This window comes from Chanodichthys erythropterus, chromosome 4 (assembly GCF_024489055.1).
Source record: "Chanodichthys erythropterus isolate Z2021 chromosome 4, ASM2448905v1, whole genome shotgun sequence".
NCBI lineage: Eukaryota > Metazoa > Chordata > Actinopteri > Cypriniformes > Xenocyprididae > Chanodichthys > Chanodichthys erythropterus.
In genome coordinates, this window is record NC_090224.1 from 10,023,706 (window position 1) to 10,145,601 (window position 121,896).

The 121,896-nt window shown below is 37.1% G+C and overlaps 1 protein-coding gene across 1 annotated transcript; it reads right to left on the minus strand.

Moving 5' to 3' along the window:
• Window positions 1–13,270: 13,270 nt before the first annotated feature.
• On the minus strand, window positions 13,271–118,642 carry stxbp5a (syntaxin binding protein 5a (tomosyn)). The gene is made up of 27 exons (XM_067383074.1): window positions 118,505–118,642; window positions 111,821–111,918; window positions 77,367–77,448; window positions 71,911–72,011; window positions 62,408–62,542; window positions 51,706–51,769; window positions 50,405–50,488; window positions 42,842–42,965; window positions 40,271–40,349; window positions 39,661–39,815; window positions 37,396–37,468; window positions 37,153–37,300; window positions 36,421–36,488; window positions 35,894–35,934; window positions 33,995–34,215; window positions 32,750–32,934; window positions 30,297–30,422; window positions 28,152–28,303; window positions 26,428–26,490; window positions 23,005–23,052; window positions 20,810–20,859; window positions 18,981–19,263; window positions 17,922–18,291; window positions 16,884–17,049; window positions 15,492–15,603; window positions 14,062–14,282; window positions 13,271–13,884 (listed from the first exon to the last, which is right to left on the minus strand). Exons 1-27 carry the CDS (start codon window positions 118,640–118,642, stop codon window positions 13,843–13,845), a joined length of 3,429 nt encoding a protein of 1,142 aa, XP_067239175.1. The 3' UTR covers window positions 13,271–13,842.
• Between the last annotated feature and the right edge of the window lie 3,254 nt (window positions 118,643–121,896).

A 121,896-nucleotide genomic window follows, 5' to 3' on the forward strand; every position in this document is an offset into this window, starting at 1 on the left:
AGGTGTTTCGGCCAGAAAGCAGGATCGTCAGTCATAAAAACTCCGTGTGCTATTCGCGTCTATGTGCTCTTCATGTTCCCGGGCTACACTCACCGGCACATTGTTATCATTTCCCGGGCCGTGAGTAAACTCATCCCTGTGTCTGCTGCAGCTTTTGTGGGAGCAGCACTTACTGTGGGATTTTGTGGGGGGAAGTTACTTTTTTTTCTCTTTCTTCGTATGTTGAATACGGAAGGCGATATATGAATATGGATGCACTTTCTTCAACTCATACTCGTGACCCCTGTTCACTGCCATTATAAAGCTCAGATGCATCAGGATATTAAAATATCTCTGATTGTGTTCATCAGAAGGAAGAAAGTCATATTCACCTAGGATGGCTTGAGGGTGAGTAAAGCTTGGGCTTATTTTCATTTGAAAATAAACTAATCCTATAACAGAAACTTAAAAATTGTTTGCAAAACTGCTGAAATTGAAAAGTTTTTGTTGCTCTTTAACTTGCACTAAAACATGAGCAGAAAACAGTAAACTGCATTGACAAACACAGATATAAGCAATCAGCATATGAATCTGGCAACAAAAAACAATAAGATCAGCTCTGTACATCACAAAAAGCTAATAAAAGACAGAACAAAAACACAGCAAAAAATAAAAGCAAATAGTTAAATTTAAAGAAAATAATTGGACAATTCAGCTGCATAATTTGTTGATGCTGTGATAAGTGCTGGGAGTTTTGTATTATTGTTCCCAGCATGCATTGCTGCATGACACTTTTGATTGTCACCTTTGTGGAGATTCATGTGCTTATTCTTATGCCTTTGTGTGTCAGTTTTAAAAAAAAAAAATCTTAATTTTTTTCTTTCATTTTTTGATTACTATTTAGTTCAACATTTCTCAATCTCAATCAGTTCCATTTTGCTTTTATTTCAATGACGGTCGGTTTTGTTCCTTTATGAGATTTCAGTGACGGCCTGTTTTGTTCCATTATGACATTTCAATATCATTTCGTTACAAGATTTCGAAGATGGTCTATTTTGTTTCGTTATGAGAGTTCACTGATAGTTGGTTTTGTTCATTTACGGGATTTCAGTGGCGGTCAATTTTGTTCCTTTAAGAGATTTCAGTGATGGTCGCTTTTGTTCCTTTATGGGATTTCAATGACGGTCGGTTTTGTTCATTTACGAGATTTCAGTGACAGTCGGTTTTGTTCAATTAAGAGATCTCAGTGATGGTCAGTTTTATTCCGTTACGAGATTACGAGTCGGTTTTGTTCCCCTACGAGATTTCAGACATTTCAGTGACTGACGGTTTTGTTCCTTTACGAAATTTCAATGATGGTCAATTTTGTTCCTTTACAGGATTTCAGTGACGATCAGTTTTGTTCCTTTACAAGATTTCAATGACGGTTGGTTTTATTCCTTTGAGATTTCAATGATGGTTGGTTTTGTTCCTTTACGGGATTTCAGTGACAGTCGGTTTTGTTCCTTTTACGAGATTTCATTGACAGTCGGTTTTGTTCCTCTACGAGATTTCAGGCATTTCAGTGACTGTTGGTTTTATTCATTTACGAGATTTCAATGATGGTCAGTTTTGTTCCTTTTCGGGATTTCAGTGATGGTCAGTTTTGTTTGTTTACAAGATTTCAGTGACGGTCGATTTTGTTCATTTACGCGATTTGAATGACTGTCAGTTTTTTTTCTTTACGGGATTACATTGAGGGTCGGTTTTGTTCCTTTACTGGATTTCGGTGACGGTCGCTTTTGTTCCTTTATGGGATTTCAATGATGTTGGGTTTTGTTCCTTTACTAGATTTCAGTGACAGTCGCTTTTGTTCCTTTACGGGATTTCAATGAGGGTCGGTTTTGTTCCTTTACTGGATTTCAGTGACGGTCGCTTTTTTTTTCCTTTTCGAAATTTTGAGGTATTTCAGTGATTGCCTTTTTTGTTAATTTAAGAGATTTCTATGACGGTCGGTTTTGTTCAATTAAGAGATCTCAATGATGGTCAGTTTTGTTCCGTTATGAGATTTAAATGACAATTTTCAGTTGTTTCGTTATGAGATTTCACTGATGGTCATTTTTGTTTCGTTGCGAGATTTCAATGACGGTCTGTTTCATTCAGTTATGAGATTTCAGTGATACCTGTTTTATTCGATTATGATATTTCAGTGACGGCCGGTTTTGTTCAGTTACAAGATCTCAATGATGGTCAGTTTTGTTCCTTTACAAGATTTCAATGACAGTTGATTTTCATTGTGAGTCAGTTTTCTTCAGTTACGAAATCGAGTTCAAGTCCTGCTTGGAGCAATTCAGACTGCACAGGTTACAGACATGCATTTAAAACATGGTGAATATCTTGAAATATTTACACTGAAATATTTCTGCGGTTAGAAATATTTTGTAACAATATATAATCTTTCCAAAGTAGAAATATTTTGTAACAATGTACTCTACTGTTCAAAAATTTGGGGTCAGTAATTTTTTTACTATATCATTTGTGATATGAAACTAACTAACTGCATGGTTATGATTATTTTTGCCTTAGGGTCACACCCCTTATTTTCTGGGGTTTATTTTAACCCTTTATTCAATACAGTTTATGGCAACTGTACTGGGGCTTTGGGCAGTGTGATGTATGGACTATTTTACACTAGGGTTACACCCTTTATACAGTACAGCTTATTGTGGTTGTACTGGGGCATTAGGACCCACTCAGGCCACAGGTTGATCAGACCTGCTGGCCTCTCTAACACCTCTTCCCACAGCTACCCAATCTATCAGGATGTCTTCCATACAGATATATATACTGGGCTCAACCCTGTTTAGCTTCAGTGGGTGTGCAGGTGAAAGCTTCAGGTTGACTGCTGTAGGGTTTCTCAAATGTGTTTCTAACCATAAGACCCTCTTACACAGATATAAATCTCAACAGTGGTGACATGCTTCTTGCTAAAATGCATTCTATAACTGACTATTAAGTTGAAATTAACTTCATTTTTGAGATGATCCTCACTGCAGAACACAAGATCCAGGGGGGTGGGGTTGGATCCAACTCCCACTTTACATATCCCTTAACCTACCTGACTCCGTCCCCTGGATCTTGAGTGTTCTGCAGTGAGGGGCTACTGACATTTTCCCTTGCTATTTTTGCCACAGCTAACACAATTACAGCAGCAAGAGAAAAACTAACACTAAAGGTATGTTAACACAACAACAATGTACTAAAAATGGACTGGTCTGATTCAAGGCTTGTCGCAAATTATTATTATTATTATTATTATTATTTTTTTTAATCCTCTATTGTGTGGTGTCATTACAATTTTTTAACTGCTCCCTATGTTTGGGAGGCTCCAGGAATGTGTTTGGGAACCCCTGGTCTAGTGTGTCCCAGGGACACATGATTTTTTGCATTATAATCCTCTGAACGCACACACTAGATGATTCAACTGGAATGTGCACACACCTGTTGATTGCTGGAACGATTTCACAGTGACAAGAGTGGCAATTCATTGCAGCATGAATAAAGTATGAAGCTGAATTGTCCTATTATTTTCTTTCATTTAAACTATTTGCTTTTATTTTTTGCTGTGGTTTTTGAACTGTCTTTTAGTAGCTTTTTGTGATGTCCACAGTTGATCCGATTGTCTGGATATTTTGTTTTCACCATTGTTGAGATTCATACGCTGATTGCTCATATCTGTGTTTGTCATCATAGTTTATTTTCTGCTCTGGGTTTTTATTTTCAGTCTTTTAACTGATTTCTGAAATATAATGTGGTCTCATGTTGCAGTAAAATAGGGATTATAATTTAAATGTATTAAAGGCAAAACACAATTATTATATTCAAATGACATCAGTGATTCAGGCTATTTCACAATGATTATAAAACCATCAATAGCTAAAAATCATCATATATGTGGTCCGCCCAAGTGCCATCATTTCACACCATGTGTGGCCCAGATATTATATAAAAATATATTTAGTTACCGCTTGTAGTAAACTATGGGTTCAAATGTACTATTAGTATCTAAATACGTTTTTTAAATACAGAGATAGTATATTACACTGTGTGCAGAATTATTAGGCAAGTTGATTTTCTGATCATATTTTTTTTCCAAGCACATTTTACCAATTCCAATCCACATCAATCTTAATAACTACTATTAATATTGTTTTTAATCATTTATAAGTGATATATAATTGTTCATGAAGGCTGGAAATGAAAAATGCCCTATATTCAGGTGTGCAGAATTATTAGGCAGGTTTTCTTTTACAGATAAAATGAGCCAAAAAAGAGATTTAACTTATTATTAAAAATATTATTAATAAAAAATTATTAAATACTCATGAGAAGGACGCAATACTAATGTAATACTAGAAATTGCAAAGTTAAAGCATGACCATTGGACAGTGAAATGATCATTGGGTCAGCTGGGTCATACAAAAACAGATGGAGAAGAAAAGACACGTTAACTGCAAAATAATTAAGAATTAAGGTGAAGAATTAAGTGTGAAACCATCAGGAACCCTTTAGTCTCCAGCGCCACCATTTCCCAGTACTGAAACCTACCTGGAGTCTTCAGAAGTGTGAGGTGTCAGGATCTCAGAGACTTAGGTTAGGTGAAGAATCCTAAAAAGCGACCTGCTCTTAATAAGAATCACAAGCTGAAGTGTTATAAAATACATGAAGACTGGGTTTTTATAGGCCTTATAGACAGACAGCTTGAGAGTGACTCCTGAAGGACCAGCACCACACCCTCTTGTACCACTGTTTGAAGAATTTATCTTCCAGAATCTGGCAGTAAGGTGTGGGAGTTCACTTTTAGTCCATCTCTTATTCTGAAATGTCCATCTTGCAGAGATGGACTAAATGATCTTCCAAAACTTACTGCCAGATTCTGGAAGATAAATTCTTCAAACAGTGGTACAAGAGGATGTGGTGCTGGTCCTTCAGGAGTCACTCTCAAGTTGTCTGTCTATAAGGCCTATAAAAACCCAGTCTTCATGTATTTTATAACACTTCAGCTTGTGATTCTTATTAAGAGCAGGTCGCTTTTTAGGATTCTTCACCTTACCTAAGTCTCTGAGATCCTGACACCTCACACTTCTGAAGACTCCAGGTAGGTTTCAGTACTGGGAAATGGTGGCGCTGGAGACTAAAGGGTTCCTGATGGTTTCACACTTAATTCTTCACCTTAATTCTTAATTATTTTGCAGTTAACGTGTCTTTTCTTCTCCAGCTGTTTTTGTATGACCCAGCTGACCCAATGAGCATTTCACTGTCCAATGGTCATGCTTTAACTTTGCAATTTCTAGTATTACATTAGTATTGCGTCCTTCTCATGAGTATTTAATAATTTTTGACTTTTCAGTCTGAGTTAAATCTCTTTTTTGGCTCATTTTATCTGTAAAAGAAAACCTGCCTAATAATTCTGCACACCTGAATATAGGGCATTTTTCATTTCCAGCCTTCATGAACAATTATATATCACTTATAAATGATTAAAAACAATATTAATAGCAGTTATTAAGATTGATGTGGATTGGAATTGGTAAAATGTGCTTGGAAAAAAAGTATGATCAGAAAATCAACTTGCCTAATAATTCTGTACACAGTGTAAAAGCAAATTTAAGTTCATATTTCATGGTGTTTCAAAATAGCACAGTTGAGTACACTAAGATGTTCTTAAGATTATTTTAAGAAGTACTAAAGAAGAATTTTTAGTATATTAAGTACAAAATTAGTGCACGAAAATAGAGTTCATTATAGAAATGTACTTTTTTTCACCTGGGAGTGTCATTTGAAGCTCATTTATAGATTTATTTTTATTAAAAAAATATATGTTGATAATGATTAAACACTTCAGTGCCCTCCAAAGGCACAATTTTAGGTAGTCTATATAAAGGGATGGATTGTGTGCACTTGAATTGTTGAATGAACATGATGTAATTGTAGCACCCATTATGCATCTAATCAAATCAAGTAAACTTGGATTGCTTTGAATATTTTTTATGAACACAATATACATTTGTAGAGTACATATGATTTTAAAATGTCAATATAACTGCTTTGCAACTAGTTGAATTAAAATGGTAGTATTGTGTTATTGTGATAATGCACTTTAGTTTAACAAAATTATGCCTTGTCACATCAATTAATTAATGTCTTGTTCATGTATGGTTTTAGTAGTTTAAGTTGATTGTAGAACAATTGCCACTAATACAGCTAGGATCAACTTAAGCTTGTGACACTTTTGGGAAACGCTACCCAGAGCACTACCATAGTAATTACTTTATTATTAAAGTCATATGAGCCATATAAGTCATATAACCCAAGCACAAGTGCAACACTTCACCACAATGGTAACCCCCAAACCATTAACATAAAAACTTTTAAAAACCAACATAATAGAACAGTAAACATTAAAAAGACACTCAATTTTCTCATCCTACTAAAAACTGCTTAAAATAACACTTTATTTCAACATTTACTCTCTCAGTTCAACCTTTTTGCAAAGCATGATAGGAAGTATTAAGTCCTTACTTGATTGAAACATGTTATTTCAATATGAAAACATCAAGTTAAGTCAAAGAGTAACCGTTTCAAGTCAGTTTAACATGAATCAATCACATTTAAACCAGAAACCTGATACAACGGTGTTGAATCAAAGTAAATTGTTTAAATAAAGTGAAAAGCATCAAAAATCATTATTTTGAGTGTGTGTTTGTGTGTGTGTGTGTGTGTGTGTGTGTGTGTGTGTGTGTGTGTGTGTGTGTGTGTGTGTGTGTGTGTGTGTGTGTGTGTGTGTGTGTGTGTGTGAGAGAGAGAGAGAGAGAGAAAGTCTAGTGGTCACTCCAATACTACAATGATATAAATAATTTAAAGGTGCCCTAGAACTTCTTTTTAAAAGATGTAATATAAGTCTAAGGTGTGCCCTGAATGTGTCTGTGAAGTTTCAGCTCAAAATACCCCATAGATTTTTTTTAATTCATTTTTTTAACTCCCTATTTTGGGGCATCATTAACTATGCACCGATATATAGGTTGCGGCTCCTTTAATTCTCGTGCTCCCCCTCCCCCGGAGCTCGCACTTGCTTTGAACAGCATAAACAAACTTCACACAGCTAATATAACCCTCAAAATGGATCTTTACAAGATGTTCGTCATGCATGCTGCATGCATACATCGGATCATGTGAGTATAGTATTTATTTGGATGTTTACATTTGATTCTGAATGAGTTTGATAGTGCTCCGTGGCTAAAGCTAACATTACACACTGTTGGAGAGATTTATAAAGAATGAAGTTGTGATTATGAATTATACAGACTGCAAGTGTTTAAAAATGAAAATAGCGACGGCTCTTGTCTCTGTGAATACAGTAAGAAACGATGGTAACTTTAACCACATTTAAAAGTACATTAGCAACATGTTAACGAAACATTTAGAAAGACAATTTACAAATATCACAAAAAATATCATGTTATCATGGATCATGTCAGTTATTATTGCTCCATCTGCCATTTTTTGCTATTGTTCTTGCTTGCTTACCTAGTCTGATGATTCAGCTGTGCACATCCAGACGTTTTGGCCTTGCCTAATGCTTTGAACATGAGCTGGCATATGCAAATATTGGGGGCGTACATTCCAACTGTTACGTAACAGTCGGTGTTATGTCGAGATTCGCCTGTTCTTCGGAGGTCTTTTAAACAAATGAGATTTATAAGAAGGAGGAAACAATGGAGTTTGAAACTCAGTGTATGTCTTTTCCATGTACTGAACTTTTGTTATTCAACTATGCCAAGGTAAAATCAATATTTAATTCTAGGGCATCTTTAATGAATAATGCCTATTTTAATACTCTTTAAACCAATAAATAAAAATGTTTAAGGCACAGTAGCACCCCTACCCCAAACATTTTAATATTTTTATTATTACAGGAATGGTTTGATACCATCAACTATTAGCTAAGGAAGTCTTATTTCGTCAATCTTGAAAGTGAGTTTTCATTAAATGCACCAATCCATTTGAAATCACTTTTATAACTTGCTGAAATTCTTTAAATGGAATGGGGAAATTGTAAAAGTCTTCAAAGGACAAAATGTTTTAATTTTCATCAAATAAATCCATGACAAAGTATTAAACAATTTTTCCAAGCCAATAACACTTGCTGGTAAAATTTGGATAATTGGATGGAAATTTCACAGGTAGAAAGTTACATCTCAATAGCAAAAAATAAGCCTCCAAGCTTTTTAAAAAAGAACTGCGGGATAAAGAACCATATGACTTCTATACCATCTACTCTTTTGCCTGATATGTCCTTTTCAAAAGTCTTTGTCATTCTGAAAATCATTGACTTCATTGTAATGGACGTGGTCAAGCTTCAACATCCAACCAATCTCAGCAAGCACAGCATAAAAGAGAATGCTCTTCTTAAAAGTCTTTATAGAGAATACAAATCACATATATAACATTTTTGTGAGATTTTGAAGTACCATCCCATTTTAAATGTTTAATAAAATGGGACAATTTTAAGAACTATAACCATGAACCAGAAAACACAGGAAAGATTTTTAAATCGTTTTATTTTCCATTGCACAGTAATTTCTATCTACAGAAATTCTAAATTGTTTGTGGCAGCAGATAGTCATAAACATCCATGTGAAATTTGCATAAAACTGTACAAGAAATTGGCTACAATGAGAAAATACTGCAACCCACTGATAACCGTTATATTCAGGACAGAAAATGAATGAGGCTCTTCTGCATGTTAAAAGTGTAATATTTCAGGTAAGAATGTTCTGTCTGAGACAAATAAAACGATTCACTTAAAGTCAACATGAAACATTACAAAATGAATAGATAAAATTAAAGCCAAGAAAGCAACAGAAACCTTTTTTTTCTCCTTAGTCATGAAAGATTACAAAGGGCAAACAACCAGGTTCACATCCAGAGTGACTTTGAAACCTCTATGAAACAGACATGAATGAACTAAAGGTGTGATCAATAAATTCTGCTGGAGTTTGAACACTTATTACTGACATTTACAGCATTACAGTTCAACACGGCTGATTGGATACTTTTGTTTATCGATTGACAATGACAAAATAGCAACCTAGGACATCAAATCTTTCCTGGAATTATCTCACGAGTAACCAATGTATATGAGCTTACATGTTGAAAAGTAATTTTTGGTTTTAAATTGTAAATATCAACCACGTTGGCGCTTAAAATGTAGCATTACTCATCAACGAGCGGCTTTTTTCCAAATAACGAACCGTACTGGTCCTCTGAAGACCTTCACCTTGTTTGATGCATTCTCACATACGTCATGTATGCAGGAATTTCAAGGGAACGATCACTCACTCACTCATGTTCAATTCAAAAATCACCCTGTCGTGAACAAACAACAGAAAACAAAGACATGAAGACAAGTGACAGAGCGCAATGAGCTCAAAATACGTCTTCCTCAAAGCATATATAAAAATAATTTTTTAATCGATGATTAAAAATATGACAAGGATATCTATTCAGGGAAATACAGTACTGCAGAGAAAAATACACATCGTACAAATATAATTGAATTAGTTAATCAGGCGAGATGACATACGAGCGAGATATTCAAAAACAAACCTGGTCTTCAGAAACACTATAACACCATGGCATGAAAACACATTTACAGAGAATATAGAGTCCAACACAGAGAAACATTTAGAGTCTGAGAGAGATTGGCTTCAGTTGTTTTGTAATTCTTTTTTCCCCCATTTTTCTTTGTTTGAAGTACGGCATACGAAACACACGAAAGGCAGACTAGCACACAGCCAAAAACATCAGAAAAGTCCTCAACACTGTTACTGGATGCAGTGGTACTTCAGACACAAACAGCTGTCGAATGGAATACAGAACTCAATGAAAGAAAATCTTTGGCGTTTGAAAAGATATGGCAACTGTCTTGGGGTCAGTATGGCGACGCTCACTCGCAATTGATGCTCCCAGATTGTCGAACTACTTCATTCACAGAATGGCGAAAAACTTTGGGCAGAGAGGCAAGTGAGAAACAGTATCTCGAACGACAATGGATCGTGTGATCAATGCAACATTTATAGCAGCATTTCTTGCAAACCACAAATAAATATAATGGCACTAAAATGTGGTTTCAAGGGAGAAATGGGACAACAAAGACATTTACCGTACACTTTTTTTTTTGTATTTAGTGTTACTTTCTAGTTTTCTGGGTTTGAATGTACAGCTAACACTCACTGTTGGTGTTTTCACAGATGTAGATGATCTTGAAGTACGTTCTGTGCATTTACTGCATTACACATGAAGCACCAGTGTGAAACCAGTACCAGAACGATATGCTTAAAACAGAGACATTTTTCCTTTGAGTTTTCCACGTACAGACGACACCATTGTCAAAACGATCCCCATTCATACGAATCTGTGAAAACGAAAAAAAAAACGCTGTATTCTGCCGGCAGGCCATTAGATGGCGATGGAACACCGTAGACTGAACATGTAATGCGCATGTGAATGTTGTCATCGCTTTCACAGAATCGCGTTTTTGTTCTTTACACGGAGACCGTTTTCAAAAACTTGCACTTTGAAACCCGTTTTCAAAAGTTTGCATTTTCAGGCCACCAAAACGGTGTTGTCGTGTAAATGAATGGCCAAACGGCATAAAAACTTTTCAGTTTTTAGTTGAAAATGGTGTCGTGTAAACAGCCCCTCAGATGTTGAAACATGTTACAGTATCTCACAGAAGTGAGTACATCCCTCACATTTTTGTAAATATTTTATTATATCTTTTCATGTGACAACACTGAAGAAATGACACTTTGCTACAATGTAAAGCAGTGAGTGTACAGCTTGTATAACAGTGTAAATTTGCTGTCCCCTCAAAATAACTCAACACACAGCCATTAATGTCTAAACTGCTGGCCACAAAAGTGAGTACACCCCTAAGTGAAAATGTCCAAATTGGGAACAATTAGCCATTTTCTCTCCCTGGTATCATGTGACTCGTTAGAGTTACAAGGTCTCAGGTGTGAATGGGGAGCAGGTGTGTTAAATTTGGTGTTATCGCTCTCACTCTCTAATACTGGTCACTGGAAGTTCAACCTCATGGCAAAGAACTCTCTGAGGATCTGAAAAAAAGAATTGTTGCTCTACATAAAGATGGCGTAGGCTATAAAAAGATTGCCAAGACCCTGAAACTGAGTTGCAGCACGTTGGCCGAGACCATACAGCAGTTTAGAGGACAGGTTCCACTCAGAACAGGCCTCGCCATGGTCGACCAAAGAAGTTGAGTGCACGTGCTCAGCGTCATATCCAGAGGTTGTGTTTGGGAAATAGACATATGAGTGCTGCCAGCATTGCTGCAGAGGTTGAAGGGGTGGGGGGTCAGCCTGTCAGTGCTCAGACCATATGCCGCACACTGCATCAAACTGGTCTGCATGGCTGTCGTCCCAGAAGAAAGCCTCTTCTAAAGATGATGCACAAGAAAGCCCGCAAACAGCCTAAGGACAAGCAGACTAAGGACATGGATTACTGGAACCATGTCCTGTGGTCTGATGAGGCCAAGATACACTTGACACCATCTGAACCAAATAAGTTTGTGTGGCGGCTACCAGGTGAGGAGTACAAAGACAAGTGTGTCTTGCCTACAGTCAAGCATGGTGGTGGGAGTGTCCTGGTTTGGGGCTGCATGAGTCCTGCTGGCACTGGGGAGCTACAGTTCATTGAGGGAACCATTAATGCCAACATGTATTGTGACATACTGAATCAGAGCATGATACCCTCCCTTCAGAGACTGGGCCGCAGGGCAGTATTCCAACATGATAACGACCCCAAACACACCTCCAAGACGACCACTGCTTTGCTAAAGACGCTGAGGGAAAAGGTGATGGACTAAACCCTATTGAGCATCTGTGGGGCATCCTCAAACGGAAGGTGGAGGAGCGCAAGGTCTCTAACATCCAACAGCTCAGTGATGTCGTCATGGAGGAGTGGAAGAGGACTCCAGTGGCAACCTGTGAAGCTCTGGTGAACTCCATCCCCAAGAGGGTTAAGGCAGAGCTAGAAAATAATGGTGGCCACACAAAATATTGATACTTTGGGCCCAATTTGGACATTTTCACTTAGGGGTGTACTTACTTTTGTGGCCAGTGGTTTAGACATTAATGGCTGTGTGTTGAGTTATTTTGAGGGGACAGCAAATTTACACTGTTATACAAGCTGTACACTCACTGCTTTACATTGTAGCAAAGTGTCATTTCTTGAGTGTTGTCATATGAAAAGATATAATAAAATATTTACAAAAATGTGAGGGGTGTACTCACTTCTGTGAGATACTGTATGTCTTCCTGACATTCAGAACTACAATGAATATTGTTCCCAATTCAGTGAAAGCATTCAAACCTATTTCACGTCTATAATCAAGTCACCAAAGATTAGAGCTGGAAAACCGGTCCAAATTTCCAGGAATGAATAGAGCCGTTTTCAACAGTAAGTGCTTTTTTATGTAGCCCTAACAAATGAAATGTGGACCAAAACATTTACTAAAGTACAATCTCTATATGTTCAAGCGGTTTAATCTACGCAGTATGCAGGGATGAGAAAGCTGGTCTAATGGACAAAATCAAATCCCAGAGCCAACACTAAAGAGACTGCGACATCATTTTCAGTCACAACAAATGTTCTAGCTGTTGAGGTTTATATGGCTGTCTACCCCCAAAAAAAATGGATAATTTGAAACCATAATTTTGCCTACTTTCTTCCACAACTCTGTCCAGACCAGATATTTCCTGTACAGAGTTTCACAGAAAGTTCAAACATCTGTATAATGTATCACATGAAAATACCATCATTAAATCACTCACAGTTGGTTTACAAATAGTTATTTCTTAATTAATTCATTTACTATGTAAATCCTTCTCATGTCAACTAATTATAAACCCTCAAGATGGTACTTTAATGTAAAGCATTATTGTACTGATATTCACAATAATTTTGTAAAAAGATCACTCAAACAGCATTTTATATTCAAGCAGACATTTACATTTTGCTAAAAAAACAAACAAAACAAAAAAATAAATACAAAAAAATAAATAAATAAATAAATAAATATTAAAATGGGAATTAAACCAAAAGGGATAAATATACTGAGTACATTTTTGGAGAAGGGAGATGTTCTCTCTTCTTCTGAAAGGTTTGACTCCTCCACATTATAACATCATTTCCTGTGAATGGAGCTCTTCCCATGCTTCACCTGGTGTCTTCGTATTTCAGTTTCACTTATGACAGTAGCGAATATGGCATTTTTACAGACTTTGATGGAGATTTATATAGAATTATGTATATATATTCTTTTTTTCTTCTTCTTCTTTTTTTTTTTTTTTAGATTTTTATGTTTGTTGTTTAGTTGTTGTATTTTTTGTTTAGTCTGTCTGTCTTTTTTTGACTACTAACTGCTCTCCGATGTGGGAGGCAGGACGTGATTGCAAAAAAACAACAGCACAAAAACATTTCAAAGACTGAGAGAAGAAATGGAATTTCAGGGCCTGCAAAGCCCAGCCGCCATGAGAGAGGATTGGCGATATTAAACGAACAAACGAAAACCGAAGAGTGGACGCCGTCGTGGTATGGCATTCCTCAGATTGGGGCCGCTCTCAGTCTGTGCCTCAGTTCTGTAAGCAGACTGTATTTAATATTGTGCTAGGAAAGAGCGAGGGATCCCACTGGTCCAGCAGAGGAGAGATAAAGACGAGAGTGGGAAAAGGATTATGGATGAACAAGGCTGTGTAGGAGAACTCCTGAGTCCCTTTGGGCTCTGCTGTTTTGCGGAGATCAGAACTGGTACCATTTCTTATCCTTACACTTTAGCATCATCTGCAGACAGTGAAAAAGAAGATCAAAGTTAGAGACGCCAATCGTACAGCTACAATGCTGGTTCAGCTTCAACCTGATTATAATGCGCATAAAATAAATTGATGTAATACATAAACGTTTGGCTATTTTTAAGAAGAGATTCGTCTGTTATTGACATCAGCGGTGGTAACGCTGTACCTCATGAGCGTGTTTGGAGAATGAGTCAGCGCTGGCCATCATGGCTGCCGTCCGCTCTTCCACCTCGCCTAGTTTTTGCCCTCTCTCATCCAACGCTATCCGAGCTCGAGCTAGATCACCCACGATGCCTGATGCTGCCCCCTTCATGCCTTCTATACCCCCAGGACCTGGAATGTGCTGTGCCAGACTGCGTGGTGCTTTTCCGGCTCCTGTCTCGCCGACTGAAACACAAATACAGAAACAGAGTGTGAAAAGAAGAGGAGGAAAGAATGTTACAAATGAGGTGACAGCACAACAGAAACAAACAAACTCTTTGTTAGGAGAACAGCACACATAGTTAAGATGTCACTTTTGAGAACAGAGCTCATTAAGATAAAGAGGCATAGGAGACTGGGCTAGATGTCGCAAATGTCAGTTGTCACCAGTGTCATTTTTGTATTATTTCTATACTATTATAGTATTTATTAATATTTTGAATTAGCTTTTTTTATTTTTATTTTTTGGTAATTGCATGTGCTTTTGGCATTTTCATTTGTTTTTGTATATATTTATATTTAGTTGAATTTATTTTATTTCAGTTTTAGTAATTTTAGAACTTCAACTTATTTTATTTTAGTTGGTTGCCAAGTTTTTGAGTCAAATTTACTTGACATATATATTTTTTTAATTTTGTATGTTACACCTAGTTCAAAACCCTGTCTTATATCTTTTGTGAATTCTTCAATATCATATATATATATATATATATATGTTAGGTAAATAAATGAACACCACACTCCACACACAATAAAATACATTGACATACATGCAGACAAGAGTTACTTTATAATATTTTTCAAGAATTATAGGTTGTCACATGTTTTAAATGCTGTAATTTGGTAGAATATAGTGTTGTCAAAAGTACTGACTTCGATACCATGTCAGTACTGAAATTTTAAAAATATGACGCTTTGAGCGGATTCGTAAATACCTCTGACTGGCCTTTGTGTTCACGCGCTCGTCAGATATGTCTGTGATTGGCTACAATGATCAACACATGGAAGCGTTTGAAAGCACACGGAAGTATATGAATTTGAAAGCTGACTGGTCTGCTGATAGACATCGGCTTTCAAACACTCGCTCGGTGAAGAGTGTCATTGATGTCTATTTACAACATGTTTTTGAAGCACTGATCATTGTAACCAATCCTTTTAATGGCAGGTTCCATTGTGACTGGGCAATAATGGCAACAACATGATCATAGAGCAATTGACTTTCAAAAATAGACCTACCCTGAGAAATGTATTTACTGGTGTAAAAAGTGAGAATTAGCCCCAGCCTACCTACATCTAAACAGTCATCTGTTTGTGGTCTGCATTTCTACCACACCTTCTTTGTTGTGATACTTCACACATCTGAGTGTAAAGAGCAGATAATGAAAGTTAACTTACAAAGCTCCTCTCTGTCTAGAGACTGTGCTCCTCCTCCAAAAAGACCCTTAAAGAAGCCCCTGTTAGGAGCTTCAGGCGTCTCCACCGGAGTAAACAGCTCACCTAGCATCTCCTGTTACACAATCCAATCATCATCAACATCATCATAAAGGGTTAGTTAACCCAAAAATGAAAATTATGTCATTAATGACTCACCCTCATATTGTTCCAAACCTCAGTTCATATTCGGAACACAGTTTAAGATATTTTAGATTTAGTCTTTCTGTCCCTCCATTGAAAATGTATGTACGGTATACTGTCCATGTCCAGAAAGGTAATAAAAACATCATCAAAGTAGTCCATGTGACATCAGTGGGTTAATTAGAATTCTTTGAAGCATCGAAAATATATTTTGGTCCAAATATAACAAAAACTATGACTTTATTCAGCATTGTATACTCTTCCGGAATCCTTTCCATTGAATTGATTCCATTGAATCCTTTCATCTGTCGGCGTTGGTAATGCACTTTTATGTCGCCGTGGTTGTTTTTGGCGATTAGGATATCCACGACATGCACACTTACACACCATTTTAAAAAATATAGCAATACCAAAATACAAACAATGTAGAATAGCTTGAATACAGTGTGCGTCTCCCTCAGACTGTAAACGAAGCTCTGGTGCACCAGATAACACGTCTGCAGCGTCTTACATCAGCACTGCGGAGTCGTGAACCACACTCCGGAGCAGAAGGGGGCGGTAATGCACCAATAAGCTGGATGCCAACCGCCGTAAAACAGGAAAGAAGAAGAAGCAGAGTCGTGAACGCGGATTGACAACAGACCCGGAAGAGAATACAATGCTGAATAAAGTCATAGTTTTTGTTATTTTTGGACCAAAATGTATTTTCGATGCTTCAAAATGTCGCGTATGTCCTAATCGCCAAAAACAACCACGGCGACATAAAAGTGCATTACCAACGCCGACAGATGAAAGGATTCAATGGAATCAATTCAATGGAATCAATTCAATGGAAAGGATTCTGGAAGAGAAGACAATGCTGAATAAAGTCGTAGTTTTTGTTATTTTTTGACCAAAATATATTTTCGATGCTTCAAAAAATTCTAACTAACCCACTGATGTCACATGGACTACTTTGATGATGTATTTATTACCTTTCTGGACATGGACAGTCTACCGTACATACATTTTCAATGGAGGGACAGAAAGCTCTCGGACTAAATCTAAAATATCTTAAACTGTGTTCCGAAGATGAACGGAGGTCTTACGGGTTTGGAACGACATGAGGGTGAGACATTAATGACATCATTTTCATTTTTGGGTGAACTGACCCTTTAAATACTGTGCAATTGAAAAGTCTAGAAGAACAATTTATGAAGATGTTTTGCTCACCTGTAAATTCTCACAGACCTCCTGGCTGTAGGTAATCCGCTGGATCTCAGTAGGGGAGGTCAGGTACAAGGCCTGGCCGAGGTTGCTGAAGCAGAACGTTCTCGCTATCCTCATATCTGTCAGGGGTAGGTAATTTACATCCAGCAATGGTCTCAACCCTGGCAGACTGAAACAGCATGACAGAGAGACATTTCTTCAGCTATGGAATATCTTACCTCCTCTATTATTCAAGAGATGCAATACTAAGACAGTGGCAGTGATTGTTTTGTCCTTCAGAATGTGCCATTAAATTACAGGAAACAAGCATTAAGGATTTTTTGCAATAATATCCCCAAGGTCTTAATGTTTGATGGTTAACTTTGACCTTCCTACTGACAGTCACACAGATGTTTGTCTGCCCTTCTGTCCTCTGTAGATTTATAAGCCAAAGCAATTCAGAGAGAAATAAAGTGATTAGATCTGTGTTGCAATATTAACATGCCCCCTGGCTCTGACTTTGCTGAACAGTGGAGCAAGACGACATTATTGTATACTGAAAATAGCTAGATTTCCAAATTTACGGCGTGCGCTACAGTATATCAATATCGGGCTACAAACAATTCCTCACATCAGAAACAATGTGAAGCTATTCCCAGGCAACGTGCAGTCCCAGTTGCAGTCTTCAATAGTGTAGCATTTAAAATATGTTATATACAATAATAAAATAAATAAGAGCAGTAGGAAATTAGCATATTAGAATGATTTCTGAAGGATCATGTGACACTGAAGACTGGAATAACTGTTGCTGAAATTTCAGCTTTGCCATCACTGGAATAAATCACATTTTAAAATATAATTAAAATAGAAAAGTTCTTTTAAATTGTAATAATATTTCAATATATATAAATATCAATGTATAATATAATATATCTCTGTTTTCACAATTTAATCATGGTGGATCAACAGATTTTTATGTATTCACACATCCCAACGCACAGTCCCAAATTAATGCATTTAAATATTCTCATCTGTCTTACGTTGAAGGGCATCCTCTCTCACCTGAGGGTCATGATGTGTCCGTTGGCACAGAAGCAGGCCACACAAATGCCAGTGTTCATCTGTACCACATCTGCCCGCAGCACAAAAGATGTTTCGGTGATGTTGTGTTTGAATACGCAGGTCTGAGAGGGTAGGGCTATGACTTTGGCCTGTTTCTCAGAGCACACCACGGCATACTGGTTTTCATTCAGTTCCTGGGATGTGGATGGGGATACAGACACCGGCCGTCTCTTACGGACCTTGTCCCTCTCCTCTCCATTGGCTGGAGCGTTGGGTTCATACCATGGCTCAAAAGCAGAGGGGAGGAGAGACCCTGTAGAATCTAAGAAGGCCATCCGGAGGACGCTGCCCTTCAACCTGTTAAGAGTGCCTGCGTAGAGAAGATGAGGTGTCAGATTAAAGGGGGGAGGGGGGGTGGGGAGAAAGTCATATACACCTAGCCATCCAAGGTGTATATGACTTTCTTCTTTCTGATAAACATAATTGGAGATATTTTAATAAATATCCTGATGCATCGAAGCTTTATAATGGCAGTGAACAGGGGTCACGAGTATGAGCTAAAGAAAGTGCTTCCATCCACATCCATCTATCATAAACATACTCCAGGGGGTTAATAAAGAAGAAAGCCAACTTTTCACTTTCTTCATAACTTGAATACGGAATCGTGATATTTTTCGATATTGATATGTATTGATATTTATTTTGGCGGAAGCTTGATATTTTACTTCATAACTTGTTAAATATGGATTTTTTTTTTTTTTTACACAAACGAATCGCTTCGCTTCAGAAGCCCTTTATTAACCCCCTGGAGCCGTGTGGAATAGGTTTATGATGGATGGATGTGAATGGAAGCACTTTCTTCAGCTCATACTCGTGACCCCTGTCCACTGCCATTATAAAGCTTGGATGCATCAGGATATTTATTAAAATATCTTTGATTGTGTTCATCAGAAAGAAGAAAGTCATATACACCTAGGATGGCTTGAAGGTGGGTAAAGCTTGGGGTGATTTTCATTTGAAAGTGAACAATTCTTTTAAATCTCAAATATGCTGACTTACCACAAGGGGAGACAATGACTGGCTGCAGAAGCCTCTGCTCTCCAGCAGGGGGCATGTTGAGGGAGATGGCCAAGACTGTGCCCAAGGACGTGCCAACCCACAGACTAGGTGTAAGCCCGCCATCTGCTTTGCGTGTATACGTCTCACAGAAATAGAAAGATGTGATGGCCTCTCGTGATTCCTTGTCAATACTGGTCACGCTGGAGCTCCGCGAGCGGCTGAAGGAGTTGTCCCTGTTGTCTAGGGGTATGGAACCCCGTGGGGGACATACAGAGAGTAGGACAGTAGGGAGAAAAACACAGAAAGGTAAAGCCCCCACTCCAAAACAACAACCGACAGATTAACATCATTACTTTTCTCCATACCCGTATAACAAAACAGCCTCTTGAACAGAAATTAAGTTTCCCTTTGTGATGTGGTTTAAGCAAGTTAAAACATACAACATCCTTCACTGGTGAGAAAATGACCTTTGATGTGGGAAATGAGGCAGTCTCTCCAGTGTGATGGAGACAAATGGTATTCCCAAGATTGGGATGACCAGATGCCCTATTTTCCTGGAACACTTGCATATTTTAGACCCTTTTACCCAACCTCATTTATTTGAAAATTGGCCCTACAAAAACATCTCCTAAAATAAACCCACATGCGGACATGTTAAAGGGCTCTGAAAATGGGACTATTCTGGGAAAAACTTGACGTCTGGTCACCCTATCCAAGATGTGTTCAGTCTGGAAATTAAAACAAAATATAAATAAATAAATAAAAATAATGGAAGCATGTAACAGAGAAAGAAAATGTTGTTTACATGACTATATTATATGTTCCCTATTTAAAACCTAAAGTACCGTTCAAAATTTGGGGTCTGTATAAGATTTTGTAATGTTTTTGAAAGAAGTCTCTTATGCTCACCATGGCTGCATTTATTTGATCAAATATACAGTAAAGACAGTAATACTGTGAAATATTATAATTTAAAATGACTCTTCTATTTGAATATATTTAAAAATGTAATTTCTTCCTGTGATGGCAGCAATCACTCCAGTCTTCAGTGTCACATGATCCTTTAGAAATCTAAATAGGCTGATCTGGTGCTCAAGAAACATTTATTAAACATTTATGCATCTTTGCTGAATAAAAGTATTAATTTCTTTAAAAAAAAGTACTCACCCCAACTTTTTGAACGGCAGTGTTTATCTAAAGCTTTTCTATTTAAAAGAGATACCTGACATCCGATAGTTTAATTGTACAACTTTTCTCATATACAGTAATGATATGTGTGGGGAGAAAAAAGATCTTTACATCAACCTACACATTTGATTTCCATTTCAAATCAGTCGATTCCAGAAAGTACTCCTTGAGGGAATTCCCTTTAAAAAAAAAAAAATCTCCTGCTGGAAACTGATGACAGAACTTTTTTGATACTGAATTAAATAGCAGCAAATGCTGAACTGGCAAATGCTGACATGTGTTATTCAGTATAAGAGTTAGGAAGACTGACAGAGAACCCTGGCTACATAAAAAGTAAAGCTGTTTTGGCCATGTGTACCATTTATGGAGACCCTCACAAGCCTTTTGATAAACCAATACAGTCATCGGGTGTATGTCAGACCCAATAATCAAGACATACTGTAAGATTAGAGTCAGAATGTCAGAAATTCAGTATATACAGAACTCTGAAAGTGCAGGAATTCTGACACAACCTAGTCTTTGGCTAACTGACATGAGATGTTCAAATCAAGTGAGCATGTGGACCCTTCAGATTCTGATAATGTGCTGATGGACTCCACATTCAAAAGCTGTGTAGCATGAACACAAAGTCAAGGCTTACCCAAGTCTGGCTTTAGCTCAGTAGGCAAGCTTAATTTCCGTGACATCTTTGCTGGAAAAAAGAGAACACCTCTCTTTACAAACACATTGAAGCCTCAGTAAAAGCCATGCAATGCTAGAACTAGTTGTGCTCCAGAAAACACCAGACAACATAGCTAAAGGGTTTTTTAATCATCCTGAGGGACACAGATGCTTCAAACAGGACAAAGGAGACACTGCAATATTTTTCAGCGAGTCAGAGACAAACTGCATAATGCTGCATGCTGGACAAACAGTTCTGGGATGTAAATGGGTATAATTTGGCCACAGAAAGCCCTGAAAGGTAAAGAATTAACATTATAACAGACAAAACAATCATTCTCAGCACCCCATGCCACAATCATGCACCACACAGGAAAATACAGACTGGACATTATGGCTTATATGGATGATTTAGTACATTTTGTATAATTTGTATACCCTTGCCACATATTTTTCACCGGCATATTTCTACAGTAGCCCTAAACGGACAAACTGCTCTACAGAGCACATATGCTTGACTGGCTACTTTCTTCTGTCTCAGACAATGACATCTTTGTCCTGTGTTGGACACCGTAGCTTCGCTATATTGCACTTCGCAAGCTCACCGCTAAATGCCGCTAAAATTTACACACTGCACCTAATAATTGTAATTTCATTAAAGGGATAGTTCACCCAAAAATGAAAATTACCCCATAATTTATTCACCCTCAATCCATCCTAGGTGTATATGACTTTCTTCTTTCAACCAAACACAATCAGAGTTATATTAAAAAATATCCCTTTATAATGGGAGTGATTGGAGGATGAGATTTTGAAGCCCCAAAAATCCATACTATTACTCCATGCGGCTTACGGGGGGTTAATAAAGACCTTCTAAAGCGAATCGATGCGTTTTTGTAAGACAAATATCCTTATTTAAAACTTTATAATGTAAAATAGTGAGCTTCTGGCGTGACAGCCATACATATTTGACTTGCATCTAAAAACGTTAACTTCCTCTACGTAGTACACAATGCCATGACGTTCGACACTACGCCATGATGTACTACTCTATGTCCTACGTTAAAAATGCGTAGTACATCACGTCACGTTTTATGATCAATGGATGCACTTTTTTGGGTTTCAAAATCTCATATTCCAATCACTCCCATTATAAAGCTTGGAAGAGCCAGGATATTTTTAATATAACTCTGATTGTGTTTGGCTTAAAGAATAAAGTCATATACACCTAGGATAATTTGAGGGTGAGTAAATTATGGGTTAGTTTTAATTTTTGTGTGAAATATCCCTTTAAATGCATTAAATGTAACAAGTTATAATGCTAAATCTAAAGTTTTCATTATATTTCATTCTTATAATATTTTATTTTCCATTTTCATTTCATTATATTTCATTTAAGTTTTCATAACCACTGAACATTTTCACAAAATTTTGTTAAATTAAGCTTAAAATAAGATATGACTAATTGCTAATGGGGTAAGATTATATATATACAGCTATGGAAAAAAATTAAGAGACCACTTAACATTGAGTTCTGAACTTGGAGTGGTCTCTTAATTTTTTCCATAGCTATATATATATATATATATATAAAAAGATATTTTCAGTGGGACATAATTTTTACAGTGTAATGAGCTCAGCATTCAACAAAAAATAAAAACAACAAAACAAAAACTGGCTTCACAGCTTGTCTATGTAAGAACATCTAAGGAAATCTAAATGATAAATTACCCAAAACTGTATATTTTGTTTCCTAATAGTACTCCAGTGAATCCAGTGAAGCGAATACCAAGGCTGGTCCCAATCCATCAAAATAAATGTGTATTTTTCTAATTCCCATCCTCACTATCCTGTGCTGAGATGTACGGACATAAAGAGACAGGAAGTACAGGAAGACAACAAATTGAAAACCTTCATTCCTACAGACAGACAATCATAGGACAGCCACCGGTGTGGCGAAAGAGAAACGCCTCAAGCAAATCACCACAAGCACATGTCACCATGTTACATGCGTGCTACATGAACGTAGCATGCAGTGGGAATTTCCATCGGGGTTATTCAAGTAGCTGTGTTCTTGGTGACAGACATGTTCTCTGTTTTGTTCATACATAGAGACAGAGACAGTGTGGTTGAACAAAACCAGTGGAACCTCTTCTACACCGTCCTCCAACCTTACCTCCTCTCCCTCCTCCATTGTAGAATTGCTGATGGTTTGACATCAAGACTTTTTGGGAGGAAGTAAAGCATATGAGCAGTTAGAGATATTTTTACGCTTTCTGGGAGTAACATACAGCGCAGGAGTGTCATAATGTGAAAGATTATGTATCGACTTGTTTTTTTTGCTGTTTGTTATGTGTTTGGTTTGGATTTCTGTAGCAGTCACAATCATTTGTTCTTTATCTGCCCATGTCGAGGTGTTACAGCAAGTGTATGCTGCTATTTGCACAATGATTACAGGGACCTTCTTTCAATATTTGATCAAACCACTCGCTGAGAGAACAGCTGCAGAGGTCTGTGCTCTAACTGAAGTTTAAGTCATTTTAGAGATACATTCTCATTCTGTTCTGACCTTTCGGAGCAAATCTTATCTCTATTTTGAGATCTGCCCCGGTCTCCGAGTGTGAATGTCACGCTCTTTCTAAGAAGGAGGTTTTTAGGTTGTCTTCAGCTTATCACACCACCTTCAGCTGTGCTAAATGAACTAAAAAAGAGAATGCAAATGCTTTAAAATTACATTGTGCTGAGTTATCACCTTGAATCTTTCTGCATTTTACATTTGCATGTTATCCACAAAAAAACAATGCTAATTTGAATAATGATGGCAAAATAATGTTCTTTTTCCCACCCCAGAGGAAGACGTGATCTTATCGCAAAGGTTAAGAATCTGGAAAAAAAAACTCTCCCTGGGAAAGTGTTATTTGCATAGCATGAATCTAAAACATGACAAAAAGTTCATGGTTAAACCTCTATGTGACACATTTTCAATGAAATATTTGGTTAAAAAATTCAGTGACAGTATCTGAAAGCAATCAATACCTCATTAACCGCAGTCTAAAAGCACTCTCAACTAAGAGTGCTGTGTTTTACAGTGCTTTTACAAGCTTTGGTTGTCTAGTAAATTTAGATTTAATGTGTCCTTTCCGCCCACAAAAACAGCCCTGACTTACTCAGAGTCTAAGCAGCTGCTACATTTTCAATTCTTTTGCACATATCATTTCAAAAACCACTTCCGAACAATTCATCCAGTGTGGTCAGCACCAGTCTGTATGAATGCCGTGGACGTTTATTTTAGCAAACGCTTTGATGAAAAGACAGTACCTTTCAGTCTTGCTGAAGGGCACAATGGTGCCCCTTCAGGGCTTTGAACATTCAACTTGTTTCTAGCCCAGAAGGCTAACCGCTAATCTCCCAGCAGGCATGAGCACCTTGTCACAAGGTCAGTCACCATTACCATTCATCACACCGTCAGCCATCATCAGTCATTTGGGACCTTTGTGAACTTTTGTTCTCCTATGATGTTTCATAAGGTGTGCCATGTTAAAGGGATAGTTCACCCAAAAATGAAAATTCTGTTATCACTGGGGACTTTCGCTCCTAATAGTTCTAGGAACTAGCTAACATAGTTACAGGAACTAGCCACTAGGATAGTAGTGGCAAGGCTAGGAACCAATTTCTTCCCCGGGCCATGTTCCTGGTTGCATTCGCACCGGGAATAGGAACTGTGAAGTAGCCGACAGCGGTGTCTTGAAACAACTTTCAGTATTACATATTATCGAGGCGGAGAAAAGAACAACCCTGCCATTAAAGTAAATGTAAGTAAATGCCATTAATACACAGCTTTTTAAAAATGCCGGGTGCCAGTGTTTGACCAATCAATGTACACTTACATCACTGATAGTTCCTATAGTGCTGGTATAGACCCTACTCTGAAATAGTTTCCCCAAAAGGAGTTGCTAGAACTAAAATCACTCCTAGTTCCTGCGGTGCGAACATGGCAAAATCTGGGTAGTTCAGCCAATATTTCTAGGAACTATGAAAAGGTTCCTCTGGTGCAAAAGCCCCTATTTACTCACCCACACATAGTTCCAAACCTTTATGAATTTATTTCTGTCAGGATCACTATCGTCAAAGATGACTGGCAGTTAGTATACAGTTTGGTTTGTCGGTATGGTTCTGTTCTGGGCAAAAACTCCCTGCCTATCATGGATAAGAGCAGCGATAACCCCCCTTAGGGTAAACAGAACAGAACCAAGTATTGCAATATTATTAATTTCCTTAATGACAATAATTAATGTAACATGATTGAAGAAATGAGTTTGATCAAAAGAAATATCAGAAGGTCAAGTCCTGACTGGACGAAGGAGGAGCTGGGGACGGAGGAGGGTAATTAACTCCTGAGCAATGCGATAAAGCTGCTGATAATACTGAATGGACCATATACACACAAATGTGGTGATGGGCATCGTATTCCTATAGGTCATTGTGAATCAGCTGAGTGTTAGAGGAAGATATTTGGAAAAATGTCAGTAACCAAACAGATCTCACCCCCCATTGACTACCACAGTATTTATTTTTCCTACTATGGTAGTAAATGGGGGGCGAGATCTGTTTGATTACTGACATTGTTCCAAATATCTTCCTTCGTGTTCAGCAGAACAAATAAATTCATACTGGTTTGGATCTACTTGAGGCTAGCAGAGGCTAGTCTAATGCTGAGATAATAACAAAATAAAAGCACACTTGTGTAGTGTATACTTGATATTTGGTGTAGAGGTAATGTTGCTAACGTAGTAATGAATCACCCAAGAATCATTATGTACTCACCCTCATGTTGTTTGATCAAAAAGAACAACTAGAGAACCAGAGCAGTCTGGATTGTAAACAAAATTCAGACTGGTAAATTTGATCAACTGATTAATTGAAAAAATGTGACTCAACAAAACAACTGATTTCTTGCCAATATTTTCAATTATTTCACACAAAACTATCATTAACTATCATTATTATTCATTACCATTCAAAAGTTTGGGATCAGTAAGATTTCATATGAATCATAATCAAAAATACTGTAAAACAGCAGTCACATGATCATTCTATGGCTATGCTGATCTGGTGCTCAAATAATTCTGTTATCAATGTTGAAAACAGTTGTGCTGCTTAATATTTCCATGGAAACTTTACAGGATACTTTGATGAACAGACAGTTCAAAAGAACAGCATTAAAAAAGAAGAAATATTTTGTAACAATGTAAAAGTCTTTACTGTCACTTCTGCTCAATTTCATGCATCCCTGCTGAATAAAAGTAATTAATTCAGACTCCAAACTTTTGACAGGTAGTGTACAGTTGTAGTTCTTTTCCAGAAGAAAGAAAGTCATTAAGGGTTTGGAACAACATGACAATGATTAATGACAGAATTCTCAAATTTAGGGTGAATTATCCCCTTTAGTCCTGAACAAAGGAATCGATTGAAACCCTAAAACGCTCCCCCTGTGGAGCTCATAACATTTGGCTTTCAGCAGACTCAAGTTTCAGGACTGATCAGTATGATGGTGACAGTGGGCGGTATGGATTGTGTCATGCTCTGAGGGACGTTTTACCTGAGGTGGGGGATTTGCAGCGATCCTCCGAGGTGGCCGAGCCTTCGTTAATGTCACAAAGCCCTGTAGAGAGAAAGAGAAACATGAGTGCCACACGATGGACTATGTGAAATGTGTGCTAGTACCTGTTCTTTATGTGAAAAAATTGTCTAAGATATATTTTAATGGGTAGTACAATTGACATATACAACCATAGTATGAGGTGCAGTGTGTAGCCCTTGCTCTGATCTTGGAGTTGAGAGGCAGATGGGCAGACAGGAGCTGAACCCAGCTGCTCTGATCAGCACTCTCCCTGTGCGCATATCCGACAGATCCCAGCCCCCCGCTAAATATCACTCATTACCCCCGACACAAACACACACGCACACCGGATAATCTAACAACCAGTCTATTGCCAAGACCCAGCAATCATCTCTTTCTTACTATCATGTGTTTAGCTGCAATTGTGCATTCCACCAGCAGGGGTCACATTGCTGTATCCCTCTCAGTGCACTGCTGCATTTCCTGCCAATGGTGTGTTTATATATATTTATATATACAGGCTTGGGAGGGTTACTTTAAAAATGTATTTTGTTACAGTTACAAATTAATTCATAAAAAAAGTATTCAGTAATGTAATCCAAGTACCACAATATGAAAGTAATGGTAATGTAATCTGATTACTTATGGATTGCTTCATGGTCACACACACACACACACACACACACACACACACACATATATATATACATATACATATATATATAAATAAAGAAAGAAAAAAATTTGATATATTATCTTTTAAAAATAAAATTTGTTTATAGAAAAGATAATATATATTAAATCTAATTTTAATTATTTCTTCTCAATTTCTGCAATTTTTTTTTTATGTTACACCTTCCATACTTTTGAATGGGTCTCAACAATAAAAATATTTTAAAAATCTGATAAATTATATGTTGCAATATTATTATCATTGTTGTTGTTTAGAGCTTAAAAATATAAAAGTCACATCAGATCATGAACAAACTGAACAAGCTTGGATCAAACATTTCTGTTTATGTTTGTTCTGCTTTAATTTTAATGTTTAGCATTTTGGTTACTTTTAAAACCTATTAAAATTAAGCAATCATGTCTCATTTCCACAACTTAGGAATACACAGCCCTGAATATACAGTATATATGTAAAGGGCTATTCAGACATCTAGTGGCTACAGTATGGTATTACAGATTATTTTTTTGTCCTTTGATAAAGAAAGTGTTTTCATAGCTGGAAGGCAGAGTTTGCACTATACAACCACGTTGTTTGCATTTTCTTCTTTGAAAACAAAATAGCAGTGAAATTTTCATGAATTGAAATCGAAACTAGCAGCAGTGATTCAATCTGCGTCTGTGTTATTTGCGCATGCACCAGCAGGTGGCTCACGTGAGTCAGCACTGGCAACAGAACCAGGAAATACTGTATAATCAAGCAGCGCTTAATATGTGTTATTATGGCAAAATAATGATTTAGTTTTAAATGAAACTATTGTAATCCTGATAGTATCCTCCCTTTTTTCAAAATGTAACTGTAATCTGATTACTAAATTTTTTTGACATAGCTGTAACAAATTACAGTTACTGGATTTTTGTATCCTGATTACCTAACGCCGTTACATGTATTCCGTTACTCCCCAACCCTGTATATATATGACTATGTGCTCTGTCTATTATGGATGAAAACTATGTCTGTGTGCATATCAGACCTCCAGAAGGTTGTCGGCTCTTGCGGGGAGAACGCAGTTGTCTCTGGTATGGGTCATTAGATCCGTACAATTCCATAGTTCCCAGATTCAACAGAACAGTCTTCTGTAAGTAATCCACTACTGCCAGACCGTTGCTATTGCCAAACACCACCCTATGACACACAGGAACGTAGAAAAGAGCAAACCCTTTTATCATTGCATGAATCTTTATACAATGCACTTCTGTACATTCTGCTTTAAAGAACAGCTTAAATTAATTTCTTTGCTTGTCCAGATTGGTTGGTTTTATGTTGATTTAATGTTGGTCAGCCTAGTGGACCGGCATAATAATGCCAAAACATATCAGGTGCCCAGCATGGCACACTTTTTTTTTAAGAACACTGCAGCCCACCAGCATCTAAGACATATTTGCTGGTATTTTCATCAGGGTTAAGAGCAAGGGCAGTTTGTAGTTTTGATCGTTGTGATGATTCATTACTATAAATACTTTAAGTCAAGCATGAAATTTAATTTGAAAAAAACAGTCTGCAGTATGGTCTGAAAATAACCAGAGCACTGTAGTGAATTCGTCCATGTTTTTTTTTTGTTTTGTTTGTTTTTTATCTGTTATCCAACATTTTAATTGATTAGAATCCAACATAACTAGAATTAATTATCTTCAATTAATTCTAATCCAAGTTATGGGTATAGGTTTAGAAATTATTGTAATCATTTCAATTAATTGAGTTTGGGGTCAGTTATATATTATTCTAAAGAAATTAATAGTTTTATTCAGCAAGGATGCATTCAATTTATCAAAAGTGACTGTTAAAGACATTTATAATGATATGGATGATATGAACAGATTTCTATTTCAAATAAATTATGTTCTTTTGTGTGATCTATTTATCAAAGAATTCTGAAAAAAACAAACTTATATGGTTTCCACAAAAATAAATGAAGCTAAGCAACACAACTGTTTTCAACTTTAAAAATAATAAGAAGTGTCTTGAAAGTTTCAAATCAGCCTATCAGAATAATTTCTGAAGGATCATGTGACACTGAAGACTGGAGTAACGGCTGCTGAAATTTCAGATAGATTTCATTTGAAAATATATATTAAAATAGAGTTATTTCTAATTGTAATAATATAGAGAGAAAAGTTATTTCCAGTTATAATACTATTTCACAATATAACTGTTTTACTGTATTTTTGGTTTTGTCAAGTCTTCTGAAGCCTTACACTAGTTTTGAGGAACAAACCAACATTGAAGTTGTTATACACTGAAAATCTTGGCATCAAAATATTCTAATACAAATATAAAAACAATCCAAATGTTGTCCTTTCATAAAAAATTCTGAAACTGGTCTACAGCTTTTGATTTACTTATCTGTTTTAAAGGATTAGTCCACTTTTAAATAAAAAAATCATGATAATTTACTCACCCCCATGTCATCCAAGATGTCCATGTCTTTCTTTCTTCAGTCGAAAAGAAATTAAGGTTTTTGATGAAAACATTCCATGATTATTCTCCTTATAGTGGACGTCAATGGCCTCCAGACGGTTGAAGGTCAAAATGATAGTTTCAGTGCCACTTCAAAGGGCTTTAAACGATACCAGACGAGGAATAATGGTCTTATCAAGCGAAACGATCGGTCATTTTCGAAAAAAATACAACTGTATATGCTTTGTAAACACAAATGATCGCCTTGTACATGCTTCTGCTTTTCGTATTCTTCAAAAAGCTTACGCCGTATGTGCTACGCCTTCCCTATTCTACTTACGGAAAAAAAGTAAACTGGCGCCGCGTTCGTTCCGTAAGTTGAATTGGGAAGGCGTAGGACATACAGCGCTAGATAAGACCCTTATTCCTCGTCTGGTATCGTTTAAAACCTTTTGAAGCTGCACTTAAAACTGTAATTTTGACCTTCAACCGTCTGGAGGCCATTGAAGTACACTATAAAGAGAATAATCCTGGAATGTTTTCATCAAAAACCGCAATTTCTTTTCAACCGAAGAAAGAAAGACATGGGCATCTTGGATGACATGGGGGTGAGTAAATTATCAGGAAAATTTTATTTAAAAGTGGACTAATCCTTTAAGCACTGAACCACCTGATGAAAACAATGCTCTTAAAATCTTCAGGCTGATGTGTTCAGACTCACAAGCCATAGCAGGAGTTGATGGCCAGGCTGCTGATCTGCTGGGGCGGCTCTCCACTGACCCACACCAGCTGTACCACCAGCTCCACCTGATACCCAGGAGACTGCTTCAGAGGACTGCTGCGCACCCTGAGGGAATGACAGAAAGAGGACATGGTTTATAGACAGTCCCTGCCAAAAAAAAAAGTATAACATTTACTGTACAATGTGATATATTACATACTGGGGATGGGCATGAGTTCCCAAGCACTTGAAAGTGACAGTCATGATCAATCATATAAACAACTTCAACACTAGTAAAATCCAGCTAAACAACTGTATGAAAACATGCCAAAAAGGGGCATTATTGTGCAACTTGGTAGTCTTATTTGTCTTGAACTTTAAGTCTGTGGCAGCTAAAGCACTCAGCGCTCTGTTTGGAGAGGAATGGGGCGTACACACAGGACACATTCAAACAAAGCTGAATGTAAAAGGACGCAGTATACCTGAGATGTGTTTGTAAAAGTAGAACTATTTTACTTGACAAGACACTCATATTTGGTGGATATCTGTTGAGTTCTCAAAATGACCAAAATGCCCATCCTTATTACTGCAAGTATACTGTGGGGTCCAAAAGCCTGAGACAACATTTAAAAAAAAATTAGATTTAAAACCTAATTTAAACGTTGAAATAATTTTAAATGAAACAAATTTGGTTAACAATTTTTTATTTGTTAATTAATTTGATATTTATTTTTAATTTTGCAATATTACTAGGTCACAATTCAAATAAGCAGATTTGTGACATTAATCATGTGAACTCCTTTGTATAGTCAAATGTTTCCTTCCATTGAAGCACAAGATGCTCTTTGGATCATTCTCAAATCATGCAGGATCACATGATCATTAGGTTTCAAAAAAACTTGTAAAGTTCAAGCAGGTCAAGTGCTGCTGTCATTAAAAGGTTATTTCACCCAAAAATGAAATTTCTGTCATTAATTACTCACCCTCATGTCGTTCCACACCCGTAAGACCTTCGTTCATCTTCTGAACGCAAATTAAGATATTTTTGATACAATCCATTAGCACAGTGAGGCCTCCATTAACAGAAAGATAATTAACACTTTCAGATGCCCAGAAAGCTACTAAAGACATATTAAAAACAGTTCATGTGACTACAGTGGTTCAACCTAAATGTTACAAAGCAACAAGAATACTTTTTGTGTGCCAAAAAACCCAAAATAACGACTTTATTCAAAAATATCTAGTGATGGGTGATTTTAACGCACTGCTTCATGAAGCTTTGAAGCTTTACGAATCTTTTGTTTCGAATCAGTGGTTCGGAGCACATATCAAACTGACAAAGTCACGTGAACCACAGAAATTTCGAAACACTTATGATGTAATAAAGTCTCGTTTACTGAAATCATGTGACTTTGGCAGTTTGATACAAGCTTCGAACCACTGATTCGAAACAAAAGATTCGTAAAGCTTCTCGTCGCTTCATAACATTAAGGTTGAACCACTGTAGTCACATGAACTGTTTTAAATATGTCTTTAGTAGCTTTCTGGCCATCTAAAAGTGTAAATTATCTTGCTGGCAATGGAGGCCTCACTGAGCCTTCGGATTTGTGAAAAATATCTTAAAGGGATAGTTCACCCAAAAATGATGTTTATCTGCTTACCCCCAGCGCATCCAAGCTGTAAGTGACTTTGTTTCTTCGGTAGAACCGTGTTCAGCACTCGCTTAGTGAGGTCTGATCGCGCTCTGACAACAGAAGTGATGTCTGGCACTCATTGAAGTATAAGTGCGAGACATCACTTCCGTTATCAGAGCGCGATCAGACCTCACTAAGCGAGTGCTAAACACAGTTGGACGTAGTGGTGTTTTAGAGGTAAAAAATTATATAAATACTGTTCGGTTTCTCGTAAAAACTGATCATTTCGTGTCTTATGACATCAATGTGTCGTCACAAGCCGCAGGGTTTAATTTGGATTTGTCTAAGCAAGTTTTATTTACTCTTATATAAGAAGTTCCCATTGACCCACATTATATGACTGACAGAAGGCAACAGTTGGAGTTAAAAATCATCATTTGTGTTCTACTGAAGAAACAAAGTCACCTACATCTTGGATGCCCTGGGGGTAAGCCGATAAACATCAAATTTTCATTTTTGGGTGAACTATCCCTTTAATTTGTGTTCTGAAGATGAACGAATGTCTTACAGGTGTGGAATGACATGAGGGTGAGTAATTAATGACAGAATTTTATTTTTTGGGTGAACTAACCTTTTATAGCAAGAGGGCAATGTACCAAAACTAAGATATTCTGAAATTCATTTTAACTTTTAAAACATCTTGAAAAGCAAAATGTTATGCTTATAATATAATGTGCATGTTTACACAAGTAGTTTAAGACTTTTGGATCCCTCATAATACGTGTACACAAAGATATAACTTTGGCAAAGCAGCATTACTTGAGGCAGGGTATGTTGTCTCGCATCCCATCTGAAGAGTTGCTGCTAGTGGAAGGGTGTGTCTGAGGGCCGGTGGTTTGTGGACTGGGAGAGGTGCTTGGTGTGGGAGGAGCCGGTGTCTGATCTCCTCCCCCTTCTGGAGACTCTAGATCATTCAGCTCATACTGTAACCTGACTTCCAGTAACTGTAAAACACACACACATATATGTAACTGACACAAGTGTGCTTAAGAACAGATGTATGAATCAACTAAATGCAGTTAATTGATCCCCATCAGTGTCGCTATTCTTAATAAGAGATACACTAATTGGTGTGTGCGTGCTCCCGAGTGAGTGTTTCTATGTGCGTGAGTCACGGGACTGAAGGTGCTAATAGGTTTAATTTGCCCTCATTATACAGAAGTGTGAACATCCTGTCAGCAGCCGATGGCAACGCTAATTGTTTTCCCCACATTTGCACTGAGCATGCGCCTCCGCCATCCAATCAGATTCATTCCTGTGTCTGAAATTCACATGTGTCCCTAATATGACTGTATTTGAACATCTGATTCATTATTATCCTGGTTATATGAGTCATATTGATATGTAAACAAGTTGCGTTGATTAAGCATTAATAAAGCACAATTGCTTAGCTGCTTCAGTCTAAGAACCACATTATATATTTTCCCACAATAAATTATATGTAAATTCAAATTATTCACAGATATACTTTCTAATGGCATTATCATAAGCGCTTATTTATTTATGGGTCACGAAAGCATCAGTATGCAAATGTGCAGCTTGCAAAAAAAAAACAGTGAGAGGGCAAAATGAATGCAGTATTAATTATTCAAGCTCAATATATACAGCTAGATGTGGTGAACATTAATTAAAACGGCTTTGAAAAGCTTAGGGATTTAGTTAAGCATCTGAGTAACAACTGTTCCTCGGATATCCTTAGCTGGCGCTGAAGACGGCACAAACACATGTACAAGCGCACACATTCAACACATTCAAGTCACTGAACAACATTCATTTAATGAACAGATTTTATATCATTATTAACGTTATGAGTCACGGCAGTTGTCAGGAAACTAAAATAACTCGAGACGGGGAAAAAGCGAGACAGACTTAAGAATGTCTATAAGGGCAGGATTACTCATTCCACTCCAGAAAACAAAGTTTTTAAGTCAAGAGACCTCGTTGAAAACATTGTTATATAAATTAACTAATCAGAAAAAAATATTAAAAACCATATATATTTACCTGCACCACCTCTGTGGTGATTTCCTGTTTGCTGAATCTGTATATGATGACGTGGGCAGAGACCCCAGCCACACAAAGCATGCGGCTCTCGGGACACCAAGACATCAACTGAATGGCGAACGGGTCCTCATCCACAATCTCTGTGCTGGGTTTCTCCTCCTTACAGCGTGCCTTCTCAAATACCTTCGCAGTCTTCAGTTTGTACAGCACCTGGAGCATTACTGAGCACCATGGGAAATACAATTCAAAGGGAAAAAGTAAGAGATAATGTAGTCGCCCAGTCATTAACACAAAATTTGAGAATTTTTTTTTTATCATATCATCTAACACTCTCTGTAATGCTCAAGTATTATCATACATATGCTCATACATTATTTGTTCTATTACACTGCTATTTCCCAAATAAATAAATTAATGGACAAACTAATTTAAATGGAAAAGATTTTATTATGAGAGAGACTGCAGAGTGATATGAGACATAAACTACTGTAGCACATTTTTATAGGAAATAGGTTGCCTTGGACAACCTTGGTCATTAGACAAAAAATATTTATAAACACAAAATGCTGCAGTTGAACAAATCGGAATCTAGTATTCCAGAAAACAAAAGTCTTATAACTTCTAGATTTGTACAATTAATGCTTTAGGGGATTAAAAGGATAATGGGAAATGCTTTAATGCCTTCAAATGCATAAATGCGTTTTGTATAATTTTTTAGGACCTCTAATCCACTGACTCCAATTGTTCAGTTCAGTCAAAGCAGAAAAAAAAAATGTCGTAAGATTAGCCAATCTGTCTTAGCAGGATTAAAACTTCCTGTTTAATTAGCTTTATATTTCATTGGTGGACAAAATGAGGGCCACTTTGGTTTTAAATTAGTTCCAACCATTAAGAAAGCCCATTTGCATGTTAAACAAGCGATTGTGTGAGGGGTTGGCAACCTTTGTGGTATTTGTAATATTACAATATGTCCTTTAGCACCTATGGGAGGTGGAGGAACAGTGAAAACCTTAGTCTGTCAAGCTCGCAGTTTAAACAAGGTCAAATGCCATTTACAGGTAACACTCTCACCACGCTGGTCTCCCTCAGCGGTGCGCAAGGTTAGACAAAGCCTGTGGGATCTGGGGAGTTTTTTGTATGTGACACTATAAGGTCAGTCCCCAGTTGGGTCGTAAATCATGGAAAATGACCTTATTGTTAAGGTAAGTGATGTCTGATGTCAAGTTAGTCAGCAGAATTCAGTTTTTAATTAGATGTTTAGTCAAATGTCTAACTGTAGCCAAAGTCTCTTTTTTAAAGAAAATCAGTTTACTCTGCGGCCACATTTGCTATGCCTCAGGCAGCTATTTTGGGCATGCAAGATCAACTCCTATCTACTTGAACAGGGAAATAACAAATGATGAAAAACTGCTTGGAAACTTAAATTTAAATAATATATTTCAAATCAGCAACAAAATCTGACATTAACTGAACCTTAAATGTTGTTCAAGAGTTAAAAAAAAAACACGTATGCATGACTTAACCAGTTGCCAACTGGCTCTTTTATTTAAAAGGTGGGACTTATTTCGCCATACTGCACACTGCATTTTCCTTTCTCCCATTCGTCATATTAAGAGTGAACTGCTTTGGTATAAATACACTCTTTGCTGTGGTCAAAATAGTAGCTTATGGTGCTAGCAATACCAAGGTCATGGGTTTGATTCCCAGGGAACACAAAAATCTGGGATACAACTCCTTTGTTTTTAGATAAATGTGTCCGCCAAATTCAAATATGTAATGCAAATGTGTTTGAAATTTTGAAAAACTATTATATTGCACACATTGTGGTAAATGAAACTATTATCCTGCACACAATGAGTAAATGAGGTGAATCTGAAGTCAGAAAAGCTTGGTACTCACTTGCTGAAGCATCCCAGAACTTCACTGAACCGTCTGCATGCCTGCAAGAAGAGCAGAGAATCTTTTATTTTAGCTGTCTCATACACACAAACCCACATAAACTCACTGGCAATTTCCCATTACCAAATGTATCCAAACAAACCACCGAGGTAAGCTAAGTTACTATGTCAGATAAAAGCTAGTCAAGAGATGAGAGGAAGTGCTCTTCCCACTGCTGTCAAACCCACTAAAATAGCAGAAAAAGATTCTGTCATCCCATGGGCGGTACATCAGAAAATCCTTACTTTTTGTCATACTTCCCCTTTCGCTACCATCTTGTCCCGTTCATTATCTTCTCTTCTGCACTCCTCCTCCCTTTCCCTATGCCCGCCTTCTTTTACTCCATTTAAGTCTCTCTTTTTTTTCTTTTCTTTCAGATTTCTGCTATTTCAGCAGAACTACAAGCGGTGAAAGAGAGAGAACAGAGCAAAAAGAATAACGGCACACACACCCTCTCGCTCACACACACAAGTACACACTGCTCTTACCCAGTTATTATTATTTCAGGGTAGCTTTGTGTGCCCAGGCCCCAGTTTCCGCCACTGATAGGCCATTCCTGTGATGAACAACAGAACCACATAAAAGCACTTAAATCCACGAAAGCTTACCGCATAAATCCGACATTTCATGACATATGAGAATAGAGGAAATTTAGTAGTTATTGCCCTAAAGCGTGTGAGCATTCCTGGGAAACTTAATAAAAAGAAAGTGGCCAATTTGTAAGTTTTAGTGAGCGTACTCTTTTAATATAATGACTGTGGCTGGCACAAAACATTTCTGCAACGTGGGTGGAACCTTTATTAAATGGCTGGCGAAGCTCTATAGGAAAGCATTTCCTCATGAGGTGTGGAAGCTGAAGCAGTTTATTCAAAGGTATTCAGAAGTGCTGTGATTCAAAGTGGGCCGTCTGAGTTAACCTGCTCCCTGTGGGAGACAGAGCCACAACTTACACACCGCACTCCAGTCTTGGCTGAGAGGTCATGCTTTCTTTCATACCCATAAAATACCCCTGTCTGTGTCTCTGACCCACACAGTCTGAGGACACAATGTACTGCACGACAGGGGCCTGAAGTCACACAGGCATAGGGCAACGGGGCGATTCACCGCAATCTAGTCACCCGAAAGCCAAAATGTGTTTCGTTCGCATGAAGTTTTATCCTTAAAGACATCGTTATCTGTCAGATTTGCATATTTAAATGTGTGTGCACACGCTGCTGTACCTTTTTGCTGTAGCCCTGTCGTTTCTGGCGAGACCCGACAGAGTAAAGTGCAGGTACGAGGTCCACAGGACAATCGGCTAAGTACTCACAAGACGTCACAGGAGACTCATGAATCATCATGGGATATGGATTTTCAAAGATAGGGTAACTACAAAAAAAACATCACAGATCAAAACCATCAGATTGACACTGTAGCGTAAAAGTGTGATAGCGTCAAACATGTCAGTCACAAATATGACGTACCCATTTTGTGCAAGGTCAATAACAACTAAATCCTTTTCGAGGAGGACTACTACAGCATATGGTTCCTGAAAATCTGCAGAGAAACATAAATGGGATGGGTAAAATCAGGAATACATCCCTATACATTTGAGACATTTTTTACATAATACACATACTGTTGACTACTAGATTTTTTTTTAAAGAAACTATTATTTGTATTCAACAAGGGTGCATTACACTGATCAAAACAGACAGCAATGATACAGTATCTATGATGTTACAAAAAAAAAAAAAAAATTATAAAAACTATTCAAAAAATACTTAAAAATGTATCACAGTTTCCACAAAAAAATACAGAGTAGCACAACTGTCTTCAACATTGATAGCTGCCTCTTGAGCAGCAAATCAGCATGATTTGAATGATTTCTGAAGGATCATGTGACACTGAAGACTGAAGTAATGGCTACTCAAAATTCAGCTTTGGCATCACAGGAATAAATTACATTTTAAAATATATAACAACACTTATTAGTGTATGTAAATGAAGAACACAAATGGCAAAATGTTTTGTAAAACAATTTTTATATTTTACTAGCCTGTTCCTGTTTAGCTGTAAAAGTTACGACTGGAGACGTCACTGCTTGAGTTTAAAACTCTCAAATGTCTCAATAATGAGTCAGAACATAAAGACGCCCCACTTCAAATATAGCTTAATCAACAGAGCCAGGCACTCTTACGCAAGCTGCACTGCAAACACTGTTCCCATTCCTCCTGCGTTCATCACTGCTTCTCAGTTCGGCTTAACACAAACTCTAAACAAAAATACTTAAGCCTCTAAAACCGATGATTGAACAGAGACGCTGTGTTTTGGCAAGAACTGTTGGCGCAACTGCATGTATGATTATCATTATTTCTGTAAAAGGTGAATCACAAGAAAAATAATTGTTTTAAAATATTGTTTTAAACCAGTACCATGCACGAGCTACTTGACATGATCAGGGTGTTATGTAAGGTAAAGTACATTTAGTCACCAGTCATTATCGCAAAAAACAAAAAATGATGCAAATCATGGCTACTAAAACATAAATGCATGGACATGAAATATTGGTTTGATCTAAAAATTATTTTATTTTATTTGGCTTCAACCTTCTGATAAGTAAAATTGTCCATAACATAGAAAACAATTGCAACAATATAAATGCATATATCACTATTTTTAGAAATCTTTTCTATGGACTAGTTATCTAATATATACTACCATTCAAAAATTAGGGGATGGTAAGTTTTTTAAATATTTTTGAAAGAATTTTCTTATGAACACCAAGGCTGCATTTATTTGAACAAAAATACAAAAAAATGCAGTAAAAACAGTAATATTGTGACATATTACTATAATTCCTGTGATGGCAAAGTTGTATTCTCATCAGCCATTATTCCACATGATCCTTAAAAAATCATTCTAATGTGCTAACTTGGTACTGCTCAAGAAACATTTCATATTATGAATATTGTTGAAAACAGTTTGTGATGTATTTTTTGATGACTATAAACTTCAAAAGAACAATTTATTTGAAATAGAAATCCATTGTAACATTATAAATGTCTTTACTATCACTTCTGATAAATTTAATACATCCTTGCTGAATAAAAGCGTAAAAATATAAAAAGCATTAAAAATACTGATCCCAAAATGCTGAATAGTGCATTTAGCTGCAAAGTATCATGTTTTCTATTATTTTAAGGCATGGACAATGCTCAAAATTTGTCATTGCAGCCTTTTTATTTATATTAAAAAAAAAAAATAAATAAATAAAAAATCAGAGATTGAGAAATTGGAATCAAGTATTTCAAAAAGCCACATAAAAACTACATTTAATGTTCTCTTTTTCACACCAGCAAACTATTGGCAGACTATAAAAAAATAAAGTTGTGTCAGCTTTTGCTACAGCTGCCTGCAGAGAGAAAGAAATCACTTACTATTCATAAATAGCCACCAAAGTGATAAATTATTCAAATGGGTATTGCAATAAACAAATGCAGTCAGAGAAGTGGATGTTATGAATAGAGGGAGCTTTAAAAAAAAAAAAAGATGTAAAATGTAATTACTAGGCAGCGGTTCCACTGGGGGAGCTCAAGCTCATCTACAAAGAACATGAAAGAATAGAACAACCCAACAAAACAAAGGTCAACAAAAAAGAACAAAGAGGAAGTGGCATGAAAAGAGATAAAGAGAATGAATTCTTATTGCAATAATATTGGACAGAGAAGGTGCTGTTAATGAGTTACCGTTAGGATATGGCGTTTCACACAGGGTGAGGAAATCTACAATGGGATAGTCCATCTCCAATACTGCAGTGCTCTTCCCGTGCATTACCGTCAAGCAGGGCCGTCGACCAACAGTGTCATATGACAAACCTCCAGAGAAGATCATAAACGGATCCCTGTTCAGAACACAAACACATACTCTACAGTGAGCTTCAAAAGTCTTAAATTACATTATCAGCATAACAATGAGTGAAAGGTTTTCCTTTAAAGACAGCAGCACTCAAGCTGCATGAACTCCACAAGTTTGCTTATTTGGTTGTGACCTAGAAATAGTGCAGAATACTTTTTATTTATTTTACGTTGTAACTGTTGTTGTTTTCTCCGGTTTTAAATGAGCTTCATGTTCATTTTAAATCACATATTTCAATGCTGGATTCCACTCTATATATGCACAGACAAGCATGGATTTATTTAAAAACATCTAGAAGTAAGTGGTTCAACATTGCTACGTTGGTTAACCAGCATAAACCAGCAAAAAACAGTCTAGACCAGAATTCAGGAAATTCATGATGGTCCAAGATGGCCCTAAGAGCAGTAAAAGAACAAATAAATGCTACAAGCATATACATACCCTGCTCTCGTGGTCTTGTACTCTACTTTAAGAATGGGCTTGCAAGGCTCTGGCTTTTTTCCATCTTTAGGCTGCTTTCCTGAAACAGAATCAGACTCATTTAGAGAGTTTCTAGACATCCTTCTCTGGCCCTGTCCCAAATAGTGCACTTGATGTGGATCATAACACGCTGAAGACCCTGTAGAATTGATTGACGAGAGAGTTGTCTTTTCTTTGTTGATGTATTTCCTCTTGAAATAGAAAATGATCAAAGAGCTTGTCACTTTTTATTCTAAAATTAGCCAATAGGCCAATTAAAATAGGAAATACTGTTAATTTGAGGGGTATATTAGCATACAGATGGCTTCAGATCAGTATTCAATTGCAGAATTTTCATTTGGCATTTTAGAAGAAGGTTTCACAGCAAAGTACTACAAGAGTGGACATGAAGGAAGACTGCAAGGACTGAATGTGCCATTTGGGACAGAGTCTCTATCTCCCACACACAGGAAGTCTGTCACAGTAGAAAAAAAGACATCTCACAGACAAAACGCAGAAGAAAAATTGAGAGCATTAAAGAGCATTAACTACGGTAACTAGTGTTGTCGGACCGGCTTTGATTATTCCAATATGGTGGATGGCTTATGCATAATGACCCATAGAAAGGCATCTATGTGTATATATGACATGTTTTTTTGTTTTTTGTTTTATCTCAAGTAGGTGCAAGTAATATAAACACTATATTGCCAAAAGTTTTGGGACACCTGAAGTTCACCATGAACATCAATGACATCCCATTTTTAATCCATAGGGTTTAATATGGAGTTGGCCCACCCTTTGCAGCTATAACAGCCTCAACTCTTCTAGGAAGGCTTTCCACAAGGTTTAGGAGTGCGTTTATGGGAATTTTTGACCATTCTTCTAGAAGCACATTTGTGAGGTCAGGCAGTGATGTTGAATGAGAATGCCTGGCTCACAGTCTCCACTCTAATTCATACCAAAGGTGTTCTATCATGTTGAGGTCAGGACTCTGTGCAGGCCAGTCAAGTTCCTCCACACCAAACTCGCTCATCCATGTCTTTATGGACCTTGCTTTGTGCACTGGTGCGCAGTCATGTTGGGACAGGAAGGGATCCCCGAACTGTTCCCACAAAGTTGGGAGCATGAAATTGTCCAAAATGTATTGGTATGCTGGTATCCTTTCACTGGAACTAAGGGGCCAACCCTTGAAAAACAACCCCACACCATAATCCCCCCTCCACCAAACTTTACACTTGGCACAATGCAGTCAGGCAAGTACCGTTCTCCTGGAAACCGCCAAACCCATTCTTGCCAGATTGCCAGACAGAGAAGTGTGATTCGTCACTCCAGAGAACACGTCTCCACTGCTCTGGAGTCCAGCGACGGCGTGCTTTACACCACTGCATCCAACGCTTTGATTGCACTTGGTGATGTAAGGCTTGGATGCAGCTGCTCGGCCATGGAAACCCATTCCATGACGCTCTCTACGCACTGTTCTTGAGCTAATCTGGAGGCCACATGAAGTTTGGAGGTCTGTAGCTATTGACTCTGCAGAAAGCGACTTCTGCGCACTGTGTCTGCGCACTGACCCTGCTCTGTGATTTTACGTAGCCTACCACTTTGTGGCTGAGTTGCATTTGTTCCAAATTGCTTCCACTTTGTTATGATACCGCTAACAGTTGACCAAGGAATATTTAGTAGTGAGGAAATTTCATGAATGGACTTATTGCACAGATGACAACCTATCACGGTACCACGCTTGAATTCACTGAGCTCCTGAGAGCGACCCATTCTTTCACAAATAAGCAGTCTGCATGCCTAGGTGCTTGATTTTATACACCTGTGACATAGAAGTGATTGGAACACCTGAATTCAATGATTTGGAGGGGTGTCCCAATACATTTGGTAATATAGTGTATATCTCAAGTAAGTGCAGTTTTTATTTAAATTCATATTTTAATTCATATTTAAAACAATTGTTTACTACATTTTAAATATATATGGGGTGTGCTGAAATAGGATTCTCCCTAAATAGGAGCTACTGATGTCTACTGAACATACGCAATGATATAGCCTTCTGGCAATATTTTATGGCTTTTCCCTATTATGTTTCTTTCTTTTTAAATCTGGCTGTCTGATGTGCTCCTCTCATGGAGGCAGGGTGAGGCTGAAGGGGTTGTTGTATTAAGAGAGGACCGCAGTGGAGTATCTTCAATAGAGAAGGTAAGGATGTGCACCAAAAGGAAAAGCATGACCTCACCTCATTCATCACTAAAGACCACAACACAGGCAGTCTCCATGAAGGAACAAAATGAGACTGAAAATTAAAGCTTCACTTGAAATGGAAATTAGGTAAGGGCGAGGGAGGGGGGAATGATTGTTTTATGCTCGAAGGAGGGGGGGGGGGGATCAAATTACAATCCTGAATTAACAAGTCTTTGAGTGAGATGTGATACAACCTTGTGAAACAGACATAAGAGCAATTGATTTTGCAACCCTTATCCTGAAGAAAATGAATTGGAAGAAAATGAATTTTTGTGTTTAAGCCAGAGAGAAAGAATGACCACTAACCGTGTGGCGTGATTGTCTGTATGGGCTTGGCTGGGGACTTTATATTCCATATGGTCAGTGTGCCGTCTGAGTGACTACAGATAAACTGCTTCCCCTCGTGGTGCCAGGCCACAGAATGGATCGCCTGAGAACGACAATTCAATAGAGAGGAAAAAGAGCAAGAAATAAAAGTTGGTTATGCTTGCATGGGGGCACACAACTCAGTGGGAGATTTCCTAATAGTGACTCACACCCGCATGTTCAAGAACACGGCCCAGGGGTGTATGTTGTGCCTAGGTTGACATGAGATGCCCTTGACAAGAAGTATGCTGGGATAAGTGCTATGAAGAAAGACTGTCTTTTTAGTGCTGAGCAATATCACTTGTGCCATGCTTTTTACACCATCAGTGTTCCTGCTGTGGCTCTATCCAGAAAAAAAATGAGGAGGGGCGTTACATTTACATCCAAATGTCACTTAATCTACACAGAACTGAATCTAAATTCCAAAGTAGCTAGTTTTAAACTTATGTAGCAAAGCTATTTTAGTGACTAAGTAGTGGGACAGAGTTAATAAACTCATGCTACATTTCCCTTGGCAATATTTCAGGCACCAAGTAATGTAACACATTACTAGGAATTTTAGAATCTGAACTGCACTGTAGAATAGTCTGTAGCTTAGCTAGCTACATTTTTAAATAACTTTCACATATACACTACCATTCAAAAGTTTGAGGTTGGTTATATTTTTAAGGCAGTGGCTATTTACACTAAGTACAAATAGTGATAGATGCTATTTACACTTAGTAAAAATAGCATATTTTCTTAGCAATAGATGCTATTTCCACTAGGTGAAAATAGAGATAGATTCTATTTATACCATGTAAAAGTATCAGTTCTTTGCAATAAGAGTACATAGTAATTAGATATTATCTATAATTTATATTGGCAGATACTATTTGCACCTCAGTATTTTTGTACATTAACAGGATGCAATAATACACCTTTCCCTAACCCTACCCAATGAACACTTTTAATATTATTAAACATTCGTTCAAAGTAGGGCTGGGCGATGTATCGAATGCTTTTGTCACGCGCATTTCTTCAGTAAAGCCGGTTCCCTGATTGCCGCTAAATCGCCATCACCTGCTTTCAAATGAAGCGGCATTTAATAGACAGAGCCGTAGTTCACTGATAAGACACGCAATATCGCGTTCAATATCGACGGCGATACATATCGATATTGAACGCGATATTGCGTGTCTTATCAGTGAACTACGGCTCTGTCTATTAAATGCCGCTTCATTTGAAAGCAGGTGATGGCGATTTAGCGGTAATCAGGGAACCGGCTTTACTGAAGAAATGCGCGTGACAAAAGCATTCGATACATCGCCCAGCCCTAGTTCAAAGTTTATTTCCACTTTTAGAACATTATTTTCATTTTTATTGAAAAATTAAAACTACATAAACAAATGCTCAAATAAATAAAAAACTATTTTTTATTTATTTATTTTCCTTCTTTTTTAAAAAAAAAAAACTTGAGTGTCCCTGGTCCACTGGTATTACAACGTAAACATGAAATATGATTCCTCATATTTAAAAACATACTAAACAATGTTTTATTAAAACTGTAAAAATGCATATATATATATATATTTATAATGCATTATATATATATATATATATATATTATATAAACTTTCCGATAATTCCTCACATTAGTTCCTTTGTTGCTTTTTATAGCTTTGTTTTGTACTGGTGTTGTATTGACAGAAGACTTTAGCAAAACTCTGGGGAAAACATGAGGCCAGTATAGCACAATAAATGGAATAGAATTGAATTGAAGGGAAAAGAAAGGGAGAGAATGCACAGCATGAGACTGATGTATCGAGAGAAAAGAGAGCGAGTAAAAACACAAAGAAGGCTGAAAGAGAGTTCTCATTATTTTCTAATTAAGCGCAGTCTCCTCTTGTTTAGCATAATGATGGCGGCTCTATCTCTGTCTCAGGCAGACAGTGGGGACGAACCTCAGCAGACCTAAGTAATCAATGAACCGAGTGCAACATCATTACAGAAGCATCCAGAGAGGAGGAGCCAGACGAACACACGCACACACCCACACACAGAAAAATATGCTTATGCACAGCTACATTCATAACACCCAACTATGACTATGAGGGATTATACCGCTTGCATAATATATGTTCTGAAGGTACAGAGCAAATGGCTGGGAAACACAGTTGTTCAGTGAGAGGACATTTATGCTGAATAACTGACATGCAATTGCATACTACATACTAAGATACTACATACATAGTATTTATGCATACATTACTATTTATGCAGTAAACAGTATATGCTAAGAATGTGTTTTTTTTTTTAATGCACAGAATACCCAAATGAGCTACCACATTAGCCAAAATGTGCAACAGAGTATGGCATGGAATACTGTATTCCACACAGCAATGTGCTTGACTAGACCTTCCATTTTCAGTCTGATGAAAAAACTGCAAGTAGCTTAATATCAGCCATATATTTAACATTATTTAATCAGGCTACCATGATTTAAGAATGAAAAATTGGATTAAAACAAATTTCATTTCTGTGATAAAAACTGAGCAGCAAGTCATTTGACAACTATGTAGCAAAAACTCAAAAAATCAAATACAAAAATTATATAAAAATTACTTTTATCATTAACAAGCAATAAAGCGGTAACCATTTTAGACATACATATTTAGATTAGTGGGACCAGTATGCAGTTCATTCTTGAATTACTATTAACATCAGTGGGTGATTTTTAAAATTCACAAATATGCATCAAATTTCACTAGATATTATAGACCTCCTTGGTTATATCCTTGTATACCCTGCAGTACGCTAGTATTCCATAGCTCCTGAGTTGTAATTATACTCATAAAGTGACAAGGACATGTGGGATATCTGTATGCATGTGTGTGTGTATGTCAGCTTGAGAAAGGGCTGAAGGATAATCGGCCAGCCTTTAATGACACCTTAAAGACACCAGGACCTCTAGCTCCCCCCGACTCTATCCTCTCTATGTTTCTCTCTCTCTTCATCACACTCTTTGAGACATCCACAGAGACACCTCAGAGACAGAGAACTGTGACACTGTCATACCTCTGACACATGCACGCAAACAGGGGCCCAATTAGAGCTAAAGAGGTCTGATGGCTTTACTGCAGGCAGCCACAACCCGCCTCTTCAGTCCAAAAATATTGCTGCCACTGCCCTCGTACACACAAAACACATCATTCCTGAAGCAAATGTCAAGCCATCCAGAACAAGGTCAACTAACCCTCTTTTTTGTTGGTTCAGCTATATTTTAGGAGCTTTACATAGTTGAGCCCCCAGCATGAGTTTTTTTTTTTTTTTTTTTTAAGGAGACCATTATTTAAAAAAGTATCACCTTATTATTTCTACGATAACACTTGTCAGGTGACATACCGCAGCCACAATAGCACTATCTGCCAGATGTATCGCTTTTATTTAGCTTTTCCTATTTTATTCTAAAAATTCACAGACTTAACTATATCATGAACTTATATATATCATGAATTTATATATATATATATATATCTTATATATTCCAATTGTCAAATAAGTGAATGTGTTGTCATTTCTCCTGAAATACATAAAAGTAAGTGGCCGATGAACTGGGAGAAGAAGTGTAAACTTTATAGTTACCTACACAGTGTGTATCTAATATGAATACAACACATCATCAAATTATAATATATGAAACCATATCCCTTCCGGATTGGCAAGGAATGAAATTGTTAAGCAATGAGAACAGCTTGGCCCAGTGGTGGAAAAGCTGCTAAAGAGAGTTTTGGTTTAGGCCAGTAAGCAATACTTAGTGGCCCAAACCAAAACTGGACAAAAAATCCTTAGCAACCACATAACAATTCACCTAGGCTATGTACACACTGTAAAGTTTCAGGAGTTCCCTAAATTATGTTCTGTACTTACGGAACATGACTCGCTTCTGAAACTGCAATGATTAACACTGTGGTAACCACAGCAAAGTTCTGGAATCTTGACTGTTTGGTAATCGCAATTCTGACCAAATAAATATTACAGCGACAAAGGACTCATTAAGTTAAGCAATTTTAAAGGTGCCCTCGAATGAAAAATTTAATTTATCTTGGCATAGTCAAATAACAAGAGTTCAGTACATGGAAATGACATACAGTACAGTGAGTCTCAAACTCCATTGTTTCCTCCTTCTTACTCTATATAAATCTCATTTGTTTAAAAGATCTCCGAAGAACAGGCAAATCTCAACATAACACAGACTGTTACGTAACAGTCGTGGTGTAACGCCCCCAATATTTGCATATGCCAGCCCATGTTCCCAACATTATGAAAGGCATTAGACAAGGGCAGTAACGTCTGGATCTGCACAGATGAATCAACAGACTAGGTAAGCAAGCAAGAACAATAGCGAAAAATGGCAGATGGAGCAATAATAATGATGCATGATATCAAGATATTTTTAGTGATATTTGTAAATTGTCTTTCTAAATATTTCGTTAGCATGTTGCTAATGTACTGTTAAATGTGGTTAAAGTTACCATGGTTTCTTACTGTATTCACGAAGCCGTCGCTATTTTCATTTTTAAACACTTGCAGTCTGTATAATTCATAAACACAACTTCATTCTTTATAAATCTCTCCAACAGTGTAGCATTAGCAGTTAGCCAAGGATCACAGCCTCAAATTCATTCAGAATCAGTGTAAACAATATAACAGTATACAATACTCACATAATCCGACGCATGCATGCTGCAGGCATGACGAACACTTTGTAAAGATCCATTTGAGGGTTATATTAGCTGTGTAAACTTTGTTTATGCACTGTTCAAGGCAAGCGCGAGCTCCGTGGGCGGAGAGCACGAGAATGAAAGGGCCAGTAGCCCTGAATCGGCTCATTTATAATGATGCCTCAAAATAGGCAGTTAAAAAAATGAATAAAAAAAACATCTATGGGGTATTTTGAGCTGAAACTTCACAGACACATTCACAGGACACCTTAGACTTATATTACATCTTTTTTTTAAAAAAAAGTTCTAGTGCACCTTTAACTAAAACACAGTCGACTGAGTTGTTGTGTTTTGCTTATGCTTAGAAAGGCTGCTTATTATAAGCGTTTTAGGGCTTGTTGCTTGTTGCATTATAATTGGCTCATAATGCGATCAAGTTTACAGAGTTATTAAAGTGAGCAGGTGCGGGTCGTGAAATTTTGGTCTTATTTTCAGCATAAATCATTTGGATTTATTTCAGTTTATGGTGGGCTTGTTCTTGCTCGCTGTTTTTCTAGCAAGATCTCATTTTCTTGCATCACACACTTAGGGAAGAGAGAAACATCTCTGATGTACATTATATATTGTTAACTATTAGTTGTTCAGTTTGGTTTTATACAGACTGCATAGATTTTTTTGTAAATGCGGTTGTCACTACCTGCATTTTTCGGGAGTTAATTCGATTGTAGAATGCGGTTGTCACTCCCATAAACTACTAGACTGTGTGTGAACAGAACAGGAGTAAGCACTAAAAGGTAAACTGACAACTGAAATTAGTTGCAGTGTGTATGCATGTGGCCCTAGAATTCACACAGAACACCTTAGCAACCACCATGGCAACCTCTCACAATACTAAAGCATCACAGATACATGGGGTTGGGCTCTTTTGACTTGGTCCAGTAAACAATAACCCGACCACCAAAGCAACCACACAGCAGTGAACTTAAAATCACTCAGAACACTTTAGCAACCACACAGGAATGCCTTGGCAACCTCTCACAACATTAAAGCATCATAGACATATTATTAGACATCATAGGCCTTGTTTGACTTGGGCCAGTAAGCAATAACCTAGCAACCACCCAGAACACCCTAGCGACTACTTATAAACATAAAAAGTCAGTTTAAAAAACATGTTAGCAAGTTGAAAATCTAGTTATTACTTGCTGTATATTTCACTCTATGCACAAAATACAAAATAAATGAAAGAGGAGAAGGAAAGGGAAAAGGAAGATGGAGAACGCTAGATTATTAAAATCTCAATTACACAGAAAAAATACAGACACACTGCCTGTCCATACATCCTTTATGCTGCTTGCACTGGTGCGTTCCTTTTCCTTATTTCAGCATTTCCATCCATCTATAACAGCATAGCTCCTCGCCGCCTCAGTACTAATTCTGCTGCTCATTGCACCTCAGTGACCCCTTCAGCACTAATAGCTTCCCATGATCTGATATGATGTTAATTCTGCTGTCTATTGCACTTCTGTGACCCCTTCAAAGATAAAAAAAGATTCTCAGGCAACATCTGCATAACTAAAGACAGTCTGATCAATCTGTATGAGCCTTGCCCTGGTCTCTCCTCCATAATTATAAACAGTAAAGCACTATGGGGAGTCTAATAGACAAGCAATGGTGTTTCGTAGTACAGCCGTGACTCTGTGCTCAGCCAAAATGACACCTTGCTACCCCTACGGAGCAGTGAATTGTAGGACATTTATCTCTGCTGTACTAATCAATCACGTTAAATGAAGGCAGGAATAAATCAGACATCCAGCCAGGCACAGTCATTCATCAGGGTACAGCTGAGTTGTCCTCCGAGAAATTAACTCTAACCCACACACACATATTCTCTAACTCACCAACGAGGGAGTTACAATAAGAGATGGGTCTGACGTGTGACGTGTGTGTGCTTGTACGTCTGGAAAAAAAAAGAGTGTGTGTCGGTTTTAATTTCTTTGCACTTTGCTTTGGGCTCATCATGCTCATCATAATAACTAATGTACGCTGGCTGCCACTGTTGACAAAAGCCATCGAACCAGCTTAAACTGGAGTGGCAGATTAACTATGTTCTATGGGGGCTTTTTCCGATGCATAATTCCCAGGCTATCACAGGGGAAAAAAACAAATACAATTTAAAAACCTGAAATGAAGTGTTCACAACTAATTCAAGAGATATTGAGCAAATGAATGGATTAATAAATTCAGAGGTGTAGCACAACTGGAGGGGGACATTCCTCAAAATTCCACATTTTAGGATATTTTTTGTATAGGGACAGTACAAAATGTCAAAAAAAAAAAAAAAAGATTTATTGTTCATAATTTGCATCTCATGTAAAAAATTATAAATTTAATGACTATAAAAAGCTCAGTCATTTTTTTTTTTTTTTTTTTTTTTTTGCAACATTCTGTAACCTGATTAATATTCATGAGTCATGCTGATAAGATTTATAATGTGTCCCTCCACTTTTCCGAACATTTCTAAAGAAAACGTCAATATGAATAAATGATTGAGAATAGGAAGAACTTAGCATCCAAACACACTCATTCCCTAAAACAAGTCTCTCCTAAAATAAAGATGTTCTTTTGACGCTGCAGCACAAACTGAAGAACTATGTGCCTACTTAAAGAGATCTAATCAGCGTCCTTTATTAAAATCAAAACATCTCATGAATATTTGAGCGACGCATTTCCATATTCTAAGCGTTTGTGCCACTGCAGGCGACAGAAGCCCGGAACACAACAATGTAACAATACATACCTCATCATAAGTGTACCGGTAGTCAGCTCTCTTTGATTTCAAATCCCACAGCACCACGATCCCAGACTCAAATCCTATTATGAGCTAAAGGGAGAAGAAAGATGTCGGGGGGAACAAGAAAAGAAGGAAAATACGCCGTCAGTCTGTAAACCTGACCTGTAAACTGATGAGAGTTCATGCAGGAGGTGACATAAATCTAAAAGTACATTAAATGATGTGTTTCAGCAAAGTAAATATTAAATAGCTGTTAAAGAAAGTTTGTCCTTTCATCTGATTGTTAATCCAAAACAAATGTTCATTCATTCTTAAACAAAATCAATAAATTAGACGAAACATTCCACTCTAAACATAGAAAATATGTGCAAGCAAGTTGTCATTTATTATTAAAGAAATAGCTGACAATGAAAATTGTATAATTTAAACTTGTCGTTCCAAACCTGTATGACTTTTATTTGTCTGTGGAATGTCTTGCTTTCTGATTTAAATTTTATCCTGTACACAAAGTTACTATATAACTTAAAACAGAAGACTTAAAATATTTGTTTTCAGATATTTTTATGGTGCTTTTGCATTGTTTCTTAAGCTTTAAAGCTTCAATACAGTTACTGAAAACGCATGGAAAACAACGACCAGGAAATGTATCAAAATTTCTTTTAAAAATGACAACAAGTCTCCTGTCATCTGAGTTTCAAACCTCTTTGTTCTTCTTAGAGATTCAGTGATAGTATATAAATTGATAAAGTGTCATAGTTCTGTCAGTCAAGAGGGAGGGACAATGTCTCTAAAGACTTTAAGACCCATTAAGAACTGAGTGGACACGTTATGGATCGATGCCCCATTCAGGGGCAGAAGTGGGATGGGAGAGAGAGTTTGAGTGGATCATCACTGTTAAGGCACCTATGAGGAGCTCCCAGCTGCCAGAGAAAGAGACAGACAGTTTGTCATCCATATGAAGGCAAAACCCCAGCAGGTGTTTGCCGGTCTCTCTGCTCCCCTCTGACTGTGCACTAGCAATTAGCAAAGGTAAAATGAATGTCTAAAAAGAAGAATTTGGAAGTAGCTGGAGCATTTGTTCATCTCCTACATATCTCCTAGATCATTTGTTTTCAAAAACAACATAATTTGCTAACAAGCTGTGTGAGATTAGACCCAATTACTGAACTGTGCTGCACTGTAGGAAAGCAATGTCTTATGAGTTCAGAATGGAAAGAAACAAAAGCTTTGTCGGTGCAAGGGAAATTAATTATTCATGTCAGGGAGTGTTGATTTGTTTTCATGTAGTTGTGCCGGCATCTCCATACCTTGCCCTCATCCATAGGATTGTCACTAATGTGAACCACTGGGCCGGGGTGGGCCTTGGAGGACCTGTGGGAGAGAGACAGATTTAGGATTGGTGTTAGTCAAGGAGAGGATCGAGGAGTTCAAATACACAACGGGAAATAATATGAAGACAGTGAGGAAACGATCCTTGGGGATGTGTGTGTTTGACTCTGTGAGATGGAGAGAAAGGACATTTAAAATTACATTTGACATTTTTCTTGTTATATACACTACAGTTCAAAAGTTTGTGGTTAATAAGAGTTAATAATTTTTATTTTTATATGAGTTCATTTTTAATAAGAGTTTTTTATTTGTTTGTTTTTAAAGTCGTCTCACCAAGTCTGCATCCATTTGATTAAAAATACAGTAAAAACAGTAATATTGTGAAATATTATTACATTTTAAAAACATTTTCTATTTTATTATATTTTAAAATGTAATTTATTCCTGTGATGGCAAAGCTGAATTTTCAGCAGCCATTACTCTATAGTCTTCAGTGTCACATGATCCTTCAGAATTCCTTCAGAATCTACATTCTAATATGCTGATGCTGCTCAAGAAACATTTCTTATTATTATCAATGTTGAAGACAGTTGTGTTCCATATTTACTTGGAAAAGTGATTTTTTTTTTTTTTTTCAGGATTCTGATTCAGGATTTTTGATAAATTGAATGCATCCTTGCTAAATAAAATTATTAATTTATCTTAAAAAAATCAATAAATAAAATACCTCAAACTTTGAGACGATAGTCCTTACTGCAGAACACAAAGATCCGGGGGGCGAGGTTGGATCCAGACCTACCTGTCTCTGCCCCCTAAACCTACCCATCTCCACCACCTGAATCTGGATCCAACTCCTCCCACTTTACATATGCCTTAACCTACCCATCTCCGCCCCCTGGATCTCATGTGTTCTGCAGTGAGGGGCTACTGCAAAACTTTCGAATGGTAGTGTATGTTGTCATTTGTATGATGTAATTATGAGTGTGATTATTTTCCCAAAATGCACCTAGAATGAATAAATCAGTTCAACACAAACCAACTCTCAAATACATACTGATACATATTCCTAAGACACTGATAACCCACATATAACAAACCCAAAAATCCTTAACAAAAGAACAAAACATTTGACAGAACAAACAAAACTATGATATATTCAATCTGGACAGTGTTTCATAATGATTCAAATCCCCAAAAGATTTGATGGCCTGAGAAGTCCAGCACTGGCTGGGATCCTAGTTTTATCACCACTGAAATAGGGTTTTCATCTTGAAAATATCCTCTTTAACAATACATTACAAAATCCAAGAGTGGGATTCTTGCCATGCAAAGTTGTTCAAAACGACAGGGTTTTATATAGTGCATTGAATAATTCATGACAAGTCCCTATAGAGGTATCTTATATTTAATGTTGTCCAACTGAAACCAACCTAATCTGAATTTTTCCGTTCATATACTTAACTCCATTAGGGTTTTGAAATATGAAATATATAAGTCTCCACTGACATTCAGACAGTCAGTTTCAACCTCAAGATTATTCAAAGCTAAAATTTCATTAAATACATAAAAGAAGCTTTGAGATCTCCCTGGGACACAATGTTGTAAGCAAGAAATTTTACAAGACCACTACTGCCCACTAATTTACAGCCAATGAATAATATACCCTCATTACTTTAGTTAAGAAAGAGAGCAAAATACGGCAGTGTAAAAAGGCAGTGTATCTGCTGTTCTGATACACTCGGCTACAGTATCTTTCTCTCTAAACATTACAAAACAAGCTGCCTTGCCATCAGTAGGTGTTACTTTAGCGTGGACTATACTGTGGACACCCATAAGGCATTGACTGTACTGGCAGGAGTCTTATTCCTTTGTACTCTCTGACTACCCAGCAGGCCAACTGTGCTGTTGACGGCTCTCAGGCACAGGCTTAGACGCCTATAGTGGTGACAGCCGTGGCATAGACAGGGGTCCTTCTCTCCCCTCCAGCTACATTCTGTTGAGCTACAGCATGATGAGGAGAGACAGAGCAGTATACGTCTGTTATGGTGATGGAGGTTCGACAGACAGGGTCCTGATCTGCATCTTTCTCCTCTAGAGTTTGTTGGGTGTCTGAAATGTGACTGACAGATACAGCGGGAATAAAAATCTGTAACACGGGACCCCTCATTTTTACAAAATGACATCATAAGAGGAGTCTTAAAAGAAAAATTCTACTTCAAAGTAGGGTCTAACCCAGCACAATAGGAATGACCAGTGACGTAAATGTACGCTGATTGGCCGAATGCACGCGAAACACCAGCACCCGCCATTTAAAAAAAAAAAAAAAAGTGTACACACAGTTTATATCCTATATATTTACTCCACAAACTAACTCTACGAACATGGAAAACAGTGATAGATGGACCTCTCAACCTTTATGCTAAGGAGAAAATCCAATGCAACTTTGAGCGGACCATGCGAAACATGATTATGTATTTCTGCTCAGCTTGTGACATTGGACATCAAACACACAGCAAACGCTAATACTTTTTCATATACTGTCTTCTTTCTTTGTATAACTGTTCTATCTAATAACATATTAGACAGACTGTTATACAGATAGTCAAATAATGAAGACGGAGAATGTGAGAGCTGTGTGCTTAGGGTCTGGCATTCTCAGCGCCATAAAAATAGCTGTCTGCCACGCCGTCAAAAAAAGTCACAACAACAAGCGCGCCTTACATCACTTCAGAGTTCCAACTGGTGGTGCGAATGCAACCGGAAAATGGCCCTAGGGGAACATTAGCTCTCGGAAAACCACCCTGGTGGCTAGTTCCTAGAACTACCTGGTGCGAAAGACCCTTAAATTAACTTAAAGGTGCCATCGAACATTTTTTTACAAGATGTAATATAAGTCTAAGGTGCCCCCAGGCTGCGGCCCCTTTAATTGCTCACGCTCTCCGCCCCCTCCCGAGCTCTCGACTCTATCATTGCATAAACAAAGTTCACACAGCTAATATAACCCTCAAAATGGATCTTTACAAAGTGCTTGTCCTGCATGCAGCATGCATACATAGGATTATGTGAGTATTGTATTTATTTGGATGTTTACATTTGACTCTGAATGAGTTTGAAGCTGTGCTCTGTGGATAACGGCTAATGCTACACTGTTGGAGAGATTTATAAAGAATGAAGTTGTGTTTATGAATTATACAGACTGCAAGTGTTTAAAAATGAAAATAGCGACAGATCTTGTCTCTGTGAATACAGTAAGAAACAATGGTAATGTTAACCACATTTAACAGTACATTAGCAACATGCTAACGAAACATTTAGAAAGACAGTTTACAAATATCACTAAAAATATCATGTTATCATTGATCATGTCAGTTATTATTGCTCCATCTGCCATTTTTCTCTGTTGTCCTTACTTGTTTACCTAGTCTGATGATTCAGCTGTGCAGATCCAGACGTTAATACTGCCTGCCCTTGTGTAATGCTTTGAACATGAGCTGGCATATGCAAATATTGGGGGCGTACATATTAATGAGCCCGACTGTTACGTAACAGTCGGTGTTATGTTGAGATTCGCCTGTTCTTCAGAGGTCTTTTAAACAAATGAGATTTATATAAGAAGGAGGAAGCAATGGAGTTTGAGACTCACTGTATGTCATTTCCATGTACTGAACTCTTGTTATTTAACTATGCCAAGATAAATTCAATTTTTAATTCTAGGGCACCTTTAACATTAGCATAGCATTTAAAACACTTGATTTTACCTTCGATTAGTTTGAAAATTACTGAATTTATTTATTCAAAATAGTATATAGTATAATTCTATATTGTTTTATTGTATACAATACTATTGGCCGATGTCCAATAAATTACTTTTATTGGACATCGGCCAATAGTACTGTATAGAATAAAATAGGGGCCCCAGCCCGCTGCTTTTTGAAACGCTCTACAGTGAAGAAGTGGCACAACTGGCTGAATAGTATGGCACAAACTACCTGTCCCTCAATGTGGGGAAGACAAAGGAGGTTGTGATGGACTTTAGGACGGACTCTGTTGACCACCTCCCACTGACTATCGGCAGCTCGACTGAGGAGAGAGTCAGCAGCATTAAATTCCTGGGGGTGCACATCACAGAAGATCTCACCTTGACCACTAACACTACATCACTCTCCAAAAAGGCCCAACAGTGCCTCCACTTTCTACACCATCTGAGAGCACGTCTCCCTCCACCCATCCTCACCACATTCTACTGGGGCACTATTGAGAGTGTGCTGATCAGCTGCATCACCTGTCTGATATGGGAACTGCAGTGCTGCAGACCATACGGCAGACTGTGAACACAGCTCCAAGGATCATCTGTGTCCCTCTCCCCTTTCCAGCAAAGTCACCAGCATTGTGAAGAACCCCATCCATCCCTCCCACAGTCTCTTCCAGCTCCTGCCATCAGGAAGACCAGGGCCCACTCTGCCAGAGTCCGTTCTGCTCAACAGCTTCTTTCCCCAGGCTGTAAGAACCCTCAACTAAAATCCCCTCGCTCCCCTCTGAACCCTGTTCAAACCCCTACATCCTGAACCAGAAACATTAACACTCCCACCACACACTTAACATCTTGCTGCTAGTGTCCCCCAAGGACAGTTCATTTCAGAAAACCTTTACAGTTCTCATGTGCCATACTATGTGAGCAAATAAACTACTCATAGCTTGAGTGGGCCTTACAAACCATCAACCTTCAGTAATACTCTGGTCTCACCCTGTTGTGCACTGATCACTTTAATTACATTTCTCTTTCATCTTTCTTTCATGTACTGACCCTGTTTGCACTGTTTTTGCCTCGTATCTCTCTTTGCATGACTGCACTTCTCTGTATCACTGCACTGTGTTGTTTCATGTGTAAATTCAAGTGTCTACAGTTTTATGTAAAGTATTTGTATAGTTATATTACTCTTTATAAATAAGTTAGATATGTGTAAATTTATATAGTTTATATTTGTTTATATATGTCTTTGTTTTATATGTTTATATGTAGCATGTGGCCCTTTGAAGCATGACGTTCATAAAGAATGGAATTAAGCTCACCTGAACTTGAACTTGAATCAATATTTGCTGCTAAATCCTTCACATAAAGATTACTGAAATGTATTATTGCGGCAGTTAAAGTATTAAATAGATAAAACAATCTTTTGTCAATCTGTTAGTCTCTGAGGTAAACAAAGAGCTGTTCACACAGGACACATTCACAAAAAAATTCCTCCTAGAATAGGAAAATTCCTAATTACAAAATTCAGGGTGGAATGCGTGTTTATGACAGCCCTAAAAAATACACATAATAATTATTTAAAATAACATGTAACCACAATGTTCAGTTGAGATATAAAACATTTTAACAAAAATCCATTTTCAAAAAAAAAAAACATTTGTAAGTAGTATAATTCATCCTCTGTCTGATGTCATAAAATGCCAGGTAATCTTGTTGAGAGATAAAACTATCCCACCATTTTCATCTGTGGCATGCGTTGATGATGTATTACGGTATATTCCATCGAGAAATGAACCTAACTTCACCCGACAGAAACCAAATTTAGTTCACGAGGTCAACGAATACAATTGGCACAAATTAAGCCCTGTTTGTGCATGTGTGTAGAGTTAAGAGACATAGAGTGAGCGAGAAAAAAAAGAGGGAAAAAGAATTAGAGCAGCACCCACACAGAAAGGTCAAGGTGGCGATCACATTGAGAAGGTGACGGATTGTTAACTACTCTGTTCCTTAGACCTCAAGATTCCTAATTTATGTCCCCACAGTTCCCTCCTATCTCTCAGCCCTTACTTTAGGAGGAGCAGGCTGGATTTAGAGAGCTGATCACCATGGCAACAAGAATAGGACGGGCAAAATCTCATTCTGTAACTGCCGCCCTCACTCCACACCGTCTCATTCACTCAAGACACCTTATGATTACATAATTTCACCCGTTTCACCTACATACACCCTCTTACCCACAATCCTTTTCTGAGGTCCAAAATAATTACTATACCAAACGTATGAACCTCCTATTCTCACGAATTCTCTCTGATTGTAAGGAACGCATGTTGACATGAAGTTTAATTTCCTGTCATTAGGAAAAACCACAGCACAGCATCCACTTCAATCCGTACCAGCTGTGCGTGTGCACGTATAAACGTAGGAAATCCAGGATGCAATTTGCTCACATTTTAAGCCACTGAACTGATTTACTTTAAGCAGCAACACCTGTTGTGCAAACTGAGTATCTGAAATGGATGTCAGACGGTTAATAGACCTTCTATAAACATCATAAAGGTATCTGGTATATACTGTTTTAGTGACTGTACACGTATGTACACAATTGCAGCATGCTTCAAGACCTACTGCTGTCTTCTCAACCTTGGCCAAGGAGAGATCCATACATCACTGTCTTTGTTGGCGGAGATCTGGATTTATGACAGCGCTGTCACACATACAGACATGCACTGACTCGTTTCGAAATGCGGACACAATCTGCTTTTCCGGAAGGCACGGTGGCGATTCTTTGTGCCTGACTTGAGATGATAGCCTATGCTGTAGTCTGTGCACCTGGGAACAGCTTAAAAATTAAACCACCTAACATGCCTCAGAGTCCCCTTGTCAGTGTGGCATCACGCCACTCCATTATGCCCACCCTTAATCCCCCGACAGCCCACACACTCAAGTGCCAAACTACATGCCCCCGTACTCTAAAACAACTCGCCGCTACTGACACCTGCAGCAACAAACTGTTTTTCTCAATGCCTGGCATCATGCCCACATCACCCACCACCATATTATCATCCCTACAGCAGAGTGGCATGCCAGATTTCTCCCTCTCAAACAGGCACAGACCATCTTGGTTAGCTGCTGTGGCATAGCTGCTACTGTGAAGTGCCTTTTTAGAGTATTTATAGAAAGGATATTTACATACACACCTGATTTTAAGATACTTTCCACGTTAGCATATTTTTTAATGTGCGGAGTGTTATATATGTTTGATTAATTATGATTTGAAATTAATCTAGCATGAAAAGTAGCTTATTTTAAACACAGCTGATGAGTTTAACCTTCTCAACTGTCATAAATTTCAAAATTATAATAAATTTGATCATTTACAAAAAATATTTATATATATATATATATATATATATATATATATATATATATATATATATATATATATATAAATTCCCATTATTGGGATTATAAATTATATGGTATCACTTTACAGTAAGGTTTCATTAGTTAACATGAACTAAGAATAAACAATACTAACACAGCATTTATTAATCTTAGTTAATGTTAATTTCAACATTTACTAATACATTATTAAAATCAAAATTTGTATTTGTTAACATTAGTTAATGCACTGTGAACTAACATAAACAGCGAGATTTTATTAACTAATATTAACAAAGATGAATAAATATTGTAACAAATGTATTGCTCATTGTTAGTTCATGTTAGTTAATACATTAACTTATGTTAACAAATGAGACCTCATTGTAAAGCAATAATCTAACTTTTTTGGTCACACCCCCCTTTGAACCTTTAAAAAATCTGCCTAAAAATGGTAAAAATGGAAGGTTTTTTTTTTATTATTTGTTTAAAAAATGTGAAATCAAAAACACCAGCAATAGTTTCACTTTGTAATGTAGTTGAATCACTGAAAAATATAACAGTAAGAGAGAATAATAGATACATAACTTTTAATTTAAATAAGCAAAAAATTTACATATTTCAGAGATGCTTTGGAAAAACAATATATAATCAATGGCTGCAGTGAGCTCTTTTGACAACGTGTCACGAGCTCAACTTCTTGTCATGAGAAATCGAGTCCCCGAGGATTCGGGTCTCCTTTAGGACCCAGGCAGTAATGCCTGATCAAAAGTTGTTATCACAATGTCTTGACTAATTATAACTTATTTAACTATTGTGTGATGTTTACTACATTTAGTGCACAAACAACATGCTTGAAATATAAAATGAATGCCTATGTATTGCATAATAAAACAAACTAACCATGCCTAACAATGTATTTTTTATAAGGATTGTTGCAATATACTATGTTACATACTATGTTGAACATACTAAGTAATTTAATATTAATTTTACACAATAATAGTAATGTGGTACTAGGCGATTCGATTTCGCCCGGCAACTCAGTCTGGAAACCCGTACATTCATTTCTACTGCTTCTGTTAAACTTTTGCGGGAACCAATCACAGACTGGCTTATCCACCTTGCTCGCTACTGGCGGGTATAACACGATGACGATAGAGAAGCGACGGCAAGCACGACCGTCAATCCAATTCCTTTTAACCTCTCGACGATGCTGAATGACTTCTTTAGTTTAGCAAACAAATCGCTCGAGTAGGTGTAAATACCACTCACTTTTTCACTTTTTTTTTTTTTTTTGCACAACCTGCAAAAATCGCTCGATGCCATTTCTGCTTCTGCAAACCATTTTCGCGTTGCTCTGCAAAGTACGTCACCTGGATCGTTGATCAGATTGGTTGAAGGACTATCCAATTGCATGAATGATGCTTGTTGATCACACCTCTTGTACAGTAGAAAATACATACAGACTCCCCAGACCAATGTTCAAATTTAAATTGAGCTTGGTCTGGTGATAGCCAAACAAATGTGGTACAGTACAGGCTATAAAAATACTATAATAAATACTATTATAGTATTAACTATTATAGTACCCACTATTATGCTATTTTCACAAAAATAATAGTAATAATATATATATATAGTAATAATACAGTATGATACAGTACAGTCCAAAAGTTTGGAACTACTAAGATTTTTAATGTTTTTAAAAGAAGTTTTGTCTGCTCACCAAGGCTACATTTATTTAATTAAAAATACAGTTAAAAACAGTAATATTGTGAAATATTATTACAATTTAAAATAACTGTTTTCTATTTAAATATATTTGACGAAGTAATTTATTCCTGTGATGGCAAAGCTGAATTTCCAACATCATTACTCCAGTCTTCAGTGTCACAAGATCCTTCAGAAATCATTCTAATATGCTGATCTGCTGCTCAAGAAACATTTAATGTGTACAATTGTAAAAAATATTTATTATTTGATAAATAGAAAGTTCAAAAGAACAGTGTTTATCTGAAATCTAATCTTTTGTAACATTATAAATGTCTTTACTGCCAATTTTGATTGATTTAATGCATCCTTGCTGAATAAAAGTATTCATTTCTTTAATTTCTTTTCAAAAAAATAAAAATAAAAATTCTTACTGAGCCCAAACTTTTGAACGGTAGTGTATAATGCTACAGAAGCTTTGTATTTCAGATAAATGCTGTTCTTTTGAACTTTCTATTCATCAAGGAATCCTGAAAAAAAAAAGTACACAACTGTTTTCAACATTGAAAATAATCATAAATGTTTCTTGAGCAGCTAATCAGCATATTAGAATGATTTCTGAAGGATCATGTGACACTGAAGACTGGAGTAACGATGCTTAAAATTCAGCTTTGCATCACAGGAATAAATTACTTTGTCAAATATATTTAAATAGTACACAGTTATTTTAAATTGTAATAATTTTTCACAATTTTACTGTTTTTTACTGTATTTTTAATTAAATAAATGTAGCCTTGGTTATATATTGTCATGCTAAGTACACATTAATTTGAAACATGTAATTGGGAACTATATTGAAACCAGAAAACATACCTAATATAATATAAGCTAAGCTAACAGGCTAACTGGGTAGATGTATGCTATGCTGCTACGTAAGCTAACTAAAAAAAACAGTAAGAATGAGAAAATGCTTAATTTCACAACCTATAGCTTCAGTTATAGTATATGAACCAAGTATTTTAAAAGACATTAATGGTCATCATAACACATTTTAAACTATATAAATCATAATGTGATTTTGCAGGAATTGTAATAAGGCGCTAAAAATACTACCCATTAAAAGTCCGTTTAACCAATGGGATCACTCGGGGTCCTAAAAGAGACCCGAATCCTGGGGGGACTCGATTTCTCACCACACCGGAAGGTACTTGCACATACATGTTATATGCGACATAAAACATGTATGTGTGTGTGGGTTTGTGCGTCAGAGAGAGTGGAGAAAATGCTCTGCTTAGTGACATGCGAGTAAAGCCATGTTGACTTGCCCCTTTAGTCTGTCACTACAGGTACAACAGCAAAGGGCGGAGCAGCTCTTTCAACAATTGCCCTTCCTGTCGCAAGGGACACAACGTGTCTGTCTGCGAGTGTTCGTATGCTTAAGTACTAAAGCAGGAGGTAAGACAGGACATCTGTCTATACTTACACTGATCCGATCCGACACCTGTAAATGCATGTGTGTCTGTGTGTGCGCGTGTGTCTACACTGGGTCTCAAAGGCACTGCAGCCTTTTCAACGGGTCAGGGAGGAAAACAAAACTGCTGACAAAATGTTAAAATGAATAATTGAAGAACTCTAAGTATCTACTGAGAAGAGCGATGGAGGGAGAGCAGGTGAATTGACAATTTAAAATGGCACTTGATTGAAATGATCGCTTAGTTACAAATAAAACATAAGGCTACAGACACAATGACAGATGTGACACATATGATATATTACAAATCATATTTCAGGACTCAGTGAGATTGCATTTCATTTCAAATGTGTGTGGCACTCACAGTTCAATGGCTTTGTTCCACATGATGGTGTATCCTGAGAGGGTAAAGGACTCCACATTCACAAGGTGGATGTTTCCTCGTTCCGAGCCAATGTACAACCATTTACTTTGGAAGGGCAGATGACAGAACGTTATCCTAAAAAAGAGGGATGAAGAAAGAGTAAAGGTATTATTATTTCCAATATATCAAATGTATAAATTAACAGAACCGCTCACATGCAAAACACTTCACCCACAAAGGCCTCATAGGTCTCCATTGAAATCGTAATACTATTTCTTATCTTAATTATCTTTATTTGAATTTGTAAGATAGATTCCCAACAACATATTTTCATTGTATTCTCAGGTGTTATATTAGGTTAATTTTGTCCTTGATCCAGCAGGGATTCTCATACATCGTACTTTAAATTCTATCTTCTAGCTAAATTCTCAGCAGCTCAAAATTCACTGCAAGACTTAGCATGCTGCTGCAAAATGGATATTTGAGCAACCTCATATAAAATCACAATGGATTAGATACACTGGAACCTATGCCCTTGGAAGTTTCTTCTGGAATAACAAAACTATTTCAGTTCCATAAAATTTGGGACACTTTTCTCTCCTATGTGGAAATGTAATTTGATGTAGAAGGAAGGACTCTGTGGTCATGCATAGACTTATTTGAAATGGGGATGTTGGAGGATCTGTATTAACTTATGATGGTCTTTTTTTAACTGATTGTAAAGATCTTTAACAACAGTTGTAAAAAAAAAAAAAAAAAAAAAAAAAAAAAATATATATATATATATATATATATATATATATATATATATATATATATATATATATATATATATAATAAACATTAATATTTTTGACAAACATTAATATTTTTATTAAGTCAAATCTTTGATATTTAAATGTTTTAAAGTACAGCAAAGATATAAAATGGAGACTTGCTTAAATATCCTTTTCAGATTTTTTTTTTTTTGCTTAAAATAAAATCCCAGTAATCTCAAGTGTCTGTTTTTAGAGATTTGCCAAGATATCAAAGTCTGCATTCATGCTGACATTTCAATAAAATATAAATAAAACTCATATACATTACCCCCACTTAGTTCAAGACCAATTTACCTGAGATATGCAATTCAGTCAAATTTTATAGACTGCATGTCAACAACTGATTAATTTGTTTATTTTGTTTAAGCAAATTAGGAGACACATTTCATAACTGCCATGGAATAATTTCCAGCTCTATCATGTCTCCTTAGCTATGAAAGAGCAACTTTTGAGAAATACAGTGTCCTGAAAAAGTATGTGAACCCCTTGCAGAATCTGTGAAAATGAGAATTATTTTAATAAAATAAGAGGGATAATAAAAAATGCATGGTATTTTTTGTTTAGTACTGTCCTGAGTAAGATATTTTACATTAAAGATGTTTGCATTTAGTTCACAAGACAAAACAATAGCTGAATTTATTAAAATAACCCCATTCATAAGTATGTGAACCACTGATTCTCAATACTGTGTGTGGTTACCTGATGATCCACGACTGTTTGTTTGTTTTTGTGATGGTTTTTCATGAGTCTCTTGTTTGTCCAGAGTAGTTAAACTGAGCTCTGTTCTTCAGAAAAATCCTCCAGCTCCTGCAGATTCATCAGTTTTCAAGCATTTTTGCATATTTGAACCCTTTCCAGCAGTGAGTAGGATTTTGAGATCTGTGTTTTCATACTGAGGACAATTGAGGGACTCAAAGTCAACTATTAAAGAAGGTTCAAACATTCACTGATGCTCCAGAAGGAAACACGATGCATTAAGAGTCGGGGTTTTTAAAACTTTTGAATAGGATGAAGATGTCACAATTTTTCTTATGTTGTTTAAATATCATTGTTTTTCATTTAGTACGGCCCTTCGGAACCAACAGAAGATACCTGCATGTTTCCCGGCAGAAAAATTAAGTACAATTTACCTTGATATTTGAATTCAAAAGTTTTCACACCCAACTCTTAATGCATCGTGTTTCCTTCTGGAGCATCAGTGAATGTTTGAACCTTTTTTAATAGTTGAGTTTGAGTCCCTCAATTCTCCTCAGTGTGAAAAGATGAATCTCAAAATCATACAGTCACTGCTGGAAAGGGTTCAAATATGCAAAAATGCTTGAAAACTGATGAATCTGCAGGAGCTGGAGGATTTTTCTGAAGAACAGAGCTCAGTTTAACTGCTCAGGACAAACAAGAGACTCATGAACAACCATCACAAAACATAAAAACAGTCGTGGATCATCAGGTAACCACACACAGTAATGAGAATCAATGGTTCACATACTTATGAATGGGGTTATTTTAATAAATTCAGCTATTGTTTTGTGAACTAAATGCAAACATCTTTTATGTAAAATATCTTACCCAGGACAGTACTAAACAAAAAATAACATGCATTTTTATTATCCCTCTTATTTTATTAAAATAATTCTCATTTTCACAGATTCTGCAAGGGGTTCACATACTTTTTCATGCCACTGTACTTTTTTCATGTGGGAACTGGAGGTGCGATAAGCTGCACCAAAAGCTAGAGCATATAAAACCACACAATTTTCTTTCAACCAAATATTTGCAAACGTTTGCATGTTAGTTGTCATTACTGAGCATAAAAAAGCTTCTTTTAGCTGAGCTGCTAAAGTTTTGCTTGCTGTACAACGTAGAGGGTCAAAACTGTGGGAAGTTGAGTTACTGGAGTCAAGGGCTGGGCTTCTGTTTAATCACCACTAAAACAGACATATTATTCAGTCCTAGGTCTATCTAAATATAAACACAGATGTGTGTGAGTTTAAGAAACCAATACATTTGGTTTCCAAAGCTTGTATGCATCCTGAAGAACAAGTATATTTTCAGAAAAGGTAGAGCACATGGTATCATTTTATGGACAAAAGGCTTGTTTGTTTTAGAGCTGTGCAAACGGCTTGCCTCTCACCCCTTTCACACTCCTTTTTCCCAGCAACACAAGTGCACACACACACCTGCCCCCAACACTTCACGCCAGCACCTTGCAGCATCATGAATATATTCATGAGTGGAAGAGTGTTGAAAGAAATACCATGCATCAAACTCAACACATTTCTTTCCTCTGTCTTTCAGACAGACAGACACATGCACACACACACACACAAACACCAGCTTGGAGAAGACGTTGAAAGACAACACTAGTTGGACTGCTGACTGCTCTCTATTTTTCTCTCCCTTGAGAAAGGGCAAAAACAAAAAGAAAAGAAAAATGTAAGAGAAAATATAAGATATGGACAACTGCAGCATTAGCCTCTCCACTGCCCTATCATATCTGGAGCACCCATTATGAAATATATGTAATGATAACATACAACTTATATATATATATATATATATATATATATAAACTAACAGTAACAGTGTACTAACAGCATAAGCTAATAGTATAATACAGCATAAACTAACAGTATTGGTGACACCAGTATGTTTAAGCTCTTTAAGGCCCATTCACGCAAGAATGATAACTATAAAGATAACTATATTAGCATCCACAACAGCAGACAATATCTTTCTGTTTATTCTAAGTGCATGCTTGTCTGTCACTTTAAGTACTTCAGCTCATTACAGCAGGATGGATTCTGATTGATTGTTAATGTAATCATACTATATATATAAATTCAGTTCAGAAATCAATGTTAAGTGGTCTCTTATTTTTTTACCATAGCTGTATAATATATATATATATATATAAATAATATAATATAATATAATATAATATAATATGATATAATATAATATAATATAATAAAATATAAATGAACAAATTTAATAATTTGAGATAAATTGTGATTTATTTACAATATACATTTCCTAAAATATATGTAAAAAATTATGTCGACATTTTGGGTAAGTGAACATAAACATTTTGTCAAAAGTACTATCCATTTCTTTATCCATTCCTGTTACTATTTCCATAATTAGATGATGATCCTTCTTCTTTAATTAATTCATTAATTAGCACAGGAAAAAAATATGACATCTACCACATCACTCTGTGTCACGATTCCCTGTGTCTCTGTGTTCAAGAACTTTTGTTTTGATGTTCTTTTGTCTTGATGTTTCTGGTTTCATTTCCTGTGATTTAGTTCCTGTTTTCATTGTCATCTTGTTTGCTTCCATAGTTGCCTTTGTTTGTTACTATGTCAACTAATCACCTACACCTGTCCTTCATTTAGCCCCTGGTCATCTTGTGTATTTAAATTCTCAATCTTCATCTGTTCTTCATCTTGTGTTAAGCTTTCCTGCTGGTATGTATCTCTGTTTGGTTCCTAGTGTTTATTAAATGTCAAGCCTCATTGTTGTGGATAATCAAGTCAAGCCAGCGAGTGACACATTGAGAGTATGTCATGTAAAGAGAATTTAGCATGACATCAACAAGTCTACATCCACACGTCTATTCCCAGATGACTAGGCAAAATGTATCTGCCACATCAAAATACACATAAACATATATTTGTTTTTGTTTTTCTATCATGGTTGGGGCACTCCATCGACTTGTATTGTTTTATACTGAGCTAATGCTATTTTCTATCCTCTAAAAAACCTTGCTGTATTTTATTTCATTAAGAAATGATTCAGTATTTTTATTACACTATTATCCTCATAGGGACATTTGGCAAATGGAGGCAGGTAGTTTTGTCCTATTATGCAACTCTGGTCCCCTCAAATTCGGCAAAACCTGACCCAGACAAAAACCACACACTCACTGCTTTTCTCCCACTTTTTTCTCAACCAGACAAACCACATTCACAAATATCAACAGCCTTCCATGTGTGAAAGTGAGGTGCGTTTGTGTTCAGATGGCTTCTGCGCTGGTGTGATAATGAGCTAAATGAGTGTATTAGCATGACAGACGGATGCCCTGCACTCCTGACATTTGGCTTGCTCTTTACTGAGCCTTCGTCCTGCAGGGACACACACACACCCACGCAAAGTCCAAATCCATTCAGGAACAACCTTAAAAAACTGCCAACCTCCCTGATCATTCATTGTTACAGCACCAGGATGGAGTTCTTTCATCTCTAAAACAGTGTATCTGTAAGATCAAAACACCTCCAGAAATGTAAACAATGACTTTTTATTGGATTCTTTTGGGAAAATTCATTTTACAGCTCTGAATGCTCAAGACACCGGGTTTACTAAACAAAAACAAGAGGCTTCAAAATCAACAACAACATGTTGCTTCAGGCAAGCCAAACATAGAAAACACATAACTGACCAGCTGCACATGTACAACATGAGCGAAGAGAATCTGCTTGGAATGAGCTTTCCTCCTGTAACCGTTTACAAGGACAAATGTGCAATGTTTAAATCAGTTGAATTTTTCAAATAAGAATGTCTTGAGCACAGCAAAAACATTTTAAAGGTCCCGTTCTTCATGATCCCATGTTTCAAACTTTAGTTAGTGTGTAATGTTGTTGTTAGAGTATAAATAAAATCTGTAAAATTTTAAATCTCAAAGTTCAATGTCAAGCGAGATATTTTATTTAACAGAAGTCGCCTACATCGAACGGCCAGTTTGGACTACATCCCTCTACTTCCTTCTTTAATGACGTCACTAAAACAGTTTTTTGACTAAACTCCGCCCACAGGAATACACAAAAAGGGGGCGTGGCCTTGTTGCGCTCCCACGGAGAAGAGCAAGAGTTGCGTTTGTAGAGTGTGTTTGTCGCCATGTCGTCGAAACGGTGTTATTTTCATCCCGCAGTCCAATCACCTTTGTTTGGCCTTCCCAGGGACGCTGTACTTAGAGATCAATGGTTACAATTTATGTTTAACTCGGTTCCTGAAAATTATAATTGTGGTATCCTTACTGCAATAGTTAATGTTGGACTGCAGTGCACATAATGGCCACAAGAGGGGACTATGTTTATGTATATGGCTGTTTTCCGTATGAGGTACTCTTCTGAGTGAGTGCTAACGTTGTACATTTTCTGTCGCTGCTTGTGGAGATTAAAGAGTTCAGTCTCTCGGGAATTATTGTCTTTTGTGTTCATTCGGCACAACACCACAATAATCCACATGTAAAAGTATGTGCAGCACACGTTATGGTAAGAGGCGTGACATTTACGGGCAAGGAGCACTAATAAGCTGCTGTCGAATCACAACACAGGAACCGCTGGCACAATCAGAACTCGTTATGTATTTCTGAAGGAGGGACTTCATAGAACAAGGAAGTCATCAGCCCGTTTTTATGACAGTGGAAACAGCGGTATACAGATAAGTAAATTATGTGAAAAATACTGTTTTTTTACAAGCGAAACATGAACGCATGTTATATTGCACACTATAAACACAATCAAAGCTTAAAAAAACACGAAAAACTGGACCTTTAAGAGAACACAGCCTAATATCTGTTTCCTCCAGAATGCTTTAATGTGCAATCTAGAGAGCATTTTCAGGAAGCACTTTCATGTCTAGCCCAGAAAAGAGTTTTTTAACAGGCTGTTCCTCTCTCATCCCTCTCTGGTTGTTGTAACATCTTCCGACAGCTTCCAGTCAGAACGTCAGCTTGTGTGATGCCCTCAGTGTCCTGACAGTAGGTCCTCCCAAAAATATACTTTCTGAAAGAAGCATCCTTCAACAACAAGAAAAGCTGATGCTTGTTCCTGAAGGGGTTGTTTATGCTGTATGTAGAATATTTACATTAACATTTTGCATTTTTTCCTTTACACTCAAAAAAAAAAAAAAAAGATGATGATTTTGATGCTGTTCACTTTATTTAAACAATGTATTTTGATTCAACACCATTGTATCAGGCTTCTGGTTTAAATGTGATTGATTCATGTTAAATTGACTTGAAACTATTAATCTTTGACTTAACTTGATGTTTTCATGTTGAAATAACATGTTTCAATCAAGTAAACCCAACCAGGACTCAATCAAACAGGATTTTCACTTCCCATCATGCTTTGCAAAGGGGCTGAATAGGAGTGTAAATGTTGAAATAAAGTGTTATTTTAAGCAGTTTTTAGGAAGATGAGAAAATGTAAAGACTTTTAATGTTTACTGTTCTATTATGTTGGTATTTAAAAGTTTCTGTTAATTAATAGTTTTAGGGTTACCATTGTGGTGAATTGTTGCACTTGTGCTTGGGTTGAGGACCTGCTAATAAACTTTCAAATTACTTTAATAAGAAAGTAATCACTGTGGTAGTGCTCTGGGTTGCATTTCCCAAAAGCATTGTAAGCCTATATTGATTGTAAAACCATTGCCACCAATGGACTTATGATCAATTTAGGCTGAACAATGTTTTTGGTTAAGGCAATTTAGGATGAATCCAGTATCACATCTAGATTTCTAACACAGAACAGCACAAACGTTATGTAAATCACAAAATTAAACAAGACGAATTAATTGTAAAAATCAATGTACATGAAAACTATTTATTTATTGCTTTTTATTTATTTTATTTTAAATGAAGACAATCGATTCTAGTTAAGTTAACATGGTTGATTCTATTGGATTTTACTTGTCTCAATCATGTGGAACCACTGTCCATGATTGAATTGTGTAAGTTGGACATAACTATTTTACATAGATTCTTCCTTAGTCAGTTGTTTTGTCAAGCTGTGCCAAACCATAGTAAATAAGTTGAATCAACCTTAATAAATTAAGTTGACCCAACGTAAGTACATTAAATTGGAATAACAAAAGTGCATAATGCTGAAATAAAGCAACTTAATCATGTGGAAATCCTTTCCATGACTTTTTATGTTAGTTCAAAGAGTTATTTTTTTGAGTATAGAATTCTTTTTCATTCACTTAATTGAAAGCAATCCTATATTGTGAACAATTCATGTTGTTCAAAAAAAAAAAAAAAAAACTTTAATAAACACATTATTACTAATGTCAAACCAAAAATAATTCAGACATTTTTGATATTTTTGATATATTTTTACTAGTGGGTGCAGGAGACTATAGTTCATTTATGTAAGTGAGGATAGCAAAATAAAGTAAACTGACATTATACCCAAAAATTCTTCATACAGTGGACTACCAGTAAAATTGATAAAAATTTGGAACCAAAAATATTAAGACATTTTGACCTGACCATGATTTGCTTAAGTAATCAAGATTCATTTTTTCTCAGACAGTTTAACTCTGAGATCTTGTCATATTTTATCAATAAATATTTTTTTCATAAGATATCACTAAATATCACTATTATGAATTTGTTACATTTAAATAATCATTAATATTTTTTTCATTTTTATTTATACCATTAAGAACAATTTGTCTCTTTTTTTAAAGAATTTTTTTTATAAATTTATAATAATATTTTATATAATAACAAAATTTAATTAACATTTAAAAGTAAATTATACTTTTAATAATTAAAAGTACAATTAATTATATAAATTAATTATACATACTTGTATAAAATTAAATAACTCAGAAATGTGTCGCATTACACAAGCAAAATGGGTTCTGAACGCCAATTCAAATTAACTTTATAGCTCAACACAGAGACATTTTGTTTGCACTCAGGGGCACAGCCGCCCCATTGTAGCCTCAGGGATGAGGCAGGTCGCAGAAGGAAACACTTTCTAAATGTCAAGCGCACAGACACATCAGTTCTATACCTATGACCCCTGCCTGTATTTTCTGAGGCAGACACACGTGCAGACAGACCTGCACACACACACACACATGCAGTTATGTGGTAAAAATTTGTTCGACCCTGAAAGCCGCTGTTGGCGAGTTGTCACTCTCATCAAGAGAAGCAGTGCAGATTATAAGTGAAAGGCTGGCTCATCTCTTATCAGAGTCAACAGCTGTCCAAACCGAATCAGAAGGTTACAACCTTCCTGCACTGATCTATAGCTATGAGTGTGATTAAAGGTCTCACACATTCTTCAATACTTGCCACACTGATTGAAGTGTCCTTAGTATGAACACATGTCTCTGTTGAGGACACTGTTTGAAATAAGCGCCTTTTTATGCTTTTAAAGGGAATGTGTCATTGAAAACGGGATGAAATAAAAAAATTGATGTGCAATATAAACATACCTTCAAAATTTGCTCTCTTCAAAAAATATTCCTCTAAAACTAAATTGCTAACTTTGCAGGAAACCTTGGCTAACATTATAATTCGATTAAAAAATGCCTCAAAAGAGTCAAATAAGGTTTCTGTCTGGATTAGTTAAAATTTGCTCTTTTCCCACTACTGTTTGAAAACATGACTACACATGTTGTCTCGCCTCCCTGTGCGACCAACAGAGAAATGACTGTTGTGTTCTGGGCTGCACCTGGGTGCCAACAGTGAGAGAGCAAGTGGAAGTCAACTGGAATAATAAGAGAGTGAAAGAGAGAAACAGAGGTATCAGATGTGAGTGTGGGCCCACAGACTCCATAACACCAGCTCTGCCACACACACAGTCATGTATCGCTAACACTGATCAGCAGTCAACATGCACACACACGCTCAGAGCAAGTGTAGATTAAGTGACCGTGGCTGACCTCTCCTTGTTGAACTTGAGTGAGTGCAGCACAGCTGGTCTCTTCTGTCGCAGGTTCCACAAGTGAATACTGTCATCGGCCAAAGCACTAACCAGCGCCCCCTACATGACAGAAAGAAAAAAAGACAGAGAAAGAGAGCGTTACAAATAGACCTTAAATAGTCCGTTTAGACAGCATAATGAATTTAATGCAGATGAAAACGAGGCTGTGAGGGATAGATGTACAGTCTTTACAATGGCACACGCTGGATCATCATGTAATTTTTACATTTGACAACTAAAAGTGTTTTTGAATATTTTTTTGTAAAGACTGAACAATCGGATTGTTGTTAAACAAACAGTACAATCCATTGAACACACTGTACTTCTATCCCTCACAAACTCGGTTTCTTTCCTGTCAAAAAAATAATATGGCGCTACCCTGACTAATGTCTACACACTATTTAAACAGTCCTTATGAAGTATTCTGTAACTTACACTATCAAAAAGCTATTAACATTTACATTTTTTGTGATATTTTAGTATATATACACAATCATTTAAAAGTTTGAGGTCAGTAAGTTTTTAATTGATCAGAAGTGCCAATAAATACATGTATGTTACAAAAGATTTCTATTTCAAATAAATGTTGTTCTTTTGAACTGTCTGTTCATCAAAGAATCCTGAAAATCCACACACACACACACACACAAAAAAAAAAAAAAATAATAATCAGCACAACTGTTTCTTGAGCACAAAATCATCATATTAGAATGATTTCTGAAGGATCATGTGACACTGAAGACTGGAGTAATGATGCTGAAAATTCAGATTTGCCATCACTGGAATCAATTACAGTCTAAAATATAATAAAAATAATTATTTTAACTTGTAATCATCTTTAAATTGTAATTATATTTGTGATAATATTTGACAATATTACTGTTTTTAGCCTTGGTAAACTTTGTTTTTATCAAAAAAACTAAAAACTTTTGAATGTTATGTTTACATTATCAAAACCAAGACACAACTCACATTTTACTTTGACACAAGTAAAATTTTATATACAGTACAGTCCAAAAGTTTGGAACCACTAAGATTTTTAATGTTTTTAAAAGAAGTTTTGTCTGCTCACCAAGGCTACATTTATTTAATTAAAAATACAGTAAAAACAGTAATATTTTGAAATATTATTACAATTTAAAATAACTGTTTTCTATTTGAATATATTTCACAAAGTAATTTATTCCTGTGTTGGCAAAGCTGAATTTTCAGCATCATTACTCCAGTCTTCAGTGTCACATGATCCTTCAGAAATCATTCTAATATGCTGATCTGCTGCTCAAGAAACATTTAATGTGTACAATTGTACAAAATATTTGTGTACAATATTTTTTTTTCAGGATTATTTGATGAATAGAAAGTTCAAAAGAACAGTGTTTATCTGAAATCTAATCTTTTGTAACATTATAAATGTCTTTACTGCCACTTTTGATTGATTAAATGCATCCTTGCTGAATAAAAGTATTAATTTCTTTAATTTCTTTTCAACAAAATAAAAATAAAAATTCTTACTGAGCCCAAACTTTTGAACGGTAGTGTATAATGCTACAGAAGCTTTGTATTTCAGATAAATGCTACTTTCTATTCATCAAGGAATCCTGAAAAAAAAAAGTACACAACTGTTTTCAACACTGAAAATAATCATAAATGTTTATTGAGCAGCAAATCAGCATATTAGAATGATTTCTGAAGGATCATGTGACACTGAAGACTGGAGTAACGATGCTGAAAATTCAGCTTTGCATCACAGGAATAAATTACATTGTCAAATATATTTAAATAGTACACAGTTAAATTGTAATAATATTTCACAATATTACTGTTTTTACTGTATTTTTAATTAAATAAATGTAGCCTTGGTGAGCATACAAAACTTCTTTTAAAAACATAAAAAATCTTAGTGGTTCCAAGTGGTTCCTTAGTGGTGTACATATATATATACACACAAACACACACAAAACATTTTTTGCATTGCTTTTTTGTACTGGCAGGGTAATCAGTCAAACACAGCAATGCCCATTACCCTTCTCATATGAATGCAACAGGATCTCATTGAAAACACAAAAAACTACCTCCCTTTGAAACTTTATTAGCTGATGTTGCTGGTTGACAGTGTTATTTTAAAAAGTAGTGTTTTTTTCCACCATTCTAGCTTATATTTGCTTTACATTTTTGTGTTGTTCATTAACATCCAGATTTTCATCAGAGGCCCTACCTGTCTTGTCTGCTTGGAGAAAAATGCCCCTGACACATACCATACTTTGAAAGAGATAACCTATTCATTCTGCAACATTTCTGGAGGGCTGGAAGATTCGAGATACAGTGGTGGGAGGTGAATATATGTGTGTGTGAGAGAGACAGAACTGAGTGGAAAAATAAATCGAAAGAGAGACAGTGTGGGTGGGACAGACAGAGGGGAAGGAGGAGGAATGCTACCACAAAATATCTCCTTTCCATCTAGGCACTGGCATATTCAGACCAAATACACACAGACACTGCCTTTTCTCTGGTTATAGAGGCTGAATATAAAACAGACAAGAGTCTGTGCTTTTTCCCAGGTGTGTGTGTGTGTCTGTCTGTCTGTACTGGCTCTGCTTGGTCTGCTGAGCCACAAACAAACAATAACTGAAAATATATACACAAAATGTGTACTAATGCACTAATGAATATGTGATGTAACCCAATGAAGCCCAACCATTTCAACCACATCTCTCACCAAAAACAGGACTTTCATACAGCAAAAAAATCTAAACTATTTTTAATCATTACATTTGTTATTCATTCTTAGACCAGAAAGGCATTTTATTTACATAATCATTTCAAATAAAAAAAGTATACAATATTTCAATTCATCTCGACATGATAAAATGAACAATTGCATACTTTTTATCATAAACTAATAAAATGTGATTGAATCATTTCATTCACACTGCTTTTAGTAAATAGCTAAAACAAATGACAGTTTTATGTGTTTTATGTATAATCATTTTCCCAAAAACAATTTGTTGGGGTCTAATGTCAAGCAATGCATTATTCTTCATCCTGAATAGTTTTATATTATTATTTGTGTTAATTCAAGCTTTCCTGTAGGTTAACTGAGAGAGCAAAAAAAAAAAAGTTACAGAAAAAGCACATTTTGAATGCATTTTCAAGTCACTTTGGATAAAAGCAACTGCCATCCAAATGGTCTAAAAATAGATATCAGGGCGGTTTCCCGGACAGGGTTTAGCCAGGATAGGCCTTAATCTAGAATAGTTAATCATGGCTTAAAAAATGGCTTTCTGGCTAAAAAAGTACAGATTGCTAAAACCTGGACTATGGAGTCCTGAATTAAAATAAACTAGATTAATTTAAAACCAACTGTGCTCATCTGAATTAGCATGAGAGAGGTTGCCTAGAAAGCATGGAATAAACCAAGAAAAGCTTAAAATTGCATGGAACTGAGAAGCAAATCCAAGGAAAATAATGGCAGCAGAAAAAGACTGCAGTCCAAAAAAAAAAAAAAAGCAAGCAAAATACATCAGCTGTGAAAAAAAAGTAATGCCTGGAAATCTGTTTGTAATGAATTCTATTTAAATAGAATATATATATATAATCCTATGTTTATTAATGCTTTTGTTTTGTCCTTTACATAGCAACAAACTAAACATAACTATTTATACATGTGATAATCAATGATGGAAGTCTAGAAATGATACTGGTTTGATCCAAAGCACTATCATAGTGGTTGTTTCATTATATAAAAAAGGCAAATCTTGTTAGCAGGTCTTCAACCCAAGCACAAGCTCAATACTTCACCACAATGGTACATAGTAAAATCTCCAGAGTTAAATCAACTCTGCTCATATGGTCCCTCTCTAAGTAGTGTTAAAGTAACACTGAAGCAGGATAAAAGTTAATGAGATAATTAAGCAATTAATAAGGCTGTGACTGAAGTCAGTTGTAGTTCTTGTGTTTCTCTTTTCTTCAGTTATTCTGCTTGTTAACAGCAGGTGTTCATCACTAATGCACAATCATCACTTAATTAACTGCTTAATTATCTCATTAACTTTAACTCTTCTTCAGTGTTATTTTAACACTATTTAGAGAGGGACCATATGTACTCTGAGCAGAGCTGAATTAACTCTGGAGATTGTGTAATCTCCCAAAAAAAAAAACTAACATTACAAAAACTTTGACATAATAGAACAATAAACAGTAAGAAGTCTCTCCATCTTTCTAAAAAATGCATAAAATAACTCTTTTTTAACATTTACTCTCCCAATTCAGCCCGGTGCAAAGCATGATGGGAAGTGAAAGTCCTGTTTGATTGGGTTACTTGACTGAAACATGTTATTTCAAAATGAAAACATCAAGTGAATTCTAATAACCATTTCAAGTCAATTTAACATAAAGCAATCACATTTGAATGAAAAACAATGGTGTTAAATCAAAATAAACTGTAAATAAAGTGAACAGCATCAAAAAAAAAATTATATATATATATATTATTTATAATATATATATATATTATAAAATTATAATATATATATATATTATATATATATTAAGCCTCAATTTAGTCCTGGAGTAGCTCTAGTCTTCCTCCAGGAAATCAGCTTATTAAACTCTGGACTAGACTAAGTCTAGGACTATTTTAAACCATGAAAGAGAAAGCAGATTTCTGTTAATCTGGTTTAAAGGCCCATTTTATTCTAGGACTAGGCTTAATCTCTGTCTGGGAAACTGCCCCATCATGTTTACAGTGTGTCAAATAACTTGCTTATGACTGCTGAGAAGTCTGTTCAAAATTACCAACTAATTTCAAGATGTTTATTCTTATTAAGGATTAAATACTGTGTGTAAATCTATGTTTTAATCTTACCAGGTGTACTGTATTTTGCCTTGTTCCAAGGTTTTTTCCTTTCACATATTTTAAGAATAAACAAAATATAAACAAAATCTATTTAAACATATATACGATTTTAAAAAAATATTTATGCATTAAAAAAAATATTTATTATTTTCTAACATCTAATATCTTTTTTGTAGTGCACTATTGAAATATGCTGATGGCAAATGCACAGAGCAAAGTGCTGTTATATCCTCAAAAACAGTACAGTGAACTAATCGTTTTGACACTAAGGAGCACAATCTACAAGACAGCTTAATGTAAGAGATCCCTGTGGTCTTGACTGTGGGCAACACTCTAGGGAGAAAATGGTAATATCAGCTTCCTCTGTAGGATCCCTCCAGGCCCACTCTGGAGGACAAGAGGGTTTGTGGCAGCAAAGGCTCTGGGTTAAGGGATCATCTAAGCCTCTTGAGGCTTCATCCTGGATTATTCAAACTGCCACTTGAAGCTCCATGGGAATAGGCTCTCAACATGAGGTTGAGCAGAACACAGAAAGACGGGGAAAAATGTGAAACACTCACTTCATTTATGAGAAACTGTAGCTGGATGACGGCTGCTCCACTCTCGTGCTGACAGTAACACTCCACACCGGGTCGGCCGAATCTGAAAGGGTTCTGAGTCAAGGAGAGAGTCAGGAAATCGAGGCTAACAAGATAGTGACAGTTTTGGGTCAAAATCTGAACATGCCACTTATTGTTTCTGCATTTTATTCTAATTTTTTTAATTAAAGGCACTGTTCCAGTTAAATGCATGTCAGTCATTGTTCACCCTCTGTGGACATACAAGTTAATTACCTCTGCCAGTCTCTCTGGCATTGCTGCTAGCAATGAAGTCTGTCAGTCACTGTCAAATCTTCTCTCTGAAAGTCGACAATAAAACATAGCAGACCACTTTATAAGAATTTCTGTTGTTTTGACAACATTTTCCAAAGTCATAGGCTCTCCCTGTCAAAAACACAAAGGTCCCAATTTACCAGAACCCAAATAACACATCCATCTTTAAAATATGTTTTTCTGTGCGGTAATAGTACTGAAATGTTTGTGTTCCATGGACATTTAGTTTGTATATTCCTGGTTTTCCTGTGTTTCCTTCCTGTTTCCCTGAGTTTCCTGTGTTATCGTCACTAGATTGTTACCTTAGTTATTGATTATGTTGTACATCTGTTTCTATTTTAATTCTAGTTTTCATGTGTATACATGCCTTCAGTTTATTCTGCCCAGTGTTCGGTATTGTCTTTACATTGCATGTTTATGTAAAGCTGTCACGTTCTTTTATTGTTGGACTGCGTTTTTTGTTTTCTTTTGATCAGTAAAGTTATATGATGCAATTAGATCCATATCTCCTCATCTTCATCTTCATTGTGGCTAAATACAAGAAAATTAAAGTATAACAATTAATGTATTTTATAAAATCTGTACCCGAACCTAACTGACCCGAATCACTTCTTACCCGAATCCGACGTGCATATTTGTTTTTTCAAAAAGAAAAATGACCTGAGACAAACTAAATAAAATTAGACCCGAGTCTGACCCGATTACATTTTTTTAGAACCCAACTGGACCAGAATGTAAAAAGCTGCAATGTCTGCACAGCCTGCAGCCCTGCATGCCAGTGGAGAGCGGGTGCAAGATGACTTTGGAGGCTTTTATAAATCTAAGGGGGACTAACAGGGTGGGGGATGGAGTTCTGTGGGGATGTGTTCTAGCTGAGCCTGAATGAACCTATTTCCACAGTGACGTGTCATGCAGGCGCAGTAATGCTGTATGATATATCTAGCCTATCACTTTTATTTTATTTTTCCATGTTTTATCCAAAATATTTACAAACTTGTTAACTATATGTGTTGAAAGTGGTGAAGGGGGTCAAATTGAATCTGAGGTGGCATAAGTCAGATCTGCGGAGTCCTTCTCAGTTGAAATCACATTCAGTTTAGATCGCTTTCCGCATTTAAATCGCATTCTGAGGATGGCGCGGTGGGTCCTTCAGATCATTGCAGGGGGGCGTCAGACGGCGGGCCTGTAGCGGGGACTTTTTCAACCGTGGATGACACAGACCAAAATCAGAGACGACAAATAAGAACAAATAATACCCATTTTCTTACCTTATTTGTGAAAAATTCATTTTCCGATACTTCTTTGTAACATTTACATTAGCTACGTTTTTAACCCATGTTGCCAAATAATGTAGCCTATAGCTTACTTATTGTATGTCAAACATGTAGGAGAATATGTTTTCCATGAATTTTCACAAATTGTTTTGTTTGAGGAAAAACATGAAAATATACAGTTATGGTTTCATTTTTGTTAATTTGAATTAGTTGATTAGTTTGGCCTCGACTGCATTTAGATGGTTTTCTGTAATCGATCTGGCAACAGCAGATTGTTTTTCCGCTTGGCCGAGCACCTCCAAGTAGAAAAACTGCTCATAAGTGTTATGTTCCACCTCAAATGACAGGAAATTTATATTTATGTTAATATTAAGAAGCAAATCCCCACACTCATTCTCTTGAATGGTCAGGGTTTATGTTGAGCATGCGCCGCTGCTGCATGCACCAGTAGCCTATCCTGGAGGGTTTGGTAATATAAACATAGAAGCACATATTGACAGAGAAGAAGGGGGATAATAATGTTGTCATATGTATTTGTTTTTAATAATACAATATTGTTAAACACCTGAAACATATAGTGGAACAGGTTTTCTCAGGTCTGTTTAGTAAAAGCACATTTATTTTAAATTACCCGAGACCTGAGGCTACTAATATCAGTCTTGACCCATGACCGAGGCACTTGTCAAAGTTTTTAACCCGAACCCGCTCGGGTCAGACCTCGGGTTTCCGGATTCAAGTGGACCTGTGAATACCTCTACAACCAGGTCAATCAAATCTTTCAGAAAGTGTATGAGAGGTGCAGAACTTGATAAAACAAATAAAAAACAAAAATAAAAAAAAAACCTTTGAGCCACTGAATGCTGTGTATTTTAAATTTGAACAAATGCTGTTAATAGTTATAAAGAGGGAATTTAACTCACAAAGCCACATATTTATTTATTTTTTAAAAAATGCTCACAGAAAGGTAATTTAAAACTATTTGTTCTAAAAGTTAGCGCTAACATCGTCCATCATTATTAATAAAAACTTGCATCAGAAAAAAGCATTTTGTATTAATGCCAACTGCCAAATAGTTAGTGAACACTAATTTCTCAGCAGGCTCATTGGGTGCCTGGCACGTGGTGTGTGAATGTGCGTGTCTGTGTTTGTGCTGTAGAGATATAATTTGATGATAACCTCTACTGGGAACCTGGGAACTGCACACATTCATATTTACACAGCAAGGAGAGACAGAAAGAGAAAAGGAAGGAGGCAAGAGCAAAATGCATATATGCATATGCAATCATGGTGGTGCAAAATAACAATTAAAACAGATTAACAGTGATCACTAGAGCTCAAACTGTTGGTACAGAGACACGAAGCAGACAGCAATGTACAAGCATGCATAAAAAAACAATGGCGTGTAATGGCGTCTCACACTCGGAAGGATTACAGACATAGACACACAAATGTCTGATGTTTGTGCGAGTATTATGAGAGAGAAATGTTCATTACAGGAATGTTTCGATCGAGTTTTATGTGCCCTCGATCCGATCCCATTCATAGAATTAATTCTATGAGGTAATTATATTTAGATATATAGAAAGATAGATTCATACTAAAAGCCAAAAAAAAAAAATTGATTTCATGAGGACATGTACATTTAAGTGTACATCAATTGTAGCATTTGAGGTGCTAGAATTACTTTGGTCAGTTTAATTAAAGGTGCTAAAGAGGTTCTTTTTGTCGACTGAGTTTTTGATATGAGCGCATGGGTAAGAACAACCCCCCTCCTTTACAGCTCATTTAGAGGGAATGCCTCACAAAACTCGTGCACGAGTATCGAGTGTTTACCATCGGCATTCGCTGTGTTATTAAGCCGGGCACACATTTAACGACTAGCTAAAACATTCTGACTATGCTCAACATACAGCGATTGTTTCCTGCTCCTGAAGCAGATTTATATACTTTCACACGAAATTTGAACACCGACTGTATTCGCAGACTGAACGCAACTGGCTCTGACTGGACGCATTTGAGCGCGATCAGTCATAAGTTACTCCTGTCTCCTGACAAAAACATTGCATGCGGCGCCTGTGGTGTGTGGAAAGTTACTGGAGCGCGCAGCCGTGCGTTTCTCACACGGATCGTCGTGGCAGTGATTGACAAGCCAGAGGGCCAATCCGAGCACGTCTCTCACATGAATCGTCATGGCAGATGATCGCGTAAAAGATTGGCTGATGTTTTTAAGGCCCTACCTCGTGCACAGATGATTTATATTAATATTATTCCTTTCAGTGCACCTAATAAATAGTCTTTTATCAGTTAGTAAAGACAGTTTCAAGTAATATTGCAAAAATGTATAAAACAAAACATTCTCTTTAGCACCTTTAAATTAAACTGATATCTATTATTCTGAACATTTTGCATAGCCCTAATGTTTGTGTCATTTTTTCACAATTTCTACAAGCTGTAACAGAATGTTTGTGGGTGCGGGCGGGAGTAGATACAAACATTGCGGGTGCGGGCGGGAGTGCAACAAACAATGGCGGGAGCAGGCGTTAATGGTCAGAAATTCAGCGGGAGCAGGATTAAGAAAACAGTACTGCACAGGGATCTACACTGTTGCTCTGAAATGACACTTTTTAAACTGCATTTTAAAGTTGCACTGTAGAGTGCAGACGGAGCAGCCTTCATCAATCACCAAGAGGAAGCCAATACAGTCATTCAGTGGCTCATCCCGTCCATCCATCACAGACACTTTGAAGTGACAGGGCTGGAAGATACCGGAGGAAATTTTGTGTGCCGATAACGGCACGCCTTGAATCCTCATACATCCCTCCGACCACCTGTAGCCGTCTGCATTGGACCCCCATCATGTAATGAGGAAACACACACACACACACAGTGATCAGATGATATGGTGAGGTCAGGGGCAATCAAGGTCAAAAAATAATGAAAAGAGAGAGAGAGACAAGAAATACTGGCAAAAAATGCTATTGCAAGAGAGAGGAGAAGTATATCGCTGAATGAATGACAGCACAGATCTGAAAAAATTTCAAAAACTTCCTAACATCACAAACATGTGGACAAGAGGGCAAAGCAGAAGACAGAATGTAAAGGGAATGCTAGAAAGAGAAAGACATTGCTGACTCTATGCCCACACGCAATAAAGTCCAGTGGGCTGTTCAAGGCTATAAAGAAAACACCTTTTAAATCTTTTCATAAACAGCAGTGAGCACTATAAGATGTTGCCATCCATTACTAGACAGTAACCATGCATTAAATGTATTCATTATGGCTCTGTTCCAAAACCTAGTGAGCTGTCTACAGAGGCCGCATTTTAAGGCATCATAAACACAAATGCTGTTCCACAATGTAGGCAACTAAATTATACATAAATTCAAAAGGCTTGGCATATATCTTTTATAATGCTTAGTGAAATAAGTAAATCCAAAATGGCAGATGAGGTGAGAGGAACATTGATTATAGACTTATATTTCATTTGACGCTGGCAAGCAATGATAAAAAGGCTACACTTTATTTTACAGTACATGTACTGGTAAAGCGCTGGTAATATGAGGTAACTACATGGGTTAAGGTTAGGTTTAGGGGTAGGTTCAGGGTTAGTACCTAGTTATAACCCAGTTGTTGTAATTGCTATAATAAGTACATATGTACATGCAGAAAAGGTCTGTAAAATAAAGTGCTACCATAAACAGTTTAGTGTAATTAAATAATTGCTTTGTATTTATCTTACTAACATGCTAACCTCAAACTCTTTTGAAATCAATTGTGAGTTGAACCACATTTTGCAACCGTGGATGATTCATTTTTAAAATACTAACTAATGTTTTGCTGTTTTTTTCCAGAGCTGTCTTTCAAAATTTGCATACATGGACATTTTTCTTTTCTCCACATTCTTGGATATATCTTCCATGTGATAGCTAAGGTCTTGTGTGTTGTATAGCTTGCGCTTTACAACATTTTAACATGGCAGGAAAAGACACTATGTGGCAAAAAAAAAAAAAACCTGACTGGTTAAATATTAAACAACTGTCAATTAAAACATTTGAATGAGATAAAATGAATGAACGACAAACAGACATATTTTGGAACAGAGCTAAAGTGTGATATTCATGAGTTTGCGGTTATATCAAAAGCATTAAGACAGTCAAAAGTAGGCTAAAGGAGGGACAGAGAAAAAAGCAAGAAGAAACAGAAAGCAGCCTAGGGGGTCAATAGTGACGTTTATTCTGCTCTGACGTCAGGAGTGTCAAGTCATGCTTTACCCTAAGAGAGACAAGGCAACACACAAACACATGAATATGCACACCGAGAGCTAACATGTTAGAGTGAGTTCCAGTGAAGCTGACAACTGAGTGTGAAACACAAGCTTACTCTCTGCTTCTTTCCCATGCTCCTGGGAATGATTAATTTGTCTAATACGCTTTCTAAATAAATAAACTCCAGAGGCACGTTTGATTTATTGGGGACCCAAACAATTAAAGTTGCAAGCACTGTGGCTGTCGCTGCAACAAACTGACTTCACCTTGAGCATGCTTCAGTGCTCATACGCTCTCAAACTAGCCACTCTGCAGATACACTTGACACACAGCATGCTCTATTAAAACATCCTGGACTCAGCAACACCGTAATCAGCTAACATGCAACCAGGGATGATTCATTTTAATACATTTACTAATGTTTTGCTGTTTTTCCAGAGCTTTCCTGTCTTGGGAATTTTGCATACATGGACATTTTTCTTTTCTCCACAGTCTTGGCTTCCTTCCATGTGATATCTTATAGAAGTTTTTATGTGTTGAATTAAGTATGATAGCTTGTGCTTTACAGATATGATTTTCACACAACATTTTAACTTTGCTGGAAAAGATGCTGAAAACTATGTGGCAGAAAAATAAACTGGTTGGATATTAAACTCAACTGTCAATCAAACATTTTTGTCTATGCAATAGACAAAGGGATAAAACGAATTAATGACAAATAGACACAAATACAAAAATAATAGATAGGAAGATGGATAGGTAGATAGAAACCTCCGACAATTCAAGTATTACCAATATTGTATATCATTTGCAGGTATCAGGGAGCCGCTATCAATATGTGGGGTACTGAAATCGCTTTTGAATGTGTGCTCGCTTTTCACTTTCGCTTTCAAATTCGCGATCACGCGTACTCTGTGTGTGGCTATTTCAAAAGCATTAAATCCTCCACCATCGTCTTGTCAGTCATCTCTCCTTACCCCTATCACATGATAAGTGAAATCTGACTGCTGCTGCACTGTGCTGCGACTTAGTTCAGTTCAGTTTATTCATCCCTTAAAAATATAGTTTGCAAAGCAGAACGTCTGTTATCCAACTGAACTAAATGGTTTTTATTTCTATAAAAAAGCAAAATGACAGTGGGGGCAATGCTGCAGTGGGCAAGTAATGTAATAGGTACAGATAGACAGACAGACAGACAGACAGATAGACAGATAGACAGATAGATAGATAGATAGATAGATAGATAGATAGATAGATAGATAGATAGATAGATAGATAGATAGATAGATAGATAGATAGATAGATAGATAGATAGATAGATAGATAGATAGATAGATAGATAGATAGATAGATAGATAGATATTCTTGTTTATGTGGTCATCTCAGGAAGAAAGACAAACTGTAAGAAGTATACAGGAGGACTCAAATGAAAGAAAGTGCTGTGTGCATCATTAAAAGCCTCTCTCCCTGTAGGTGGGTGTGATTGATTTCTGGAGATTGGCCAGAGAGTATTAATGACCCTGTTCTTCAGGCTAAATTTAGATCTAGCGTTCACCACTCACAGAGGATGATGTAGACCCTCTAAAACACACACGCACAAATACAAGAGCTTAGAAGCCTGCAAAGGCAAAAAAACAGGCAATAGAGGGACAGGGGAACTGAACTGAAAAGCTAGTAGATTCTTCTGTAGCAAGAGGCCAACAGACAAAATATATAGTGCAAAGTAGAAGCACTACAGTCTTTAAACATTTTCAAGGGCTTGCCAAATTTGAAAGTGGGACCTTCTCAGTTGTTAATGAGTTATATAAGCTGAATTAGTTAATTAAAGTTTCTAATAAAACTAAATTTGTGTTTTTTAAACAAATCATATTAACATTCAATTGCAAAGATCTAAACGCAAAGTGTAAAGCGCACGGCGCAGGTGCACTCAGGGCGTGTCTAAATCCACTTTTGCTATTTTAACGACGGAAAAACGGTCCGTGCGCCGGGGCGCATTTTTGAAATGGGTTGTCCCTATTCTCTTAATGAGTAATGGGCGTAACGTTCAATAAACCAATCAGAGTGTCATCTCCCATTCCCTTTAAGAGCGAGATGCGCTCGTGCCATGGCGGATTGCTATTTACATGGCGGAATTTGTTGGCGATGAGTCAGTTAATATATATGTGTGTGTATTGGCACGATTGTTCCATTAATTAGACAATTTCGTTCATCATCATAAGTAGTAATAGGCTGAATTGAAAATAGGTAGCCTAATTCTAATACACGCAAAGACTATTCATCATTACATTTTTATATTTATGTAGCCTACACAATAATATTCTTTTACACTGTAATCCTTTTGTTTTTAATATTTGGCATGTTTGTGTGATGCGCATCCCTGTGTGTAATAAGCAAAGTCAACGCGCACAGTTTCTATCAACGCGCTCTAAGAAAAAAATATTGCGCCATTGACTTTAGACCAGGTTTGAGTTGGTCTATGGCGCAGTCTATTTTCAGCTCCTTAAAATAGCAATGCGCCGCCAATGCGCCTGAACACACCTCTTTTTTAGACCAGCATGCCCAAGGGCGCACTAACTGGCGCTAATGCATTTACTAATTTAAGGACGTTGCTGAACGGGAAAACGCAAATGGCGCCGGACGCAAACTAGCAAACACACTTGCGCTGCGCCTTGCATCGCATTGCGCCGGGTGTATTATACACTGTAAAAAAAATCCCGTTGTTCATCACAAGCAGCTTTTCCACAAGCTGAGGAGGACAATAATAATATATAGAAGGTGCATACAGTGTCATTCACACACACACTAAACACCATCATGGTAACATGCATGAAATTTTAAAAATGCAATCAACATTAATTTAACAACATTAGATGTAACATAAAAACCTAATGTACATAACTGATTAGAAAAAAATTAGAAAAACTAAGAAGAAACAGAGTTACTTCAACAAAAATATATCAAATGTGAAGTGTCACGCAGGGAATTGTGGGAATGTCAATTTACGTTTTTTCACTGTAAATTTTACAATGAATTGTTATTTTTCACTTCCAAAAACTGTGAATTTAACGGTATTTTACCGTAAAATTACATTAAATGTACCGTTAGATCTATTACAGTTATTCACCGTATATAGTACGGAAACTTTCTGTAAACCAATTAACAGTTTTTCACCGCAGCATTTTTACAGTCTTTTACTGTTAAAATCACGGTAATTTTTTACAGTGTAGGGCCCATTAGCTCAAATCAAAGATTACAACTAGGATATACAGCTTTAGGACTTTGCTACAGGACATTGATACAGCTCACAGTGCTTTATCTCATTCGTATGAGTCTGTGAAATGTCTTCTGACTGTATCTCTCATATCAAATATGCTTTGCGTTTAAGATGAATAGATAAATAGATCAAGACATAATCGATGGCTGAAAGAGAGAGAAGGACACTGGGTATTGTGAATGAAATAGGATATTGCTACCCATGGGAAGCAACAAAAGACATTCCAAACACCAAATCAATCAACATTTCAACATAAGGTGAGGCTGTGAACCGTGTATGATGCTGTATCTGATACCCTGTGAGAAGTCTCAAATTCACAAGTCATTATGGCTGTTGAATAAATGTTTTGATACAAGGTGTCCTATTAAAATGCATTGCCCCATGAGGGAAGGTTAGACTGGTAACTGCAATGCATTAACATACACGAAATGTGCACCAAGCACTAGGAAAATACAAGTATCGGATCTGGATTCCGTATCGGCACATACTTAATATTCAATGACTGGGATCGGATCAGGGGTACAAAAAAAACTTTTTGTAGAAAAGCTACACTATTTTGAAATCACACCGTCATGCTATTAAAAAATACAGTTTGTAGCATTGCTTCCATTGGTAAGTTTCTCCTCAGCACTGGAACGCACACAAGCAAAAACGTCATGCTTTTTGGCAAGGCGGTCTACTCTGACTTCAACAAGGTCATGGCGCATGCAATGCTCTCGCAATAAAGATGGGTAATATTTAGCTTTTGATTTAAGAAATGGAGAGCCAGCTCACACTGAGAGACTTTACTGTCTTCTCTCCTGCATTTCCTTTTAAGGGTACAGCAAAATCAACTGCTCTTTCACTATCTTATCTGTCCAAGGACACCATATAGCACACACAGTCAAGAATTCCAACACTGGAGCAATTCCCAGGGCAAAGTACCGATAAGTCAGTCATTAAAAGGATGGAAAAGAAGGAGGAGGAAAAAAGAAGAAAAGGTGAGTACAAGAGACAGAGGGAGAGACAAGTGGGGAGATGGAAGAGATAGATGGAAATAGTGATGGAGGGAGGGGTAAAAGAGAGGGAGAAAGAGGAAAGGGAACAAATGAAGAAACGATAACAGAAGATAGAGAAGCAGGTATAAGAACAGAATGTCCTAAAGTGTTGGCAGGGAAAACATTCTGTTCTGGCCGCTGATGATTTAACTGAGTTTTGAATTTGCCTCTCTGTTTTTCAGATTGGGCATAGAAGAAAATGATTAGCTATTTTCAATTAGCATCAACAACTTGTGAATAAGTTGAAGAGTTGTCCGTGGGCAGCAGGCCAAGTTAATGAACGTTGGTCTTAACCAGCTCCATCAACTGGTGAAAAGGAAAATTAAAATTAAGTATGATGAATGTGAATAATAAAACGTACAAGCACTGAAACGTGAAAGAGCAAGACAGAGAAAGAGAGAAAAAAGAAGTCATGTCACTTTTGAGTGCTTACAAATTGTTGCTGACCCCTCTCAACGAGCTTGAGGGTGAATCAAAAGCCAGAACATTAGCGAGCCTGTGCACTGACCCATAATACCTCAGTCTCTTCCAGATTCTAGAGAATTCCATCAAGGACAAAGCTTCTGTGTGAAGCCAGCAGCACTATTCAGCTCTTCCCTCTACCCATGAGTCAGCATGCTGCCTGGACAAGAAACATCCTTCAACACTATCTAAGAAATGCCAACTTGCTGCAGTATATGTTCTTTCCTTTATTCTGTTCTATTTTCTCCAAACTCCTAATGCCCCTTTATTTCTTTTGGTTTGTATTAAAGGGATAGTCCACCCCCAAATTTTGTCATTATTTACTCACCCTCGTGTCATTCTGAACTAGCATGATTTTGAAACACAAAAAAAGATGCTTAGCAGAATCTCTAAACTGCTTTTTTTCATATAATAAAAGTGGATGAGGACAAAAGTCTATTAAGCTCAAAAAAGGACAAAAATGCACAATAAAAGCATCACTAAATGACTTAGGCATTATATTGCAACTTTAGGCCATATGGTGTGAGGAACAGAATGAAATTAAACTTATGATTCACAGAAAATCTTGCTTGACATCTGTGACCACCATTTACTTTCACTGTATAGACAAAAGCAGCTTTCACATCATGCAATAAATAACTCTTTTTGTGTTCCATAGTGAAAAGAAGTTCACACTGATTTGGAACATCATTTATTTTTGGTTTGAACTGTAAAAAAAAAAAAAAAAAAAAAAGACAAACTAAATAAAAGAACACAACCAGCTGTAATGCTGTAAACAATCTGTTGATAAGCTGCTGCTTGTTGGTTAAATTGCGTTAAACATACATACCACCTTTTTTTTTTTTTTTTTTTTTTATAATCTCTTTTATAAGCATTTTTATAATCTCCTCCAGCTGTGATCTCTTCAACTGCACCCCATTAGCAACAAAATAAACCAGAAAGAGAAAACAAAATGAGTTTTCCGCCTCTGGAAAAGAACAGTTAGGCACAACCAAAGGCTGCATGAATCTAACAACCCTCCCCTGAGATGTACTGCGTCTCGCCTGCAGCAGACAGGGGTTAAGAGCGTATTTCAAGGACATGACTATCGCTCCTAGATACATGACGTGCCCCAGTGGGACAGGAATTCTTCCACGGTTAAGCGGTGAGATTTTAGCACCAAACACCTCCAAAAAACACGCTCAGACTTAATGCCACCTGATGATACGATACCCTCGCACACTACTTATATGGCATTTCAGCCAACGCAAATTACCGTGAATGACAGTCTCCTGATTGTCTTGACCTTTACTGTGCTTGTCCTCCTGCCATATTGCATTAGACGGCGTGTCTGCATCAGAGCGTACGTGGGGTGGAACATATGGACACCGCTGTGTATAATATCATTACCATCTCCATCAGACCACATTGACGGTCCACTAACACCTCATACGCACACCACGTGAAGGACTAATGGAGACGAATGAGATGAGGATGGGAAAATGAGAGGAGGAGTAACACTATGCAGTTTATATAGCAGCCAGTAATGCAGATAGGGAAAAAGACACTGATTAGTTTACAGTTTTAAGCCTGTTCTAACTGGTGCTTTCACCAAAACTTTCACAAGCCACTCGCAATTTTTTACAATCTACAAGATCTCATCTATGCAAGAGAGCTGGATAACAATAGGCTTGTTCGAGATGAATCGGCGCTGTGCTAACTGATCGGCGTATGACATCAAAGTACCGCGAGAGCAACTGGAGAGCATACGACTCCTTATTCTTTTGAATTGCTCTCACTGTACTTTGATGTCGTACACCGATTGATCTGGGCAGGGCCAATGTATCTCGAACAAGCCTATTTACTTGCGGACATATGTACATCAGAGGAATTAGCAAAAAAACACCTGATTGAAGTATGTAAGATTACTGTAACATTTGCGTGGCTCTAATAATGTCTAGTAAAGTCCCGCCTTCTAAATAAAAGAGCCAATCACCAATTAGTAAAATCATTGTGTCATTGCAGATGTCATTAGAAGCTACAGAGAAACTCATGTCTCGTACTTAGGACTGCACTGGCGGGACCAACCAGAAAAATGTTTTTTTGTTTTATGCTAATTTAACACAAGAAACATAATTTATGCGACAGTTCATTCTATTGCTGATTTAAAATATGTTATTTAAAGGAGATTTTGGCCAGCAGTTTTTAAGATTGTAGTATTTACCCATTCAGATAGATAGTTGGTCTTGCATACCCAAAATTGATGTCTGGAGGTGTTGCAAATATGGCCATCAGGTGAACTGACTTTTCTTGAAAAGGACATTGCATCTACACACATTTTCAGAACTTAACGATATAGATTTTTTTTTGGCTGAAATATTTTTTACTGGCTCCACTAATTTTATTTTTTGCCATGTGTATTTTTATATTTGCTAGAAATTTTCAACACATTCTGTGTATTCCAAGATTATTAGAAGTCATTTTTATACAAATATCTGGTAGCCACCTAGATTATCATTATCAAATAAGGAGAACTTGCAACAACATACACTATAAAAAAATTAACGTGATTTTAACTGTAAAATATTGTAAAACTGCTACATAAAAAATGTTAATAGGTTAACAGTAAGTTCCCCTACAGGGAAAAACTGTAAAAGCTCTAACCAGACATTTTATGTAATTTTCACAGTAAAATGCTGTAAATGTTAAAATTTTTAGAAGTAAAAAAGAACAAATCAATGTATAATTTACAGTCAAAAACTGTAAACTGATATAATATTATGTGACACTTCACATTTGAAAGTATTTTGTTTAAATAATCATGTTTCTTAATAGTTTTTGTTATCAGCTATGTACATAATTGGTTTACATCTGTTGTTTAATGAATGTTTATTGCATTGTGTAAGTGTTGTGGGTTACCATGATGGTGTTTTGTGTTTGCGTGAATGACTCTGTGCACCTCCTTTATATTAGTATATGCTTCAGCTCGTGAAAAAGCTACTTGTGATGATCTCTGATTCTTCATGTGGCTTTCTCTTTTACCACCTGCATTATTATGGTAGTTGTCAGTATATGTTAAAGGTACAAAACAGGTTTTAGTAGTAGTATGCATTGTTGAATTTACTAGTTTACATTCAAATTTTCTTGTTTGTAAATTACAGTTTTATACTGTAAAATTTACAGTTTGTCCAGTAAATGTGTTTACAGTTTTTCTGTATTTTTTTACAAAATTATTCTGGCTACCACAGCTGCCAAAATTATTTTGTAAAAACTACAGATTTTTTTTTTTTTTCAGTGTAGAATACATCACAGAAAACCATTTGGACATACAAGATCAATGAATATTAAATAAAGCAGCAATAGCCCAAAAGGGCAAGTGATTATTCCGCCAACTGTCCTGAAACACTCTCACACTGGCCCCAAGCCAGCAGGTCATCCTTATTGTTAAGCCCCGATTGTTCATGTTGAATCCTAAACAGTCAGCCTGAATTCTGTCCCCATCCGACTGACTGGATCCAGCTTTGGCGTCAATGAAAACCTTCCAATCTCTCTTTCTGATATCCAAGTCTGCATGGATGTGCGTATTATGTAAATGCTGTTGTGTTGTGGTGGACGATGTCACAAGAGCTTTGAGCTAAAGCTGACGGGTTAGAGAACAAGAGAAGAAGAAAGAGAAGGGTGCACAACCCCCACCAGCCTCCTCTTCTTTTCCCTTTTTTCTCTCATTATCTCTCTCTTCGTTGCATGCTGTCACTTCCTCCTGCAATACATTCATTCTGTTCTCTTGAATACATGTGTAGCATGTCCCCCTTTAATGCTCTGACCTTTGTCCTCAATGCATGTCCTCCAAGGATATCAGCTTTTTGACTCTGAGACATCTGAGACACACACATACAGTCGCTGTTCTCCAGAGCAATGTGTATCCTGGCTTTAAAAGCACTGCCACACCCCTTCAGTGCTCTGCCTTCCCAAAGCTCCTCCAGGCTTTGTTCTAAAACCTCAGCATGACAGTTTGATTGGCGATACAAAACACAGCTGTTTACTACACCCACAGGACACAAAGTTAAAATCGGATAGAGAGAATCTGGAATCTTTTTAATGATTTGGGTATGCATCTACCACTGTTAAAATCACACACACATAATTACATCCAATAAACAGTGACACAGTGAACAAAGACTTGCACAGACATATGGTGCAGTTCAAAAATCTGAGACCAAATTGAAAAGCTCTGATTCAAAATCTTATTCAAACCTGGAAATAAACAAAGTTGCAGGATATAAAACAAAGAAACATTACGGCATGACCCGAATAAGAAATACTAACAATTCTCTACTATTTCTCCGAAATGAAGCTCAAAATGCTATGTAACATTCTCAAATTACAGGTGCTGGTCATATATTCACACCTCTCCTCTCTTCCTCCAGACTCTGGGACCCTGATTTTCAAAGGAAATGCAAAATTTACTTTCATCAGAGAACATAACTTTGGACCACTCAGCAACAGTCCAGTCCTTTTTGTCTTTAGCCCAGGCGAGATGCTTCTGACGCTGTCTGTTGTTCAAGAGTGGCTTGACACAAGGAATGCGACAGCTGAAACCCATGTCTTGCATACGTCTGTGCGTAGTGGTTCTTGAAGCACTGACTCCAGCTGCAGTCCACTCTTTGTGAATCTCCCCACATTTTTGAATGGGTTTTGTTTCACAATCCTCTCCAGTGTGCGGTTATCCCTATTGCTGGTACACTTTTTCCTACCACATCTTTTCCTTCCCGTCGCCTCTCTATTAATGTGCTTGGACACAGAGCTCTGTGAACAGCCAGCCTCTTTTGCAATGACCTTTTGTGTTTTGACCTCCTTGTGCAAGGTGTCAATGGTCGTCTTTTGGACAACTGTCAAGTCAGCAGTCTTCCCCATGATTGTGTAGCCAACAGAACTAGAGTGAGAGACCATTTAAAGGCCTTTGCAGGTGTTTTGAGCTTGAGTTGTGGCAGGTGTCTTCAATATTGAACCTTTTCACAATATTCTAATTTTCTGAGATACTGAATTTGGGATTTTCCTTAGTTGTCAGTTATAATCATCAAAATGAAAAGAAATGAACATTTGAAATATATCGATCTGTGTGTAATGAATTAATATAATATACAAGTTTCACTTTTTGAATGGAATTAGTGAAATAAATCAACTTTTTGATGATATTCTAATTATATGACCAGCACCTGTATATACGATACGATGTTCATAAGGTTTTACCCAAATACTTTTCTTTATTTTTAATTACAAAAATGCAAAACAGAAGCATTTAGTCTCAGTTATTTAGATGCCACTTAATATCTTTTAAACACAATGACATTATGTAAATATCCTAGAGTTACAACATTTTCTGCTAAATGAAGCTGACACGATAGCCTTCACAAACTGTAATACACAATTCTGCTCATGCTGATTTTACAATGTTTATAAAAGCAGTATTTACTCACAAAGCTTTCACACACACCTGCACCATCAACACTTCAATACAGAGGGCACAAGGGTGAGATGAGCTTTTGTTCAAACACACACACATACTCATAGAGCACAGTGTGCAACTTTGGGAAGTGCATTAAAAATGTATGGTTCTGCAGCAACTGTGTAATAGAGTAAAAGGCCAGAAGAGACTAACAGGAAGACTCCTGTGTTCTCTTGGTGTCTGCGCACTGGTGAAAGTACGTCTAATGGGGACAATGAGATCTGAGCACACAAAGCAATTCTATGAAAGCGAGTTCAAATATTTAATACTACAGAATAAATTTCCAGATATGTTAGTGAAAGGGATTTTTTTTAGCCACTTCTCATTATTCTCCCAAGGCAAGCTTCACTATTAGACTACTTTTGCTTATACTTAGGGGTTAGAGACTTGACCCCTTAACCAAAGTATTAACCTTCAGCAGAAAAAAAAAGATTAGAATGACAGATAGAATGGCAGATACAATGATAGAGAAAAAGATAGATAGATAGATTTACAAGCTGTTCACACATTGGCAATAAAATAAGTGATTAATACATGAAAATTCTTACATATAGCCCCTTTAAACAACTGTTCAGTTGAGCTGGCCCTTGTTTATGTGTGTCTGTTTGTGTGGGTGTTTGCCCTGTCATAGGAGGCCGCTGTTCGCCAAACATGGCCAAAGAAGCAGCATGTGGGAGGTTGCAGAAAAAGCAACACTTGGACCAGAAACCCTGTTTAAACTGTGACACACACACACAATGCCACCCACATTACACTTTCTATCACAAGTGACAAGATTCTGAATACTGAAATAACTGCCCTTCTGTCTCGATTCAACGTTTCACTCTTTCCTATCTTCCATCTAAATCTTGCATGTACATTTGACATTACAGCCTAATAGGCATGCCGAACTAATCAGACACATACACACAAACATCCCTGTGGCCATAAACGTTCCAAATCACACAGGTTCAGCATAAGTGTGCATGTAAGTGCAAATTTGAGAGAGATATGCCAGCCGTGTGCCTCAATAAGCATTAAGAAAATGGTGACTCATCATGCCACACGTTACACGTGTACATCTCTCTCCTCTCTCTATAGGGTCTCTGTATGATGTAATGATGACAGCAGTAGAGCAGTGCTCTTGGCATAGGTCAGGAATTAATATCACAGTCACTAGCATCCATAATGCGCATGTGTGTGTGTGACGTGGGGGAAGGGATTTATGGCATTGCATCTGCACTGATTGCGCTGTGTACTTCTGTGAGACTAACAGCACAACAGATCAAAATCACATCCTAGAGATAGTTTGTAGCAACAGATATCAGTCACAATTATGCAATAAATGCAAAATCATTTATACTGGTGGTAAAACAGAACAGTCGTTGGAGCCAATTATGTTATTTGAGCAAATATTTTCTCTTTATTTTGCTTTTTCCTGTTCATCTTTCTGGATTTTCTGTCAAGTATTAATCTAATGGGCTACAGCAAATGTAAAACGGGTTAGCGCTGGGGAATTAAAGTGTGTGAGACAGCAAGCAATTATGCAATTGTGAATTAATATAGAAATTCAGTAATAAATAAACTGCTACAGCTCCGGTGTCTTCTTTGCAGTGTGAAAAAGAAGAAGATTTTACAAAAATATCATTGGTTCTTAACGCCATGAGGGGGCTAGCTCATATGGCAGGATACCTAATAAGATTTTACACACCAGCAGAATACTAACTTTCAAGGAGCCCAAGAAAAAGCTGTTTGCAATGCTGGTTCAAAAACGCATCATAATATAATATCTTTTTTCTTTTTTTTTTTTGATTATCAAAATAGCCAACAGTAAGTACAAACAACAAATAATACAAATCCATAGTGGTAGTGTATAGGACTGCACGATTTATCACGATTAAACCGCATGCGATTTGGCAAAGGCTGCTTATCCAATAGTATCCAGCTGCAGACCCGAAGCACCACAGTTTCAGAACGGCAGCCACAGAACGGAAGTGAGGGGCGGGGCTTAAACAGTCATATTTGCACTACCCATACATGTCATTTTCTTTTGTTAAATATAAGTTGTTTTTACATGGATTTTGATTGGATCGATGTCTACAGTATTTAACAACAATACTTTTAAATAAAGTCATTTTTCTGTTCATATAGGCCTAATATGCATAATATATCATGATATACAATGAGGAGTTTTAATTACCATGTTAATGAATAATACAAAGCCTTTGCAATTTTATACTGGCACTAAGAATAGCCTTTAAAGGTGCCCTAGAATTAAAATTTGAATTTACCTCGGCATAGTTGAATAGAGTTCAGTACATGGAAATGACATACATTGAGCTTCAAACCCCATTGCTTCCTCCTTCTTATGTAAATCTCATTTGTTTAAAAGACTTCTGGAAAACACGCGGATCTCAACATAACACAGACTGTTACGTAACAGTCGGGATCATTAATATGTATGACCCCAATATTTGCATATATGCCAGCCCATGTTCAAGGCATTAGACAAGGAAAGGCAGTATTAACGTCTGGATCTGTGCACAGACAACGTAAGCAAGCAAGAACAACAGTGAAAAATGGCAGATGGAGCAATAATAACTGACATGATCCATGATAGCATGATATTTTTAGTGATATTTGTAAATTGTCTTTCTAAATGTTTCATTAGCATGTTGCTAATATACTGTTAAATGTAGTTAAAGTTACCATCGTTTCTTACTGTATTCACTGAGACAAGAGCCGTCGCTATTTTCATTTTTAAACACTTCCAGTCTGTATAATGCATAAACACAACTTCATTCTTTATAAATCTCTCCAACAGTGTAGCATTAGCTGTTAGCCACAGAGCATAGTTCAAACTCATTCAGAATCAAACGTAAACATCAAAAGTCTGTGTGAACTTTGTAAATGCACTGTAATATAGTCGAGAGCTCGTGTGGCAGGGAGCAGGCGAATTAAAGGGGCAGCGCGCTGCCAAAATCAGTGTATAGTTAATGATGCCCCAAAATAGGCAGTTAAAAAAATTAATAAAAAAAAATCTATGTGGTATTTTGAGCTGAAACTTCACAGACACATTCAGGAGACACCTTAGACCGGAGGTTGGCAACCCGCGGCTCTAGAGCCGCATGTGGCTCTTTAGCGCTCCCCTAGTGGCTCCCTGGAGCTTTTTCAAAAATGTATGAAAATGGGGGGGAATATATTTTTTGTTTTCATATGGTTTCTGTAGGAGGACAAACATGACACAAACATTCTTAACGTTTTCCAATGCTGTAAAAATGTGTATAATAAATATTACATTTCAACATTTCTGTCAACGAAGATTTGCGTCATAGCCTGCAACACACATTTCAGCACGGCAAGGGTATGCATCAACGCCACTTTCCCGCCGAAAGCGCGCTCCCTCAGCTGGACTGAGTGGCAAAAGAACCTGCTGCGTGACTGGATTTAACAGGGGAAACTGCGAAAACGCGAGTAAAATAAACGATTACACTTAAGGTTGGACTCGAAAGTGTTTCTTACAACTTGTCAAATAAACCTAATCCATGGATATTGACATGTAGCCAAGATTTGTGTTTCCTGACATTATGTGCCTGATTTAGACGCCGGGAAAATACATAAAGCAAATCTGCATGTGAATATTTTATATAACTACAATATAGGTAGGTTTAAATCCGCGTAATCACTTATATCAATGTTATATATATTGTCATATTGTCCAGCCCTAAAACATATATAGTTTTATAGTATAGTTTATTTTAAAACACACAATTATGCAGAATATAAGATGGAATATATTTAATTGATGATTTGACAACATAATATATAACAATACAATATATATGGAATGATTTTTAACTCAAAATACAACAATTTGACACAAAATGATAACTGCAAATCCATGAGAGTGCTTCAGCTGCGCAGCATTTTTTTCCGTTGAGACGCTTTGTTGCTATGATACGGAATATCCGCGGCACTGTTACTTATAACTGATTTTGCAGGTAATTTGTTTCAGACTTAAAATGTTGACACAATGTTAAATTACTTTGCTATGTATTTTCGGAGAGCAGCAATATTAATTTCTTATCCATTTTGTTCCGTTCTCTGTTTGTTAATGTCGTTGTACAGCAAGAATGTTGTGACAGTTGGTTGGTGTTGTATTTGTCCCGCCCCTCCTCCACTATGATTGGAAAGTGACTAAAAAGTGACAGTGATGAGCGCAGCGTTTTACTCAAAGTTGAACATTCTTCAACTCGAGGCGACAGGTAAAAAACGCAGAGCTCTCAGCGCTTGAGCGTGAGAAAGACGCTCAGCGCCTCGTTAGGCTGTGTGTGCACCAAAGCGTTTTTAGCCAGCTGAAAACGTGCTCTGCTTAAAATGCCTATTGTGCTGCCTTCATATAAGGCTTATAACGTTATAAGACTTTTATTTTTTTGCAGCTACAGACAGATTTGTTTTTTGTTTTTTTTTGGTCCAATATGGCTCTTTGAACATTTTGGGTTGCCGACCCCTGCCTTAGACTTATATTACATCTTGTGAAATTCTTGGGCACCTTTAAGTGATAATCGTGCTTAAATTCAATGTTATTTTTCGTATTGTGTGATAAATCGTGCAGAATGTATCTGTTTGTAGTATTCTAAGCTAGCACACTAACTAGTTAAGGTGTGGTCACATTTACTATTGTTCAGCATATTTTTGTGGGTAAAATCCAATCATTTCAATAGGAATCCATGTGATTGGGAATTTTGTGTAAGGGCAAAATATTTCCATGCACAGATTTCACAAAGTGTTCAAGTTAGTTACATAATATTATGACACACACAGTTTCAAATACATTAATAATACTTGCATAGTTAATCATAAAGTGATTTTGTAAAATTTTTACCCAAATTCTGTCAGCCAATTGAAATGCTTTAGAGCCAAACAGGGGCATTTCAAGCTTTTCATTAATACCAAAGCAACATCCCCCCATCAAAGTGTCCCCATATTTCATCCTCTTATATTGGATATATGAATAAAATGGATATACTGCATCTGTAGCACAGAGGCATTTACAAGCAGCATGTGCAATAAAGAGCTGCATCATTGCTGACAAAAAAATACATTTGTCAGTTTTATTTCCTACAATGAATTGTAGGTAAATATTCATCCCATCCAGCGCTCTTGTTGTCTGTATTATCTTGCTGCTATTTTATTGTGAGAAACCACTGCAAATGATTCAGCATGTGAGTGAACTGTATGGATGAATCAATCTGAATCATGAACAATTTTAAACCATTTGTAAACCCATTTGACCAATTAGATTGAATTATTTGTGAAACTGACATCAATTCTGATTCTAAACAGCTGACAGATATAATTATCAAGAAAAATGATCTGGTCAGTAATCTCCACACAAGGATTCATCAGTAATATTTTACTAGTGCAGAGCAGTATTTTACAGTATTTCACTTTCGTGCCACAGTAAAAAGGGTCTAGCGACACCCCTGGGTCCAATAAGGGATAAGAATCTGCGGGGGGGATAAAATCTTGCACGTCACAGGTACCGAACCATACTGCAGTGGCTTCCCATTTGCCACTGACTGGTAAAACCAATGAAATGTTCACCAGGTCCAACTGTCATAAAACAAAAGCAATTAAGCAAATAAAAAAAGAAATTAGCAATCACCCTAACATGTCATATGGTCCTGTACAGATTTATCTCAGTACCTGTATAAACCAATGCTAACCTATACTACCAACATCCAGAAAGAAGATGAAGTGAAAGAAAAATCCAATTAGACATCTGGAGCAGAACCACTAGGATATGAGCAACAAATCCCAAGAAGCGGGGATTTGATTGTTGAGGAAGCTAGATGACTCCCAGATCATATTGAAAATGACTCGCTCTGATAGCAGAGAAAATACTGACACATATTTGAGGAATAAGGTCATAAACTTCCAGTGAGCTAGTATGCACACACTTTCCATTTTTTTAGGAATTGCTGCTGAACAAACTCAGATTTTTTTTAAATTATTTTTTTTTATGTGAATATCCTAACTTATAATTCCTAAGGCAGGAGGGAGTCAAACACAGTTAAGGGCATGATTAAAGATGAAATATATTTAGCTGTTCCGAAAGCCCAATGACGCTGACTGTGGTCTTCCTTTTGCTGAGTAACGTAATGGAAAGCTAAGATAAAGAAAAGGAGAGAAAGAAATGCCAGAAATGATAAAACAATGAGTGGGAGGAACAGGCATAGAAAGAGAGCATGAAAGAGAAGGATATTTCTGTTGTTAGCGCTTGATGTGAGCGGTTCTCAGCCCACAGGAAAGCATGAATGCAGAAAGAGAGAAAAATACAGAGTGGTTTGACCTGCACACCCACACTAACTCCCTGTCAAGGTCACACCTGCTACCGCACACTCCAGTACAGTGCGTGTTTGGCTGAAAGCCACTCTTGCCATGAGGTCCATTCAGGGGCTTGGATGGTAGTACTTAATGATCAAAGGCCATCTCATGGGTGTTACGTGCATCGAATCCCACGATTGCTGATGGGGTTACCAGGATCACAGTCCAGCTGCTAAACCAACAGCAGGACAATTAGCCCTCGTTTTCTCAAAGGTGGGGCTGTCCTGGCAACTGGCCGATGGCAATCTGTCAGCATAACGCTAAATGACAAACTCCAAATGAGTCAGAATTCCTGGACAGAACCTTATCCAAAAATGTATGGTTAAAAAAATGGTGGCAGCTGTTTCCAGAAATTCATTGTGAAAAATACAAAGATGCTTCAGGCATTTTTACATTTTGGTGCCAGTTTCAAAAAAATAAATAAATAAATAAATAAATTATATATATATATATATATATATATATATATATATATATATATATATATATATATATATATATATATATATAATTTCAACTTCAACAACAACTGGCTGACACAGTCACTAAACTATTGGAGATCAATTGGTCTCCTTATGACCAATAGAGGTACTTTTCATGTTCAAATAAAGTGTTTTTGACACACTAGCTCAGAATTTGTTACAATAAAACAATAAAAATATGCACTATGAACATTTTATTAAAAATGATTATTATTGTTGCCATTTATGCCTTTATATTTATGCAAAGCTCTTCTGTGATCCAAACTGCTGCAAATTTAAATGTACACAGTTGAAAAGTGTGAATATCAGTAATTAGCAATCTACAGTATACAACATATCACAAAATGTAACAAAACACCCCAATATATATAATCTAAGAAATGTAAATATTTCAAATAAATGTAATCAAATGTACTGTAAACCCGAATAAGTTGGCAAAACTCTAAAAATTTGAGGCAATCAGTTGCCTCAAAATGTTTAAGGTAAGAATTTCAAGTAGTAAAGTAGAAGTAAGCAGAACTGGCAGATTTTTATTTTGTACTCATACATTTTAATTGTTCTTAACTTGAAATGTTTGAGTACACATACATTAAACCTTAAAATCATCATGTAACCCTAATGTAAACATTTTTATACAATATACAGCAATATAAAGCATTTAACATACTTTCTCTCAAACCAAGCCGCATATACCACCTGATACCATAACTCTCCAAAAACCCACATTAACAGAAACTTCGAAATTAGCATAACAAAACATTAATCACTACTAAATTTCCCACTTAACATTAAAAAAAACTTAACAAAAACATTATATAACACTTAATTTTAGCATTTACTCTAATTTTAGCCATGGGCAAAGTATGCTGGGAAATAGAGATCCCAGCCCAGTTTCAGTTAAACTTAAGTTTGTCTAAATTAAAAGAAATAAGTTCAAAACAATGAAACAGTTCAGTTTACTTAAAATATATCAGTTCTGTGAACTTGAAAGAAAAAGAAAGTGCTAAAGACTCATAAAAGTTCATTTGACTGAACTAATTTAATTTAAGTTTGTCCTACTCAAACCAATTAATTATTTTTGATTGTTAGGGTTTACAGTGTGTAATTTACAACAGAGTGACTTTTCACTGTAAATTATTCTTTTCTTTTCTTAGAAAAACAACTATATTGAAATTGTGATGTCTAATGTACATGGGATATATAGATGGAAGATGGGAAAGAGTGAAACAATTGTATTGAGACAGAAGGGCAAACTTATAGTGAACCAATATTTCACTATAAAATTACACTGGTTGACGATGTAATGTTCACAGTACAATACATGGTAATTAGTGCTTTTACTTTCAAAGGCCTATATTATTTTCAATAAATTACATGTATTTTCCCATTAAATCTAATATAATTTTTCACCATATATGGTATGGTAACTTACAGTTACTTACAGGTAACCAATTAAGATGATTAACATTTAATTTTAATAATTTAATCTGCGTTTTTACATTTTTACCTTATCAGATAAAATCACAAACACTTTTAATGATTTTCTGAAGTTATCTAAACATGATCCTTACACGACACTTACACACTTGCTGTGATCCAGACACAAAATACCTAATCAGAGCAAAAGTGTGTGTGCATGTTTGACAGGGGATAAGCTCGGCTGAAGGGGCTGGAGTAGCACAGAGTGATGGAGGGGTGAACGGGAAGAGGAAAGGGGTGGGGGGGGGCTCTGGGACTGGAAGTCTCTTTGAAGTGATGAAACAGATCAATGAGCCAAAGACAGACTTTGATGGTGAGAGAGATCAGCTGACAGACAGCTCGGCGAAGCCTCGTTAGTGTGATGAAGTGTAAGCTGGGGTGTGTGATCGCGTGTGTTGTGACTGACTGACGGGCGGACGCCACTTCTTTGGACGCGTCTATCGCGCTGAAAACGAAATGCTGAGCTTGTGCGTCCACTTGAGTGTTGGAATACATTTGTGCGTTTGCCAAAGAGCCAATGAAGCGCAGTGTTCTGTCGTTTGTGTGTAATTACAGAGCAGGTAGGTGACCTCAAAGACACCAGAGACTCACAATTCTGCCAAGTTTACCGTGAGAGAATGGGAGTCTGTCTCGCCTGGCAACTGCATCCCATAAACTGCACCGCACTTTCTAAACTGCATAGCAACCACTTAGCACAGACAGAAACAAAAATGCACTGCAGTGATGGGGGGAGGAGGAGGAGGTAAAGACACAGAAAAGAGAGAAACAGACGGCGAATGGAAGGAAGACAGGAGCAAGCAGGTGCAAAACAGTCAAAAGCAATGGACAAGACCTGAATATTTGTCTCTTTGTGAACGATCCGCACTGTTTATCTTGCTAAACTGGTGTCAGGTCTCGGCAATTTGCTATTGTCTTTTTTTGACTTAATGGAAAGGGAATGTGTCTGAACTTTGAGAGACATCACAAACAAAGGCATTGTTTTCTGAAAGTGAATACAATATTGAATCTTTCAGCAACTTTTCCATTAGCCTTTCCTTCAAAGTGGTGACTCACAAGTGCCCTTACATGAGGGTGTCAGCCTGCTCCAATTCAGCCCTTCTTTTTGTCCTGCATCCTGTCTGATGGGCCGATGCTCCTAGACTGTACCAGGAAGGTAATTTACTGTAAATTATTTAATAGCCTCTCTGCAAACGTCACAAAGGCAATATTTCTATGACGACCAGGTACCAGTACACGCAAGCCCTTTTTCATGTATCTGTCGTTAGGAGGTTTTCTCATGCGAGCCTCAGGGGGATTCGGACTGCAATATTAGATAAGCACAATAAAAGAGGAGCATTTCAGATGAGCCGATTCAGTTTCTACTGCACAGAAAACAAAAAGCACAAGTATTGTGGGAGCTTTTTTGAAGAGGTTAGCATAAAAATGAGCTGATAGACTTGAAATTCCCAGGGCCATGACAGGGCGAACTGAAGTGAACCTAATGCAGACAGGGCACGTTGAGATACAGAAATGCCGGATTATTGCGGGTGTAGCATTATAGTGATGTGAGGAACTTGAGAGCTGAGTGAGGGTATAATTAGTTTGGGCTAGAGAAGAACTTGTGTCCAAACAATGTCCCGAAACAATGCAGAGCCAGCACACTTCCCCTAAAATCACTGAGGAGTTTGTGAGAGAGCAAATATAATAAAATATTAGGGCTGGAGGTTTAATCGCAAAGTAATCGAAACCAAATTTCAGAACCTCTAACTGACCTAATTTTCCAATGTCAGTTATTTTGTTTTTTGTAATCCTGTTAATGCTTTCCCCTTAAAAACATACTACTGTGTGTGTAGTCACGTGACTCCGCCCCATCCAGTCAGCGGCATGGAAGCAACACGGAGGCAAACACACACAGACAGCGAGTGAGCGGTGAGCCCCGAAGTGAGATCACTTTCACTTGCGTCTTCACTAAACTTTGTCAATTGTATGTGTTTTAAGGCTTGCCATTTTGGACGTTCAAGCGATTTTACACCATTGGATGTGTATCATTATACTGAGCTACTGCGCTGATGCATTGTGACACATGAACACTCATACAGACAGTAGCTGCACATCACGTGAAGGTCACGCACACAGAGAGGAGCGCAGAAACTCGTTGTCAATGCTGTCCTGCGATTTGTCACTAAAGTAGCTTAGAAACTAAAAAGTTATAGCATATATTTTTCTACTTTTGAAGTAACTACTTACAACCCACAGCTTCACAATTAATATAGAGACGGTATGACTAATTCACACACGCAATCACTCTCATTAATGCATTCAAATACATTTATCTGTATCTGATTTACAATAAGCAGAAATCTGTAAGAAATGTTACGAACCATAGATAAAATAACTGCTGATAGCAAGCTGTTATGTCAGATCACTCTTTCAATAGGAAAAAATAACCTTTCCCACCTTTAATAATAAAAACATATTTACTGTAAAAACCTTGTCAGTGAACTATGAGGGCAAAACAAACCAAAAAAAATTAATCGTAATAAAGCTAAAATGTTCAATTAATCGAGATTTTATTTTAGGTCATATCATCCAGCCCTATAAAATATTATATAAAAGTCACATAAAAATATAAAACTACACTCTGGGTTAAAAACAATCCAAGTTGGGTTGAAAATGGACAAACCCAACAATTGGGTTGTTTTAACCCAGCGGTTGGGTTAAATGTTTGCCCAATATGTTGGAAATTAACATTTATTAATATGTTTAATAAATGAACATTTGTTAATAAGTTTAATGAATAATAACTAGACAATAAGCATTTATTAAATTGCCTATTAATAAATGTTCACCTTTTGATTATTTTTGTTGCCTCTAGTACTAAACTATATTGGGTTCATTTTAAGCCAGCCATATAGTAATTTTTAAACAATAGTTAAATTAAATAAAGCTGCCCAGCACGTTGAGCAAACATTTAACCCAACCGCTGGTTTAAAAAATAACCCAGTCGCTGGGTTAATTTTCAACCCAACTTGGGTTGTTTTTAACCCAGCATTTTTTAGAGTGTAGCAACAGGTGCTTTAAAGGGGGGGGGGAATCAAAGATGCTCCTTTTAGATAGAGCTTTTAGCATGCTGACAGCATGCCATGCTAAAAATCTAAAGGTAACTGTTACTGTCAACATGCTAAAACCCTCTCCGAGTACTTGCGTCACTAAATGCATCCCATTTAAAACACTGCAGACACATCCAACAAATTCACTGCCTTCAACAATAAATTTCAAGACAATTACTGTCAGAATACAAATGCATGTCTCTTGCTTCGAGCGTCGAATTAAGACGATTTGTCAAGTCAAAAAAACTTACTTAAACTTTTAAAAATCTATCTCAAAACCTCTGGGTTCAGTTCTGTTGCACTCCATCTAGGTGTTAAGAAACCTGTCTCATGATGTCTGATCAACATAAACCACATAACTTGCACATTTTTACAGGACTAACCTTAACTCTGACTAGTAACTCTAAATCTATATTTATGTTTGCACATTCATAATATGGTTATGGTGGGAAAATAAGAATATAAAATAATTCCTCAAAAAGCACCAGGCACTGTGTTCTTCCCTGTACCGTTCTATACCTAATGCATTGAGGCTCGAGTGCCTGGTGAATCTGATCAGATTTGTTCAGTTCTGAATTGGTGGGCCTTCCTGCAGCTACAGAGTACAGTAAGTTATACAGTCACACACTTAATCATAGACGGCTGCTGCTGTGCCATTATGGCAGAGAGGACCGACTTAAACTCCTTTGCTTGAGCCGATCACAGCACACACGTGCACACACACACACACACATACACACACTGCTGCCAAGCTCTCCAGATGATGAGCCTCGCTCCTGTGGATTACGTAAGCAGTGGCATAGGCTTCCTCAGGCAATGTCTGTGTATGTGTGTGTGTGTTAGGCTCAGCTCTACATGCCTGACACACAAAGTAAAACAAGTCACAAGCTCTAACACATAAATAACCACCACAGCCATGTCACAACTAGTATATTTCATATTTCATACTATGGAACACATTTATCTCACCAGTTTCACTATCCTCAGCAACAGTGTACCATCACCACTATTGGTTATTAGAGACCAGATGAGGTTCCTTCGAAGCTGATGTGTAGATGATGATTATGTGTTAGTGTGTGTGCGTTTTACTCCTCGATATCCATTTTCCAATGGTCAATGGATGTTTCCAGCTGTGTCCAATCACTGAAAATGCTGCCTTCTCAGGCAGTATACTACAAAGTTACTTTTCACCTCAGAGTAAAAACTTAATGAGACTTGTAAAAGCAACTTTATATGTACAAACTGAAACTTTATATTGCCGTTAAAAAGTGTCTGTACAGTAAGATTTTATTATTATTATTATTATTATTATTATTTAGAGAAGTCTCTAATTCTCACCAAGGCTGCATTTATTTCTGAAATATTCCTGTGGTGGCAAAAAATAGATTTTTTCAATTTTTTTTAATACATTTATTTATCATTATTGTGACTTTATATGTCACGAAACATATTTTTATTATTTTACCATTTTCATTCTGAGATAGAAATGGGCTTCTATAGTATTTTGCATAACATCCAACCAAAAATGGCAGCATCTGTTTGGTTTTTGAAGAAAGCATAGATGTGTCCTTCACAGCTTATGACAAACCACAATCCTGTGCCTGCAGTTTGGTGATTGGTAGAAAACATAAGATTAGTATCTGAAAGAACAGTCGACAGGAGTAAATTCATTTAGAAATGTCATTTTTATGACTTCATTTCTACAGAGTAATGAATGTTTTAGTCCTTAAATATTTGCTTGGTTATCTCTACAGCTCACTTGAATTTGTTCTACATAATTAGATGTGATATTAAGATGAGATAAGGTATCTTCATATAAAAATACTGTCAGATTGGGTGGCGAGGCTGCAAGGTTTTGCATACAGCCTTCGTATCTTTGTATGATATTTTATTCAAATGTGTTCATTTGTTCAAGCCCTGAACATGATCTCTTCAATAATCTGCAACCTATAATAGGGACGAGGGCTTGATCATTGTGACATACGTCTTCTTTAGAAATAAATACCCTTCATTAAATCTGAAGAGATGATCATTGTGAATAAAATGATCAGAATCATAGTGGGTTATAATCTAAATTACAGTGATTATGACTGTCAGCAATCAGTGTTGGAGACATATTTGTGCGTAGCAGCCAACAGTCTCACAGACTGTCTACTGCAACCGAGGAAGTGCAAATACTCTGGAGACTATTTAAAATGTATCTGCTTTACCATGAGGTCATCACACCACTTTGTGTATGTCTGTGTGTGTGTGTGTGTGTCGGAAAGGTTGATCAATAGATCGCGCAGTCTTGGGGCCCACAAGGCAAATTGAGTTATGAGTCTGCCATTCTCTCTCCTCTGCGCTTAAAAATACAATTCTCAAAGGACAGGAACCACCCAAAACTGTCTGCTACACAATATCACCACTTCACCACCCGCAATTTAATTATTCAAATGTCAGACCGCTGATAACAATTTGGCTTTTCATAGCCTGTGAAAGGTTTTTTAAAGCAGAAGTCCTTTTTTCAACAATAACCAAAAAATCTGTGGCAGTATCAAAACATCGTTAAACAACCCAATACAGCAACATTGGCTCGACCAATGGTGTGAGTTTGGGGGCGGGACTATTTGGACGACCAATAGCAGACAGTGGGAGTGTTTTGTGTGGTGGCGCAGAAATTACACACTTCACCTTTACCGCATAAGCTTGAAAAGAACATTCTCTCTCTGTCTCTGGTCTTTTTTAACATCTTGACTGTCATGTCACTTTCTGCAGTCTGAAGCTGTGGAAAGCAGAATGCTTTTGGGATCGCAACGCATTTGCCCGCTGGCCTGAGACTGAAGACTCTCCTCTCCCTCCCACTGCTCTAATGTTCAGGACGATTTTGCCAGGATTCTGCCATTCTGGTCTCTTGATCTGCCACTTTCAGTCATTCTCAACTGAGGAGAAGTTTACACAAGCGCAAAACAGATCTGAACAGTGCTACGCAGCTCACAGCATCAAATACACGCCATAGCATAAGCTACATACAAATGTGATCTAATTAGAATAGGTATTCATTCAAATCTTAATTGTGCTTCAAGCACCAGAGTTACAGACTGCAACCAAATGGTCACATTTTGCGACCTTTTTTCCTGCTGGTGCGACTAATTTTTGTTAGAGGTTGCACTGGTGAGACTACCACATTGCACAACTGATAAGAGTTGCCATTTCTGTCACATATGAGAGACATCAAACGGCAAACGAAATTGAAACGAAACAGCGCTACTCGTTTGGGCTGTGCAGCACGGATCGTTTATCAGCTCGCAGCAATAATAATAGACAGTGCGGTGCGAGCTCAGAACAGGTTTATCAGGGAGATCCAGTGTTTGAATTTTCTGCAGAATTAACATCGCTGTGAGATCTAGTGGAAAGCATTCAAATTCAGTGCTTTAAAGGTGCCCTAGAACTTTTTTTTTAAAAGATGTAATATAAGTCTAAGGTGTCCCCTGAATGTGCTCAAAATACCACATAGATTTTTTTTAAATTCATTTTTTTAACTGCCTATTTTGGGGCATAATTAGAAATGAGCCGATTCAGGGTGTGTGGCCCTTTAAATCTGGTGCTCCACGCCCCAAGAGCTCGCGCTTGCCTTAAACAACATAAAAAAGTTCAAACAGCTAATATAACCCTCAAAATGGATCTTTACAAAGTGTTCGTCATGCAGCATGTCTAATCGGGTAAGTACAGTGTTTATTTTGATGTTTACATTGATTCTGAATGAGTTTGAGGCTGTGATCCGTGGCTAACGGCTAATGCTACACTGTTGGAGAGATTTATAAAGAATGAAGTTGTGTTTATGCATTATACAGACTACAAGTGTTTAAAAATGAAAATAGCGACGGCTCTTGTCTCCCTGAATACAGTATGAAACGATGGTAACTTTAACCACATTTAACAGTACATTAGCAACATGCTAACGAAACATTTAGAAAGACAATTTACATATATCACTAAAAATATCATGTTATTATGAATCATGTCAGTTATTATTGCTCCATCTGCCATTTTTTGCTATTGTCCTTGCTTGCTTACCTAGTCTGATGATTCAGCTGTGCACATCCAGATGTTCTGCCCTTGTCTAATGCCTTTCATCCAGACGTTAATACTGGCTGCCCTTGTGTAATGCCTCAATCATGGGCTGTCATATGCAAATATTGGGGGCGTACACCCCCGACTGTTACGTAACAGTCGGTGTTATGTTGAGATTCGCCTGTTCTTCAGAGGTCTTTTAAACAAATGAGATTTATATAAGAAGGAGGAAACAATGGAGTTTGAGACTCACTGTATGTCTTTTCCATGTACTGAACTCTTGTTATTTAACTATGCCGAGGTAAATTCAATTTTTTAATCTAGTGCACCTTTAAACCAGAGATATCAGATCAAATAGCACAACGGTGGAAACCAGGAGAAACATTGTGCCATGAACAAACAAGTTAAGGCTCTCCAGTCCACAAATCACCATGGATTTAATGTAGTAGCAGAAATCATTGAATGCTTTTACATTATTCATTTCAAGGTTGATGCATACATTTGAGAGTGAAATTTGAGCACTTTTCAAGTACTTTTTAAAGTGCTTCACACTTTTTCCTGCACTTCAAAGCTCTAAATTTTATCCAATTTTAATGTTATTTTTAATGTGATGATTTGTAAAACTAAAAATGTTTAAAGATGAAGGCAAAAACTTCTAAGCAAATAACAGAGGAGCAATTATTGACTCCCTAATACATGGAAAAGTAGAAAAAGCCACAAAGTCTCATGAAAAACAAAAACGTCTTCAAATTGTGACTAAATTACACATAAAGCAAGTAAAGAGCACTCCTTTTATAATCACTGAAGCGGTCTGTCATTTCAGTATGGTACATTTCAAAAGAAAATTTAAATTTTTCCCTATAAAAATTACGTTTAAGCATATTACTGTTAATAGGTTAATTTTATCTGCATCTCAATTCAAGCTCAGTGCTTTACTGTCAAATTTCTAATAAATAAACATGTAATATTATTAGTAACTAGACTTATCAATGCAAAACAATAGTAATATGATTAAAGGTGCTAAAGAGGATGTTTTGTTTTATACATTTTTGCAATATTACTTGAAACTGTCTTTACTAACTGATTAAAAGACTATTTATTAGGGGCACTGAAAGAAATAATATTAATATACATCAGCTGTGCAAGAGGTAGGGCCTTAAAAACATCAGCCAATTGACCAGATTGGCCCTCTGGCTTGTCAATCACTGCTGTGATGTTCCTTGTGAGAGGAGTGTGTGGCTGCGCTTTCCAGTAACTTTCCACACTCCACAGGCGTCGCATACAATGTTTTTGTCAGGAGACAGGAGTAACAACTGCAGATTATGAGTTACCTGCTGTGAATCCTCTGTATCACCTTTAACCTGTATTCACCTTTATGATTAAAAAAATCCAGCGCCACCAAATCAGGTGCTGGTGCCACCTTCTATAGAACTGAGTGGCACCAGTGCCACTGCTCTCAAATGTTAGTCTGGAGCCCTGAGTACATGTACATTTTCACACATTTGGAAATTTGGGGAGTGGTTTTCACCAATTTAATGCATCCTTGCTGAATAAAAAAAAAACAAAAAACAAAACAGTAGTGTACCAAGGCTTTACAATCTGAAAGCTGTCAGTGTCGTTTCAGTGTCCAAACACATGGAAAGTCCATGTAGATTTACAAAGAAATATTTACAAATATGAATGAGATCACATTCCAAATACAATTTGTACCATATCTGACATATTAGCATATCCAAAGTCAGTCACAGTTTTGCTAGTCATGCCAAGATTTGTCAACTAAGAAAATCAGACTTCAGATGCTCTCTAGTTTAGTATGGCATAACAGTGACCTAAGTTGTTCACAAAATCAAAGGTAAGACTTAATTCATACCAACCCATTCAACTGAATCCTGAGATTCCTTTTACATTGCCGATAGCACGGAATGAGACATGACAAAAGAAAGAAAGGACGGTTGCACTAATCACAATTTGGAGTCTCTTAGGGAGATTTTCATTTGCCCTCATCTCAAGGCAGCCAACATTTATCTGATCACAGTCGCTCAAAGAGGCTAAGTAACACCAATATCCTCCGAGAGCATAGACGATCAGTTTCTAAAGAGGCTGTTCTCTGAAGAGCTGCCGCATGCATCAACTTCCACCAGTATCATTCAACATCTGACAAAGGGCGGCGTCAAGCAAGCTCTTCTTCCGACATGACTGACAGCAAATTATCTTGTGGTGACGGCAGAAGAAATATTTTCAATTAGAGCAGCATTGACTGTGAAAAGTAATGTCATGCCTCTGTGTATACGAATGAATCGGGGAATGTGGAAATTCATTTTAAAATCAAAGGCCATCTATATGAATACAGAGTGTGAATGGAGATTTTGATTAACAGGAAGTTCTTTGCAGTCTCTGCGGTGGGAGTAGACTTTAGTGACTTGTTCAGTATAATTAATAACTGACTTTATGCACTAGGATTCCATCATGAGGGTGATGAGAGTCACTGAACTAATGTGATGTGCCATACTGATCCCAAATCCCAATCCAGTAACAATAAACGTCCTTTTACAAAAGACTTGTGACAGGTCTGACTGACAAGCCATGACAGTGGATCAACTCAGTAAAGCACAACAACTGGCATCATTTTAAAGCAGATGAAGCTTGTTATGTTGTGGTGCAGCATAATGTAGTCACATTTCAGAAAAACAAAACTAACAGTGGGTCATTCATGTCCCTCATGAGCTTCATAATGACAATACATAAACACACAAATAGTAACAGCCTTTACCTGATAACACAACTGATGAAGAAATGAAATACTTACTGACAGGTTCACTGTGCACCTGAAACAGAGCACCCACACTATTTCATTTCTATTGTAAAAAGGATACAATCGCAAAGCTCCACTCTGAGTCCCAATGGCAAGGATTTTCTGGACAGGGTCGAATGCCATAGAGGACGGCTGATAGGGGAAGCCATGGCGCACAGTCTGAGGATCAAATCAGAAAAGAAAAAAGTAAAAAAAAAAGCTCATAATATGAATTTTAATGACATAACCACTATAGAAAGTAACTTCAACATTTAAATCAGCAATTAAAATATTTAAACTTTTATAGTGTATTTTATAAGATATTTGAATTATATTTTACAATGCATTTATTTTAATTATCTATTTTTGCTTATGATTAACGTTTCATGTGACAAGATGTTTTACACACTGTTACTGGTAACTAAGACTAAAATTGTAAAAACTCATTTCCAGTAACTGAAATATAAGCTAAATAGATTTTTTTTTTAAAAGAGCACATACTGTACATACAGTACTTACTAAAAACTAAACAAAATTTAACATAAAAAATAAAAGCAATTCAAAATAACTCTAGTTACATGGTATTATTATTTACGTTCTTATTTATATACTGATTTGAAGGAGAGTGACAAAGCATTGCATATGTGTGCAGCAGCACCACGGAGTCAAACTTCCCTTCAAACACAATTCAATATCAGTTTCAGCTGAATATTTCCAACTATTTTAATGCCCAGCCCTTTGAAATGCTCGAACAACCCTGATGTGCTAAAGATAGACAACAGGCAGTGAGAACAGAGACCTTGCTGCATTGCATCCAGAGAACAACAATGGTTGGATACAGGTTTATAGCACTGGCCTCTGCTTAACAGCTGTCTCTGTTGTGTATGTTTTAAATCCTAAGGGGTGCCTATATAGATAGCATTGCTGAGCATCAAAGGCGCACCTACAATGCTGTCTAGTCAGGCAGCTGACTAGGTTTTGAGACACAGCCTCTCTTGTCTCTGTATGTTTGTTTAGTGGCTAAAGCGGGTTACGTAAGCAGCGCTCGCGGGGACGGGTACCTGTCGGTGAGCTGTGCAGCAGCAACAAGCTTCACTTCATCCTTCCCCATCTCTCTCATTTCTCTTTTCACTAATTATGAATTAAATATTAAACTAATCCAGCGTTCATAAACGTCTATTTAATTTAGTCCTGACAAAATGACCAACGCCATTGTGAATGCACTCATGTAAATGATTAATTAGCCTAGAGAGCGGTAAACAACTGTATCGACATAGCGCATCACCATTTTTCTAAAAACTATGCTTACTTACGTCAACATTCTCCAAAACTCTCTTCAAAAATCATTTAGTCCTGGATAAAAGCATAATTAAATATAACTGGATATATATATAACCAAATACATTTGGAATGGATTCGAAAATACACTACATAAAATAACTAAATGATTCGTATTACAAGAGCGTGATTGTTTTTCTCCTGCCTTCAAAGTCAGCTGCCTGACTAAAATCGCGAGAGCGATTCAAAAGCATAAGAAATCGTATGCTCTCCAATCGCTCTCGCGGTACTTTAATGTCATACGCCAATCGGTGTGCCCCAGGGATGACGCGTTTTTGTAGGCCAACCCGGAAGTTAGCGGCGCACAGGTTCCCTCGACTGAAAGCCTATTCATTTTTCCCATAGACTTTTGGAAAATCGCAGAAAATAAGCTCTGTGTTTAACAAAGGGTTATGACACTTACACGTTTTGCCTATCAAGATAATCTTTACAAGTTAACACAACATTTATAGATTTTGAAGCCTAAATAAAGTCGTCAGATATAAAAGGCTAACAGTAAGCTATAAACGGACTACAACACACCATGGTCGCGGATCAACGTCGTCACCACCAAGCGTCCTCAAACTTTATTTAGAAAACAACTCTATTTAAAAACATTCTCGCTGATTATGATATGCACTGTGTATGAATACTTATCCACTTTTTCATGAGAAATGCTGTCCAAATATCCCGTTTTTAATGATGACGTCTAAAGTCCCCGCCAAAGGAAGTAGTCCCTTTTAGCAATTTGTTAGCAACCGCCGATTTGAAGACACAGTAAAAGTTTAAAAAATCACAAGCAGGTTATAACTGGTGTGTTTTATGTCATAGATCAAAACGTGAAAGTATTTAGAGGCTTTGTTTATCACAGACCTTATTTCAGGCAATTTAGCAAAAACCCATTAAAAAAACCCATAGACTTTACGGCGTTGGAACCGGAAGTCCTAAAATGCTAACTCGCTTCCGGGTTTTGCCTACAAAAACGCGTCATCCCTGGGGCACTCTATAAAGCAGCAACACACCAAGCCGACGGTTGGCCGTCGGGCAGTTTTTCTTCGTCGGCCAACTAAGTTTTCTCAGTGTGTTCCACACCGTCGGCTGAAGTTGGTCCTCGTCTGCCTTTTTTCATTCGAAATGTTGAATCGGCGTTGGAGCTCGTCGGTTCATCGGGCCATCTGATCATTCTGATTGGCTGCTCAGCTACTGCTGCCTGCTGTTTCAGAAAGGCATTTCATCTCACGCAGGCGCAGAAACTGACGTGCTGCTTGGCCGTCGGCTGTTTAGCGTCGGTTTGGTGTGGCAGGGCAACTTTGGACACTGAAGCTGTCGACGTGAGCCAACCCCACAGTTTGTTTTCGTCGCCACTATTTCGTCAGCGTCGGCTTGGTGTGTTCTGGCCTATAGGGGCTGGCTGCAGACTTAAAGGAACACTCCACTTTTTTGAAAATAGGCTCATTTCCCAACTCCCCTAGAGTTAAACAGTTGAGTTTTACCATTTTCGAGTCCATTCAGCCGATCTCCACTTTTAGCATATCTTAGCATAGTTCATTGAATCTGATTAGACCGTTAGCATCTTGCTCAAAAATGACCAAAAGGTGCGTCCCAATTTGGGTACTTATGAACTATTCTATGACGTATAAATATTCTATAAGTAACTATTCTATAAGTATAAATAGTGTGAGTAGTGCGTTCACACAGAAAATTCCAAAAAGAAAAAGTACACTTTAAATACCCGGATGATGCACTAAATTAACGGAAAAAACTAAGTGTGGAATGTTCGACACTTCGTGCACTGGACTGTCGCTTTACTTACGTAGTGGAGGGGAAAGGAGGATCGGACTCCGTTGTTAAATGACAAAATAACCTTATACAATTCACGCACTACATGGATGAGTGCATAGTGCACAAGTACATAGTGTATAAGTGCATAGTGTATAGTGCGTCATTTGGGACGCACTCTTTAGACAACTAAAGTGTTTCCATATTTTTCCAATTTAAAACTTGACTCTTCTGTAGTTACATCTTGTACTAAGACCGACGGAAAATGAAAAGTTTCTAGGCCAATATGGCTGGGAACTATACTCTCATTCCAGCATAATAATCAAGGAACTTTGCTGCCGTACCATGGGTGCAGCAGGCGCAATGATATTACGCAACGCCTGTGAGCCCCTGCTTGCAAAGGGAGCGTGCCTTGCAACCATGGAGACATCTGTGAGAGATGCGGCATAATATCATTACGCCTGCTGCATCCATGGTACGGCAGCAAAGTTCCTTGATTATTACGCCGGAATGAGAGTATAGTTCCTAGCCATATCAGCCTAGAAAATCGCAATCATTTTCATTTTCCTTCGGTCTTAGTACACAATGTAACTACAGGAGAGCCAAGTTTTAAATTGGAAAAATATGGAAACTCTTTGGTCATTTTTGAGCGAGATGCTATTGGTCTCATCAGATTCAATAAACTATGCTAAGCTATGCTAAAAGTGGTACCGCCAGACCCGGAGATCAGCTGAATGGATTCGAAAACGGTGAAACTCAACTGTTTAACTCTAGGGGAGTTGGAAAATGAGCCTATTTTCAAAAAAAGTGGAGTGTTCCTTTAAATTCCCCCCGAAATCAAAATTTAAGTTTTTTAGCTTTTAGTGTGAATATGTTAGCCTTAAGATGGTGTGTTCCAAACAATGACAAAATTCACATTTAGGAGATATAAGCATTCAAATCTTACAGTCTCTCACTTCCGCTAAAATGGATCACGGATTTTCATGACATCACATCACACTTCAGTTTCTCATCAAATCTTTGGTCCAATCAAATGCTCTCCAGAGTCTGAAGTCCCGCCTCCTCCTACACTCTTACAGACGCTGAAGCATCGGCTGAAATCAGTCATTTGCTCACACATTTACTAGTTTCTACATGGTGAATGGCACATAGTGCACTATATAGAAAATAGGGAACGATTCAGACAGTGTAAACATGCTTTCCTTTGACGCGAATGAAGTCCGTTTTCATGTTAGCATCTCATTAACTGAACTGCCGCAACGCGAGCAGTCTGCTCCGGTCCAGAGACAGGAGAGCATAGAGCGGATCATATGCATGAGTCAGCACAGACCACAAAAGGTATCGGACCCATGAATTCTGCATAGAATGCTGTATATAAGCGATATAAAGGACATTATGAAGAGAAACGGTAGAGATTAGAAGGAAACAACGGTTTTACTGAGTCTAACGGCTCTGGTGAGCTGTAACATAAACAAAACGCTATTGGCTATTTTAAAAAAGGGGTGGGGCTGTTAGATATATCGCCCTGTCTTCCTCTTTCAGTTGAAATTATGCTAACACTCTTCAGTGGGTCTTTAAGGGATGAGTAGAGCTCCACTCAAGGGCGGAAATACGTCACCTCCACTAGTGGAGCTAGCTACAGTTATGGCCACTAGGCATATGCACATCAATATTGCATCATTTAATTACTGTATTTGCATTATTGTAAGGGTAAGTTTAGGGTTTGGGTAGGTGTAGACGTTAGTAAAACACAAGTGGAGGTGACGTATTTCCTGTTCGAGAGCTCCACTCGCCCATGGTCTGCAGCCAGACCCACCTCCCAATGCATCTCGAACAAGCCAACTGACAACAGCCCGAGCAAATAGCATTTGTGCAGGCTGTGAAGAAGCTGCACATTGGTTGGACTCTCTGAACGAACAAACCACCGTCAATGAACATTTTTTTAAACAGAAATAGTGGTGCGTTGAACACACTGTTCTGATGATGCAAGAGTTGCAACTATGGCAGCTGAGAAGGCCATTCTTTGTGTTCTTTTTAAAGAATTTTCGGAGCCTGATGAAATCAGTAATACGTGTTTAATACTGCAAAATACGATCGTGCCCTTGCCGTCCAGAATAAAAGAGAACATCCCAATCGAGTGAAAATATAAACAAGTGCATATGCTATATTTTTACTATAAAACTCTTATGACAAACATGTCTTCTAATATCTTCAATTGTTGCGTATACCGAGCTGCAGCGGACACATTTGTAAACGACTTTACTTGAACCCATTGTGCGAGCTGTCTCTTTAATACTGCGTGGTTTATATACATGTTGCTGCTGATTGGGCTGACATTTTTGACAGACCCACCAAACAAGAGAAAATTGATCTCAAACCCCGCTGCACACTGTTTCCAGGAAACATGTCGTTCAACCCGGAAACCGTAGCAAAACGTTGCGCATCTGTAGAAACAAATTTGAATATAGGATCATAAGATTTGTGAACGACTCTGTGTTCAAACAAATCGGTTGAGTAACTGATTCAATGACTCAGTCATTACACAAAATGCACTTGCTGCCACCTACTGTCATAATGAGGTAACTATAACAAGGTTGACTGAACGAATCGGTTTAAAGAACAGTGAATCAGTGAGATGAATTTGTGCCAATCACATCTGCAATACTGTCATTCTCCTACAGTTTCCACGCACGTGTGTGGGTTCATAATCTAATATTGTGAGGAAACCTCCACAGATAACCCGTTTCTACTATTAACTCCATCCATTGTGCTGCCAGAGTGCAGCTAAACCCACCAACACTTCAACTAGGCCTATTCATAATTGGACACACAAGCCCGTGTCTCAAAACCAAGTGATTTGCCAACATAGACAACATTTTGGGCACCTACGATGGCCAAAAATACTCTTTAGATACACATCGTGTGTGTTCTCACAAAAAAAATAGTCAAGATAAAAAATGGTTTAGGGTTTAAAAGAAAAACTCAACATTGCAAATGAAATGTTAATCCCAGCACAGTAGATTATGCAAGAAATGGGTTGTTTATCCCCCCTCCCTCCACTCAAACATCACAGCTTCATTCTATGACCACACATGATTCGGACGCTTTAATAAAGTAGCATGTTAAACACTGAACACTATAAAGAGAAAAACGGAAGATATGGCCAGCCAAAAGCAGCCGTGTGGTTATAAAAGAATCTCTCTGTCACGCATGAATATTTTACGCATTTGTGCGCATTTTCCAAACACAGAGTCAGCTCTTTCCACGTACAGCTTGTGAAATAAAAAAATAATTTAGTCTGGTTTTGAGGGGGCAGAGTATGACAGTACAGTGTGTATAGACTAACATAGCTATAGGAGCGCTTTAATGTAAAAAAAAATAATGAAATAAAAAACCTTCCATTGCTGCGCAACCAAAAATATTGAACACTACAATGCTTTGTTATTATACGACTGATATCATAACGCTCCCATACAGATAAAAAGATTTTTTCCATTACAACGTTATGAAACATCACATCTACCAAACAGAAAAGGCAGACGTTACCTGTATTCTATAAGTCTGTGGATAAAGTGTTAAACGGCATGCACTAAGAGGCACTTGCATGAGGTTTATTAAGAGAAAAAGGCACATCAGGTGATGTTACACGTTCACTTAAAAGCTTCCCCACCTTGCAGAGCTGGAAGTGTTCAGACTGGAGCGTCTCCGGGATGAGCTCGTTTTCCTTGGACCCGAGCTGCGGGGATGGAGAAGGGGACGATACGGCCGTCAAGCCGTCCAGCACCTTACGGATATTAAACTTCTTCATTTTTCCCCCCGGTGCGAGTGACGGAGGAGGACGGGAGCACATGAGTCGAGATCAGCCGTGGATGATGAGGGGGAAAGCCGCTCTCGCTCGTTTCTGCAGCACCTCTCTTTAAACCTCACATTTTAAAGTGTTTTTCATGGTATCCTCCATGGCTAAAGGCTTGAGTTGTGAACGCTGATTTTTTTATATATATATATATATATATATATATATATATATTTTTTTTTTTTTTTTATTATTAGCGCTTGTGGTGTGTCCGTTTATTCTGACTCGGCGTCCCGCTGCGTCTCAAATTCCCTCTATCCTCTCTCTCTCTCTCTCTCTCTCTCGCTCGCTCGCTCCCTTCTCCTCTCCACTCAACGCGGAAACACCGCTGCAGCGCCGCGCATGCGCACTCCAGACTGGATGACTACTGAAGCCGCCTTCCAAACGCTTTTCCCGGTGACCAGGCAATACTGTGGAGCGCTGAGTGAGCCTAGCGTCACATTGCAGAAATTAGGGGCGGGACTCTGCACCTGGAGCCGCAGGGATGCAGGATGGAAAGCGCATCAGCCTCTCCAAGTCATCACATAACAGTCATATCAATTCATCAGATTGCCTGCACTTTTGTAAAATGGATTTGACAGGGGAAGTTTTTTAAGGATAGGACTATTTATGAAGGTTCATTTCTAGGCAGATTATAAAGTAATATATATATATATATATATAGCTATGAAGAAACAGGGCCTCCGCAATCATGGAAAACCTGGAAATAACAGGGAATTTAAAAACTAGTCTTGAGACAAAGACAATATATGTTTCAAGTTATAGTGTGGTCTAAAACATTTAATTGGATTGAAATTGCTCTTATAAATTAAATTTTTTTAAAGGGTTAGAGATCCATAAAGGTACTAAAACATATTTAAATCAGTTCATGTGAGTTATAAAGCGACGAGAATATTTTTGGTGCAGCAAAAAAATTAAATAACGACTTATATAGTGATGGCTGATTTCAAAACACTGCTTCATTAAGCTTCGGAGTGTTATGAATCTTCTGTCGAATCATGATTCGGATCGCGTGTCAAACCGCCAAACTTCTGAAATCACATGACTTTGGTGCTCCGAACAGCAGATTCGCCATACGAGTGGGTATCTGTGTATCACAGCTGACATGCGCAGTTGAAGAACGAATGACAAGGAAGCACAAAAAATGAACGTACAGTACACAAGAGTAAATACAAACAAGAGATTGTCGTTAATCGCCAACAGCACAGCAGCTCCAGACAATCATGACATTTAAACCCAGTTTTACTCACATGAAAAGCAGGTTCAAAGCAGCCTCCACATCTGTTTTCAGGCCTTCCCGCTTAGCTCTTTCCAGCAATGGAAAGCTTTTCTAATATTAACGCAGGTCCTAAAACACTTGCCTAGTCATAAGCCTTCATTCCAGTGATATTCTTTTGAGCTCTTTTGTATTGCCTCATCATTTCTCTTTCTGTGTTTTTTTTTTTCTTTTTTTCAAATCTTGCTCATTCTGTCTCCTTGACCGTCATGACCGTCAGACGTTTGTTGTTGGTATCGGCCGACTAAGTTCCAAACAGTGTAGTTGAAGAAATGGATACCCCACCTTTAAAAATGGAGCAAAAGTACTTAAAATCCATTGAATGGAGGCAGATTAGTGCCACCTAGTGGAAAAAATAAAGAAAAATCATATGTAATACCATAGTGTAGCCACTAGATGCCTGTATAGCCCTATATATGAATATAAAGTGCTATGTATTCCTTAGTTACCTAGAACAGTGTTTTCAGACATAATTACTTACTTTTATTAGGTTTTGCATTTAAATATATGTTTGCAGATTATCAAAGAAAAGTTAGATTCTAATCTAATTCAAACATCAAATTTCAATCGAAAAAGTAACAAAAATGAACAGGAATGCTTGATCAGAACTCGATTAATCTTGTTTGGATCTGATTTAAACTTCTTAGTTGAGTCTTCTGGTTTACTAGTAAAAGGTCTCAAACTCAAACAATGCTTTAATAAAAATGTAAAAATGCAAAATATTTTCTGGGATGGGTAGGTTTAGGAGTAAAATGTACAGTTTGTACAGTATAAAACCATTATGCCTATGGAATGTCCTTACTAAGAAAAACAAACCTGTGTGTAGGCGCACACGTTTTTGTGATTCATGAGGACACAAATTTGTATAATGACATGGGTATTACACTGGTATTGCGACGTAAACATGAAATATGAAGACATTTCATGAGTCCTCATATTTAAAATAGCTTTAAAAACATACTAAATGTCAGAGGTGGGCACAAATACATCAAAAACGATTTTGTTACAAACTACAAATACTGGCTCATGAAATGTAACAAAATAAAATACAAAATACTGATGTGAAAAAATGTATTTAAATAAAATACAAGTAATTCGTATTTTGAAAATACAAAAATACTCGCACAATAATTTTAAGTCTTTTTTTTATTACTGGAAGGTCAATAACACAAATAGTAGCAATAACACAAAAACATTTAGCCAGAATGAAATCTATTCACTTTAAATCAATTACTTCTTCATAATGAATACAGGAAAATACACACCATATTGCTTTACTGAATGTACATTAAATGAATGTCTTTAAGCCTACTTCAGTAGGCCTATAGCCTGACCTTTAAAATAGATTTTGAGAGTGGTAAATATATATATTTCTCCCAAGACCCCTACCTCACTAGGTAATCAGCTCATTACCTCAGATCAGTGGAGAACTAACATTACTGCAGAAAATGTTGGGGATAGGCTAGTACTCCAGGGGGAAAAAAATAACTGACTGAGAATTTGTCACAAAATCAAAATTCCATTTTAATCATAATAAATATGATTAATCATTTACATTTATGCATTTGGCAGATGCTTTTATCCAAAGCGACTTACATTGCATTCAAGGTACACATTTTACATGAATGATAAAACATTGTAAAAAAAATTTTACAAGGTACACATCATAATATGTGTGGGTTTGTTTTACACACGACACTCCCTGACCGCGTATGCCTTTTCCATAGTAGAATCGCGCTGCGTGCGCAATTATTGAAAAACAATAGGATTGATGATTATTTTACACAAAATCCGAAGGAATATCAATATTTCTCACATGTAATACGTTTAAAAACGTGTAAAAACTGCAGATAGATTTTATATTGTGAGCGCTTGCTTAGCATGGAGATTTCAGTGGAGTTACGAGCTTACGACGATCTCATAAGGCACAATT

What these genes read in the sequence shown, in the direction of transcription:
- stxbp5a (XM_067383074.1), bottom strand. Translation starts at nt 118,642, where the DNA reads ATGAAGAAGTTTAATATCCGTAAGGTGCTGGACGGCTTGACGGCCGTA. An exon ending in ATCCTATGGATGAGGGCAAG is followed by an intron (nt 50,489 to 51,705) that starts GTATGGAGATGC and finishes TTCTCCCTTTAG; the next exon opens with CTCATAATAGGATTTGAGTC. An exon ending in TACAAGACCACGAGAGCAGG is followed by an intron (nt 39,816 to 40,270) that starts GTATGTATATGC and finishes TGTTCTGAACAG; the next exon opens with GGATCCGTTTATGATCTTCT.